This window comes from Erpetoichthys calabaricus, chromosome 2, assembly GCF_900747795.2.
Source record: "Erpetoichthys calabaricus chromosome 2, fErpCal1.3, whole genome shotgun sequence".
In the NCBI taxonomy this organism is placed as follows: domain Eukaryota; kingdom Metazoa; phylum Chordata; class Cladistia; order Polypteriformes; family Polypteridae; genus Erpetoichthys; species Erpetoichthys calabaricus.
Window position 1 is genome coordinate 110,018,123 of NC_041395.2, and position 144,179 is coordinate 110,162,301.

Below are 144,179 nucleotides of genomic sequence, written 5' to 3' on the forward strand. Positions count from 1 at the left end.
GAGTGAGGGTCGAATCATGGAGGAGCATAGATGGCAGAACCGAAGGGTAAAGGACTACTTTTAGCTTATTATTTATGAAAACTAAGTGATTCAAGCAAAACTGAATTTGCAGCAAAACTTACAACTTTTTAAACTTTCGCTTAACAAAAAAAATTCTAAATTATGTCATTTCATAACCATAACCTCAGAAAGAAAGTTGCTTAGTATAGTATATACAGTATAAAAAACATTTTTCCCCTCTATTTTCATGTCATCTGCAATGTTATGATAGTATCAATTCCTTTCAAGCAGCAGGAATATGCTGAGGCTGATGGGAGGCAACCTTTATCATTGCACACAATTAAGAAGCAAAAGCAGACTTTCAATAAAGAGCACAGTTACACTGTTTTCTTCTCTTGTGATTTTGATCACATCTTTTGTCTAGGAGTAAATCATTTTGTCTCATTGTGGGGTTGTTTAGCCTTGCTGAATTTCCAATAGACACTTCTCTTCCATTTATTTTCATTTGGATGCTTTTCTGAGAAACTTGCGCCTCCAATAGGGGTGTACAGTGTTGCCAGACCCTTAAGAAGTAGAATGTTACTTTCTTTCCACCCCTAAAAACACTTTACTAACTACAGACACTTCTTGCAGTTCTGAAAACACATGTGAAACAAATTTTAGTCCTGAAATTGTATGTGAAAGGTACCTCAACTGTTTTACTTATCACTACATATATGTTTTGTGATGTTATACTTTACATTACTTACATTGTGATATTCAGACTGCCTGACAAGGACAGTGAGAGTGTGGTGCGTACTGGACAAACGTGCAGATAGGAATTTCATATGATTGTGTACAAACGCGAATAACTCTGAAGGTAACTGATAGTACTGCATTTTTTATCAATGAAAAATACTTTTGTATTCACACACATCATTACTAAGCACAACCTAGATTAGCCACGATGAAACACATTTTTTAGTGCATGCTGTTGTTCAGAATATGGTAGAAAGAGACAGAGGACAGAGTTAAAATCTTTTATTGTTTCTTGACAAATATTTATTCAAGTCCATTTTGTGACGTGGCAGTTATTATTTTAGACTTTAATATATATGGTGTTGTGATTTGTAGCAATTTTAAATCTTTTTAAAATTTTAATTTTAAACTTTGACTCATCTTTATAATATTATCAAATAGCACTGGTGTCTAATAATACAGAGACCCCAGCTCTCCTCCCAACTCTTGAGCCTCTTACCTACTACCAGTGCATTCCATGGTCCATGTGGAGGAGTGAGGTTTAATCCAAAATTCAACATACACTAACTAAGAGTAATATCTTGCAATTGCCTCAATGAGAAGTGAGGTCTGGTGTGTCACGCTATGAGACAGATAAGTGACTCAAGGATAGTTTATACAAAAAGTATTCTATTAGTAGAATAATGATTAATGAATTCACAATCTAAAGAATGTCCTAAAATTGAAGTCATACTTTAGTGAATGTCATTATTGAAATAATAATAATCTTGACAAACATGCCTATAATATGTTATGAAACTGCAGAGGAAATCATTCTGAATATTTTATTATGGAAAAGGCAGGCAAAAGAAAGATTGGGAGCTGTTAATCAAAAAACATGTGCACACACAAATGAGCTTAAAAATATGACCAATCTGTATTAAAAATAATTCAATAATAGTAATATTTTAATTACAATTTCTTTGTTTCTGAGACAATTAACAGTGGTACAGCGATAGCAGACCAGTATTGTTATATAGTCAACCCTATTAGCACAGTTCATTAATAAAAAAATACCATTAAATTTTGATACATTTTATCCAAGAAAATTCAGTGCAGTAAAATATAAACATCAGCATATATTTTTAAAACAGTGACCTCTCTCTGTGCATGGATTGACTTTTGAAATTTGGAGTAATGAAGATTTACTTTTGAAACACTTAAGATGGGGTCCCAGCTCCTTTTCAGAGCTGAGTCTCCCTTTATAACTGAACTTCTACCCACTCACTGCTTGTTGTAGTTGCAGTTATTGATTCAGGACATTGCACTTTTCAGCCACTGGGCAGGGCTCAGCCATACCAAAGTGTTCAGGCAGCCCTTAAAAAACCAAGACTTTATAATAAGTTCATCCTTTTAGCAACAACCTTTGATAGTCTCACAGTGAACATGCCAGAGGTTAGCAGATAATCTCCACTATAATACCAATACCAAATTAAGCAGTACATATTCATTTTACTTTTAACAATATTGCAATTTTATTAATACATCATGTCCCTTTAATATTGCCTTTTCCTCTCTCTAACTGTTTTTGTCAACTTCCGTTGTATTTCCTTCAAGCTAGCAAAGTTGATTTAATTCAATGGGAGCTTCATAAATTGCAAGAAATCCATTTTAGGTAAGTAGTACATTTGCAGTGAGCATAAAATCTTACCATTTTGAGAACATACGTCTGTTATCGCTTTGTCTGAGCACTGCTGCTGCTTTTTCTGTTTGTTCCTTTAAAAGTTCAATCTACTTGATTTGAATAAAGTTATGTGATTGTGAATGCCCTTTAAAGTGTTATAACATGGGAACAAACTGATTGGCTAGTGAATTGTAACATGTAGAACCAGGAGAGAATTACATAGCTAAGGATTTATAGTTGCAACTTCTTTCCTCACTGCCATAAGCAGGTAGCAAGGCACTTATAATAGGTAAGCATAGCCTTGGCCATTTAAAACTTTATATATAAAAAAGGAGTTTGAAATTGGCTTTAAAAATAATGAAAGTCAGTAAAAAGAAAAATTCAAAAGAGAAATTATATGATTGTCTTTCCTAATGTTTGGAATGTTTCTTGTAGTAGCATTCTGAGTTAACTGAAAGCTAAAAAATGGAACAATATGATGAGCCCATGCTTAATGCATTGCAATAATCAAGTCTGTTATGCATGAATAACCAGTAGATAATGGAGATGGAGATGACCAAGATATCCCTCTGTTGTGCATGAGTTCTATAAAATAATTGTGTGATAGAAAAATAGTCTGCACTTGTGCCATAGTATGTTACTGAGTTTGAAGCAAACTGCAGTCTGAACTACTATGCATTTTTATTTTGCAGATGTTTGTTAAGCCGTTGTTTTTGGTTATAACACTAAAGATTGTTACTTTTGGAGAAATAGATTTAATTGTGTAGCATTCCTCAGGGCTATTCTATCTGTTAACTTTGATTAATGTTCACCTATTTGAGAGTTCCAGGTATGTGGCACCTCCCATGGTCTCTTGTATGGCTTTTCAGTGTTCGTGTAAGGCACTAGTTAGACAGGTAGGGAGGAGCTGCACCACAGTGCAGGCATTTTGTCAGGAGCAGACTTAGAATGCCTTAGTCTGTAAATTTTTTGAAAGAAAATTACTAGAAGAAAATATTTTTGAAGTGTTTGGTAGTATCAAAGTCAGAAACAGGAAGGAGTCAGGAATCAGTGAATGAAGTTTTAGTGGCAAGAGAGAATTACTGTTTATGGAGAAAACCAACAAACCAAGAAAAATCACAAATGGGTCACAGGCCCCTAAAATCCAAAAGCCAGACTTGATCCCACTACATGTCTGCGTCCTTCCCATCCTCATGTTTTTAATTTTGTCTCCTGTTTAATTTTTGTGTCAATTGCATATGTATGTTATCTACTTTTAAAATGGGTGTTCATTCATTTTGTTTACTTTCAGTTGCCACTATTTTAAAATGCAGAGGCTGTCCTGCATCGGTGATTGCAATGGAGTGCAGCTCTAAGAGTATTGTAAATTATGTTATCAGTGCAATGGTTAAAAAATCAGTGTAACAGATTGAGAAAAAAAACATTTGTCTATTGTCTTTCTTAAAAAAAACAATAATATAATTTTTTTGGTTATGTTTGGGGTTTATGGATTTTTCTAATGGTCTTCTGCTTATATTACTTGCTTGTTTTATGACTGCTCTCCTGGCCATCACTTTCATTGTGTTTGCATTTTGGTGTCATCCTTAATAGTCTACAGCCAAAGAACAAGCCTAGTCACCACAGGTAGCACAGACCCAAACTCAAAAAGCAGGCTTATGGCCTACACATACTTCACATGAAGCTAAGGCTTTTAAAGTTTAAAAAGTTTAAACATCAACTGTAGAGAATAAAAGGAAATACATTTTAAAAAATCTGTGGCTCAAATGAAAACAATACAAAGTTAATTTTATTGAAATAATGTTTAAGAAGAAGAATTCAAAAATATAGCAAAACCTTAAAGTAAACAAATCCAAATAAATCACAATCCAGAAAAAGCTACCTTCAAACACTATCAGGGAAAACAGCTAAAATATCCAAACATGAAAAATGAATTACAAAACCAAAAAACAGGAATAAAAAAAAGAACAATTCCAAAGCTACTGTGAGAATAGCAGTGTCTCTATTTATACTGTTGAGTATAAAGTAAAACAAAAGATATAAAGAAAAATGCTGCTAAATATCAGCACAAACAGTAAGAAAAGGATCTAATAATGGCAGTGAGATTATATTATGATCCTCATTTATTGACAATGCAAAAAAATAATAAAAAACAAAAAATGAGGTATGGCCAATGAACAATAAAGAAAAATAACAATATTCATCAATAATCATGTTTGCTAAAAGCAGAAAAAATAATATTTACAACACACTTGAGATCAGTACAAATCAGTAAAATGTCTGCTCTCTTAGAATGAGCCTCTTGTAAATGCCCCGTTAATAAGTACAAATGGTTTAAAGATGCTTGGTTTCCATTTGTTTATGTAAAAACTAGCAAAATACCCGCGCTTCGCAGCGGAGAAGTAGTGTGTTAAAGAGGTTATGTAAACATATATATACATAAACATACTGTATATACATAAATATATACATATACACATCCACATATATATACATATATCAACATATATATACACATACATATATATATATATATATATATATATATATATACACACACACATGCAGACACATATACATATATATACATATACATATTTGTATATCTACATATATATACACATATATACATATATATACATATTTGTATATCTACATATATATAAACATATATACATATATATACATATACATATTTGTATATCTACATACATACAGATATATCTATCTATCTATATATATATATATATATATATATATATATATATATATATATATATATATATATATATATATATATATACACACATATATATATACACATATATATATATATATATATATATATATATATATATATAGCTGATTACCCAGTGGATTCGCTCACTGAGTGCAAGAGAAAAAAATAAAATGTATGTATAAAAAAAGTTTAATTGCCAAATTTATGTTTCCACAAATAAAGAGCACTTACAATAACATAGAAATCAATATAAACAACATTAACATCATTATCATTTGAGAATATGAAGTAATATATAAGAAGCACATTGCATATAAATATAAATTATTAAACATTAAAATGTTCTTCTATAAAACACTACCGTGGCTATTCGTTTGTCTGTCCAGGATTTTAAATCAGCTGTAGCTCGCAAACCGTTTCACCTATTGACTTGAAATTTGGTACACAGATACTACGTCACGTCTACTATTCGCTTTCCCACACATATGAACACATATATATATATATATATATACACACATACATATACACACACATACACATATATACATATACATACATAGTGCGTTGCAACACGGGCTGTGATTGTTACATGGGAGGGAGACGACAAATCATGACCCGGCAGTTAAAAATTTATCGCTCCAGCAATTTTAACTCTGTTACAAAGTCATCTAATATGGTATTGCAAACGGCAGCGGGAGCGTTTCTATAAACTCAATTTAAACTTACTGTTTACACCGTGCTTTGAAGATGCATAGTATTCGACACGTGTTTCGCCGTAATTGTGGGCTCATCAGGAGTACACAGTCACTGCACTCCCTTACGGGAATCGATCCTCGGACGTAGAGGCGAAGCCCCTAACGTTGTGCCACGGCGTGAGGTTCGTTCATTTGACAGGTTGTAGATCGAGGTAATTACATTGCAGGCATTCGTGGTCTGATTCACAATCTGATTGTATGGGTGGTTACCTACCAGGTAACGCTTGTGGTTGGTGAGCAAGTCGGCTAACTTCTGCCACGGTGCCCTCTTTCAGTTGCGAGAAGCAGATCATACAATGGTTGAAATAGTTTAATATATATAGCAAAATCACCGCGCTTCGCAGGGGCGAATATGGTATTGCAAACGGCAGCGTTTGTATAAAGTTAAAGTTACGGTTTATACCGTGCCTTGTTTCATATTGTTTTCCTACCTTATCAATTGTGTAATGTGTTTTTTGAACAGGTTTGATTTATGGAAGTGATCACTCCTGCTGCGTTCAGTCACTTCACGTGAGCCACTCTCTTGTGTGATGTTGCGATGTCCACGGGTTTATTTAATGTTAGCTAAGACCCGGCAGTTAAAAGTTTCTCGCTACAGCAATTTTAACTCTGTTACAAAGTGATGCAAACTCTCGTTTATACCTCGTGTCTTCTCATTAAACTTGTATCTCGCGAATATGGCATTGCAAACGGCAGCGGGAGCGTTTCTATAAAGTTAAGGTTACGGTTTACACCGTGCTTTTTTATACCTCGTGTCTTCTCATTAAAGTTGTATCTCGCGAATATGGTATTGCAAACGGCAGCGGGAGCGTTTGTATAAAGTTAATTTAGACTTACGGTTTACACCGTGCTTTTTTATACCTCGTGTCTTATGAAGATGCTTGTATGCGTCACTCACTCGCTTCTTATTGTTTCGCTGCCTTGTCAATGGTGTAATGAATGTTTTCTTCTGCGCTCTTTGGGGCTCCTCCTTCTTTTCTACGTACTGAGTTCACAGTCAGTTCACGTGATTACGTGGGAGGCGTGATGACGCGACACGCAACTCAGTCTCCTACGGCCATCTTGCTGCCTACCATTACAGTATATGGACAAAAAAGAGGTTCCAGTTATGACCATTACGCGTATAATTTTGAAATGAAAACTGCCTAACTTTTGTAAGTAAGCTGTAAGGAATGAGCCTGCCAAATTTCAGCCTTCCACCTACACGGGAAGTTGGAGAATTAGTGATGAGTGAGTCAGTCAGTCAGTGAGTGAGTGAGTGAGTCAGTCAGTCAGTCAGTGAGGGCTTTGCCTTTTATTATTATAGATATATTTTTCCCATTCCAATATGTCCCCCACCCATCTTATAATAAGCACTCTTAATTTTAAATTGACTTTTTATGTCATTTTAGTTCATAGAATAATTCCTACAGCCATACCATACCTTTGAAGAGGTTACAGAATGTTTCCCTTGAACTAGGAGTTTACCGAACTGAACAAAAAATATCTATTGCACATTTATGAAAGGGACATAAAAAGGATATTAAAAGATTTTAAAAATGATACAATACACTGTCACATATAAATGCAGCAGCAATACAGAGGTGTATTTCTTTAAATATGAGTAGCTGATGAAGTGATTGATAGATTTATTGAAATCCATAACTTTTGTACGCTATTGCTAAGGTTAGTGACACACTACAGGACTTGTCATGACTTCTAGACAAATAGCATGTCAAACATAATGACTGGTGCCTCTGAAGGTGTCAAATTATATGACTTAAAATCCCAGCGGGGAGACTGGTTACACATTTCCCTCACAACCGTTCCAAATCTTGTATTGCACCATAAAAGTACTGTGAGATCTCCTCATTTTGGCAGCCAATTAACATGGTGTTTATTGGGATAAGAAGAGGAGCTCTGCATGAAAGTAAATAAACCACACAGAGAATAAACAGGCAGTCAGAACTGTTTAGTACACATGCCCATTTTTTAAATCATGATTTTAGATATGATTTGATTGTCTGGTATGTTTGTATTCATAATTATTATTTTCTCATTGCCATCTTGTTCCTTATGAGTGACAGCATTTTCTTATACTTTGCTATAATCATAGTTATACTGTTTATGGCAATGATGTCTGTTGTTGGTCACATGGGAGAGATGCTGTGATGCTATTTCAGCTTATGACATCACACCAATGTTGACCAATTAAGATTGGGCCAACATTGAGATGTATCCAAATCTTTAGAATAATTTGAAAAATCACAAATAACTTCATAGTTAGTAGTGGGAAGGATAACAGACTAGGCCTGGGACTTTGTTTTGTTAATTTCACTCAATTTTTTTGGCTTCTAGTTTTGAAGTTAGTGTTTTGATCTCCAACTTTAACTTTTTTGGCAAATTAATTTCTATCAATTTGTATATGGGTTATAAGGTTTTGTGATTCAAGGAATTTAAATCTGGGGTTTAGTTTTTGTCTAAACTTGTTTTGAGAACAATTCAATTCAATTCTTTATTGTCATGTGTACAAGTACAAGTACCATGTACAATGAAATGCTTGCTTGCATGTGCCCCCGCAGACAGTGAACATAGACAAAAACAAAAAAAACCCCACACACAATAGATAAATGAATATAAATAAGTAAATAAATAAAACCAGAATCCTAGGAATAAATAGAGACAGCGGCAGAAGCATATGTGCAGGTAGCAGTGGAGGTGACACAAGGTTACTGATTGTTCATGAGTCTGATTGCAGTTAGGTAGAAACTGTTCCTGAACCTGGAGGTGCGGGTCCAAATGGACTTTAGCTGCTTCCCAGATGGGAGGAGGGTGAAAAGTGACAGTGCAGGGTGGCTGGGGTCCCGCCTGATAGGGTTCACTTTCCTGAGATAGCGTATAGTGTGGATGTCATGGGTCGCAGGGAGCTGTGTGCCCGTGATCTGCTGTGCTGTGTTCACCACATGCTGCAGAGCTCTGCAGTCCTGAACTGAGCAGTTGCTGTACCAGGATGTGATGCATCCTGTCACGATGGATTCCACAGTACACCTGTAGAATCTGCACAGGGTTGTGGGGGACATCCGGACTTTGCTCAGTCTCCTGAGGAAGTAGAGGCATTGTTGGGCTTTCTTGACTACTGCTGCAGTGTGACTTGACCATTTAAGGTCATCAGTGAGGGTGACTCCGAGGAACCTAAAGCTGCTGACCTGCTCCAGAGCCTCACCTCCGATGTAGGTGGAGCTGTGCTCTGTCACCTGTTTGTGGAAATCCACAATCATCTCCTTAGTTTTGCTAACGTTGAGGGTGAGGTTGTTGTCCTGACACCATTCTGCCAGGAGTCTGACCTCCTCCCTGTAGGCCGTCTCATTGTCCTCGCTGATCGGGCCTATTACAAAAATAAATAAAAATAATAATAATAAATAATAAAAACTAGAAAGTGCATTACTTAATCCCATTTTGTCACAACACCATTTTGTTTCCTATTTATTTGCTGCTATGTTAGGTTTCTGTTTCTGCTGTCTCCATGGAGGTCTTTCCCAAAATTCACCAGGATGCAATAATTTGCAACCTGAATTTTGCAAAGATACAAAAGTCTCCCAGGTATTTCTAGGGTACCCAGGCTTGACAGATAATCCTTGTTTCCTTTGCATTAAAAGATCATTATTATTTACTCCATCTGGTTTTTCAAATTCCCACTAATGTTTTTGACTCAATTGCATTTTGGCTTTGGTGAAAGATCTCCTTGACTCCCAGTTTTGGCCTTTAGCACATTCTTTGACTTATGATTCTCCTGGTAATTTTCATTTTCTTTGTACTGTCTCTTGCAAGTCAGTATACTTAGATGCTTGCTACTCCAACTGATTTTCTGGTGTTAGATCTTTTGCGTGGTATGTAACTCTACTTATGTTTAAACATTTTGAAAGACCTTTATTTCATAATCAGTATAAAAACATCAGCTATTGCCAAATTCTACACCTGGTAGAGTAGATGCCTTTTTGTTACCTGTACTGTCCTTTGTGATATGTAAAACCAAGATGATGCACAATAAAAACCTTAGAGTCAACAACATTTGTTTGGTTATTGTTTGCCCCGTCCAAAACACTCTTTCCTTGCTAATGGCACAAGAAAAATCACAGCAGTTTGATACTGTCAATAGCACGTCATAGAAAGGTATAGAGGATTTTACAAGTCGCTATGGTCTCCCATGGTAACTGGAATATGTTGAGTCCGTCTACAACCTGCTGTGATTTTCATGAGATTATTTACTGTGGATTTAGAAAGTATTCAGGCCCCTTCACTTTCTGCACACTTTATTGTGTGGTAAATTTAATTTTAAACGGATAAATTTGACATTTTTGCCCATTATTCTAAACTCATTAACCCATAATGACGAAGTGAAAACAAGTTTTCAGAAAGGTTTGCAGATTCGTTTAAATCAAAAACTGAAATCTGTCACTTTTACAAATATTCAGACCCTATGCTGTGGCCCTCCAAATGGTCAGGTGCGTCAGCAAATCACAGCAGGTTGAAGACAGACGCAAGACACGCCAGCCTTTGTTTCTCCAAGGTCCTTCAGTTTACTAAGAAAATATATGTGCGATCCCCCTACACAGGCCTTCATATTTACCTTCTTGTACTTTTGCTGCAATCTTCACAAAGGTGCTTGTTTTCGAACTTCCATTTTTTAACAAAAGCACATTTGCTGCTAGTGCTATTACACTGCCTATAGTTTTACAGCATAGTAAAATAGTAGTTATTTTACTAGTGCCTGCATTTCTTAGTCATAATGTAAAATGAGTAAGAATTATTTGGGTTAAATAATAACTAGTATTTACCAAAATACAGAATTCGTCACTGTTGATATTTTTGACAACAAAAATGCTGTTCACTATTCGGTCATCTTAACTATTACAGTTTAAAGTAAGCATAAAATAATTTAGCATTTTTGAAAGGAAAAATGAAAAGTTTTAAAATGCAGAATTAGTTGTTGCAGATGTTTTTTCATAACTTAATTACAGAAACTACTTCATTATCCTCTGGATTCAGCACTGAAGTGCTTATATTAGAAACAGGAATCTTTAACAAGAGTGGAACATTCAACGATGAAGTCAGCAGAAAAGCAAAAAGCATCACATGGGCGATGTCAGCAGTCAAGTCAGCCGCAGAATTGTAGCTTGGCCTTACACCTGTGCAGTTTAAAAAGTGAGTGGAGAGGTGGCAGTGCTGTGTCTGAAGATGAGCTATCATTTCCTTTATGAGATTACTACATACAGTATTTGGCAACATGCTAAAGCATTAAATTATGGCACTGAGCAATGACCTTCTTATCACTTCTTCTTGTTGGGTGATTATGAGCAATCCTATTCTCACTCTAACTACAGATAAGTAATTGTGATGTGCTGTTCTCTGCAGGTAAGTGTGAACAACCACTAAACCTTGAATTGATTTTCACGTGTCATTCACGTCTCTATGATGCACACACTATAGATGTATTTTAATACAAGATGCACTGTAAATGTAATCCAGTAAACTATACAATACAAATGCAATGTATTGCATCTTTGAGAAAACTAACAGTCATTGCAAACTGTATGTAATATGTTTTCAATATTTATGAGCCACTTTAAAATGACACCAAGATTGATCTGGCCCACAGGTCTTAAGTTTGACTGCCCTGCTGTAACATGATTTTTAGTGATTTAAGTGTTTTCCTGCTATTTTATAATTATAATTAATAATATTATTTTCAGTCAACTTCTGGCTTCCCTGAAAGTTTACGGGAGCCCTAATGGGCCGCTTTCCCCTCGATCGAGCACCACTGAAATAAGGCTTTGAATGAATATTGTAGAAAACATTGTGTAATATTATGCTGGTTAAATTTACAAGAAACATTAGAGTCTTCATCTCCAAAACTCCAGATGAAGATAACAATGAAGTAACATGGAAGAATGAAAACCAAACATAACCGTTACACCATGGCCTTTACAGGTTAAGGCACTAAAGACTGATTGATTTTCACAGTGGCATAACAACACAGCAGGTAGCAGTTCATGCCTCTCAGCATTAAGGAGAAAAGTCTGATTCCCATCCGGGTTGTCATTCGCAAGACGTTTGCACAGCCTCTCTATGTCCACTTCAGCTTTCTCAGGGTACTTTAATTTCCAGCAACTCCTCAAACACACACATTTAGATTCAATCCACATTTTAAAGACATGCAATTTAGATTAATTGATTGATTGTGGATGTATGTGTTAATGTGCCTGGCAAAAGGACCAGAATTCTACACGGGTATGGATTGCTTTCATTTCCCCTGTTCAAGTCAAGGAAAAAGAGAATTAAGAAAATGAATAGACGTATGGATACAAACATTCTTTAATTTTGATAAACACTGAAATAACTTCCGTGGTGACCAATTTTCAATCTGTGCAAAGAAGTTATTTAAAGATGCGAACAAATTGATCTGTATGTATCTCCTCAGTTGGCTTCACAATCTGTGCTTTTAAAAGCTATGTAATCTATCCATGCACCTGACCTGACATTTTTACACTATATTGTTTATATGTCATATTATATATCAGGTTTAAAGAGTTATGAAGTCTTTCATGTTCTCATCCCTTTGAAATCCAAGCTAGCCAGCCATGTGATACTGTTAGTGTTACTTTGTAAACCAACAAGTTATAAACAGCACACATCAGCTCAAAGGGGGAAAGTTTCATGTCTGAAAAGAGCTTCTATAAATAAGACATTTGCAATGATAATTTTGTCTACTTTTGTAAAAGTGCTACTGAAAAGTTAAATTAACTGGATTTTATTGGTATTTTTAAATTCATGTGATGTATATTACTGTACATACAGTTTATTGTTTTTTCATAAAGAACTAGTGAAGTGGCAAATGGATGCTTGCAAACCCTTATTTCATGTAAATGTTCAGAAATCCAAAGAAGATGGTCTTGTAGTCACATCTCCATCTTGTGGGCATTATGATGTAATTATCTCATAGCAACACCTTATTTTTTGGAAATGCCAGCAGTACCTAAACGTTAATCTAATCTTTTTATATCAGAATCTTTTTTGCATGAAAAAGACCCCAGTGTTGAGTACTTTTATGCAACAAAATACTGGAGCAAATAAATTGAAAGTCTGATTGAAGTAGACTAGAGTGTGAGCAGAAAAATAATGAATCAGGGCCAAACACTTAATGAAAGGAGTACAAATAAGTTCTGAAGAGCTTTAAAAAGCAACTACTAAATAAACAGAGGAAAACATCTATACCATACAGGATACACAGTTTGGATTGAATCTGCTGTATATCTAAAGCTTTATTTTATTGCTCAGTATTATACACTCATCATCCTCTTTATTAGGTACACCTGTTCAACTGTTTGTTAACACAAATATCTAATCAGCCATTCAAATGGCAACAACTCAATGCATTTAGGCATGTAGACATTGTCAAGACGACCTGCTGAAGTTCAATACCAAGGATGAATGGGGAAGAAAGATGATTTAAGTGACTTTGAATGTGGAATGGGTTTTGGTGCCAGAGGGGCTGGTCTGAATACTGTATTTCAGAAACTGCTAATCTGTTGGGATTTTCATGCATAGCTATATCTAGGGTTTACAGAGAATGGTCTGAAAAATGGAAAATATCCAGTGAGCATCAGTTCTCTGGGTGAAAATGCCTTGTTGATGCCAGAGGTTAGAGGAGAATGGCCAGACTGGTTCGAGCTGATAAAAAGGCAACAGGAACTTAAATACCAATAAGCAAGTATGCAGAAGAGCATTTCTGAACACACAACATGTTAAATGTTAAACAGATGGGCTACAGCAGCAGGAGACCTCACTGGGTGCCACTCAACAGTCAAATGGAGCTACAATTCACACATGCTCACCAAAATTGGACAATAGAAGTTTGAAACAAACATTGCCTAGTCTGATGAGTCTTGATTTCTACTGCGACATTCGAATGGTAGAGTCAGAATTTGATGTCAACAACATGAAAGCATCGATTCATCCTGCCTTGTGTCAACGGTGGTGGGGGGTGTTTTCTTGGCACACTTTGGGTCCATTAGTACCAATTGATTATTGTTTAAATGCCACAGCCTACCTATTGTTGCTGACCCTGTCCATCCCTTTATCATTGAAGTATATATATTGCCACACACATGTGCATGGGAGGCAGTTTATGGGCTTAACTAAGGGTTGATGAAGTACACTAATGTCTCCTCTCCCTCCTCTACTGAACCACAGAAGAGAAGACTGACTACAGCCTAACCAATTTATACTTCCCTCTCCAGACCACTCCCTCCTGCTGACCTCACTTCCATCCATGCCCTGTTGGGCCCTTCTCTTCCTTTCCACCGCCTATAAAAGCAGTCATTTGCCATCCCAGTCAGTTCCATTCAGGACCCAATCTTTGGAGACAACTCTACAGAGCTCATAACTTATGACAATATACAAGGTAGGTCCCCAAACCTTTTTCTTGCTTCTCTGTTCACATTTACAATATATATATATATTGTGATGGATGGACTGCCAAATATTCCGGCCCACACCGCCAAGCCGCCAGATGGAGCCCTCCCAGCAGCATGGAGCTTCCCTGAATTCCAGCAGGGCCTTGGGGACCACCAAGAGCTGCTGTAGGGAGGCTTGGGGAGTGCTACATGCCTTATAACCTGGAAGTACGTCCTGGTCACATGAACAGTAGAAACGACGTGCTTCCGGGTTGAAGAAAAGGAGCTTTTATCCGACCCGGAAGTGTTCATGGTCACATGGACATAGAGAGAGAAACACTTCCGGGTCACGGACTATATAAAGGACTGAGAGAGACCAGAACACTGAGCTGAGCTGGGAGGAAGGGTGGCTAAGTGTCTGGGAGAGGAGGATTGGGAGTAAGAATTGTATTATTGTTGAGTACTGAGTATTGTATGAGTAGTGTGGAGTGGAGGGTGCTTGGTGCACAATATTATAATAAAAAGAACAAGTCTTGGACTTTTACCTGGTGTTTGGCGTGGTACCTGAGGGTTCAAGGGAGCAATAGCGCCCCCTACTGTTACAATATATATATATTGTGAGACTTGCCCGGACACCACCACGGAGACCACCTCTTCATAAAACTCACACATTTATTTAGCACCATAATTCACAAGTTTAAGTCCCAAAAACCACACAAAGCACTCAGCAATAATCCTCACAATGAACTTTTTTATCTCTCCGTCCTTAGCTGCCTCTACTCTCCTCCTGGGAGCTTTGTCCTACTCCCACTCCCGACTCTGGCTCACAGACTGTAGTAAGGCGGCACCTTTTATTCCTGTCCGGATGTGCTACAGGTGGCTGATGACATCCATCTGGCAGCACTTCTCGGTGTGGTGGAAGTGCTGCCCTTTGCACCGGAAGCACTCTGGGTGTCCCTGGCAGGTTCATCCGCCATCTTGCCTGGTGTAGCGGAAGTAACAGTTCTCCGTGTCCCATGAGGTTTGCGGCGCCCCCTGGTGGTGGCCACGGGTCCAAACAGGCCAGAACCCCTTTGTTCCTCTCCCATGGTCCCCTCCTAGTCCAGGCCAGTTGCCCCCTCGTGACCTGGACGCTATTCCTGTCCTTTTCCGGTCCCCCCAGGCATCCCGGCCAGGTAATAACCCCAGCAATCTGCCACAATATATATACTGTATATATATACTGTATATATATATATATATATATATATATATATATATATATATATATATATATATATATATATATATATTTTTTTTTTATATATAGCTTGTTGTAAGCAGCTCTAAAGTTTGATATATAATGATGCTTTTGATTTGTGGCAGTACTTCTCAAAGTGTGTGTTAGTCACCATTATTGACTTTGGGTTCATCAGAGGATGATTCTGTCTATATTTCATCTTATTTAATTTATTGGATTAAGCACATTCAGGAATCGATGGATGGATAATTTTATTGTGTTTCTCCTTTTAGTCTATTGCATAATAAATGCAAAAATATGTCACATGATGCCATATTTCTAGAAAGTACTCATAGTAGGCAAGTTAGAGTAGTGATCATAATGTTAGACTATACATCACAAGGTTGCTGGTTCAAACACTATTTCAGACTTACGGTGATATTCTGTTTACATCTGTTACATACTTGCATTGCAATTGTAAAGATTGGTGGACCGTTATGGTGTCTCCTTCACAACCAGAAATAAGGTCTGGGTAACCACTGTTATCTTCTTCACCACAATTTTTTATAAAATGTAACCACTCCCTCTCATATTTTAATTAAAATTGCTGTACTGGATTACCTCACATGTCAAAGTCACTGGTGTGGACAAAAATTTCCTGTGCCATATGGTTTTTGAGTTATGAGGGGATGAAAATTAGGCAAATTGTTATACACATGCATGATGTATCATAGAACGAGGAAATAAAAAACATAAAACATCACAGTCAATATAATCTTTTATTTTAGACACCTGTGAGAATACATAATACTGTACTTGAAGCACATTTTACAACAACAAAAAATATTAATTCAAATTGTTTTTGTTTACAGCTACCCTACATGATACTTTAATAACCTTTTTATTTTTATTTTAAAAATTTCTATCGAATGTCACTATATTATTAATATTTTTTTAAAATACCCTTCTCATACAGTAGACACATAAAAAATTTTAAACAGTGTGGACTAAATCTGCTTCTGGGGCCTATCTGGGATTAGGGGCCATGAAGTTTAAGCTTCAATAGTTTCATAGCATATCTTCCTCTGATTGTAAAGCATAATACGGTGCAATTCTTCAGTATTTGTAAAGACACTGAGATTCTGCACACTATAGGAAGCTACTATTAAAATAAAGGTTGTCTGTTCATGAACATTATATATTTATTAATAAATACCTAACATATTTGTGATGAGACGAGTCGGGGGTGTGAACTGGTGTTAATTGTTTTAATTGTTAATCCTTTTTAGTGGTGTCATATCCTGTTGTTTTAGCTTGTGTTGGTGTGGAGTGCAAATGTGCTGACATGTCCTGCTGTTAATTAAGAATTGCAGGCTATTAGCAGGATGGTAATCAGAAAGGACCAGCTGAAGATAATATTTAGAATAAAAGGGAGCAGGGTTAGTGCAATAGAGGGAGAAAACAGAAACAAGGAAAGGAAAGGAAAGGAAAGGAAAGGAAAGGAAAGGAAAGGAAAGGAAAGGAAAGGAAAGGAAAGGAAAGGACAGGACAGGACAGGACAGGACGAAACTGAGAGAAAAGTCAAAAAATAAGTGAAGGAAAGGTAAAAGGAGGTTGTCAAACTGGGCAGCATCTGTACAGGTGATAGGTTTACAGAGAACAGGATGAAGGGCTGGGTGAGCTCAGAAAATTTGATGTGCTCTTGACAAATGATGAGCTGGAATGTAGAACTGACATTAGAGGCTACGGGAGATGATATGGAAATAGGGACCCAATGTAGCAGGAGAGGGCAAGGCACCCTGAGAGTTGCAGTGATGGATGGAGGTGTTAGCTCTTTATCTGTGGTTACCAGATTAGGTGGCGGATCGATGAGAATATGGTGGCGTGAGTCCGTAGGATGCCTGTGACCCTGACAAGGATGGAGAAAGAGTATGATGGAAGAAACATTAGTGATTTTAACTTTCCATTTGGATGATTTTAACCTGTTTATTGGCTTGTGTATTTATTTGAACACCCTGGGAAAGCAACTTTGTTTTTATGGCACACCTTTAGGGATTATTTACTTATTGACTTATTACACTGTTTGCACTTGCCAAATGCACTTTATATTCATGTCTCTCTATTATAAAAAAAATCTTGCGATGAGATGTAGTCTTTAGAAGAGAGATCTTTTGAAGAGAGACAGAAAGACACTTTCATGTCCTGCGAAACGGACAAGTCATGTCATACTTACAACCTTTTGGAAGCAAGTCCCGTGATACACATGCAGAGCAGGTTAGAGATAATGGAAGTAGGAAAATTCGAAAGTCTCAAAAAAATTAGAGTAAAGATCACATTAGCGCAAACAAACGGAAAATATTACAGTACTCTGTGAAATAACGGAACAGCGAAAAGAGATCGCATAGTATTTGAGGATGTTGGGGACAAGAGAGACAAGGCAGTGAGACAAAAGGAGAGGTGCTATACAGGCTTTTAAACATTTGAAGCGCCGCATGAAATGCTGATCACGTGGCATGGCAGTAGCAGCAAGCCAGCAGCTGATTGAGCAAAGAGGAGGTTAAAAAAAATCTGTTTGTTTCTCATTGTATCACCATTTAAAAGGGGTTTTAGAGGAGCAGCTGCGTCTCCTTGGGGTGCGTTCAGACCCCCTCTTCATAATGGTGCGTAGCACTGGTGGGGGTTGGTGAGCAAAGCAAGCAGTGGGCAAAACCCCCTAGTATTCAATAAACTCAACTGTTATATAACTGTCTTTGCTAAGTAAGTCTCTTGCTTGTTTACCCCCTCACCCCAATCCATCCTCTGTGATGATTATTGATGCCCGGGTTAAATGAAGTGATGCCAGCTATGGGCAACCTGGGCATTATAAAAAGGAGGTGAGGGCCAAGGTGAGGCTACTTTCCATTATACCATGTGGTAGAGAGGCTACTCTGAAGGCTACCAAACAAGACTTGAGAGGAGCTAGAAACAGTTGTTAAATGTTTTCATTTTGTAGTCAAGAAAATATAATACAGACTTTTGTATTTTCAATGTCATGCTTACACTTTCAAGCAACCATATCCAGTTAGACTACAGTATATTTTAATTCATGCCAGTGGGCTGTGGTGTACAGTACCCTTTCATCCTAATTATATGCAAATATGAAGAAAGAAAAAAGTCAGCAGAAATTAATAACATAGAATTTACTGATGTCATCTAAAATGAATAAAATAATTCACCTTACTATACATTAAAGATTAGAGGTTGTGATTGTTTTGTTGAAACATATCTGAACCAGATGTATAAAAATCAGAGTTAATTCAAGCAACAGTCAAAATGACCTAAAAGAGCTAAGAAACTTTCTGTGTTGTAGACTACACAATTTTAGAATGCAATTGCAATACAACAGACATCCTATCACTATGATTTATTTTTTAGATTTTCTTATTTCAATGGAAACTTTTAATTATGGTGGCAAACACATTCTCCAACTCTTGATCACAATTCTACAACATCTCTTTAGAAATACACTGAAATGCCACAATACAGAAAAATCATTCAACACCTCAAGATGGAAGGTTGTCTGCCTATAACATTATCTCAGACTGTTAGTTGGGCATGCTAATTGTAAGTTTGACTTGTCATAAGAATAGACACGAGACATCAAAAAGTTTGGGGCAGCCACCTGTATATTACACCCTGGCTGCAAAATGGGTTTGCTTAGTTGAGTAGTGTTCAGGTTCAAGTCCAAAACAGAACTGATTTCAAATGTGTAAAGATGACTGCTTTAAAGGCCTGGACAGGAAAAGACATCATCGTGACCGGAAGAGACATCTTCATGGGCAGCGGGACCAGAAGTGACACCGTTTTGACCACTGTAAGTGTTGTCATTGTGCCCACCGGACGCAGAGGTGACATCATCGTGGGGCGCTGGAGCCCTGTGGGATTTCCCATGAATGGTCTGCAGAGGATCGAGAGAAAATGTCAGTCAACTCGCCACCCACTGGACTGGTGTGGAATTGTCGTTATTCAAGCCCTTTAGCTGCTTCCCATTCGCACATGTGTGACAGACTGAATAGATAATGATATCTAATTTGGCTAAATTTTATTGGGATTGCACCATAAATGATCTAAAGATTTTTTTGAAATAATTTGCAAAGGAACAATTGTCACAAAGATGGGGACACAGAAAATCAGTCTTAAATAAATTTTTGAAATATTTCCACTAAATAGCAAAATGTGAATGTCTTGCTGAGGGCACTGCCATCTTTTATAACTATAGTGTGATGGAGTTAGTTGTTATGCCATCTGTGTGTCACAGTGCATTGTTGATATAAATTACATGGTGGTACCAAAGAAAATCGGTCTATACAACTACACTGCCCTTGGAAAAACATCAAACAACATGGCAGCAAGGTAATATCTAAATACCATAAAAACAAATGGGGCGGCACGGTGGCACAGTGGGTAGCGCTGCTGCCTCGCAGTTGGGAGACCTGGAGACCTGGGTTCGCTTCCCAGGTACTCCCTGCGTGGAGTTTGCATGTTCTCCCCGTGTCTGCGTGGGTTTCCTCCGGGCGCTCCGGTTTCCTCCCACAGTCCAAAGACATGCAGGTTAGGTGGATTGGTGATTCTAAATTGGCCCTAGTGTGTGCTTGGTTTGTGTGTGTCCTGCGGTGTGTTGGCACCCTGCCCGGGATTGGTTCCTGCTTTGTGCCCTGTGTTGGCTGGGATTGGCTCCAGCAGACCCCCGTGACCCTGTGTTTGGATTCAGCGGGTTGGAAAATGGATGGATGGATAAAAACAAATTAAGTTTGATTCTATAGTAGATTAGAGATATTGTCATGTTTAAGCTGGAGCAGAGTCGGTTAATCCATTAGGTGATACAGGTGGCCGTCTAGAGTGTCATCATCTGAGGTGTGCCATTTAAGAAAGTTAGGGGCATATGCTCTGGACACCAATGGTTGTCGAACTCTGATGATACTGAGTGTACACTGTTATCTGTTGGGTGCCATTTACGAAACTGTATGCACGCTCTGTACACTGAGGGGGACAGCAGGCCAACAAAGCCTAATAAAACCCACTACCCACTATGGACAACAAGGGGCAACGTCCCTCCATCACACCTAGGGCTTCAAATGGCTTTTGACTTTTACTGAGTCGGAGTGCCCACCCTACCATCCATTTTAGCTTCTTTCTCTTAATGTTTCTTTAGTTTGTTAATAATTTCCCCTTTCCATTTTATTGTATTGAGATCAGTTGGGTGAAGACCTTTATTTGCAACAAGTACTTAGTAATACATTTGTGTTGTAGCTTTAACCTCTGTAATTTTTGTATTGTTATCTTACTCTTTTTAATAATTTTATTTTAATTCTGGTGATGCTTTTTTTTTTTTTTTTGAATGGTTGACTATTTTTGCATGTCCGTTCCTATGATTTTTATAATTGTTATGCTTCTTGCCAGATATGTGATGTAGAGATCACAAGATGTGCCATGTCATTTTGCTCCAACTATGTAAAATTTTTATAAGGATTTTTGTAGCATGAATTTTGACTATAATTTCTATGGTTATGTTCTGGTTTTTGACGCTTTAATTGGTAATTACTTGGTTTCAGACCTTGGATAGCTCTTTTCCCCTTACATTTTCCATCTTTAAACTGAATAATTAATATGAACACCACTGGCCTTTCATTTTTTGAAGTTATAAACTCCTTGCAATCCCCCCACCTCCCATTCCCTAGTCTACAAAATGCCTGCAACTACAGTCTGCCTCATCAATACACAGGTGCCCTTTCAGTTCAAACACAGACTGTCATGGTGGTACAGATCCCATTTTTTCCAGTACACTTCCTGGCATCCCATATATTACATCACAACTTTGCTAATTCATGTGTCACTGTTTTCTGGAAGCTGCGACTTCACAGGACATTAATGTGAAATGTCCCACTGAGAAACTCATATCTCCTGTCTGTTTCTAAGTAAGTGCACGCACCATCGTGTGGATGAGTTTGAAAATGGATGGACTGATTTCACTATTTAAGACTATTAAAAAGAAAAAATGTCCTCTTTGTCCATTTTCTATAATATCAGTGTCCGCTTCATAGCCACAAGATTTTTTTTGTTTTTTTCAGTGTAGTTTTTGCTCCTTTATATATGTGTGTCATGCTGTGTCTTCCTGCCACGGTCCTTGAGGCTAAGGATCTGTGCTGGTATCCAGAAGGTTGCCGGTTCGAATCCCCATCACTGCCAAAAGAGATCCTACTCTGCTGGGCCCTTGAGCAAGACCCTTAACCTGTAATTGCTCCAGGGGCACTGTACAATGGCTGTCCCTGCACTCTGACCCCAAGGGGTATGCGAAAACTAACAAATTCCTAATACAAGAAATTATATAGGGCGAAATAAACAACAAAAAAAAAAGAGGGGGGGATTTGACTCCACTAACTAGTCTCATTATTTAAGCATTCTATGTAGAAACAGAAACACTTTCAAATACGTTACTTAATACACAGGCAACAGTTAATTAGCTATATGAGAGTATTTGTCCATCATCGAATTCAATATGAAGTAATATAACTAAAGGAGATAAGAACAAGTGACAGCCGGAGTCCAAAATATACCCCATTCATTTTTTGTTTGACTCCAGCAAAATATGGGAAGAGACGCATGACATTTGAGCTCACCCATTGGATCACTTGCAACATCCACCATGATCCAAAAACTCAGTGCGTCTCCTCTCCATACGCTGCAGTGAGGACAGTCTCTGGCAGCCACACATGTAAAGAGTCTTGCACAACACAAACGCATCAACTCTGGGATGAATTGTCTGTTGTGAGGCGTTGGTACCTACTTCTCAGGTTCATGCAGGTTTTCTGTGGGAGCTCTGGTTTCCAGTCATTGTTCCAAGGCATACTTTCAGGTTAATAAAAACCTCCTCCACATCAATGCCCTGCACTGCTCTGGTGTTCCTATCCACAAATGGAGCCAGCATTGCACCTACTGTTATCCACATAATATAAGCCTATGGCTTTTTGGGTCCCTTCACTGGGAAAGCACATTAACAAATTAGAGAGATAACTTTTCATGGTACATCTGACAGAAATGCACAAGGACTTTAAAGCAAAACATTTTTTAAAAGCTTCTTTAAATTTAAAAAAACGTAACATAAAGCAATAAATGTGGCACTATGAAAGGAGTACCAGCTTCAAGGATACACAAATGGCTGGAAACAGGATATTCGTCTAATCAACAACTTTCCCACTGCAAAAAAAAAATAGGGATGTACTAAAAAGTTTCACTGACAACTGAGTTCTAAGTTCATCATGAGATGAAACAATGATTTTCAGATACCTGCATAAGAAGTCAGCCAAGTGGCAGAAAAGCTTGTCAAGTCTCCATTTCTGGTCCCCTCCCTATGCAATATTAATAATGTATGGCTTTAGCTTTCTTTTCTCTAAATGAAAATACAAGATGCTCGGCGCTGTTGCTTAGAGGATTTCCTGGAAACCCTTTCAGTTACAGTCACGTAAAAATAATTGAATAACTCTGTCCAAACTAATCATGACTCAGTACATCTTTTAATAAGAATTCTCAAAGCTCTGCTTACACTTAATAAGTGATCCAATACGTTTAATCCTCCTTTCCAATGGCATTGGTTACATAACGGAAAGAAAAGTAATGGTAATGTAGCATTTTCAGATAAAAAGAAACATTTTTAAAGAATGTGAGTTTGTAAAAATCGTGATTAAGAAATTATAACTTTAATAGGCAAAATTATTTGAACATATTTTACAGTACAGTTTTAGAACAGTGTTTTTTTCAGTTATCTGTCAACATTCTAATATTTTAAATACGGCAAAAATGCGCGTCTCTAAACGTTAATGCATGCCAGTACATTCTACTGCAGCCTGCCATGTCATTATACATTTTCGTCACTAGATGGCAGTATGCACACAAGAGAATAAACGAGCAGACTGCTATTCTAAATACGTACTTTTCAGCTGTAATTAAAGCCAAGTCAAGAAGATTTATTAAGTTGTCTTTTGTGCTTTAAAGTAATTTTTGCAAACTCCACAATTCTTTTCAGAAGTGTATTTAAAAAAAACGGAGTATCCACGCTGTGCAACACAAAGCTAAGAAAAAGACAATAACTGACTGTTAACAGTATTCATTGTTTTTTTGTGCTCTTAGCATATTTTAGGATTTTGACTGCACCATGTTCCTGTTTTAATCAGGAGAGAGAAAGTACTATTGGTTTTCTGATAGTGTTTAATTAGTAAAGTGTTATGATTAGGGATTTACTGTAATTTTTTACAGAACTTTAGAGAATTCATTTCTGATAGTAGTTTTTTTCATAGAAAACAGCTGGGAAAAATATTTTAAAAATTTATTTCATAAAGCCATTTTGTATTTATTTTGGACACCATCATGTTCTATTCTTACCATTATGGTTTCAATGGCACTCTTTCACAGAAAGTACCAGGACTGTGCCATGTATGATATGACCGTAGCAAACATATAAAAGTCAGTGAAGACCTCCCTTCTTTCATCTGAGCTTAGGATAAAAACAGTGCTAGTGTTTGATTCTACTGCTTGCAAAATTTTTCTGATAAAAACCGACTTGCTTTTGATTCTTATACATTTGATTTTTGACTAGTGTTTTGTACTTTAAGATAGATTGGTTAAATATTTTGTTATGACCTTGTCTCAAATTCTTGACTGTTCCTTATCTCCTTGTCCCTTTTATTAGAGAGATGTCACTGTCTCATTTTTGTATTGATATGTACTGTATAATGACCACTAGATTTCAGTAATGGAGGAATGTTTACAACAGTTGTAAATGTTAGCCGTAAGGCAGTTCTGGGGGCAGACTAGGGCAACCATATTGAAGTAGGATAAGGAATTGATTGTTAGCATCAGCAAAATGTTCTTTTCTTTATTTTAAAGAAGTGAACAAAATATAGTGTCAGAAGTGAAAGCTACTGCATTTGAAAATTTATATATATATATATATATATATATATATATATATATATATATATATATATATATATATATATATATATATATATATATATATGAAACAGGATGGAAAGTGGAGCTGATGGGAAACGTGGATAGTAACTGGCATGTTTTCAAGTAGCAACTCCTGCTATACATTGCCATGCAAACGAGTTGATGCACCAACATGCGAAAACGTTTAGTGAAATAGCAATGAATGTTGCTATTGATGGTGAATTTACTAAAGTTGCTGTGGTGTCTTTGAAAGGAAAAAGACAGGCACCATCTTTGATGAAGCAATCAGATGAAGTGTTCAAATGCAAGCAATGTGGATTACAGTATGAGCCAAAACAATGCCCAGTGCTGATAGGGCAGTGGCAAAGGCCACTTTAACCAAGCAGTGTTTTTAAAAGTTAAAAGAAAGAAAGAAGAAACAATCTATTAAAGAGATAGAAGCCATTGATTTAAGGATTCATTTTTTGTTGGCTTGATAACCTGTGAAAATGCACCCAAGATTAAAAGCAAAAATGGTGTACAACAATCTACTGTTAATAATATGTGCAATCAAATTAATGTTGTTAATGAAGACAAATGGAGAACACAGCTTCAAGTGAATGGAACTGTTGTCTCATTTAAAATAGATTATGATGCAAAAGCAAACTTGATTGGTATGTCTGATATCAAAGTAGTGAAAGAAAAAGCTAAAATACAGTACATACATCATCATTACTGCTGAAAGATTAGAATTGGACAGAAGTTTGATTGTTTAGGCACATGCAGACTGAAAGTAGCAGTAAAAGATAAATCATATGACCTGTTCTTCTCTGTTGCACCTAAAGGTCTTGATTCACTGTTCGGTGATAAAGACTGTGAAGATCTGAATCTTGTAAAAAGAATTTACTGTATTAACAATGACAGTTTATTAAAAGATGGAAGCAGTGAATGTATACACTCCATAGCAGAAAAATTTAAAGATATTTTAAAGGCTTTGGTACACTAACATTCATATACAAAATACAATTTAAAGAAAATGCACATCCAAAAGTCTATGCTGCACAACAGATTCCTGTACCATTAAAAGACTGTCTAAAGAAAGAACTAGAAAGAATGACTACTCTAGGGGTGATGAAGAAAGTGGAAGAACCCTCAGATTGGGTCATCTCCACTGTGTGTGCTAAGAAAAAGAATGGTGATTTAAAAATATGCATGGAGCCTAAAGATTTAAATGAAAACATAAAACGTGTACACAATCAAATCCCTAAACGTGAAGAAATCATTAGTGAAATGGCAAGAGCCAAGTATTTTACAAAGCTTGATGTTTCACAAGGTTTCCATCAAACAAAACTAGATGACATTTAATCCACCGTTTGACAGGTACTGTTTTCTAAGATTGCCATATGGAATTGTATCAGCATCAGAAATATTCCACAGAGCAATAGAACAGATCCTTGAAGGGCTTGAAGAAATGTGAGTGTGCATAGATGATATAATCATTTTGGGTTTCTCACTCCAGGAACATAATGAGAGGCTGAATAAAGTGCTACAGAGCAATAAACAAAATGGAGTTAACGTTAATGAGAGTAAATGCTATTTTGGTATTCAGGAAATCAAGGCATCCAACCAGATCAAAAAAAAATCTAGCCCATTCTGAATATTGGAAAACCAACAGATAAAAGAGGAGTTCTGCACATTATTGGGATAATCAACTTTATAGGAAAATGTATTCCCTACCTGTCAGCAAAAACATCACACCTGCATGAGCCAACCAAACATAAGCAAGAGTGACAAAACCTCAAAACAGCACTGACCACTATACCTGAGTTTACATTTTTTGATCCAAACAAGAGGATCTACTGATGCATCTAAGGATGGTATCCATCAAGGTCCATGACGGAAAGTGAATGTCGATATGCTCAAATAGAAAAAGAATGCCTAGGGTTACCGTATGGTTTCAAGAAGTTCCATGGCTATATTTTTGGTCTCCCTACTTTTCTTGCAGAAACAGATCATCGTCCGCTTATTGTAAACATCAAAAAGAAAGAAAAATAAATGTCACCAAGACTTCAACGTCAGATGATGAAGCTGATGAGTTGTGATTTCAATCTAATCTACACTGCAGGGAAATGCCTTGTGATAGCAGATGCTCTCTCATGAGCACCCACTGCAAGTAATGTCAGCTCAACTGAACAGGATGTTGAAGTTCCCATTGATATGATTTCTAGTACACTTCCTGTGTCAGATAGCAAACTAAATCTAAGAGCAGAAGAAATTGCTAAGGACAAACAGCTACAAGCTGTTGGTGAAAACATTCACAATAGATGGCCTACAAATTCTTGTCCACTTTACAATCATGTCAGAGATGATTTAATTGTTGCAAATGGGCTGTTATTAAAACAAAGCAGAACTGTGGTACCACGCAGTCTGAGACAAGATATGCTTCAAAGAATTCCTGAAGATGTTCGTTTTAGAGAAAAATGTAAAAGAAGAGCAAGAGACACTGTCTTTTGGCCTTGTGATAAATCAGGACATTGAAAGGATGGTAAGCAAATGTGAAAAATGTCAAAAATACAGAAATAGGCACAACAAAGAAACCTTTTTGCTGTCAGATTCACCTATTGAACTTTGGCAAAAGGTAGTAGTAGATCTTTTTCATTTTAAAGGCAAAGACTGATTAGTAGTAATTGACAATTACTCAGACTTTCCTGAGATGGCAAACTATCAAGTACATCAGGAAGCTGAACTACTCATGTAAAATCAATTTTTGTAAGGTATGGTACTGTTGTGAGGGACACTGATCCATGTTTTAACTGTAAAGAATGGCAAGAGTTTTCAATACACTAGGACTTCCAACATCTCACATATTGTCCTATGTAATCTCAATCTAATGGAAAGACAGAAAAAGGAGTCCACATTCACAAGCAACTCCTAAAAAGGCTGTTGGTAGTAATTCCGATCTCTATCTTGCTATAGAACCTCACCTCTAGAAAGTGGCCTATCACCTGCTGAACTGTTGAATGAGCGGAAAACTTCCTATTACACTGTCTTTCTGTTTGCAACAAAAGCAGTGCACTAAGTCAAAGCAAAAACTTAAATAGCTTAAAGTGAAGCAGAAATCATTTTATGATAGATCAGCAAAATGTCTCCAACCGCTATCAAGGAATGATGTGGTTAGAACTGAAGGTCATTGTTCTTTAAGAAGTAGCTCCAAGGTCTTACACAGTGATTACTAAAGAAGGATAAGTCCTTAAGCAAAACCGCCTCAATCTTCTGAAAACAAATTAAACTGTCCCAGGGATCAGGGCAGACACTTTTGAATCCGAATCTGCATCTGATTCTAACTGTAAGACACAAACAAGCATACCAAACTCACCCATGTTAAGAAGATCCACAAGAGTTATAAGAAACCCTGATAGACTAAGTTTGTGAAATAATGACTTTGTTTTAGTTTATAAAAAAAAGTTTCAAGCTGATTGTTAATTTTTTTAAGTAAATTCATATCACATATTCTGGTAATCGTTACACTATTTTTAAGGTTATTACTGATATTCTGTGTCATTTATACATAAACGAAAGAGGATGTATTGATAATTAGTGTGTAATGACTACTAGATGTCAGTAACGGAGGTATGTTTATGACAGTTATAAATGTTAGCCGTAAGTTAGCTCTGGGAAGACTAGGCCAACCATATTGAAGTAGAATAAAGATTTGTATGTTAGCATCAGTAAAATGTTCTTTTCTTTATTAGAGCAAAAGAAATAAACAAAACAGTTTTGAGCCATTACATCAAGTAGAGACCTACATACCAGTTCTCGTGTGTCTGCTGTATGGCATATTCATTCACTGGGACCCTGAACTGCTGCATTTTTTAGGATGACAAATGAGGACAGATGGGAAGGGAAAGGTTCTTTATTTACAAAATATTTAGAAATATCACCAGCAGCAAGGTTTGACATGTGAAATTTTCAAGAGTTCAATGAAATGAAGACAAAATACAACATTGTGACAGAAACACAAAACATAAAAGTAAAACACTAACAAATATCTATGTTCCTAAGAAACATAGATTGTCAAAAACATAGACCAGTTAACCGTAAGAGATGTCAAGGTTCTTACAAACAAACTGAAAATAACAATGTGTTATCTTATATATGTTCACTGAAATTTGCTACTAGAAAATGTTTGACTTGAGGGGAAAAGGATAATGTGTTCCTATCCCCTAGCTACAACTTTTCATTCTCTATTGGAGAGGGGGCTACAGGTTTACCATGCCTATAGTGCTACTTACATAGATGACATGCTAGTCTATTCTTGCACCTGGGAGGAACATCTATGCCACCTACTGGCCATATTCAAAAACAGAAGTCTTCATTTTAATCCCAATTAATGTTCTTTGCTCTAAAATTAAATACCTAGGCCACATACTGGAACAAAGCAGGTTTAAGCCAAGTAACATCCATACAAAATTGGTCCCAGGCAAAGTATAAAAGGCAAAAGCAGGCTTTCCTGGGTTTGGTGGGGTACTACAGCTGATTTGTACCTTTATTTCTGAGGAGCCTATGCCTTTAAAGGACCCAAAAAGAACAACGGCCTCAAATACAGTTTCATTGATCTCAACTACAGAATGTGCATTTTGTGATCTGAACAAAGCTGTAATGTCTGTTCCTAAGCCGATTACTCCTAACATTTTGCAGCCTTTACTATTCAACACTGATATTTCTGAGACACGCTTCAGTCCTGTGTCAGGTCAACTCATGCTGAACACTCCAACTTATACTTCAGCTAGAAACTATTGCATCAGGAAAGAAAGTGTGCATTAGCAGAGATGGAAACACTCACTATCAAGAGGGTAGTAGTGTTCCTATTACTCATAGGGATAGAGAAATATTAATGCAATTTATTATTTTGGGGACCCACCGTAATGTTAGTAGATGGAATTTGTCAGTTAGTTGAAGAACACAGTGGATCAGGAGACAAAGAGCTTATTTAAAAAACAAAACAAATAAAACATAGGACATTACCACAAGACCAAACTAAGCTTTATTAATACCAAACAGTCAGGTCAGGTTTTATTTATGTTATTTATCGATTGATTGATTGGCTTTTATTATTTGTTCTGTGAGTCTGTATCCTTGTTTTTTATGTTTCTGCTGTGGTATGCATCTGAATTTCCCCAATGGTTTAATAAAGTTTATCTAAACTAAGCTAATCTAAATCAATAAATTACCATATAGTTCTTGAACCTGCCAATTTACAAGTTCAAGATCATCCATCAGAAAGGGACTCTGCAGTCACTTCTGATGTGCTTTCACCCATCCACAATCTAATGGGTAAAGGCTCACACTCTTCATAGAACCAAGTTGATGTGGACCATATGATACACACAGTCGGTAGCCTTCTAAACATTTCTTATGTCATACTGGCATCATTATGAAGCAAAAATTTCAAATGTATATTCTTTGCTCCATAAGACCTTCTGCTACTGGCTATCATTCCATGTTTTGGGGTCTTTCACATGCTGAAATCTCTTGTTTGTTGCCTTTCTGCAATAATGATTGCTTAGGTGCAAAACACTGTTTGAGACATATAATTTGTTTCCAGATGACTCTGTCAGATGCTGATCAAGCTCTTCACTGTATCTCCTTCTTTCTTTTAAAGATATAACCTTTAAGTCTTGCTCAGCAGATAAAGGATATCTATTAGGGTCTTCCACTGTGTTTTCTATCTTGAATTTCACATTTCTTTATTACAGCTTGAACACCATATCTTGAAAATTACTATTTGTGTGTTGTTGCTTGCTCTCATGAAGAGGTTTGGAAACCCAACCTATGTTTTCAAATATGTATCACAAAAACAGATTTTCTTGACTGGCATAGTGCTACGTGAGCATAAACCTCAGCTTCTAATGAAATGATTGCTTTGTCCATAGGGTTAGAGGTAAGGTTACAGCTGACAATCATTAACGCTGACCCTTTTACCGCTGCCAAGCCTTTAGTCTGTATATTTTGTTTCAAATATGCTTCTCCATCTGCAATTTTCTCAGGCAGTGCTCCCTTCATAGTCAATCCCCACTGCTTTCTTAGAACGCAAATTAAGGTCTACAACCCTTAGAAATCAGTGTTAATGCTTATAAAAATGTACATGGCATGTGGTTAGGCACTTTAAAATTATTCTCAACCATTTCCCTTTGTGCTAGTCTATTTTCACCTGAAAGAGCTCAAAACATTCCATTCTACAAATGAAAAATGTAGGTTGGAGGAGGTGTATGTGAGAGAGCGATAAATCTGCCATTTCAGCAGCAACAGTTCTGCTGAGCCACTTACGGCATTTTGAATTGGAGTACTGATGCTCAAGAATTGCTTTGTAGCCTCATAAAAGTCACACAACAAATACGTGGTTGGGGCCTGGATGATACAATTTCTCATCAAGGTCTTTTATTGACAGGTGTGAAATTGGATGACAAGATCTTAAAACATTGGGGGCGGATTAAAGGTACGTTAAGATATTCAATTTCAAATAAGTAATCTACTAGTATAATGAGTTGGCAGGATTCATTATGCTAAAGTAAACAAATTAACAAGCTCTTTAGGAGCTTGTACCTCTTTAGAAAACTGTCAAACCGAGTTCTTTAATATATGTGAAATTCACCCACTTGGTAGTCTGTAGCAATGAGACTGCTGTGTTATACACTGTATTGCTTACTGTGAACTGTGGTTTCATCTAAATCCCGCCAGCTAATAAAATTCTTAATGTTACAAAAACGCAAATTGGTTATAGTGGTGGTGATAGATCAGAAGAATACATACTGTATCTGTATTCACCTTCATTCTCTGTAAGGCTAAGTTGGGCGTAGGAGGTTTTTTGTTCAGGTGACAGTTTAGGTTGTCCATAATTAGAGAAGGAAAGATAGTCCTTGGTGCTACCTTTAGTTTAGCTAAATTGTTACCACTTCATAAGATCATCTACTGGGTTTCTTGGGCGGTCTATATTGCAACGCATGATGATTTGTCAAGTTTTGTATCTTGGCTAATCTTTCTGTAAAATAAAAGAAGAAGAAGAACAGTGTCAGAAACCAAGAAAAGAGAGGTATGAAGTTTATGCACTTGACAGCTTGATTGGCCTTTAGGAAAAGTTCACTCCCAACACCTTGGGTATTTCAGATCAATTTAGAATTGAGAACAGAGTTGAATTCAGAGCATTGGGTTGCAGCTCTGGATCTACTGTATCCATATCAATTGCAGCAAGGTCTTGCCTTTACTGTCTTCTGTACATAAAAATACTGCCAGTGATTTAAGCTATCACTGAAGGTTTGATATCTGGCTGATCTAGATCCATAATCACACAGTATCAAGGCAAAGTGATGCATTCAGGAGCAAGAGGTTTCTTTTGCCAGGCACTCTAAACTTTCATGAGGTCTTCTGACAGCATAGAATCATACTGTTCTCAGAGCTCATTTTATAGCCTCTACACCAATACTGTACTTGCATTTGCCTAGAAAAAGGAAGGACAAATCATTGATTCCACCAACTTGCAAAAACTCTGAAGATTTTACTCATGATTGTAGTTTCAGGCACAATTTAAAAGTGTTTATAGCCCAAGGTGTCTACAGTACTGTCCCACTGAAGTTCTATGATTGATTCTTCAGTTAAACTGCATTAACATTCCTCTTCTGACTTGTATGCAATCATATCTATATGTTTCTGATCCACTGATGAATCTGAGGGAGTTCTATGACCTGATCAATTATCTACCTGACCTCCATGTACAGTATATACAGTGGTAGATTTGGCAAAGATCAAGGTAACACCAGACAAAGAGGAGTAAGAGTTTATCTTCTGGAAGTAAGCAGCCTTTTGAATCTTATTGTTTTGAACACCCAAGCAGGCTGCACGCATCATTTTGTGTGAATATTTTCCTTTTATATTAGTTGTTTAATTTTATCATTATCAAAATCTAAATTACTTGATAACCAAAGGATAAAGAGCATAATTAGACCAACAGTTAAAATTAGATCATCCACTAGGGATACCTATATTAGTAATTTAATTCTGATTAAAACGATAAATATAACACCAGTATAGAAACATCCTTGCAGGTTAAAATGCTGCTTACTAAATATTCCCTGTGTTGGACATAAACTGTTTTGGTAAATGATATTATATTAAGTATAAAATCAGTAGCATGTTTTCTCACTGAAATCTGGTTTAGTAAATGTGACACTGTTCCCTTAGCCAAGGCATCACCAAAAGGTAATACATTCCTTCATAAATCAACATATACTGGTTGAGGAAGTGGCCCTGGGATATTTCTATGTGACTGTAGTATAGTGGGATTAGGAGTAACAGAAGCAGGAGTGACCTAATGCTCCAGACGTTGCTCAGCTGGAGGTCAAAACATGATGTTAGGAAATGAGAGCAGGGCTGTGAGGTTCCCCCAAAGGAAGACAGCAAGGGACATGAGTCAGGCTTAGGTCACCCCAGTAATGACTAGCTGAGGTGGTTGGGGTGCAAGCCCATGTGATGTTTGACTACGCTCGTCAGCAGGCATCTCTGCCGGCTGAGAAGACCTGTTCAAGTGAGCTACAGAGATGCAGATTTTTGAGAGATGCACCAAGGCTTGTAGTGTTTAATGGAAGGAATCTGCCCATGATCTTGACTTAATTTTTATGTATACATTTATAGTTTATTTATTTGAACATTTTAACTTCCACCCTATTACCAGTTTTTAATCATGGATTATTTAAATATGACAAAAATTTGCACTACACTATTTGCACTCTGGGATTTTCAACCCATGACTGTTGTTATTTGAAAATCAAGCACCTCAAGCACTTTTCACCACCTCTTGGATGTGATTTTCCTCATTTGCCTGGCTCATCCTCAGTTATGTTATTGATGGTTCTAAGTTCAACCTGTCAAATGACATGGAGCCAACATGGACCACCATAGTTATGAACTGCAAACTGCCTCTAAAAAGTTGGGCAAACTGACATCATTTGAGGCACTCATATTAAATATTAAAACAGATTCCAATACAATTGTAGTACCAGTGTATAGACCACCAGGGCCATATTCAATATTCATGGCTGACTTTGGACGCCTTTTATCCGATTTAGCTATAAATTATGATCATATATGGTTGATGGGGGATTTTAATATACACACTGAGGTGGAAATTGACACTTTCAGCAAATGTTTTACTTATTTGTTAAATTCAGTAGGGTTTTTCCAGATTGTCAATGGCCTGACTCATACCATACATTAGATCTAATTATTGCTTAAGGAGTTGAGACTCAGAATTTAAATGAAATTATTTCTGATCACTACTTAATAACAATCTACTTAGTTCTGCCCTTACCAGTATACTCACAGATTAGAACAAGAAAAGTGTGAGATTTAGATTATATCTCGGCATCAAAATTTGGAGATATTTTGAGAGAGTTAAGCATACGTAATGAAAACAATTTGGATCAACTAATAACAAATTAGAATGAGTCTATGAAAGAGGCTTTGGATGTAGTAGCTCCCTTCAAAACAAAAGTGATTAAAGCAAACAGAAACTCACCCTGGTTTAATGAGAGTACTCAAGGTCTTAAATTAGAATGTCAAAAACTGGAGCATAAATAATGCTGCAGATCTTCTGAACCGCATGGACAGAAAGTCTTAAAAAGTACAATAAAGCTCTCTTTATAGCCTGCTCGGACTACTATTTCAGTAGTATTACTATTTCAGAAAACATAACACTAATTTTCACTCATATGCAGAAGACAGCCAGTTATATCTTTCTTTTAGAATAAAGGTAACATTTTTCTGATGCTGTCCTTAATTAATTGTGTCAGTGAGTTAAAGAAGGGAATATATAGGAATTTCAAAATACAGAAAAAAACTAAAATTTTAGTTACAACATTCTGTCGCTCTTCCACAGTTGGAATTACCATTAGTTTTACTGAATCAGCATGTAATTTAGGTGTTATTTTTGACACTAGCATGCCATTTAAAACACACAAAATTATCCAAAACATGCTTCCTTCCATCCTAAAAATGTTGGAAAATTAAAAAGTTGTCTAAATATATAAAATACCAAGAAATTAATTCAGAAATTAATGCATTTATTTCTAGAAGGTTTCCTTACTGCAATATATTTTTACTGGCTGTTCAAACGTGTCTTTATGCAGCTTTCAGTTAATTCAAAATGCAGCTGTAAGAATTATTACACAAACCAGAAAATAGGAACACGTAACTCCAGTCCTCAAGTCGATACACTGGCTCACTTCTTTTAGTTTATAAAGCTTTAAAAGGCCAAGACCCTGCTTACTTATCTGAACTTATTGTTATTTAGAAACCATAGAGCACATTTAGATCTCAAGATGCCTACTTAAGGTACCAAAGATAATAAAATAACAGTAGGAGGTCAAGCTTTTAGTTACAGGGCCCAAAACTGTAGAATGATTTGCCTGATTTAGGAAATGCCCCTTCAATCTCAGGATTTAAATCCTGGCTGAAGGCTCTCTACTTTAGTTTAGGATACCCTGACTAAAGCTGGTGATTAGCTGTGAACACTGTATCTCTGTTTGTTAATCATTTGTACAGAAATGTAAATAATACAATTTTTCTAACCCTCCTCTTTTCTGTTTCTCTTCTTGGTATCTGGATGTGGCACTTACTGTATTGTCACTGCGCTGCTGTCAGTCTCCTTTCCTGCATATGCAAAAGTCATATAGAATAAAGAAGTGTTGGAATCATTGGATGGAAAGATTCTTTCATCAGATTGGATGGCCAGCACAGACTCCATTATAGAAAACCCAGAAGGGGGTAGACGGCAAGTTGGCTGAGGCCTCTAGGACTGTGACTTTGTTTTTGACTTTCTCTTTTATAATTTTAATCTCCTTTATTGTTATATAGTTCATTAATAAAAAAATGGGAAGACACTGTATTGTTGGTTCCCATTTATATTTAATCACTTTCTACCTTGTTCTTTCTGTGTTTAACAATTCTCCATTTATATTTGCACTATCCGCACTTGTATTTTATCTGAGAATTGTTCACAGTGCTCTGCACCTGCACTTAGTGAAGAGCACTATACCAAATATCATTGCCCCACCATTTTGTTAATGTTTCCCTGCCATTTGTACTGCCATTTCACTATGTTATCTTATGCTATGGCCATATTATTGAGTTAGGGCTGTTGCTACGATGTGACAGAAAGAAGTTACTTCTGCTTTTAATTTATTTTGCTTAGAGGTTTTTTGAACAGTTTGGCTTTTGTCTTTTGCACAGAATTTTGACCTACAATTTTGTTTTGGCCTCTTGTTAATTTGCTAAAAAAAAATCTGTATCTTTGGATGTCTGTTTCAATTTCTTTAGAATGTAGAGAAAAGCCAAGCAAAATGACACCTTTTATTGGCTAACTAGAAAGATTACAATATGCAAGCTTTCGAGGCAACTCAGGCCCCTTCTTCAGGCAAGATGTAATACAGAAACTGAAGTTTCCTATGTTTATATACACACTCTAGGACAAGAAACAACATTGGTAAATCTTTAAATGAGAGATTTTGTATGTAAAAAATTAATAGATTCATTCAGGCTAGGGTTAATTTAGCAAGAGAGAAAAGAACAATGTATTGTCAAGATCTCTGGATAAGATAACTGTCCAACAAAGTCTTTTGAAGTTTGTAATGAGTTTTTCAAAACAATGTGGGTCTGTAGACAGGTTGTCTGTCATTCTGAGAGATGTAAACAATCCTCATATCTGGCCATAAAACTCTTGTCTTTATTCAATCCATGTTGTAAAGTATTAAATTTTAGCATGAGTTTAACTTCCCATTCTTTTCTCTCTTGCTGTGTTTTGAAGTTGCCCATAAGCACTGTGACCTTAAAGTCCTTCTCACAGTGTCCATGGCTGTTGAAGTGGGCCGCCACAGGAACATCTGTGTTGCCATGTTTAATGTGGAACCTGTGTAAGTTCATTCTCTGGCGGAGTGTTTGTCCAGTTTCTCCCACATAGAGTGCAGTGTCAGGACATTTCATGCAGAAAATTAGGTAGACTACATTAGATGATCTGCAGGAAAATGATCCCTTGATGTGATGTTCGAGTCGGCAGTGTGGTATAACTATACGGTCTGTATCATAGATGTGGGCACATGTTTTGCATCTTTTCTGTAGGCATGGAGATGTGCCATTTTCTGTTGGTTCACTTAGGGAAGAAAATCTATTCACATTCTCTTTTTCATTCCTTGATCTGCCTTTTCAAAAAGCAACCTTCACTTCAAGTTGCATGCCAATCTGAACATAACATATATTCTTCCATTATGCTGGATAATATAATGTAATATAAAAAAGGTTACTGTACTTAAATTAGTTTGTATGGTGTTTTTTTTAACTCAGTAGACAGCAGATCGAAACATCCTCATTTCCTCTTTGTAAGCAGCTTCCTGTGAAGAATTTTGAAAATGCACCTCTGTTCTTTTCAGGTTAGGCGCACAAACAGCTGCAGGAGCTTGTGGGTGAAGCACATTTACATTTTATGAGGAGTGGGTTTGAATATTTGTTTTCTCAGTACACAATTACTTTGATTGTTTTACCCCAAACCTATTTCAAGGATTCTTGATCTTATCTGGAGTATACTGCAATCCATATCGTCTTACAGAACATGATATCTGCCTGTCAAGCCTCTCAGAAGTCTTTAATAGCTCAGCTATACTGTAGGTGAGTAGACTGAAACATGGAGCCGCCAATGTGGTGATTGCTGCTCCTGAAAAATCTTAAAGGAATTCAATATAGTCTCTTTCTATGAGCTGTAGGACCCCTGTAATTTCAAGTTGCACTGGTTCAATAAAAGTGAATGAGTGAGGAAGGTCTGCCCCAATAAGCAGAAGTGAACTGGAAAGAGACTTGAGACCTCACACACTGCCTGCAATGGCTGTTATCTTTAAGAAACTGGCTTACCTAATCATTACTAACTGTAGAAAGGAAAGACACTCACTTATGCAATGCTCTGTTTTATCACAACAGGGACAGAAAACCTTATTCTTCTCTTTTGTCTTTCCCAATTGAAACTGTTGCCCTGTTGGTTGGTATCAAGAAGGGTGGTAGATGCTCTGTATCTGGTTGTTAGGTTACTGTGCACATCAAGCCTCCAGGCGCACAGATCTTTCTCTTGTCTATGCTACCTTTATTGCAATAACCAACATTTATTTATTTACTTATATTGCAAATGGGGCGGCACAGTGGCGCAGTGGGTAGCGTTGCTGCCTCGCAGTTAGGAGACCCGGATTTTCCCAGAACCTCCCTGCATGGAGTTTGCATATTCTCCCCGTGTCTGCATGGGTTTCCTCCAGGTACTCCAGTTTCCTCCCACAGTCTAAAGACATGCAGGTTAGGTGCATTGGTGATTCTAAATTGTCCCTAATGTGTGCTTGATGTATGGGTGTGTGTGTGTGTATGCGCGCCCTGCGGTGGGCTGGTGCCCTGCCTGGGGTTTGTTTCCTGCCTTGCACCCTGTGTTGGCTGGGATTGGCTCCAGCAGACCCCCGTGACACTGTAGTTAAGATATAGCCGGTTGGATGATGGATGGACGGATATTGCAAATTTTGATACAAGATTATCATCTCAAAATGTGTTCCAAATGGTAACAGAAAAACTACAATTACATATACAAATAAAAGTTACAAAACTAAATAAAAATGTAGAAATAGAAAAATCCTGAATGTAGGTGAATGTAAATTAAATTATAACTGAATTAAAATACTTTGTAAGCCTCTTATGATTATAATGGCAAAAGTTATTGCCTGATTTGAAAAATATGTTATGGTCAGATGCTCAAGGAGAGAGAAAAACAAATCTCTACCGACATGCAAGTAATAGTGCTGCTGTCTCGCTGTAAGGAGATCAGGAGTTCACATCCCGGGTCCCCCCAGCATGGAGAGAGCTTTAAGTAGTGATGTATAAATGTAAAGAATTATTGTTATTATTATTATTATTATTATGGAAAAAATAAACCTCAATTAGGTCCAAAGGCTAAAAGACTACCCAGCCTCCCACAGAAATTCTTCAATACTTAAATATGATACAGCAATTCAGCATTATGAACATAGTGAAAAGTCCTAGAAGATTTCATGTTGAAGACATCATCATAGTGGTGGCACCATTAACCCATTCCAACATCAGATGCAACTCTAGAGTATTTTGGTCAGGTGGCAATGACTCAGAGCATAGAATACTGGAAAAAGAATACAAAGACAAAAGAAATTATTTATAATGAGAGAAATTATATGTGAATAACTAGGACTGTCTGCTTGACACCATGACTCAAACTTTACACATCAGTCTAAATCTAGTAGGATGAGAAAGGTATCTGTATCTTGGATCATTTGTCTTCGAAAGGATGACTGTGTCATTAGTGGCATTTTGTTGACTAGTCTAGTCTAGTCACATATGACTCAAATTAAAGTTCAGTAACTCCATCCATCCATTCACTCTTCAACCCACTGAAACTGAACACAGGGTCACGGGGGTCTGCTGGAGTCAATCCCAGCCAACACAGGGCACAAGGCAGAAACCAATCCCGGGCAGGGTGCCAACCCACCGCAGGACACACACAAACACACCCACACACCAAGCACACACTAGGGCCAATTTAGAATCGCCAATCCACCTAACCTGCACTCGATTTAAGGTATGCAAGAGGCCAACGAGAGACTGGAAACTTGGTGGGTGAAGCATGTCTCAAAGCCAGGTGGATCCATCACTGCTGCAATGCTGTTTAAAGAATATGTTTGGTATTTTTCAAGTTGAAACTGTTTTTTCACAATCTTCACATACATTAATTTGATATTGAAAACTGTGTTCAAAAGTGATGCATTTCTTATTAATTACACAAAAACATTGCCCCTGTTCTCGCAGTTGAAAACGGGGCATTCAGGGAATTGTTGAAGGGTAAAAAAGCCTTAAACAATACCAGATACATCTATGTTAAATCCAAGAATATTCTCAAGTATTGATTCATGTCTTGGGATTGCATGGCAATTGTAAAACTGTGTATCAATCTTGTTTTCAGAAACAAATAAATAAAATTATATCATAAATATATATCCCTTTTGGCAATTGCTCACCAAAGGGGGTGTGGGGTTCATTTCCTCAGTGACGCAATTGCTTGTGCCTATTCAGACATATATACCCCACAACGCAATTTTTTATGCATGTACAGTATATGTTTTTAATACATGTGATTATATAATAATCATTCATATGACAAAAATGAACTGCATAAGAAATGCTGTTTAGCATCAATGGACTATGATTTTGATCGAGACTGCAGAACAGATTCATCATGTCTGACTCCTCAATTATATCTATATATACCTATATATATACTGTATATATATATATATATATATATATATATATATATATATATATATATATATATAAATTGCTCAAAAAAATAAAAGGAAGGCTTTGGAAACTCATTAGATCTCAATGGGAAAAAAAAATAATACTGGATATCTATACTGATATGGACTGGGTAATGTGTTAGGAATGAAAGGATGTCACATCGCTTGATGGAAATGAAAATGATCAATCTACAGAGGGCTGAATTCAACGACACCCCGAAAATCAAAGTGAAAAAATGATGCGGCAGGCTAGTCCATTTTGCCGGAATTTCACTGCAGCAACTCAAAATCGTACTCAGTAGTTTGTATGGCCCCCACGTGCCTTTATGCATGCCTTACAACATCTGGGCATGCTTCTAATTAGACGATGGATGGTGTCCTGGGGGATCTCCTCCCAGATCTGGACCAGGGCATCACTGAGCTCCTGGACAGTTTGAGGTGCAACCTGGTGGCATCAGATGGACTGAAACATAATGTCCCAGAGGTGTTCTATTGGATTTAGGTCAGGTCAGCGTGGGGGCCAGTCAATGGTCAATGGTATCTATTCCTTCATCTTCCAGCAACTGCATCCATACTTTCACCATATGAGGTCGGGCATTGTCGTGCACCAGGAAGAACCCTGGACCCACTGCACAAACATAGGGTCTGACAATGGGTTCAAGGATTTCATCCCGATACATAAAGGCAGTCAAGGTGCGGTTGTCTAGCCTGTAGAGGTCTGTGCATCCCTCCATGGATATGCCTCATCAGACCATCACTGACCCACCACCAAACCGGTCATGCTGAACGATGTTGCAGGCAGCATAACATTCTCCACAGCTTCTCCAGACCCTTTCACATCTGTCAGATGTGCTCAGAGTGAACCTGCTCTCATCTGTGAAAAGCACAGGGCACCAGTGGTGGACTTGCCAATTCTTGTATTCTATGGCAAATGCCAATCAAGCTCCATGGTGCCGGGCAGTGAGCAGAAGGCCCACTACAGGATGTCAGGCCCTCAGGCCACCCTCATGAAGTCTGTTTCTGATTGTTTGGTCAGAGACATTCACACCATTGGCCTGCTGGAGGTCATTTTGTAGTGCTCTGGCAGTGCTCATCTGGTTCCCCCTTGCCCAAAGCAGCAGAAACCAGTCCTGCTGGTGTGTTAAGTACCTTCTACGGCCCTGTCCAGCTCTCCCAGAGTAACTGCTTGTCTCCTGGAATCTCCTCCATGCCCTTGAGACTGTGCTAGGAGATGCAGCAAACCTTCTGGCAATGGCATGTATTAATGTGCCATCCTGGAGAAGCTGGACTGCCTGTGCAACCTCTGTAGGGTCCAGGTATCGCCTCATACTACCAGTAGTGACGCTGACCATAGCCAAATGCAAAACTAGTGAAAAATCAGTCAGAAAAGATAAGAAGGGAAAAATGTCAGTGGCCTCCACCTGTTAAACCATTCCTGTTTTGGGGGACATCTCATTGTTGCCCCTCTAGTGCACCTGTTGTTAATTTATTAACACTAAAGCAGCCTAAACTGATTAACAACCCCCTCTGCCACTTAACTGACCAGATCAATATCCCTGAGTTTTCACTGAGCTGATGCTATAGTTTGATTAAAAAGTGTTCCTCTAATTTTTTTCATCAGTATACAGTATACAGTACTGTGCAAATGTTTTAGGCAGGTGTGAAAAAATGCTGTAAACAAAGAATGCTTTCAGAAATATAAATAATGATTGTTTATTGTTATCAATTTACAAAATGCAAAGTGAGCGAACAAAAGAAAAATCTAAATAAAAACAATATTTGGTGTTACTAACTTTTGCCTTCAAACCAGCATCAATTCTTATAGGTACACTTGCACAAAGTCAGGGATTTTGTAGGATTATAGTCAGGTGTATGATCAACCAATTATACTAAACAGGTGCTAATGATCATCAATGTCACATGTAGGTTGAAACACAGTCATTCACTGAAACAGAAACAGCTGCGTAGGAGGCTTAAAACTGGGTGAGGAACAGCCAAACTCTGCTACCACGGTGAGGTTGTGGAAGACAGTTTCATGTTATGGCAAGATTGAGCACAGCAACAAGACACAAGGTAGTTATACTGCATCAGCAAGGTCTATCCCAGACAAAGATTTCAAGCAGACTGGGGTTTCAAGATGTGCTGTTCAAGCTCTTTTGAAGAAGCACAAAGAAACGGGCAACATTGAGTATCGTAGACGCAATGGTCGGCCAAGGAAACTTAGTGCAGCAGATGAAAGACATCAAGCTTATTACCCTTCCAAAGCGGAAGATGTCCAGCAGTGCCATCAACTCAGAACTGGCAGAAACCAGTGAGACCCAGGTACACCCATCTACTTGGACTCGGTTGTGTGCACATCAGTGCTGTATTCATTTAAAAAAATGACTTTTGCAGCCAGGAAACTAATTACATGGTTAGCTGCCCCAAACCTATCTATGACTCTGTGTCGAGTTTGTGACAATATATATATATATATATATATATATATATATATATATATATATATATATATATACACCTGGGGAAGAAATACTCTGTAATAATCTGCAAATGTCAGAGCTGTGGTAGAACCATTAACTGTAAACCTGAGAGACAGATGGAAACTAGTGAAACTGGCACCAACACAATTGTTGATATATCTTTTGTACATTTCTGATACAAATCCTAATTAGGAATAAAACAAACACTCTTCTTACACAGCTGATGATGATATTGGCAAAACTATGTCCCATTCTATTGCCCATTGCAATGCTACTGACCTGGTGAAAAAACATATCAAAAAAGACAGCACTGAGGGTAAGAAGCAGTTCTGCCAGTGTGATGAGAGTATTCATAAGAGGATGCTGGACTGGATATCTGTTGAATGGCTGTCTGTATTAGTTCTTATGATTTAGTGTTTATTAATAATAATAATAATAATACATTTTATTTAATAGCCACCTTTCTTAACACTCAAGGTGACATTACAGTGAAATTAAACAACATTAATAAAATATAAAAACAAAGAGGACGATAAATAACAATAAGGTACAGAGATAGTAACAAAAATACAAAGAAAACAGGCAGTAACAGTGTTAAATTCAGAATTGGTATGCCAGTTTGAAAAGATAAGTTTTGGGGGCAGTTTTAAAATGTGTTATTGAGTCTTGTTGACAGATATGAAAGGGAGGAGAATTCCAGAGTTGAGGAGCGCTATGAGAGAATGCTCGAGCTCCCATAGAAGAGTTTGATGTGTGGTACAAAAAGTAAAGCTGCAGATGAGGAGCTGAGTAAGTCTGTAGGAGATCAGTGAAGTAGGGAGGGGCAAGGTTGTGGAGAGCTTTAAATGTTAAGAGCAGTATTTTTTATTGTATTTGCTAGTAAACAGGGAGCCAGTGAGGTTGACAGAGAATATGTGTAATATGTTCAGTGGATTTGGAACAGGTTATTATCCTAGCAGCAGAATTTTGAATAAGTTGTAAGCATTGGATAAGTTTTTGTGGGAGTGGAGGTCAAGGATTGATAAAAGTCCCATGTCAGCTGCCAGGATAAAATCATTTGTGATTTTGACCAGGACAGTTTCTGTGTTGTGTTTAGGACGAAACCCAGTTTGAAACTGTTCAAAAAGGTTATTTTTTGAAAGAAGGGACTGAAGTTGGGAGGCATCTATCTTTTTGAGAACTTTAGATATGAATTTGAAATAGGCCGATAATTGTAAAGATTTTAGGGTTTAAACCAGGTTTTTTCAGAATTGGAGTAATTGAGGCCATTTTTAGTGAGAGGGGGACCGTGCCTGTAGTAAGGGAAGAGTTAACTATAATAGTTATCATGGGGGAAATATGTGACAGACAGGACTTAACAAAGCTTGTAGGTATTGGACCTAATTGCCACATGGAAGAATTAGATTTTGTTATAAGCTCCGGGATATCATTTTCAGTTGGTAAACTGAAATCTGAGAATAAGGTGGTTGGTAAAGGAATATGGGCATTAGTGGAAAGTATGTCAATTTTTGGTGGATTTTTTTCAATTTTTGAGTTGAAGAAATCCAAAAAAGTACAGCAGTATTTAACAGAGAGGTTATGGTGAGAGACATTTTCTGGTGGTGTAATTAGCCTATTCATTGTAGAAATAAGAGCTCTAGTATTTTTCCCTCCTGTATTGATTATGTTAGAATAGTATACAGTTTTGGCAGCAGAGACAGCATGTTTGTATTTTAACATATGATCTTAATAAATTTCCTTATGTACAACAAGACCCATCTTTTCAGTTAGACGCTTCAACTGTTGGCCCATGGCTTTGAGCTGACGGAGTTTAGGTGTAAACCAGGGAGCAGTGTGAATAAAGGCAAAAGACAGAGCAGCATTGTAATAGTTTACTAATTCTGATGGTGTGGTAGCAGAAGGAGAAACACGCTGTAATTGCAATAAATTTATAAGACTCACTGGGTTAACATGCTTGGCATTACGAAATTAAATTACACGCTGAACCTTTATTTTACTGAGAGGTAAGCTAACATCAAATGTAATCATTTTGTAATCCGAGATGGGTAATTCAGCAGGAATAAGGTATGATACCAGAGCAGCAAACTAAGTCTAAAATATGACCCTTGTTATGAATTGAAAAGTTGAATATTGAATTTAATTAAAACAGTCAAAGATCATTTTATGTGTGAAAGTGTATGTTAAAATCACCCATAAGAATAACATTAGGAGACATTGCACACAATGTTGTTAAAAAAGTTAAAAGTTCTGCAATAAAAACACTTGATTGTTTAGGAGGTCTATATAAAACAGCAATTATAGTAGGTGAAGGTCCACAGAGTTTGCCAGCTAACAGTTCAAAGGATGGATATGCTGGAAGAGGTATTGGTGTTAATTTTAGGTGTTTGCAGTGAATTTTTGCGGGACCGCTTCCCCTCCCCAAAGAACGGGATTTAGAGATGCAGACAAACCTTGAAGGGAGTGCTTGATTTAGATGAAAATAATCAACCGGTTTTACCCATGCATCAGTCATTGCACAATTTTACTGAATCTACAGTGAAGTGCTTTGCTAACTATATACTGTATTAAGCCAACTGTACATCTATAAGGTTATTTTAGTAGCTATATGCAGTACCTAATGTGTAAGCTAAAGTATTGAAGATTCATTCTTGAATTTGTATGATTACGTTTATTTTACATTTTATTATTTATTATTTTATGATTTTCCATTGAGTGATAGAGTTTTTGTATGTGGGGATTAGGGTGACACCCCACAAGAACAATAACAAAACACAACATTTAGACTTAGGATACTAGATCTGTGAAGCATCAGTAAATTACATTTTCCTTGCTAATACTATTTGGCTCTGTTTTTCAACACACTAAACAGCATCAGACATGTGTGACCATTCATGCTATTTCACTTCCTTATTTACATCAATCTACAATAACAGCACTGAACAGAACACTGAAGATGAATGTGTCCTAAACATAGGGAAAATAGTTCCAAGAATTAGTAATAAAGCCTGCCCAAGCTGTTTTTCTAAAAAAGCACAAGGTATGTTTTCTGAAATTAAAAACTTTACTGCTTCAAAGTGGACATACTCAGTACATTTTAAGACATTTTCCATGTTTGCAACCGGGCCCCATAGTCTCTGTTGAAAAAATTCAACAACAGGCACTGTACTTAAGATTAAAAAATACTTCACATAAGACCACAATTTCTGTAACAAATTAATGAATAGCATGATTGTGGAAAGAAATCCTAAAACTTCTAAGGAAACAGTACTGTGGTGTTTGTGTACAAGGATCCATCATGAAATATGTATAAGGATTGTTAGTTTAATTCAGGTTGATTATATCCATTTTTTTTTTATTTATTTAATTTTTTTGAAGTGATTATTTTTTTCTGTGTTCTTTACTGGGTGAATGTCTAGTTTCTGTCTCATTTTTGTAAAACAATATTATTTTATGTTCTTCCACAATGCCATTTTGCATTGTTGTTGTTAATATGTGATGACGCATCGCTAGTAAAGTGGTTACCAGAGCTCACTCCCGTCAATGCTGTCATAGTATTTATGCTGCCATTAAACTGACAGCAATTACCGAGTTTTCTGAATACTAAAACAATATGTTTCAAGGTAATGTTGTGGCTTTGTTGTTCTATAGGTTTTTGAATTTAGGTAAGGCATTTTTGACTTAGATTTTTCAAAAACATTTTGGGCAACCTGGTTTCTTACCTTCCTGGTTTTGACTTGTGCCTGGCATTTAGGTTTGCTAACAAGTTCAGAAATAACTGAAAGCAATCAGCAATTGCAATTTTTTTAGCAAAAGGCAACTCAAACACGCTGGAGAACACTCTAAGCACGTCAGTGTTTCTTCAGCTTGGGTCAAAAAGATGCCCTTCTCTGACGTTGCCACCTCTTATATAGAGCTCTTCCAGAAGGGGAAAGGTCTTGCGAGATGGATAAAGACTTAACTATGCATCTTCCTGGTCTGGCTGCTCAGTGCTGCAGAGGAAACTAGTTGGTTGTTAGCAACAGTGCCTCATTTTGCCCTAGGTTGGAAATACTTACATCTACAGCCTTAAGAGCAACCCCTATGCATGGGTGTATGACACTGTCTCCTGGTCCTTCTCTTTTATCTTCTCTCAGACAGTACAGAATCAAGTAATTTACAAATATGTGTCTTCTGAATTCAAATAATACAACACTTGTTAGAGAAGTCTCATTTGTGAACATATATAATCTTTCAAAGAAAAGTGACTTAATAAATGATCTTTGTGCTGTTCTTCTGCAATTCTATACATTTTATCAAGAGAAGCATGTAGTTTTCGTAGGAAAAACATCAATTTATAAAGATGATGTAATTCCTGTCTCTAAACCACTCAAGTCCCTAAGGTTGCCTATGACAAAATGACACTCTAAAAATTTCATATTTTATTAATATTCACATCTCTCTGGTGAATATTTGTTAGACGCACCATTGGCAGATACTATAGGCATGCACTGTTTCAAGGAAGTTTTTATAAACTTTGCATGGTCATCTTTGTCAAATAATTCATTGACCATTTATTGGTAATGAACTCAAATTTCTAAATCCTTGAATATATTCTTATTTGGATTCAGACTAGGATTTGATTGAAATATATATAAAAAAAACATTTATTTAGTATTCTGTTTCTAAGCCACATTAGTGAGGTGCTGACCATATATAAAGTATGTAATCATGTATAAAGTGCTGTGTATTTTTAAGTTAAATGCAAGTAAATGCAAAGTGCATTTGATTAGGTATGACTGGTCATATGTTTCAGTTAGATGAGGTGTGTTTGCTTCATAAGTATAAACTTTAAATTGGCTTTATCTTTTGTAGAGCTAGGATTTCACACAAAATGTTTGTGTGCAAGGTTTGTGACTTATGACAAATATACAGTATTAGTCTCAGCAAATGTGTACAAGTCTATCTTTTAAAGCACAACGATTAAATGTCAACGTCAACAAACATTCTGTTCTGTGCTTGCCATCACACATGTTATTGAAAATGTAGAACTAACAAAGCAGTTCTTCAAAATATATCAATGATTTTCTTGAACCATATCAAAATTATTGAAGCCACAGAGACTCACATATGGCAAGCCATTTTAACATTTAATGCCTAATGCCAATTTATATTTTATTTGCTATAATTTCTCTTTTAGATTTGTGCAATATTCTAGTCAGAGTGCTTTTTTTGGTCTAGACCCTAATCTATTTGACCATAAAGGATAATTGCTGTGAAAGTTACTTTGTAATCGAGGTGCTGACAAGAGAACTATAGTTGGGTCCACCTTGAAACAGTGGTCTGAAATATGGTTCATGTCAATTCTAGTACAGTATTCTGGGAAAGCAAGCAGTCTTATTTGTAAAAGTGAATTCCACTAGGAAAACGTGGGTCCATTTTGCTAGGCTATTAATGGCACACATGGCCAGTTATGACAGCAGATTTAACCAGGATGTAGAAATTCAGCTACACCCCACCACCTGCATTTCTGAGTGAATATTAAGGTGAATAGCTGAAGCATGTAGTTCAACATCCATCCATCCATTTTCCAACCCGCTGAATCCGAACACAGGGTCACGGGGGTCTGCTGGAGCCAATCCCAGCCAACACAGGGCACAAGGCAGGAAACAATCCTGGGCAGGGTGCCAACCCACCGCAGGACACACACAAACACACCCACACACCAAGCACACACTAGGGCCAATTTTAGAATCGCCAATCCACCTAACCTGCATGTCTTTGGACTGTGGGAGGAAACCGGAGCACCCGGAGGAAACCCACGCAGACACGGGGAGAACATGCAAACTCCACGCAGGGTGGACCCGGGAAGCGAACCCAGGTCCCCAGATCTCCCAACTGCGAGGCAGCAGCGCTACCCACTGCGCCACCGTGCCGCCCTGTAGTTCAACATTTTGGTCAAATTAGAACTGAGCTGACACTTTTGCAGAGACTCCTTCAGACAAAAATATGCCCAAATGGACATTCATTTTAAGCTTATAAGTGCAAACAATACTCGAACTAGACGTTATGGACAAAATAGGGAACTAATAAGTAGGGACTGGATCTGTAACTGGAAGTGACCATGATCAATTAACCAGAGGTTTCATCTTGCTTCGAAACTATCTGCATTCATCTCTGCTGTCTCTTTGTAGGGGGCTGAAAGCTGATGATCCATTCTCTTAGGGGTTAGCAGTCACCCACCATCTGCGGAACATAAAACTCACAAACTTTCTTTGGCCTGGAAGCAACTCTCCTTTCAGCTGGACACCATGAAACCAGCTGTAAAATCCATTCTGCCAGTCCAAGCTCTGTGTCAGTGACTAATCCCTGTCTGAGAAGACTAAAAAGTAGCATTACTTCAAGAAGGGAACTTCGGTGTCTACACTTGTGCCAGAAAGAGTAACACTTTTCCCTATAAAGCTGCATTGGACACAGCAGTGAGCCTAACAGCAAGCTGAGTAAGGTAGCATCACACAACACCATGGACAAAATACCATGTAGCAAACACCAACAGTATACTACAATGCAAAAAGAGTCCTCTATTTGAACCTGAAGCAATGACATGCAATATTACACTACATCATAAATCATCCTTAAAACCTAGGCATTATAAAATGGTTTATCTGTGCCAAGAGAAACGAGGGCAAACAGTAGCCAGTAAACTGCCAGCCTCTAGTGTGTTATATGTTTGTCTGTCTTGTGTCCTGTGTTTTATGAAGATATACATTATATACAATTATCATTATCCTATAATCCTTGTGATTATCAAATTGTATTATTCCTTTATTTTAAACTAGTGTGCTTAAGTTATCTTGATACAAATCTAATGGCCAGAAACCCATCCCACAGAAAAAGGTATGGGAAATAAAGTTGGAGGCTTACCAAATTAATTACTGGCATTGCCAAAGGTAAAACTGATCAGTAATTTACTGATTGATTAATATCAATCAATCAAATCAAATTAAATCAAATCTTTATCTCACATCATACACAAATTCCTACACATCTATTAATCATTAGTTACTTTGGTTGACTTTGATGTTACTTGCATATATTTTGGTAGACAATAACCACTTCAAAAGTTCAAAGCAGCACATGCATGTCGTATTAGTGCCTGTCTCTTCAAAACCTTCTTGTACAAGCTGCTTTTAGCCTCTCCCTCCGGTGAATATATATATATATATATATATATATATATATATATATATATATATAATATATATATATATATATTATATATATATATGGCCGATAGGTCATTTGCTATGCAGTGTACACTCTGACAATTGGTAGTGGCGCCAATAAACAAAATATTACTTTAAAAGCACAGTGAAAAAATTATTCTCTGTGTTTCACCAAGATATTTGACTGCTGGCTAAGCAGACAAGATAAAAATTAGAGCACATTCTCTTCTAAACCTTGTCGCCTGGTGATAGAAGTGAGTGGCTTCACAGAAAATTGATGAGTAAAATACAACACAAAAGTGCATGCATTTGGATCAACAGCACATGGTATCAAGTCATGGTGGGAATGGGAAAGTGAAACTGGCATGGGTACTACAGCAAATGAAACAAGTGCAAAAGTGCCCTTAGAAGGATGTGTAAAGATATTTTGGTTAGTGAGATTTTCCCAGGGAATTTGACCAGTCAGGTTCTCATTATGACTGGTCAAAAAAAGGCATTAAATATTAAAAAATTTTGGCATATAAGGGTTTCTCTTAGGCTTGAACAGATGTCAGAAATAGTTAAGACAAAAACGTCTACAGAAGAAAACGCAGTTTGGGATCACAGCTTACAAGTAAATTCGTAGAAACTAACAGATAGCTTATGCGATCACAGTTTAATTGAATCAATGAAATTAATTACAATTTAAAAACCAAGATCAATGTGACTATAAGTCTTGAACAACAACGCAAATAAAAACACAATTGAATATCCCTCAGGTGAGTGTTGCTTAACTTTTCTTTGCCATGTTAAGGCTTGAAGATTACAGTGTCACTATATCTAGGTGCCTAGATAACATTAAGGCATCCATACAAAGGCAAAAGTTAAGGGTTTACAAATGACCATACAGTCACAACAAGGGACTCGGAAGAAGAATATTTAGACCTATATTGTTAGATTAAAACTGAGACAGCTGCATCAGCATACTACAAGCCTCATCCTCTATTTTTGTGTGTTTTGCTCCCATACAACTTTCTTTCATGCATTTGTCCTGTGCATCTGTTTTGCCAACTATCAAATCCAATCTACTCACTAAGCAGAATTCCACAAAGGGTCTATACTAATAATAGCATCTGGGTTTTCACAGAACATTCATTGAATGTCATTACAATAAAAAAGTATTTAAACCCATTGGACTATTTACCAAAATTACTAGTCCTACATGAAAATCTTGTTTCTACAGGCTGGTTAGCTACAATCAATTGTATAAATGATCTGTGTTTACATACACTTTAATTTTGCCAAAGGGATTAGCACCCAAATACAAAATGACTGAATTTAACTTCCAGATTGTACGTTGCTGAGAAAAGAAGAATATTTGCCTTTGAATCTAGGCTGGAACAGCTAAAGCCCTGTAGCAGCAGACACTGCTTATATTACCTGGTCATCTACATTGTTCAGCTATAGCTCAAGTGCAGCAGAAGTAGTGTAGGATTAATAGTAAGCATTGGAGTGGAAAAATATTTCATATTTAAAGGAACAAACACTAAATTGTACTCAGTCTTATACACTCATCTTGAGAGGTCTGGCTGGAGGCAATATGCAACGAAGTTAGCAATAGCAGACCAGTCATTCTGACATGCTATTGACAGAGAATAGTTGAGAAGGTGATGTATGAATTTCAGTCATTGTGTGCTGCTTAAGATTAAGTGTGCACCTAAACTTATTTTACTCGCTATCTGTAGCAACACACAGATGAAAACTTAAATAAGTCCATATACTCATCATTCAGATGGCATGACAAAGTGACCAATTATCAAAACAACTACTACTAACATTTCTTTTCCTGTTCTTGAAGTCTTATTGAAAAGCATTTAGTGTTAGAGAATGGTAATGTCCATTTAAATCTATATGAAACTATTTTGAGACATTTTTTCTGTCCTCAAAATTCCTCTTTCCATCTGTCCCTCTACTACTAGAAAATAATCAGAGTAATTGTTTTCGTTTTGGTGTAACTGGACTCTGGTGCACTTAGCAAATGGCTGACAGATGAAAACCAAAAAATGTACTTTATAACTCTTATTAAAGATTAGTGACCCACATAACATATAGCTCTTAAATGTACAGGACCCAAAAGCTTGTCAGATGTGTTTGATAATATCAACACGACATATAATGAAAAGAGAAATGTTTATTTGTTTATCCAATGTTTTGATCAGACGTAATATAAAAATCATCAAGAGTTGAATACAAAGGTAACAGAACAGGAAATACACTAGACAATGGGTCCTTTATATTTTGCTGACAGGATCAGTAGCTAATTAATAAGAAATTAAAATACACAGTCAATAACAGGATATAGGCAATGAAAAAAACACTACAGCCAGCACAGGTGGGGTAAGGATGATTGGATTCAGTCCTGTTTTTCACTCCTTTCTTAAAAAAGCAAAGATTTGATATTATGTTGCATCCCTTAGACAGTTATCTATCAATAAATATTTTTTTGATTTTGATTTAACATCTTAAACTTTCCCAGCCACGGTCTTTATGAGACGTATTTGTTGGTTATCCTTATTTCAGGGTGTGCATTTCTATGGATACTCAGTCCCGTGCATTCCAAAGACATGAAGCAATTGAATTGTCCAAGTATGTGCGAGAGAATACCATGTGATTCATTACTGGCTGTTTGCGTGCTAGGACAAACTATGACTCCCAACAATCATGAAATTGAACAAGCAAGGTAAAGAAATGGAGGGATGGATGGATGAAGTTTCATGCCAAAACTACAGTACATACATGTGTGGATAAAAAGCTGAAAAGCTTTACAAAAACATAGATAGATAGATAGATAGATAGATAGATAGATAGATAGATAGATAGATAGATAGATAGATAGATAGATAGATAGATAGATACTTTATTAATCCCAAGGGGAAATTCACAAACATACAGTACATCTCTATATAAGACAATTTCTGTCCATCTAGCATTTATAAAATAAGTTTGCTTCCAGGTGATAGCAGTTTTGCTACTATTAAATGAAACTCAGTTTACCTCTTTGCACATTGATTTCAATGGTAAGCCAATAGCCTACAATTCATCTTCGACCAGCCAAGTTGTATACAGTAGCTTTAAGGGTAAGATTGGTATTTTTCAAGTTGAAGTTATTTCTTAACAAACACAGTACATTGGCATTTGCCATGTGAAATCATGTTCCAAAGTCCAGCGTTTTCTATAAATTTAAAAAAATATATCATGCTCACATTGGCACTTTACATTGTTATTAAATGGGCCCAAAGCACCACCGGAAAACAAATGCCCTAAAACTTACCAAATGTATCCATTTATGAAGCCCAAGGCAGTTAAGTATTGATCTGCATGTTGTGATTACACACACATTGTAAAATAGCTTATATAAGTAATTTTTAAACAAACAAAAAACCCCCAATAATAATAGATTCTGACATTTTAACAAAAAACTAGCTATGTGCAATGCTTCAGCACTTGTGGTCTTCCCCAATAACCTTTCACCCCCACCCTCTTGAACTACAAAATCACAATAAAGTGTTCATGCCAGGTGGTTGATTTTTTTCTTGTTGGATTTGTATTTCTTCATTTATGTCAGAACTCATACAAGCAAACAGAAAAAGTATTCTTATCTTAAGAAAAATAGTACCAGGAATACACGCTAAAATGATTATTTCCAAATGCCTTTTGTTGTCACAAACATGCATCTGAAACACAAAAGGCAAGTTTTCCTTTATCAAAACTCAAACAGAATGTATTCAGTAAGTTGTAGACTTATTTTCCAGGGGGTTTTGTCCAATAGCCTCCATTGTAAAGCACCAGTTCAAGCAAGATATATATATTTTTTTTATTTTAAAAAAATTCTGGACTTTGGAACACAATGCATATATACCATGTTTCAGAAGAAATAACTTTGACTTGAAAAATGCTGAACTTAAACCCTTTAAGTTCAGATTCCACCTGTTCTAAGTCATTCGAATTCTGAAATGGATCATTCAACAGGCAAACGATAACAGTTCTACAAAGAACTAAATTGTAACATGTGACCTGTGAAATTTTACATTTTTGTAAAAGAAAACTCAGTTAAACATCCTTCGGCTATCAATCTATGATAAGCAATTTTCCTTCTTTTATCACAGCTACAAGAGCTTTTTAAAACATGTAGATATAATATGTAACTAATAAATTAAATACCATAAATAATTGTTAGCTGCTAAAAAATAAATATGCACACATGAAAACTAGTCAAACTAATCATACTTTCCTAAGTGTGCAAAAATGCTCATCTATCTTCAAACCTCCCTGATCTAGTTATTGGATTCTTGAAAGATTGCAGGAAGCTGGAACCCATCACGGCAGCATCAGACACAAGGCATGAACCAGACCATGACAGGCTACTCACTCACAATTAAATACAAATTAGATTCTCCAAGAAATTTATTGCAGATCTCTTTAGGGTGAAAAACGTAACGACTCTGAAAGAAATTGATGAAGGACACTGGGAGAAGATGCAAACAAAACAAAATCAAAGTCCCAGCCAAGATTTAAACCTGGTCTATTGGAGGTATAAGACATATAGGCTAGACACTGCGCCACCTTTCCAATCTATTAATTATGAGAAGAGGTATAATAAGCAGGTGTTGTAATGACGTTATTATTTAATCTGTATCATATCTCGACATTCTTATTCACCATCTTCAAGGACTGCGCCAGTTGTTAAAATGTGCGCTGAACACAATAAAACTATTAGAAAGATGTGACTTTCGCCGACTAATCGCCACTCTTTGGTAGGTCCCTTCTCTTAAGGCCGGATGTATTATTCTTTCTTTGTTTCCTTGCACCCTCCTAGAGGGCGTCATCTTTTCTACTATTAGTTTTCTCCTTTCCCTACAAGCTATAGGAGGACGGTTCTTTGCTAGGAAAGGAAATATATGTTAATGGTCGTTTTATTTTTAAGGGAAGCGGTGTACACCAGTGAAAGATAGTCGCGTTATAAATTAGGATTTCAAGGGAGAACACCGTGATCGCCTATGACCCACTAGCAGAGAAAAGAAAGGTAAGGAAGCGAATGCGATCGGGAAAATGGCAAACAGCACACTTTACAGAAGGCAACTCTCCATATCTGGCTGAACAGGAAACAAAAGAGGTATCGCGAAGCAGCATTGCTGTGGGTGAGAGAAGGCGGCTTGTCGCAATAAATCTGTTAAGCTTTTGTTGGTGAATAAACTATGTTTTTGCAATTAAATAATGCCATGTGACCTGAAGCGAATCGAGCTTTGAATGCCGATTGCAGCCTGTCTCCGGGAAAAAAAGCATTGCATTATTAGCAAGCGGGAATTTAACAAGGTGTTTATTTTTTAGTTGCAACCAGCATAACTTTTTAAACCGGGTATATACCTTTATCTCGTGGAGGCTGTCCGATTGTGAAATATGCATTTGTTAGCTTTAAAACAGATTCTTGTAAAGATAACATTTCGAGCAAATCTCCAGGGTGGCATGCTGTAGTAATTGAACAGTTCATGCAGTTACGAGTTAAGTGCATCATTTTTCTAAATTAGAAAAAAATCGGGGAAACAACAGAGATTCGTTTGTTCGACTGGCAGTATATCATCTTTTTATCCTAATAATGCAGAAATAAATTTCACGACGTGGGCCACTCATGAAACATTTAAGGCCTGCGAAAAAATCCCGAGGGTCCATTGGTGTATGTATGTATGTATGCTATGTATGTGTGTGTGTGTGTGCGCGCGCGCGCGCTTAACGTTTATCGTTTCTTTGTTTCAAGCAATTTTACTACGGTGTGTTTTGAGCATAACTAAGGGGTATTAGTGTGTGTTTTAATTACCCCCCCCCCCCCCCCCTTTTTCGGAACTGGGAACTTCCTGTAATTTAATTTATAAGAAAAACCACTAACCGAAAAAATACCGTGCATTTTCACATGAACTACCTTCGGTATCAGCCCCTCCCCCAGTTCACCAATCCCCATGATTTTATTGTTCTAAAGCGGCGATAGTTACCTTAAAAAATAAATATTGACGCCGCAATAAAAAGCATGCATGCTAAAATCGATTGTTTTAAATTCAGTGAGTGCTGACAGTCTTCATTTCTAGTAGGCCCGATTTAAAGCGACAGGCGCCTTTTGTGCTACGGGTAAGAACAGCAGGAAGCATGGTATAGACCAAAAAAAAATGTTTTTGTTAACGACCTTTTATTCAAAAGTACACCTCAAAATAAGGTGTTTGCATAATTTTGTATGCTGTTTGGGTAAATTGTATTTTTTGTTAAAACTCCAAACTCAGATTTGCATTTCTTGTGGCAGTTACAGGACTTTGGTGGCTTACAGATTATTGCAGTGTATCAAATGCAAAATCAAAACGCTGGTAACCAAAAATTTAGGGCGATTTTTGACTCCCCAAGTACTTGCCCATTTATGGAGGTCTCGTATTTAATGTTTATATTTGGAAGGCCCATTCTGTTCCACATAAAAAAAAATCACTCCACATGCTTATCTCTGACAAATTTAGCCGTGGCACGTTTTCGCTCAGCATGCACATCAAGTTCTCTGATTTTATTTGCTTTAATCTCTTGATGATTTTGCTGTATTTCCAGTATTTGCCCCCAAATAAATTCTTTATTGCATGGTTAATTGCTTTTTATATTGTCCTTTTGAATACCTTTAGCAATGGTACTCATTGTGAATGCATAATGTTATACAAATATTTTTGTTCTAAAACATCAAACAACTGTTGAAAGTTTACTTTTAAATGGCAAAAAACCTGTAACAAAATGAATCTGCAATATTATGTTTGTCTGGCTGCAAAAAATACCTTTGGAATCATTCATCCTGTTTCAATGGATAAAAAAAAAATCAAAATTAGCATTAATTGCCATAATTGTGTTCATATGAAATGTAATGATTTACTTCATGAGGTAGAGGTATGCAACAAACAAGAATAATTGTGTCAAATATTTGAAATATTAAAATGTGTTCCTCAATTTAAAAGTCTAAATAGATAGATGGATGCTTTATTAATCCCAAGGGTAAATTCAATAAAAAATAATAAATATTCTCGTTTGTAAAATACATTTGTCATTTTTCACCATCTGATGGAGACCCATAGATGGCTAAATCCTTAGTAAAGGATTAAAGATAATGTCTTATTTGTAATCACTGACTTTGAAATGGTCAAAAAATGATATCCCACGTGCTTTTGTTTGATAATTGTGATTTCTTTTATGCCTCTGGGAGTGGCTGTTAGAGCACCAGGACTGCTGGTTAAGAACCAAATATTAAAACTAGTATCATAATCAGCAGCCTCAAAAAACATTAAGTGATACTTCACATGCCTTATTACCGATTTCCCTTTTTTTGAAGGTTTACAGTATGTCTGTAGTAGTAGGATGTTGTACTATGTTAGCCATAATGGATGCAATAAGAAGTAAAGCAAATTTACACTTTGCCTGAAGAAGGGGTTTAAGCTGCCTCGAAAGCTTGCATATTGTAATCTGTTTACTTAGTCAATAAAAGGTGTCATTTTGCTTGACTTATGTTTGGAGTTTTATGAAAATTAGCAACTTTTGACTCCTCATGACCCATTAAAGGGAATGAACGCCTGGGGCTGGTTGATGTGGCATGCACAACTTAAAGTCCTCCTGATCATTCTTGCTGATGACACCTATTGGTTTTCTCCATGTCATATGGATGGAATTTCCAAAACAAAATAAAAATGAAGGTTTTTATGTTCTAGATAGCCAAAAAATTGAATGGAAACCTCCAAAAGCTCAACATTTTACATAACTAGATAGCGAAACGAGTTGAACTGCATACCATATGTGGGAGTTTTCTCATACCAGTGAGAACAAAAATAACTGAAGTAATTTTGAAAGTGTTGTAAACACATACTGCAGTTATTGGATGATTATTTTTAATTGGGGAGGGAGGGTGGAGTGGGGGCGGGCAAATGAGTATTCTAACTTATAACTAGGTATATCCGTATAGCAGAGTTTTTGTAGTCAATAACAACAGCAGTGAAAATTCATGATATTTGATACCACAACAAAAGAACAATCCTTTTCACTGGCTTTTTAGTTTTAGTAACTCCATTATTCAAGTGGACAATATTGTGACATTTTGTGTAACAGAATATGCAGTATATAAATCCTAAAAGTAACAGCAGCATTAAAATTGTAGAATGTCAGTCAAGTAGGTGCCCTACTATCTTTTAAGTAAATTAGTTTTGGCATTCATAAATGTCAAATTACAGTGGAAGACTTAAATTTAATGTGTGCCAAGCATGGGAATTCTCTGAATGTTACAATATGGGGGTTACAATCTTGGGAGAATTTCAGCAGAATTTATAAAAAAAAAAAAAAATCTCCTGATGGGCTACTTTTTCCTACCATGTGTACATTTCTAATTTTATTCTCTGACATTTCCCCAACTGTAACTGAAAAGCACTGCTTTAAAACAATACTCAAAAATGCAGAAACTGTTATGTCTGTACTGTTGAATTTGTGAATTCCAAAATAATTCAGGATAATTCCATTTAAGCAAACTCTGTAAAAGCATACTGTTATGAAAACAGCTTTAAAGTCTGGTTTGTCAGAATTCCTCTGTTAGGTTTCCAACATTTTTTTACTGTAAAATTTATATTTGCATCATTAGCTGTTAAAAACTTATCTAAAGAGTAATATTTAACTGATAAGTCAAATTGATTCAGATTGCAAATGTCATAAACTCCTGTGTTTTGAACTGTACCTTTTTTACCCTTGTCCCAACTTCAAGGCTTCCTGTGTGAAAGCAGACTTGTCAACTTAACATCCACTATTTAAGAAATTTTTTTTTTTTTTTTTTTTTTTTTAAAAGAGGTCTGTCTTCTGCTTTCAGAACATCTTATATGAGTGAGCAGACTTTGTTATTGCTTAGCCTGCATGTAAATCCAGAATTAGACAATTTACTGAGCTAGCAATACATGTATTTAGCAGTCCGTTCTGAGAGTCTTTATCACAGTCGCCTTTCACATATTTGATTCTTGAGATGTACGTTTGTCACGTTAGGAGTTATATTAATGAACATCAGTTTGCCTTCAAAAACCAAACAACTGATACAAGTTTAGAGTGTGTAGATTTGTGTTAAGTATCCTGTTTTACCCCTATTGCTATAACTGTGCATCTCTATTGTGTTTCTGTTAACATAGTAAATACCATATTACCAGAGAGACGAGCTTTGAAGCATTGAAATATTAAATACATTTTATTTTGGTATTAACCAATGATGACATTCATTTCATTGCTGTTAGAGATAAGCCAAATAGCTGCTTAGTTTGAGACTTGCCTCAATTTTTACTTTCTACAGCAGTTGTTAGCACTGCTAATCCTCCTACAGTCCTGTATTCATGACCCTGACGCCACATAGGAAATGGATGAATGCAGAGATGAACAATCAGAGAAGGAATGAGAAACCTCAGTTCATTTATTCGGACATCTTCAAGTTAAACCATTATCACTCACATACAGTCATATGAAAAAAGTTTGGGAACCCCTCTCAGCCTGCATAATAATTTACTCTACTTTCAACAAAAAAGATAACAGTGGTATGTCTTTCATCTCCTAGGAACATCTGAGTACTGGGGTGTTTTCCGAACAAAGATTTTTAGTGAAGCAGTATTTAGTTGTATGAAATAAAATCAAATGTGAAAAACTGGCTGTGCAAAAATTTGGGTCCCCTTGTAAGTTTGCTGATTTGAATGCATGTAACTGCTCAATACTCATTACTTGCAACACCAAATTGGTTGGATTAGCTCGTTAAGCCTTAAACCTCATAGACAGGAGTGTCCAATCATGAGAAAAGGTATTTAAGGTGGTCAGTTGCAAGTTGTGCTTCCCTTTGACTCTCCTCTGAAGAGTGACAGCATGGGATCCTCAAAGCAACTCACAAAAGATCTGAAAACAAAGATTGTTCAGTATCATGGTTTAGGGGAAGGCTACAAAAAGCTATCCTCAGAGGTTTAAACTGTCAGGTTCAAATGTAAGGAATTAAATTGGAAGGCCACAGGCACAATTACTGCTAAACCCTGGTCTGGCAGGCCAAGAAAAATACAGGAGAGGCATATGCACAGGATTGTGAGAATGGTTACAGACAACCCACAGATCACCTCCAAAGACCGCAAGAACATCTTGCTGCAGATGGGTGTATCTGTACATCGTTCTACAATTCAGCGCAATTTGCAAAAAGAACATCTGTATGGCAGGGTGATCAGAAAGAAGCCCTTTCTGCACTCATGCCACAAACAGAGTTGCTTGTTGTATGCAAATGCTCATTTAGACAAGCCAGATTCATTCTGGAACAAAGTGCTTTGGACTGATGAGACAAAAATGTAGTTATTTGGTCATAACAAAAAAGCGCCTTGCATGGCAGAAGAAGAACACTGCATTCCAAGAATAACGCCTACTACCTACTGTCAGATTTGGTGGAGGTTCCATCATGCTGTGTGGCTAGTTCAAGGACTGGGGCCCTTGTTAAAAGTCGAGGGTCAGATGAATTCAACCAATATCAACTAATTCTTCAGGATAATGTTCAAGCATCAGTCACAAAGTTGAAGCTACTCTTGGGTTGGATATTCCAACAAGACAACTGACCCAAAACACAGTTCAAAATCTACAAAGGCATTCATGCAGAGGGAGAAGTACAATGTTCTGGAATGGCTGTCACAGTCCACCGACTTGAATATCATCGAAAATCTATGGGATGATTTGAAGCAGGCTGTCCATGCTCGGCAGCCATCAATTTAACTGAACTGGAGAGATTTTGTATGGAAAAATAGTCAAAAATACCTCCATCCAGAATGCAGACACTAATCAAAGGCTATAGGAGGCAGCTAGAGGCTGTTATATTTGCGAAAGGAGGCTCAACTAAGTATTGATGTAATATCTTTGTTGGGGTGCCCAAATTTATGCACCTGTCTAATTTTATTATGATGCATATTGCATATTTTCTGTTAATCCAATAAATTTAGTGTCAGGTGCCGAAATACTGTTTCCATAAGGCATGTCGTATATTAAAAGGAAGTTGCTACTTTGAGAGCTCAGCCAATGATAAACAAAAATCCAAAGAATTAAGAGGGGTTTCCCAAACATTTTCATATGACTGTATAATCGTGTGCTTTCAAAGCACATACAGTACAAGTCTGTTTCTGAGTGAACTTCATAATGGGTGTTTTTGCCCCAACATATTTTTTTTTTTTTTTTTTTTTTTATTTAATAATGAGAAGCATGATTCTAGCAGTCATGCACTGAAATTTTAATTTCCGGTCATTTGCCATTTTCTTCTTGAGATGTGTTACTTGCAGTCACTCATCAGTGTGGTGGTTCAGTTTTTGTATTGATACTATACAAAAACCTAGTACCATTGTGGAATGTTAGTATTGACTTGGTACCGAAAAACCTGTTCTTGTGACATCCCTACTTGTAACAAAAAATGGTCATGTTACCCTAGTATTTGACTATGCACCGAGTTTCTATAAAATGTATTCATCCAATTTCAATGAATAAAACATTGTAGCTTGGTGCATTTCAATACAAAAGTCAGTAAATGTTTTTTTTGTTTTTCTTTCTTACAGAAGTGAAGAAACTTCTGTAAACATAACTAATACCACCATGCACTGATTCAGCCATTGCCATGTCCCTTGACAAGCACAGCCACAACCATGGTGGTTGGGTTCTATTGCAGTAGGGGCAGGATGTGCTTCCTTGACAGCTATTATGAGTCCATTTCAGATTTCACTGGGCTCTACAGATAGCAGATCGTTTCTAAGTAGTACATGTCACAATTAATTATGAAACTCCTCACAATTTAGTAATTATTACACAATACAGATTAATGCTTTGGCGACTCCCTTGCATTCCCAGTATGCCTCAAAAGTGCTCTTCCACCTTTTGTGGCTTTTTTTAAATTTTATTTTATTAAAATAGTTTATAAAAAAAAAAAAAAGGCAGTTGTGCCAGTTGAAAAACCACAATTCGCTTGCATTTGTGAGATATCTATACTCAAGGGGAATTTCCCACAAATGCACCCTCCAGCTAGAAATGTGAGTGCTCACAGTATTGAATTAAATAAAAAGGTACTCCCTAGAAAAGAGTAAAAATGTTTTGGTGTGGGGTAACTTGTACACAATTATGGAGGTTTAATGGGTGAATGGTTCTGTATTTTTTTTTCTTTTGTTCCTTACATTGTCATGAGAGGGAAACATTAGAAGTTTCACTAACTTCATTATGCAAGTTATTGATTAATTCATGGGTTTTCAAGTTCAGTCCTAGGGTCTCCCTTTCTCTTTGGGTTTTGTCCAAACAACTTCTTCTAATTATTTTTTTTTTTTTATTTTGTCAACCCAAAGATGTCAGACTAGTTATGCTAAATTAGTAGATGAAGCATGCCTTTATTTATGTTACATTAGGATAAATTATTCTATCTTTCCATTCTATAGTGTTTTTTTGTTTTTTTTTTTTTTAAGTAAAAATTATTTACACTAGTCTTACCTAACACAGGCAACGCAACTGAATGGAGTTTGCATGTTCTTCCTGTGTCTGATGAGTTTCCTTCCACAATCCAAAGACATGTAGGATTGGTGAATTGGTGTAATTCAATTGACCCTAGTGTATGTGGGTTGGGTGTTCAACATGTAATGGGTAAAGTCCTGTCTAGGGGCTTTTTTACTGCTTTGTGTCCTATGCTTGCTGGGAAAGGCTTCAGCTTCCCCGTAACCCTTTCCTAGATAAGAAAGTTAGGAAAATGAATGGATGGAACTTGTTAATGCATACACAAGTGGGTAGCATTGAAGTAGTTGCTTCCCTGTAGCATTCAGTGTGATTTGCTCTTGTGTCTTAAAATAAATTAACAATAAATTGATTATACTGAAACAATAAATAGTAAGGAAATTAGACCTATACCTAATGTGGTTATGATCATGTTTTATTTGTACATCAGAGCCTACAGTTGGGTATTCCTAAACTGTTTGGAGCACTAGAACAAAAATGAGCCTACGCATAGAACATTTTGTACAGGTCATAACGTTTTTAGACTTGCCTTTTGAGGATTTGCATTCAATTTATTTGTAAACCATTCACTGTAGAGGTATTGCTTCATCTCTGGCATTATCTGAATACTCATTTAGGCATTATTCATCTGACAGAGACCCTCTACACAACTAACCACACCATGCACAGTTTATGGGTATAGCAAGGAGGTTTCCTTTATTGCTGCATGAATTGCCAGTGAAATGGAACTGAGTAAGTCTTATTTTTTCCACCAATTTGATAAATTAAAAAAGTATTAAAGCATCAGGCCTGGTTGATTTTCTTCTGTTCGATGTCCACTAAAGGATTTTATACATTGGCCATTAGTAGTGTCCATGAACAATTCAAGAAATACCCTTACATTCTTGTTTTATGTACCCTTTTAAATATTTTACAGATATGTTCTGTAGGTGCACCAGACACAGCTTTGCCTCCCTTTACTTGAACTATTTGTGTCCCATGTGATCATGCAACTAATGTAAGTCAGTAAAGCTGTGCTGGAGACTGACTGCTGTACTTCTTGACACTCAAATATTGGCCTAACACCCCAGTGCTAACTTAATCCATATTAATTGGAGCATTGTTAGAACTTGGTGAAATCAAGCTCTTTTTTTGTCAGTAGTGTATGCCATTTTTTTTAACTTGATTTCTAGCTTTCTGTTTTTGTGTTGATCTAATTGCATGCTGCTTTTGGAAGGTCGTTTTGATGATGTGAAAAGCAGTTTACAAACCAGCAGCAGAAACATTGATTAAATTGCACAAAAATAAATAACATACTGAAAGTTCTTACAAAAACACACATTTTAAATTTATTGCAAAACTAAATTACGCAGTGCATTGTCTGTTTGTTCAAACAAAATTAGAATAGAAAAAGTCAATACAACCCTATGTGTACTGTATGCTTCACTGCAGCTTTTCCACTAGCTATGTGCTGCTGTATATAGGCATGGGCTTACAAAGCTTTCAAGTATATTTTCATGGTTGCACATATTGTAATGCAACTCTGTATCAAAGTAAATATGTTTTTAGGAAAATAAATTCTTATACTAATTTTATCAGCTGAAAAGCTACATCAAATGAAAGTTCACTGTCAGTTTGATACACTATCATTTGAGATGATTTCATAGTAGAGGATATCTCAGTGTTTGTTATATATATATATAATATATAATCTTGCTTGCTCTGTACCAGAACGCTGCAGCACATCAAACACAAAGTAAGTGTTTTGTGACCACTTTTCAGAATTTGCAAAATTATTTGCAGAGCCTCTGTACCTTGATATCAGTGCAGTTTTACCATTTGACATCAGTACAGTTTTAGGGCAGAAATGTTTATACGCTGGAAGGAACTTCCATACATGGGGATAGAAATGCAAACATTCAGTGATGATTGATCAGAGTTATTTATGCTATTTAAACAATAAATAGAATAGTTAAACTGTTACCAGGGTACATATTTAACCAAAGTGTCTTGTGTTAGGTGTAAAGTCTATGCCATGAAGAATGTGGATACTGTTTACATTAAACCCTAACCTTAGTGTCCATCCTCTCACTACCTTCCTAAAACTGTATCGATTTTGTGTTCTGAAACATCATTGATCTCATGGCTCCAGTTCACAAGAAACCCTAACCATACCAACCCCCTAACCTTATCTTTCTTTTAAAACTATTCTGACTTTATGTTCTAAAACTGCACTGGCATTGTGTGGCTTCTTAAGTGTGATACTAGAGTCTGTTGGTTTTGTAAAAGCACTTTTATCCTCATGTTAAAAAGGAGTAAAGTAAAAAGGAGTTTTAACAGTGGTTTTGGGTATACTTTATTAAACTAGACCCATTTATGCATCATAGAGCACACCAATGCACACATGGTGCTCATCTGTCATTACAGAAAATGCTCCGTAGCAAGTTACCTGTGTAAGTGAGGACTACACTTACAAATATTTATACCACTCCAAGGGCAATTCACATGGAGAAATAATACATAGTCCCCAAATACGAGATTTTTTTTAATACTGAAATGAAAATGCACTATAATATAAAAGGTAAATACACAAGTAGCTGGACCATTTGCCAAAACTTGAGACACTAAATCGAACTTTTTTTTTTTTATTGCTAAGCAAAATGCAACACCAGTGCCTTTTTATTAAGTATCAGTAATGCAGAGATTTTGAATTCGGCCACATTAACTAGATTCATAGTACTTCCAAATTCATAGTACTGTATTACTGTAACGCCTACTTACGAGAGCTCAGAATTGCTTTTTAATTTCTCTTTAAGATATAGGCAATTCACCAAGAATAAAGTAAAAATAATAATTTAGAGTGTTTTCTTACACGCTATAAGATTGAGTTTCATCTCATAGTGTTTTTTTTTTGGTTTTTTTTTTGCTACTGAAAAAACATGAACTGCTAGGTATAACAAGTGAATTTGCTTGTACGTTATAAAAAAAATTGATCTGTTATTTGATCCTTTTTATATGATAACCACCACAAAAGTATTTTCTTTTTAAACACTGCAATTTTCAAGCCTTGAAAAGGGCAGAGAGAGGAGAATAAGTTGTTCACTTAATTGAGCAGACAGTACTTTTTACTTGCTTTCAAACAAAAAGTGTCATTATTCAAAGGCGTTTAGGACCAACATATGAAAAAATACTAATTTTCTGAGCATCTTGAGTACTACTAAAATCAAATGGACAGATGTAGTCCATTTGTTACACATGCAACAACTGTCAGTTGTTATGTAAAAGAGACTCATGGTGGCATTATGTGTTATAACTAGTGCTTGTCACTATCAGTTATATTGGTGGTCAGTTAATCAACCAGTTTACTTTTTGTTTAGCGTTATCAGTTTAACTGGAAACATTGAGTGACATTTCACCTTCCCAGTTCAATGGGTTCACATGATTTTCCACTTGAATTGTTTGTAACAAATACAAGGATGCTGTTGATGTTACTTGGTCTGCAAAAATATGAATTTAAGAGAAGCCACTTTTTTTTTTTGTGAAAATAGAGCCAATACTAAATGTTTAAACTGCATTTTGCCATTCCAAATGTAATTCGGCCACAAAAATGCCATTTCTTGATGACCAGGTTATATTTTGTATTTTTTTTTAATTAATTAAAATTTAAAATTAATTTTATTTTTATCATTCCATACAAATAGATCAGTTTTTACAAAAAATAGGATTGAAAACCGATTGACCTCCACCCTTGAGAAAGAGAGCATGGCCAATGGGGTGAAACTTAAAGCTTGTAAACGTACCTAGATTGATTAGTTTAATAGGGCAATGGAGATGAATGAAGAAGAGGGAAAACAATGTGGAGAGAATTGCTTCCTCTGTGCTTTTAAGAGCTTATTCTAAAATATTATTGATCCTGCCAGGTTTTGAAAAAGTTCTGTACAGATTCTCTAACTGAGAATTTGATTTTTTTCCAATTTCAAATAGTATAAAACATCATTGGTTTCCCACTAACTTAAAAGAGGAGAATTAGGATTCTTCCAGTTTAGCAAAATAAGTCTGCGTGCCAAACGTGTAGTGAATGCAATCACAGTTTGTTTGTCCTTCTCCACTTTAAACCCATCTGGAAGAACACCAAACAGCTGTTAATGGGTTAGGAGGGATTGTGACACGAAGGCTGTCTGAGAAGCACTTAAAAATTTTGGTCCAAAATGATGTTAATTTGGTGCAGGCCCAAAACATGTGACCCAGTGAGACTGGGACTTGGTTGCAGCATTCGCAGGTTGGATCTTGCCCTGGAAACATTTTGGACAGTTTTAAGTGAGACAGATGTGCTCAATATATAATTGTGAATTGAATAATTGTATGCTTTGCGCATATGGAGGTTGAGTAAATTCTCTGTATTGCTACTTTCCACTCCTTTTCTGATATATTAAGAGATCTTTTTCCCATTGTCCTCTTGGATCTTTGAAAGGGAGAGACTGTAAAATAATTTTATATGTTGCAGAGATGGTGTTAGCAGTGGTGACAAGGGGCATCCTTGTCTGGTACCTCGTTCTAGTTTAAAGTAGTCTGAAAAAATGTTGTTAATACAAACCGAAGCTTCTGGATTGGTATACAGTAGTTTTATCCATGCACAAATGTTCAGGCCAAACCCAAGTTTCTCTAATGTAGTGAAAAGTTATTTCCATTCAATCATGTCAAATCCTTTTTCTGCATCCAATTTTGTATTCTTGACTGAATTGAAGGTCAACTTGGAGAATTCAGGCAGCATTGTTTTCCAGGAATTGTCCAACTCAAAGGTCGAACTTCATATGGCATTCCCGTGAAATTTTTATCTAGAGAACCTGTATTTCCCGTCAGACCCATAACACATGAGTGCATTAATGATAATTCAATAGTAAATTAATATCAGAAATAATTAGAATATGTTGAATATTTGCACCTCTAGTTTTAACTTCTGAAAACATCCTAAGTAACACATCTGATTCTTTGTAAGGGGTATTGCTATTGTTTCTTTTGTGCAAAAGTTCCAGAAGTTCTACTTTACGTACAACCAGTAAAATGAAAAAAAGTGGGCCTAAATTGTATTAGGACAGTGCTCCACTACTTACATCTGAACAGGTGGGAATCTGTTTTATGAAGACAACAGTAGGCATCAAACCACAAAGATGAATAGACTGTTCCTGGAAGTGACTAATGAAATGACAGTCTCAAAAATTATGACATGTTACGTATAACATGCACATTAATGTAATGATACATGGAAATATTCAAAACTTTCAATTCACTTTGTAATATTCAAACTGCAATGCATACTGTATTTGACTATAGTGTATTCAAATTTTGGATATGGATATGACAGCCATGTCATGGATAAATATCCAAGTACTAATGTAGTATATGAAATCCAAGTTTCACTATGTAATCTGTTCGATTGAAATACATTTGTTTTTTTGGTATGATCAAGCAGAGAGAGGTTTCCATTATTATTGCAAAATAAGCAGATGCCTTTGAAAATGCAAAATGATTGTTTTCTTTGCTTGTTATATTAGTAGAATATTATTATGCTCTTCATTGTGCTAATGTACTTTGAGTAATTTTATTTGTCAATGCAGATTTCCAGTGTATTGTAATGTTTGACTATCAGGTTATACTCAAAATGATTGATGCTACATTCTTTCTAACAAAACCTTTTTTTGTTTTACGGGAAAACATCCTTCGCTTTTGATTCACCAGAAGTGCTTTGGCAGTTAACACAACTAGCATAAAAAACTCGGACATTTCTAGTAAGAGCCTTTGCGCTTAGGAAGCTTTTTGACATTTTCAGAAGTACTCAGTTTTACAGTTAATTAATGTTTATGCAGCTTAACATCGTTTATCTTTGTTGCACAAATGAATAGCATTCACCTTGCAATATTTGGCAGTAATTATTAATTTTTGAAAATTTTAAATATAACCCATCAGTGCATGCTCTCAACCGCACTCAAACAAATGTGGATCTCATACTCGGGAGGGGCAATGAATGTGTGTTGGGGGAGTAGTTTAAAAAGCCCTTTGATTTCAATATTTTAGGCATTTTTTTAATGTCAGGTTTACTTTTTTGTGATGTTTATAGTACTGTAGTTTACTGTATTAACTATACTCAAATTTATCTGATATTTATCAGTCATTCAAATAATTTTTGGAAAATATTGCTTCAGTGGAGTAGTTAAAAAATCAAAAGAATATAGAATTGCACAAAATAAGTATATTTTTAATCCATTTCCTTCAGTTTTTCATCTTTGTACTATATATAATTTTCTGCATTTTTAACTCGGTTGAGCAGTCAGCATCATAACCTGACATTATTTTAGAAGAATTAAGTGGATAGGACTGGAGGGCTTTGTTGGGCTTAATGGCCTGTATCGTCTAGATTGTTCTAATTGCTATAATAAAGAGGTTGTAAGTGTGAATTATGTTATTTACAAAATGTGAGATATTAAAATATAATTAACACATTCTTAGCTTAGGTGGCACAGTAGTGCAGAGTGATTAGCACAGACAGTTACAGATCCAGCATACTGCATTTGGTTTAGATCCAGTACTTAATTATCTGTGGGAAGTTTCCATGTTCTCCATGTGTCTGTTTTCTCCTGTGAATTTAATGGTACTCTAACTGGGTTCTTTTCCTGCACTGTGCCAAGTACTACCAGGATAGACTCTTGCTTCTCTGAATTGGAGTAGGTTAGAGAATAATTATGAATATTATTAGCTTGCCATTGAACATATTTGCTTTTCTAAATGTACATTTCCAAAAGACCATAAGAAAATGTAAAAGTAAAATGCAGTATCCTAGAAAAAGTCCTAATTTTTCTGCTTAAATGTACTTCTTTTCTGAGTTAAGGTGGTGGTAGCCTTCAACAGCTGATTTTCATAACGCTCAAGGATAAAGCATTGTTTGTAATCGCTTTGTGTATGTCACTGACTTTTAGATTCAGGGTTAAAGCAGTTAGCCCTCTATAAACACTTTTAAGGAACTGATGATTGTGTATGTCTTTAAATTTTTCAACACCTCCATGAATTGATAGCTGTTGGTTCATCAAATTAAAAAGTATGAACCTGAATACAGATTCACTACATGATCCAGCTCGGTTTCCTATCTGTATTACTAGTTCATAAAAATATACTTCAGCCTGTTTTTAGTCTTTAATTTATCACAATTTTTAGTTGAATTTCTTATAAAGCACAGTTTTAACAAATGGCACCGCAAGCCCCATGTCCTCGACTCATGCTGCATACTTTCACAACTCTGCTGAACGGCCAATTGCCATGTTCCACAGCTGCACATTCCAGTCAAGAGCAGTGACAATAGGAAGGTGACATGCTGTGCTTCAACCTTAACAAAAACAATGAAGAAAATAAATTTCAAACTAACAATTTGTTATTATTATAAAATAGTGATTTAAAAATGATGTTGATTATTTTAGCAACAAGTAAGAGAGTGCTTAACAAATAAATACATGCGGGACATTAATGCATTAACATTTACACTAATTACTAGGCAGACAGTGTGGTGTAGTGCTTAAGGCGTTGAAATTCAAAGCCTGAGGTTGTGCGTTCAAATAATGCTACTGACACTGTGTGACCATGAGCAAGATACTTGACCTGCGTGTGCTCCAATTGGAAAACCAAAAGAAATGTAACCAACTGTATCATGAATGTTGTAAGTCAAATTGGATAAAGGCATCAGTCAAGTAAGTAAATGTAATGTAACTTTGTGCAGAATACACAGAATCATGTTCCAAATTTCAAGCCCTGTTTGTAGGGAATTGAGAATAATAATCTACCTGTCTGCTGTTGATTATTTCCCCTATTTACATTGTATACATTTGGGTGAGTGCACAAATGTAATACTTAGTTACCTGTTATTTTATGATGGGTAGTTTTGTTTATGGACAGTCTTGTCCCTGTTTTAACTTTCCAAGTCAAAGGCTAGAAACCAAAATGCTTCCTCATATAACTTATGAGAATGTTATTTATTCATTGTCCTTCAGAATGTCATATTTTGGACTACTCATCTATGCTTAAATTACCTTGCTATTCTCTGTTAGTTACCATTATTATTTGTAAAACTGCATTTGGTCTTAAATATGCTCATGATAGCTTGAAACGTGCATCTTGCTTTGTTTTAAATATTCAAAGTCTAATAAACATTTGAATACTTTTCACAATCTGATAATGTGTTTTCATATTGGAAATGTTAAGTTATAAAATTAAAAGCTTTAAAATTTTTCAGTGTTCTGCTTACAATAAAGGGTGTAGGTTATGTCAGGATTAGCATTCCAAGTGCTGTTTATGCATTTACCCATCTATCATTCTCGTGGTAAGTGAAATTCTGAATTTTTGGTGACCTGTGTCTTTAAAAAATAACTGTGTTTGTTTGTGTGTGTGTTTTTTAATTTTCTTCTTTAGTCTTCCTGTACCTTGATAATGTAATTTCAGACCCCAACTCTTTAGTCCAAAAATTTGGTAGTAAATGCAAATGACTATTATCTGTGAATAATCAAGAAAAAGTATTTTTAACCTTGAATAAGTGGTTTTAATTCTCATTATGGTGTACCCTAAGAATTTTGCATCCTCATTGTGTGATGTTAGATTGTTAGGTGGTGCTGTATAAACCCATATACTGCCAAGTTTATATCCAGCCTAGACCAGAGAAGATAGTTGGTAACCAGTAAACTCAGTATGGGGGGAGGGATTTAAAACTTGATTGTATTCTTGAGACATTCAGTATAATGTGTGGCTTTCTGCTTTTTTAATTTTGCTGTATGGGCAAACTGATTTCCAAAGTTAAACAGATGCATGCTCCAATGAGATTTGGATTACAATTATCAAGTGGGGGTCCTAGATCCATGACTTACGAAGTGCGCAAGCTTCAATCTTATTTATGAATGTCTTCAGTTTCATATGGAAAGGTAGCCCTCCAGATAATACAAGATAAAGTACATTTGTAATGAGCATGCATTGTTAGAAGTTGGCTTGGTGACGTAGTGGTAGCGGTGCTGTATAACATTAAGGAAACCACAGTTAACGTACCAGGTCCTCACAATTTCTTCCCACAGTCCAATGACATGCAGGTCAGGTGGACTGGAGACGCTAAGTTGGTCTTTGTATGGGACTACCCTGTGATGGACCAGCTCCCTGTCCAGGGTTTGTTCTGGCCTTGCACCCTAGGCTGGCTGGGATAGGTTCCAGCATTCTCCGTGATCCTATCCAGGACTTAGCAGGTTGGAAAACGCATAAATGGAATGCATTATTTTATTTATTTTTTTTAAACAGAATGCCTGTCTTTATACTGTTGTGTTTGTAAGACCAAATACAGTATTATTTATGAGCTCTCACTACATTAGTTGCATTTTACTTGTTACACTAATTAACATTAGTTGTGTTTTTGAAGAAACACAAATTTACTATTTGCTTGTTTTTTAGCAATGAAGTGCAATTTCTTAGCAGACCCCCTAACTGCGTGTCTCTGCAAATCTCTCCTTCCATTAACAAATTATATTTTGTACCGTTAGGTTTGTCTCGTATTTCAAATATGACCTAAACCACTCGTATATCTGTCCAGTACAGAGATTTTGAAACACTAGCTGAATTTTTGATTTGGAATTAATTTGTGGACTGGCTGCATGTACTGCGCTATATATGTGTACCTGTTGCAATGCGCACACTTCTCTCTATGCTGTGGTTCCTATTACATTGAAAGGGCACCTGACACAGACTTCGTTTACTTTCCTGGGGAAAGCGGCTGTCTTGGAACAGAAGCTTGTCGATTAAAACATGTGTACCTGTTGCAAATGTAGGAGGGACGGTTGTTGCTTGTGTGTGAACTGTTAACATTTGAATTTGATGATTGCATATAGCTCTGAACTTGCCTCTCTGTACTATTCTTTCCTCTGTATTTCCTGAAGTACAAAAGAAACAGCACTGTGCACCCAAAAGTGGACACTGGCAAGATCGGGGGAAAAAAAACACGCGGTCGGTGATTACAAGCGCAATTCTGTTTTAGCAGAAGAAAGTATTGCATGATAATCAGTGATCCAGTGTATATTATGAAAGACCAGATAACCAACATGTTTTGATGTATCGCTCTGTGCAAAGGCATATACTAAGTTGATCTCACAGAATCATGTGCATGCACTCAGTTATCGAAACCAACATTATAGTCACAAAGTTTTACTTGGCTTCCTGGAAACTATACACTCTTGCACAAACATTATGCACCTTATGTGGTTTGAGAATCAAAATTACATACACCAATTTTGTACACCATGAGCAATAGTTGCATTAGCTCACGCTGTAAAGGAGCTGATTCTGAGGGCCTTTGTAATTCAGAAGTTGTGGGTTCACAGCTGGTCACTAGCGGTTCACAGTGTAAATATCCAAACTGGAATGGATCATGGAGTGGTTCCATGAAAAAAACATGTTTAATTTTGTAATATTGGGAACAAAGTACTGTCGTATTAATTTATTCCACTCGGAAAACCTGACGTAGCTGGCAGGATTTACGCTGTAGTCCGGTAAAGTGTAGTAACAGTGCTGGACAAAAGGTGTGGGTTTTGAGTGAGAGAGAGCTTAGCTGATATTACTAGGAAGCACTCCACTTGCAATGCTTAAAGGCAGCCCCTGAATGCACAAGCGTGGGAGAGCTCCTATTGCTAATGGAGTAGAAAAAGGAGTTGCTTATAAAGGACTCTGTAAGCTGACATGTACTCATTTCTGGCCATTAGTAGTTACCATAGTGTAAATCCAAACTGGGACAGATTGTGTTGTGATTCAAAGTAACATCTGAAAATGTGCAATATATTGTCAAGCTTGGGTCGTAGAGTTGCACAGGAGACAGGGTTTTCAAGGAATATCAACTTTATTTAACAGGCAGAAATAGGCATTAAAATTATTTCAACAGGAGTTTATCTTCGATGTACGAGCACACAGGTTGCAACTGGTAAAAGTCTTTCTCTGGCTCCACCCTTCAGCTTAAAAGAAACCGTGATCCTCGTCGAGCAGGTTAACTGTTTCTCAAGCACCGGCTGGGGTAGACGCAGTCTGGGAAGAGAAGACAGAAGTGAGCAATTGGCTGGCCGTGGCTTGGTCTTTTAAATGTTCTAACCATCGTATGAGAAACATGTTGCACAGTAAAAGGGCAAAACCACAGCTGAACCTGCAAAAGACCAGTTAAGAGTGTTACCCCCCACCCCCCCATTGAAGTACTGTTTAGGCAGGGCTTTTCAAAGGGCAGGTGAATTTCTTTGCCATTGGTTAAATGTTTAACAGAGAGCTGACTTGCAGCAAAGAGAGCATCAGCATGCATTAGATAGTGTTACGTGGTAACAGGCACAGCAACCGTTGTAGGCGGCGAATCAGCCGGAACACCGGTCTCCATCTATCTGTCTATACATGATAAAACTAAACAAATATATATATATGCTGAAAAAAATTAAAGAACACTTTGAAAACATATCAGATCTCAATGGGGAAAATAATAATGCTGGATATCTATACTTATATGGACTGGGTATTGTGTTAGGAATGAAAGGATGCCACTTCGTTTGATGGAAATGAAAATTATCAACCTACAGAAGGCTAAATTCAAAGACACCCCGAAAATCAAAGTGAAAAATTGACGTGGTGGGCTAATCCATTTTGCCCAAATTTCATTTCAGCAACTCAAAATATGAGACAATGGATGGTGTCATGGGGGAAACTCCTCTCAGATCTGGACCAGGGCATCACTGAGCTCCTGTACAATCTGAGGTGCAACCTGGTGCCGTCGTAATGGACCGAAACATAATGTCCCAGAGGTGTTCTATTGTATTTAGCTCAGGCGAGAGTGGGGGCCAGTCAGTGGTATCCATTCCTTCATCCTCAAGGAACTGCCTGCATACTCTCGCCACATGAGGCTGGTGGTATTGTGCACCAGGAGGAACCCAGGACCCACTGCACCAGCATGGGTCCAAGGATTTCATCCTGATACCTAATGGCAATGTGCCATTGTCTAGCCTATAGAGGTCTGTGTGTCCATCCGTGGGTATGCCTCTCCAGACCATCACTGACCCACCACCAAACCGGTCGCGCTGAACGGTGTTACAGGCAGCATAATGTTCTCCACGGCTTCTCCAGCCCCTTTCACGTCTGTCACATGTGCTCTGGGTGAACCTGCTCTCATCTGTGAAAAGGACAGGGCGCCAGTAGTGGACATGCCAATTCTGGTATTATGTGGCAAATGCCAATCAAGCTCCACGGTGCCAGGCAGTGAGCACAGGCCCACTAGAGGATGTTGGTCCCTTAGGCCACCCTTATAAAATGGCCTGCTGGAGGTCATTTTGTAGGGCTCTGGCAGTGCTCATCCTCTTCCTCCTTGCCCAAAGGAGCAGATACCGATCCTGCTGATGGATTAAGGATCTTCTGTGGTCCTGTCCACCTCTCCTAGAGTAACTGCCTGTCTCCTGGAATCTTCTCCATGCCCTTGAGACTGTGCTGGGAGACACAACAAACCTTCTGGCAATGGCACCATGTGCCATCCTGGAGAAGTTGGACTACCTGTGCAACCTCTGTAGGGTCCATGTATTGATTAATGCTACCAGTATTGACACTGACAGTAGCCAAATGCAAAACTAGTGAAAAAACCGCCAGAAAAAATGAGGAAAGAAAAATGTCAGTGGCCTCCACCTGTTAAACCATTCCTGTTTTGGGGGTCATCTCATTGTTGCCCCCCTAGTGCATTTGTTGTTAATCACTTTTAGCTAATTTGGTGTTAATGAAATATATAGTGAACCCTCGTTTATCACGGTTAATCCGTTCCAGACTCCACCGCGATAAATGAATTTTTGCGAAGTAGGATTCTTTATTTATAAATTGAATATTTTCGCAGTTAGAGTATAGAAAACCTGCTTACGACCTTCTAAATATGTTTTTTTAACATTATTAGAGCCCTCTAGACATGAAATAAAACCCTTTAGTCACCATTACACTCGTATTACCCAATATATTAGACAAAATAAGAGAAAATAAGACCTATTAGACGTTACAAATACCATATATTTATTATTGTACTGTACATTTAATTACACACACACACAGTTCTTACACACAACCACTAACCTATGAAGGCACGAGCTCAGTAGGAGAGTCTTCAGGTTGTAACATGGAGCGCTGATCGCACCCTCAGAGGACACAGACGCCCCTGGGAAAACCCCTGAAACAGCTGACAGTCTACCTTCACATTGCTCCTTACCCTTCTTACTTGCCTATAACGCGCGATAAACCTCTCACGCGGTTATCCGCTTACTTAAAAGTATTGTGCAGCGCCTCTCAGCTTTGGAATTGGTTGTTTTGTTTCTCTCTCTCTCAGACATTCTCTGCTCCTGGCGGAACTGTCATCTCTGACTTGTCATGGAGCACGTTTAAACTTTTGAAAAGAGACAAATGTTTGTTTGCAGTGCTTTAAATAAAGTTCTTTTTTTTTTTTCTACAACCTCCTGTGTCTCTGTGCAAATCTGTGACCCAAGCGTGACAAGGTGGTGCAGTATCTTCAGCAGGCGCGTCGTTGTCTTCTTCCACTGAAGGAGTACTAGGAGTAGGCAGTGGTTGTCTGGGTGCGCGGCTGAAGAACATCTTGATAGGCAGTTGCTGGCGCTGTCTTTTCATATGCGTGAGGAGGCTTTTGTAGGGTATTGCCATCTTTGATCATATCCAAGAGTTTCACCTTCTCCTGGATGGTAAGCATCTTCCTCTGGCGCTTAGTTTCATTGTCAGAAGTCTTAGAAAAAGCAGCATGTTTAGGAGCCATCGTGGGGCTTAGATAAAAGTTCTCAGAAGGCGCATGCGTAGTGACATAAGCGTGTATGAGAAAAAATCGCGATAGACTGGTAACGCTTGTGGTTGGCCAGCAAGTCTGCTAACATCCGCCAAGGTGCCCTCAGTTGCGAGAAGCAGATCATAGAATGGTTGAAATAGTATAATATATATAGCAAAATCCCCGCGCTTTGCAGGGGCGAATTGGTATTGCAAACGGCAGCGGGAGCATTTCTATAAACTTACCCTAGGTTCTTGTCTATAAGCCGGGGACCAAAAATCATACGAATTTTTAAAATAAAATCTTATCATAGATAAGCCGGACTCATGGATAAGCCGAACGTACTATAACCTATAACTAATAGAAGGGAGGGAGGTCAGTGGTCTCACTCGCACCCATTTAATTTCTTTAAGGGGGGAGAGAGTGTGAGATATTGGCGTCTCTCTCACTCCCCGCATGGCGCGGTTGGAGCGGCCAGAGCGCGTTCTTTCTGCTCTGGGCGTCGCCGAGTCAACACGCGCGCGTAGCGGTCATTTAAATTGTGATTTTATATGTAAGCATATTTAAATATATATCGCGGATTTTTTGCTGGTTCGCGGATTTCTGCGGACAATGGGTCTTTTAATTTCTGGTACATGCTTCCTCAGTTGGTTTGCCCAGTTGATTTCATACAAGGGACGCTATTGGCAGATGGCTGAGAAGCTAGATTGCTTACTTTTCTCTCACTCTTGCGCTGACTATCTGTGATCCTGACGTATGGGGATTGAGCAGGGTGGCTGTTCGCACACCTAGACGATACGGATGCTCATCTAAAAATGCTGAAAGATTATCTTCACGTTGCTATCTTTTGTAAAGCTGATTCCTGAAACGACATTCTGCACAGTGCTTTGCATACTTAAAAGCTCGAAGGGCACGTATTGATTTTTGACTGAAAAACAAACTCTCTCTCTCTCTCTCTCTCTCCCTGCTCCTGACGGAGGGGGTGTGAGCTGCCGCCTTCAACAGCTTTGTGCCGCGGTGCTTCGCATACCTAAAAGCCAAACAGCACCATTGATTTGTTTGCTAGAGATTGTTTTCTCTATCTATGTGACATTCTGTGCTCCTGACACACACTCCTTTGAAGAGGAAGATATGTTTGCATTCTTTTAATTGTGAGACAGAACTGTCATCTCTGTCTTGTCATGGAGCACAGTTTAAACTTTTGAAAAAGAGACAAATGTTTGTTTGCAGTGTTTGAATAACGTTCCTGTCTCTCTACAACCTCCTGTGTTTCTGCGCAAATCTGTGACCCAAGCATGACAATATAAAAATAACCATATAAACATATGGTTTCTACTTCGCGGATTTTCTTATTTCGCGGGTGGCTCTGGAACGCAACCCCCGCGATGGAGGAGGGATTACTGTATAAGCCGGACTTATGTATAAGCCGATATTCTATTTTTTCATTTTCACAACTTTTTTCCTTAGATAAGCCGCGGCTTATAGACAAGAACTTAGGGTAATTTAAACTTACGGTTTACACTGTGCTTTTTTATACCTCGTGTCTTATGAAGATGCTTGTATGTGTCACTCACTTGCTTCTTATTGTTTCACTGCCTTGTCAATTGTGTAATGAATGTTTGTTTTCTTCAGCGCACTTTGGGGCTCCTCCTTCTTTTCTACGTACTGAGTTCACAGTCAGATCACGTGATTACGTGGGAGGCGTGATGACGCGACACGCAACTCCGTCTCCTACGGCCATCTTGCTGCCTTCCATTACTGTATATGGATAAAAAAGATGTTCCAGTTATGACCATTACGCATAGAATTTCGAAATGAAACTTGCCTAACTTTTGTAAGTAAGCTGTAAGGAATGAGCCTGCCAAATTTCAGCCTTCTACCTACACGGGAAGTTGGAGAATTAGTGATGAGTGAGTGAGTCAGTCAGTCAGTGAGGGCTTTGCCTTTTATTAGTATAGACTAGCAAAATACCCGCGCTTCGCAGCGGAGAAGTAGTGTGTTAAAGAGGTTATGAAAAAAAAAGGAAAAATTTTAAAAATAAGGTAACATGATTGTCAATGTAATTGTGTTGTCATTGTTATGAGTGTTGCTGTGTTTTATATATATAAAATACACACACACACATATAAACATATATATATATATATATACATATACACATATATATACATATATATATATATATATATATATATACATATACACATCCACATATCAACATATATATATACACATATATACACACACACACGCTTTATGGGTGATGATTGTTTTACTCTTTTTATCTTTATTTTATTTTATTGTAGAATCAACTCCTATCTGCGCAGAGCAGGGCAGCCGTGGGCGGATGCGTATGGTGTATTCACTCCATGTTATCGTGCATTGCGCTGTCAGTGGTATTTTGATAAAAGAATTTGAACAATATATAAGAAGCGTATAAATTATTAAACAGTAAAACATTAACATTTAAGAAGTAAAGTTACATTAAGTACTACTGCTGTGCCTTCGGGTATACCTCATTTTTTGTTTGCCCATTACATGCTTAAATGTATAAATTTTTTGGTGCACCTACCCGAGAACACGCGACATATAACCGAGCGTGGGAGAAGCATGGATTTTAAACACGCGTTGAGTTCATCTGCTGGTCTCCCTCGTGAAATAACTGGTAATGTTTGAGTAAAATGTACAGCGAGTAAAACGACATTACCTCCTATTTTTTTTTTTTACGATCTCTGAGATCTTGCTTTTTTCGGTTCAAGGCTTCATAAGCTCTTTTATGTTGTATGGTGTACTTATCCCAAACCATCATCTTTGAATGTTGCAAGACTTTCGCCTTGTATGTAGATCGGGGTAATTACATTCATTGCATTCCTAGTCTGAATCACAATGTGATTGTATGGGTGGTTACCTGGCACTGTAGGGTTGCCACCCGTCCTTTAAAATACGGAATCGTGCCGCGTTTGAGAATGAAATTGCGCGTCCCGTTTTGAATCAATACTGGACGGGATTTATCCCGTATTTTTTTTTATCATTTTTTTTTTAAAGCAGCGTCTCATGCAAATCATCCCACACGCATTTTATGAGGATGCCTCCTTTCCTACTTTTGATTGGGTAATACTTGATGTCATCGTTAGTTTGATTGGTGTTTTTAACTGTCCACTGAGAAGGGCGTGTCTTTTAAGTACAGTCTGCAAAGTGTTGGCACTGAGATGTGGCGTCAGCGCCATAGTTGAAGCCCCTAACGTTGCGGTCAGCAAGTCGGCTAACATCCGCCATGTGCCGTCTTTCAGTTGCGAGAAGCAGATAATAGAATGGTTGAAACTGTTGCCCCTAACGTTGCGCCACGGCGTGTGGTTCGTTTATACCTCGTGTCTTCTCATTAAACTTTTATCTCGCGAATATGTTATTGCAATCCGCAGCGGGAGCGTTTCTATAAACTTAATTTAAACTTACGTTTACACCGTGCTTTGTTTCCCTTATGAACATGCTTGTATGCTTAACTCGCTCCGTTCTCAATTGTTTAATTAATTTTTTGCTCTTCGCTGTTTGCGGCTGTTCCTCCATTTCCCCCTACTTCGTTCTTTTATCTTGCGAATATGTTATTGCAATCCTTAACGGGAGCGTTTCAATAAACTGATTGAAAATAGTTTTGCATTTACCTTTTTAGTAAAAGGCGAGCTTTTAAGCCTGAGAAATCACCCCGTAAATGCACACGTTTAATTGCACATGTGTTAATATGTATGCTTACACAGTATTAAGACAGTCAAAAATTAACGTCATTTACCTTCGTTCCCGCGTGTGACTCGTGCTGTAAATGTCTTCCTTGTTTTTAGTTCACGTGATTACGTAGGAGGCGTGATGACGCGATACGTGACCCCGCCTCCTCCATTACAGTGTATGGACAAAAAATATGTTCCAGTTATGACCATTACGCTTTGAATTTCGAAATGAAACCTGCCTAACTTTTGTAAGTAAGCTGTAAGGAATGAGCCTGCCACATTTCAGCCTTCCACCTACATGGGAAGTTGGAGAATTAGTGATGAGTGAGTCAGTCAGTCAGTGAGGGCTTTGCCTTTTATTATCTATATATATAAAAATGGAATGGGTGGGTCGTCGGGTGGGCCTTTTTTTCATTCCGTCGTTTTTTCGACGTTTTGAAAATGTAGAATGATTATTTGATTTTTTTGTTTTTATTTGATCGTGTCTATGTAGCCGCCGTCGTAATAAAGTATCGCTAAAATCGTCATTTATCGTAATTTATTTTTGACGTATAACGTCGCCGTCGTCGAGGTCAGTGATACCAGTGCAAAAAATCTGCTTACGGTTGAAAGACACGCCCTACTCACTGGACAGTTAAAAACACCAATCAAACTAACGATGACATCAAGTATTACCCAATCAAAAGTAGGAAAGGAGGCATCTTCATAAAATGCGTGTGGGATGATTTGCATTAGACGCTGCTTTAAAAAAAAAATGATAAAAAAAATACGGGATAAATCCCGTCCAGTATTGATTCAAAACGGGACGCGCAATTTCATTCTCAAACGCGGCACGATTCCGTATTTTAAAGGACGGGTGGCAACCCTACAGTGCCAGGTAACCACCCATACAATCACATTGTGATTCAGACTAGGAATGCAATGAATGTAATTACCCCGATCTACATACAAGGCGAAAGTCTTGCAACATTCAAAGATGATGGTTTGGGATAAGTACACCATACAACATAAAAGAGCTTATGAAGCCTTGAACCGAAAAAAGCAACATCTCAGAGATCGTAAAAAAAAAAAATAGGAGCTAATGTCGTTTTACTCGCTGTAGATTTTAGTCAAACATTACCAGTTATTTCACGAGGGAGACCAGCACATCAACTCAACGCGTGTTTAAAAATCCATGCTTCTCCCACGCTCGGTTATATGTCGCGTGTTCTCGGGTAGGTGCACCAAAAAAATGTATACATTTAAGCATGTAATGGGCAAACAAAAAATGAGGTATACCCGAAGGCACAGCAGTAGTACTTAATGTACTTTACTTCTTAAATGTTAATGTTTTTACTGTTTAATAATTTATACGCTTCTTATATGTTGTTCAAATTCTTTTATCAAAATACCACTGACAGCGCAATGCACGATAACATCGAGTGAATACACCATACGCATCCGCCCACGGCTGCCCTGCTGTGCGCAGATAGGACTTGATTGTACAATAAAATAAAATAAAGATAAAAAGACTAAAACAATCATCACCCATAAAGCGGATAGTAGACGTGACGTACTATATGTGTACCACATTTCAAGTGTATAGGTGCAACGGTTTGCGAGCTACAGGTCATTTAAAATCCTGGACAGACACACAAATTGCCACGGTAGCAAATTACAGAAGAAGATTTTACTGTTTAATAATTTATATTTATATGAAATGTGCTTCTTATATATTACTTCATATTCTCATATGATAATGATGTTAATGTTTATATTGATTTCTGTGTTATTAAAACTGCATGTATGTGTGTATATGTGTGTGTGTGTATATATATATATATATATATATATATATATATACTAGCAAAATACCCGCGCTTCGCAGCGGAGAAGTAGTGTGTTAAAGAGGTTATGAAAAAAAAAAGGAAACATTTTAAAAATAACGTAACATGATTGTCAATGAAAGCCCGTTTCACTCAGTAAGTCTTATGTGTGTGTTTATGTATGTGTGTGTATATATATGTACATGTGTATATGTAGATATGTATATATATGTATATGTATATAAATGTTTGTGTGTGTGTATATTATATAAATAAATAAATAAATTTATATATATATATATATATATAAAGACAGCAACAGTTATAACAATGACAACACAATTACATTGACAATCATGTTACGTTATTTTTAAAATGTTTCCTTTTTTTTTCATAACCTCTTTAACACACTACTTCTCCGCTGCGAAGCGCGGGTATTTTGCTATATATATATATATATATATATATACGAGCTGTATATACCCAGCGTTGCCCGGGGCAGAAGTAACCTAATCGGTCAAACACTTACATATATACCAAAGTAAACCTAATCGGTCAAACAGTTACATATATAAAAAAAGCGAACCTAATCGGATAAACAGCTTCATATATACAGAAGCGAACCTAATCGGACAAACAGCTAATCTATATACATAAGCAAACCTAATTGGTCAAACAGTTACATAAATACAAAAGCAAACCTAATCGATGAAACAGCTTCATATATACAGAAGCGAACCTAATTGGTCAAACAGTTATGCATGTGCAGAATAATTTTACAAAGATTATGCGTGTTAACAATCATTAAAAAGAAAAGATTGAGGAACTCTTCTTCTATATGTGATGAAGCTGGATGAAGCTGACTTGACGAAGACGTAGGTGGCATAGATTGGTTTTTCTAAAACAAAAGAAAAAAATGAGTATCTATTATTATTTTAAATTAGAATGAAAATGAGAACCTTGATTAGAGAGAGATTATCCGTATTAAAATATGTGCATGAATAAACTTTTGCTAACTCTCTAGCAAAAGTTCATTCATACAAATTGGCATGGGATGGCTTTGTGAAAAAGTAAAAATTAGATAAAAATAAATTGAGAATGCGTACTTCGATTTGACTGAGATTATCTGTAATGATGACAAAAAAGTTTAGTATGTTTTTTTTTTCCATACGGGAAGGATGTAAAACCTTACATAGGCACCCTTCAGCCCGTACTGAAGGGTACTGTCAGATTCTTACTGACTAAAAAACACCCTTTTTATTCCACACCTACCCCAAAAACCACTATTAGGCATTACTTTGGGGTGGCAGTAGTTTAGTTATGAAACAGCTGGGTCCTGAAAAAAATCTGTCTTATTAGTGGCTTCATCACATATAGAAGAACAGTTCCTCAATCTTTTCTTTTTAATGATTGTTAACACGCATAATGTTTGTAAAATCATTCTGCACATGCATAACTGTTTGACCAATTAGGTTCGCTTCTGTATATATGAAGCTGTTTGACCGATTAGGTTTACTTTGGTATATATGTAAGTGTTTGACCGATTAGGTTACTTCTGTCCCGGGCAACGCCGGGTATATACAGCTCGTTATAGATATATATATATATATATATATATATACGTACACACACATATATGTGTGTGTGTGTGTGTGTGTGTGTGTGTGTATATATATATATATATATATATATATATATATATGTGTAATGGAGTTTTCTAATGACTGCCAAGGGTGGGGAGGAGATAAGAGTTTTTGTCATTTTTACAGTTATTGTAACATGTTGATCCTTTGAATATCTGGGATATTAACCAAATCGACATTTCCGATTTTTAAATACACAAGTTTACTCTTTCGTTTAACTGAAACAGGTAAAGCAAATTGCTCTCTCTTGATGCTTCAATCAGGTTTTTAAGGCAGATACCAATCACCAATTTCCTGTTACTAGATTTGCTGATTTTTAAATTTTTTTCCTCTTCACTTTTCCAGCTAGACATTCATAATTAATAAGGGTGTTATTATACATTTAATAATGCGGTACAGGTACTCCTCACTTTACGACCTGTTTGCTTAACGACCACTCGCACTTACAACCAATCGAGTTTCGACCTGCAGTTCGGGGAATCCCCTTTCTCAGCTTGAGTGTTGGTCAGTGGCGAATGGTGACATGCGCACTGAGCGTACTATAGGCTTGCTATGCGCTTTTCCAGTCAGTTTCATTCCTACAAGCAGTCACTGTGTAACCTCGTTTTTTTTACATGTTTGTAACCCCAAAATAGTACAGATGTCGACAAAAAGAAAAAGTATGGCATCATCTGGAGAAATTGTTAAGAAACGAAGGAAAGTTATCGACCTTGAAATGAAAATAAAAATCATCCAAGACTACGAAGCTGGTAAAACGGGATCCTGCCCCAAGTGGAGGAGTTCAAGTATCTCGGGATCTTGTTCAGGAGTGAGGGAAGAATAGAGCGGGAGCTCGACAGGCGGATCAGTGCAGCATCTGCAGTGATGCGGGCTCTACATCGGTCTGTCGTGGTGAAAAAGGAGCTGAGCCACAAGGCAAAGCTCTCAATTTACCAGTCGATCTACATTCCTACCCTCACCTATGGTCATGAGCTATGGGTAGTGACCGAAAGAACGAGATCGCAAATACAAGCGGCTGAAATGAGTTTCCTCCATATGGTGTCTGGGCTTTCCTTTAAAGATAGGGTGAGAAGCTCAGTCATCCGGGAGGGGCTCAGAGTAGAGCCGCTGCTCCTCCGCATCGAGAGGAGTCAGATGAGGTGGCTCAGGCATCTGATCAGGATGCCTCCAGGACGCCTCCCTGGTGAGGTGTTCCGGGCACGTCTAACCGGGAGGAGGCCCCAGGGAAGACCCAGGACACGCTAGAGGGACTATGTCTCTCGGCTGGCCTGGGAATGCCTTGGGATTCTCCCGGAAGAGCTAGAAGAAGTGGCCGGGGAGAGGGAAGTCTGGGCATCTCTGCTCAAGCTGCTGCCCCCGCGACCCGATCTCGGATAAGCAGAAGAGGATGGATGGATGGATGGATGGATGAAATAGCATGTGACTGTAAATTGGCATATTCGACAATTTCAACGATTTTAAAGGATAAAGTTAGAGTGAAAGAGGCGGTGAAATCATCGACAGGATTTAAAGCCATAATAACTAGGCAGCGAAAAGGTCTTATTAATGAGATGGAGAAATTATTGGCGATCTGGTTTGACAACCAGATGCAAAATAATATGCCGATAAGCCTTTTAATAATTCAAGCTATGGCACGCAGTATCTTTGAGACTATGAAGGCGAAAAATCGACAGAATAATTTGCAAATGATAATATGTACATATGGGCGGCACGGTGGCGCAGTGGTAGCGCTGCTGCCTCGCAGTTAGGAGACCCGGGTTTGCTTCCCGGGTCCTCCCTGCGTGGAGTTTGACTGTTCTCCCTGTGTCTGCGTGGGTTTCCTCCGGGTGCTCTGGTTTCCTCCCACAGTCCAAAGACATGCAGGTTAGGTGGATTGGTGATTCTAAATTGGCCCTAGTGTGTACTTGGTTTGTGGGTGTGTTTGTGTGTGTCAATCAATTACATCTTTTTTTTTTTTTTTTTTTTTTTTTTAACAATTAAAAATGTAAACTGCTTTACTTAACACAAGCTCGTGGTGCAAAGTAAGGCAAGCTGTGTCCTTTTTTTAATTAAAGGACATAATAAAAAGGTCTGAATTCATTAAAATTAGCTTTTCTCATCACTTATCTAATTGCGCAGGTGGACATCTCAGATTCCATTTTCTCAGTTTATTATTCAACTTTCTTAAACACAAAAGCTAATATTTCAATCATCTATCTCTCTGCTAAAATGAGTCTTGGCTTGCTGCTCTTTGTTTACAGTACAGGAAGCTCACTGCAAAAAAAAAAAAAAAAAGACCAGCACTGGCTCATTCACCGTAATACCTCGCGTATGGGGTACAGCAACTAATTTATCATAAATCTTTGAAAAGCAGTGGCTGAAGCGATATTTTTTTTGTAATCAGCCAATTCACCAGTCAAGTCTTTTTATAGTGTAAATCTGCCAAATCAGCAGCCATAGAATGAATGTATGCACAAAACCTATAATGTTGTAACACAGTATAAAAACATCGGTTGCATTTTTTTTTTTATAGAAGCAATTTCTGATGAAAATGTTTTAATTAAGTTTTCTAATACTTGTTCCAAAAACTGCTAATTAGGGCTGTCACGATTTTAAATTGTTAATTGCGATTATTTGTATGACATTTTTTTTCTATTTTTTACCACTTATAGAGTAAGCCTAATAATCTAGTCACTAGGAAAAGCAGAAGTTGATATAATGCAGTTATTTTTACTCATGTGCAATTGTACATACTGTAGCATGTTCAAGAGTAAGCAGCTCTAGTGACCTAATAATATTACTATTACAGATGGACCTCGTAACTGTGGGTTCAACAGATGGAAAATATTCGGGAAGGGATTCACAAAGTTCCTAAAAGCAAAACTTGAATATGTGCACACTGAGCACTTGAGTATTGTTGGCTAAATATTAAAAATTTCAACAGTTTTTCATTTTAATAAATGCTATTAAAACAATACATTTTTTCTTAATAATGAGTTTTATTTATTTTTTTTTTTACTTTGACTTAATAAATACAATTGTGTACAATTTGTATATTTTGTTGAAAACAGCATTTTCTTTGTTTTTTTAGTAAATGTGCTTGATATTAGCCTACAGTGTAAAGTAAATACTATTGGTACATTTCCACCCACAGCTATCTATATGTCAAACCAACTGCACAAATGAGAGAAGTTGAAAATGCTTATATATACATATACATACAGTGGAACCTCGTTCCGGAAACATGCTCGCAGTCCAAAGCACTCGTATATCAAAGTGAATTTCCCCATAAGAAATAATGGAAACTCAGATGATTCATTCCACAGCCCAAAACTATTCATATAAAAATGATTAATACAAAATGTAAAGTAAAAATACATAAAACAAATTAACCTGCACTTTACCTTTGAAAAGAGTCATAGCTGGTGTGAGTGAGTTTCTAAACTCTTGTGGGATTCCACCCAACAGGACGACATGTGGAAGAGCGTCCCAAAGCAATCGCAGTCTCCCAGCGCTGTAGCAGTTCACTGTAAAAGCGAATCCGAAAAGATTGCGGACATGCTATAAGCACCTGCCATCAATGGGTGATACAAGGAACATTATAAATGTGCTGGGCACAGTAGTACTTGGCCACGACCCTGCCTGACCGCTGTGTCTGTGTATAGGGGAGTGGCAGATCCTGCTACAATAAATAACCGAACTGTTGTTGTTTCAAGCTGAATAAAGCTGGTGTTGCTAAAGTACTGAGACTCAGCTTCGTGTTTTGGGGTGCAAGATGGGGACTCGCACGTCACAGCACACACACACACACACACACACCGTCACAATGCTGTAGTAAACAGTATACGCTCATATGGATGTTGACTATATGATTGAGGCAAGCCTACTCAGATGGAGAATAGGAGACGATTGTCCACAATCCCGCAGCGAGAGAGAGAAGAATCATCAGCTCAGTTGTGATCACATGACGCTCAGCAGACAAAACGTATACATACTACTCGTATTGCAAGACCTCGCTCGTTTATCAAGTCAAAATTTATTAATTTTAGCTCATCTTGCAAAACACTCATAAGCCAAGTTACTCGCAAACCGAGGTTCCACTGTATGTATGTGTGTGTGTATATACTGTATGTATGTATGTATGTATGTATGTGTGTGTGTGTATATATATATATATATATATATATATATATATATATATATATATATATACACACACACACATATTGGGCAGTTTCAGCAGATTTTGAATGGATATTTGCAATGATATGTTAACTACGTATTGTGATTTAGGGTTTTAGTCTTGTTACTTTTTATTTACAGATTTGTTTTGTTAACTACAAGAGCAGCATATATCTGTAAATTTATATTGTCTTTAACCTCACACAAGACAGGAGCCAGGTCTTTATGAAATGCCAGTCCATTGCATTTTGTTGTTGCAGATGATCTGCTACATAGTGTGGTAGGTAATATTTATTGGCTGTGGTAGAGCAAAGAAGTGATGGAATTAAAATGTTTCCTGTTCAAGTACGTTTTGGCACTTATAGGGGTTTATATGTCTGTGTGTTGAGTTGAAAGCAGCCAACATTAACTTGATTATAAGTAGCACAAAGGAGTTGCAGACTTTCAGAATACATAAGTAGTTTTAATTAATTGAAATATAGAATGAAATTATCGCTATTTTTATTACCTCCTCCATCAGTGGGTGTACAGCATTTGTTTTTTAAAATGAAGTGGATGGTTCTTTATACATATAGAATGTTCCTAATTGTATACTCCAAAATCAAGTGGAAAGAACTACCAGTTAATCAGGTGTGGTGCACATTAATCCTCATAGCCAAATGACCATTTAGCTAATTAAATTGATCTTTTTCTTCAACGTAATGCATGGGTTACTATTTTCATAAACTTTAAATTACTTAAAGAATGTTCTGATTTCAGTTGCTGCTGTTGAACAGCCTTTCACAAACAGTATTTTGGCCATATTAACATTTTTGATATACACACTGTGACTATAGTATAGAAATAATCCCAGATTTTATGAAACCATCTTCTCTTGTAAAATTTTAATTGTACTGATTTCAGTATATCTTTTTATGCTGTTGTTTTCATGTACATTTTACATATTTTATCCTTGCATTTCCTTTAAACAACTGGTGTCATCTCTGACAACAAACCTGGCAGCATGTAATGAAAGGCATGTATCAAACCTGGACAGAGACACCCATCTTTTAATAATAGCTATTATTTAAAAGATGTCCTGGCTATAGTGATTAGAGTGTCTTTTGTTACATCTAGTTAAACAGAAAAGTGGCTAAAGTGATATTTCAAAATTTAATAGGGGAGGGATTGGTAAGTTTAGTGCAAAAGATTGCAAATGTTGGTTGTTTTTATATTAAATAATTTGAAAGTTTGATTAGAGGTATATATCCAATCAAAATATATGAAAGCTGAGGAAGATTGGTTACGTCTCCAAATTACTGATTTATTTATATACCTGTATTTATATAAAGTTATTGATTAGTTTCACCTTTTGTAAAAACTTTATATTCTGCATAATCATTTTATTAATTTCTAATTTCTTCCATTAGTGAGCGTCTGTTTTTGTTTGTTTTTTTTTTCTCTCTTCATCTAGCTATTTTTGGCCTGTGACAGAAAAAAAAACTTCATTCTTTGGAAAAGAAGACTGAAAGTAAAAAAGAATGTCGGCAAGAGGGGGAAAGAAGAAAAGCACCAAACAGTCCCGATCTGCCAGGGCAGGGGTGATCTTTCCTGTAGGAAGAATGCTTAGGTACCTACGTCGGGACACACACAAATACCGCATTGGCACAGGAGCACCTGTCTACCTTGCTGCCGTCATAGAATATTTAGCAGGTAATGTTGTTTGGATTCTTTTAATCCTTTGTTGATTTCTGTCTAAAAAGGGATAATTAATAACTCTCTAAAAAGGACAAATGAAACATTGATTTAGCACAGTGATTATGGGAAATAACAGTATAAAAAAGCATTCCTATTTCAGACATTTTTACAAAAAATGCTAATAAAATATGCTTACACTCTTTATTGTAGTTTATATAGAAATGTTTGTTTTTTTCCTGCATAAAAAATATAAAACTGGATCTTGTACAGTTATAGTGGGTGTACCCCGTATTGCACAGGGTGGAATAAAGTACAGGTGCAATCCCTAAATATATTCCCATGGGGAGTATATTTTTGCCTCAAAATATATATATATTTTTTTTCTTCTGATTTAACCCACTACCTATGCCAAGTCCTAAAAATAAATGTATGGGGAACATCGCTAATAAAGCACAGGGGAGAATTTTTTTAATAAAGCGCAGCATATGGTCTTTCTCTATTCATATGGGTAATCTGTGCAAATTTGACTGAGAGAGGTTCAACAGAATGGATTTACATACTGGACAAAAACATTTTCAACTGTTCATATTACATAAATTACAAGTACAGATTTTTAAAACCAGTACCTAATTTTTATATTGACAGGACCATTAATTGAATCACTCCACCTATTCTAAGTGTTGCTTCAATAAGAGCTTCTTAGGGCAGCACTGGGCACATGTCAGTACCTAATCTTGGTTTGCAGTAGAGCAACAGTGGATCTTGGAACATATTTGTGCGAATTCAACGTCACTTGTTGTGTCGTTTTAAAGATGCTAATCTGCATAATTTTGTAATGTAGAATGAAATGCAAGTACTCTGGAGGGAAGTTCCATTAACAAGGAGAGCATGTCCAAACTGAAACCCGATTATGCCAAGAACACTATTTGAATTCTGGATACAGGAGTTGAGATTACTTTACATTGCCTAAAAGAAAGTCCTTGAAGAAAATACTTTTAGCTTTATTTTGAAAATAAGACAAATTAATTCCTTAAAATATTGACAAAACTGAAAGGCGTGAGGAACACATCCTAAACTTGAAATGACAAAATTCTTGATTACACATTTTACAGAAAAGAGCGAAAGTGCTGCTCTAAAAGATTTATTACTGATGTACCTTGAATGACAAGTTCCTTTGAGTAATGCAGATATCTTAGACTATATATATATTTATACAAGTAAATCAATGTTTTCATGGTAATACAAGTTCTACAGTAAGAGTAAATACCACTTAAGGGACATAAGACGTTAGGGCTATAGTGTAAAGTGCCAAAAGGCTACACTGAAGGTATCAGATGAAGTGCAGATCAATAACCGTTTTCCATGTCTCTTTCTGCAGTCCTTTCATAACATTTTTGTTCATCTGGTTTCAGATGTGGCTAAGATCAATGTATGGTTTAATAAAGTAAGCAAAAATGCCAGAATATGGCAAAATGTGGAAAAAATATATGTATTGTGGACGAACAGCCCGACTACAGACAGACACAGGACACCCAATGTCCAAAAGCACACACATTTATTTTTTACAGTCCTCCTCACGACACACAGTGGCCAAACCAGCAACAATATTGCTCACAGTACTCTCTTTCACTACTTCTTCCCTCTTTGCTGCCTCCACTCCTCTTTCGCAAGCTCTGTCCTCTGACTCCGGTTCACCGAATGGAGTGAGGTGGCCCCTTTTATAATGCACCCGGATGTGCTCCAGGTGCTCCATGATGACCTTCCTCCAGCACTTCCAGGTGTGGAGGAAGTGCTGCATGGGCACCCATAAGCACTCCGGGTGTACCTGGTTTCTGTTCTGGCAGCAACTTCCAGGTGTGGTGGAAGTGCTGCAATCCATGGCTCCATAACCATCCGGGCACCCCCTTGGCAGTGGCCATGGGCACCATAGGGTTGAGCTTCTAAGCTCTGATCCTGTGGCCCTAATGCAAACCAGGGCGGCTGCCCTCTTGTGTCCCTGATGGGGGGTGGGGGTGGTATTGTCCCTTTCCCGGTCTTTCCATTCTCCATGCATTCCAGTTGGGCATTAGCCCCAGCCGTCTGCGTCAGTATGTATTTTAAGAAGTTTGTATATACAAAAACACAAGGTTGGACTCAGATGGCAGAAAAGTGTTGTGAATATAACTGAAGTCAAAGGAAATAATTCTGTTGCCACTAAAGTGACCCATTCTTGTCTGAATACACTGCTATTCCCAACAATATATTAGAAAACATCTTTGTGTATTTTTTCTTTGCCAAAAATACTTTATTTGAAGGCGCAGTTTCAGGTACATTTTTATCATGGAATGCCCCGATTCTACGTAGCAGCGACTAGTGGTTTAAATAAAGGCTGTTTTGTTTTTCTATTGAGCCACATATTGAAATCTTGTAATTTGCAACACTTTATGTTTAAAGTTTATATATTTATATCGCATTATTGATGCTTCATGTTTTTGTGTTCTGTAGAAATTTAATTTAGTATAAGTTAGGAATTGAACTATTTTGTATAACATTTATTTAAAATATATAACACATTTTCATGTAAAATGTGTAGCTTAAGAACTTTACAAGAAGTTAAATATATACATAAATAAAGAAAAAAATTCAAACTTAGAATGATGAACAAATAGAAATGGAAGAATCCTTAGGAATAGTTTGTGTTTTTATTAACTAAACTCATTAGTTTAAATGTGTAATGGTTGTAACAATTAGCAATATTACACGCAGTTGCAGAGTACTTTGATCAAATTATGGTGGTACAAAATGCCACTGTAGAAACTCATGAAAGAAAACCAAATAGAAGAGGTCAATAACAGTTGCAAATTTTTAAAGTATATGATATTGTAATACTTATTATAATGTGTTTATAACTGGCACAAAAAAGGAATCATGAAAAAGCCAAACTAAAAGGTGAATTTTTAGGTGTTTGGATTTTTTTTTTTGTTTTGTTTTTTTTTTTTTTTTTTTTTTTTAATTATTCCATGGTATTAGTGTGACATGTATCTACCAGTAAAATATTACAGATTTTTGTTGCAAAAGGCTCCTTCACCACTCCTTTTATGCCTAATAAGCAAGCTAGTTTTTGAGGATCTAAGATTATGACTAGGAATGTAAGGGAATAAGCACTGCAAAATATAAGAAGGAGCAAGATTGTTCAAAACTTTATAGACCAATTAGGAGTGCATTACAGTAATTTTAGACAACTTCAATCCAAAACGTGAATTAATTTTTCACCATCTTGGGATGTTTTAAGAGGTCTAGCTCTTGCAGTGTCCATCCATCCATTCATTTTCAAACCCGCTGAATCCGAACACAGGGTCACGGGGGTCTGCTTGAGCCAATCCCAGCCAACACAGGGCACAAGGCAGGAAACAATCCCGGGCAGGACAGACACAAACACACCAAGCACACACTAGGGCCAATTTAGAATTGCCAATCCACCTAACCTGCATGTCTTTGGACTGTGGGAGGAAACCGGAGTGCCCGGAGGAAACCCATGCAGACACGGGGAGAACATGCAAACTCCACGCAGGGAGGACCCAGGAAGCGAATCTGGGTCTCCTAACTGCGAGGCAGCAGCGCTACCACTGCACTACCGTGCCGCCCTCTCTTGCAGTGTCTCTGAAATAAAAACGCTTGGTTTTAATAACATGGTTAATATGCAGTCTAAAGTTTAGTTTTGAGACCCAATGTATAGTGCATAGATGGTGAATCTATATATATAAAAATGGAATGGGTGGGTCGTCGGGTGGGCCTTTTTTTCATTCCGTCGTTTTTTCGACGTTTTGAAAATGTAGAATGATTATTTGATTTTTTTGTTTTTATTTGATCGTGTCTATGTAGCCGCCGTCGTAATAAAGTATCGCTAAAATCGTCATTTATCGTAATTTATTTTTGACGTATAACGTCGCCGTCGTCGAGGTCAGTGATACCAGTGCAAAAAATCTGCTTACGGTTGAAAGACACGCCCTACTCACTGGACAGTTAAAAACACCAATCAAACTAACGATGACATCAAGTATTACCCAATCAAAAGTAGGAAAGGAGGCATCTTCATAAAATGCGTGTGGGATGATTTGCATGAGACGCTGCTTTAAAAAAAAAATGATAAAAAAAATACGGGATAAATCCCGTCCAGTATTGATTCAAAACGGGACGCGCAATTTCATTCTCAAACGCGGCACGATTCCGTATTTTAAAGGACGGGTGGCAACCCTACAGTGCCAGGTAACCACCCATACAATCACATTGTGATTCAGACTAGGAATGCAATGAATGTAATTACCCCGATCTACATACAAGGCGAAAGTCTTGCAACATTCAAAGATGATGGTTTGGGATAAGTACACCATACAACATAAAAGAGCTTATGAAGCCTTGAACCGAAAAAAGCAACATCTCAGAGATCGTAAAAAAAAAAAATAGGAGCTAATGTCGTTTTACTCGCTGTAGATTTTAGTCAAACATTACCAGTTATTTCACGAGGGAGACCAGCACATCAACTCAACGCGTGTTTAAAATCCATGCTTCTCCCACGCTCGGTTATATGTCGCGTGTTCTCGGGTAGGTGCACCAAAAAATGTATACATTTAAGCATGTAATGGGCAAACAAAAAATGAGGTATACCCGAAGGCACAGCAGTAGTACTTAATGTAACTTCTTAAATGTTAATGTTTTACTGTTTAATAATTTATACGCTTCTTATATGTTGTTCAAATTCTTTTATCAAAATACCACTGACAGCGCAATGCACGATAACATCGAGTGAATACACCATACGCATCCGCCCACGGCTGCCCTGCTGTGCGCAGATAGGACTTGATTGTACAATAAAATAAAATAAAGATAAAAAGACTAAAACAATCATCACCCATAAAGCGGATAGTAGACGTGACGTACTATATGTGTACCACATTTCAAGTGTATAGGTGCAACGGTTTGCGAGCTACAGGTCATTTAAAATCCTGGACAGACACACAAATTGCCACGGTAGCAAATTACAGAAGAAGATTTTACTGTTTAATAATTTATATTTATATGAAATGTGCTTCTTATATATTCATATTCTCATATGATAATGATGTTAATGTTTATATTGATTTCTGTGTTATTAAAACTGCATGTATGTGTGTATATGTGTGTGTGTATATATATATATATATATATATATATATATATATACTAGCAAAATACCCGCGCTTCGCAGCGGAGAAGTAGTGTGTTAAAGAGGTTATGAAAAAAAAAGGAAACATTTTAAAAATAACGTAACATGATTGTCAATGAAAGCCCGTTTCACTCAGTAAGTCTTATGTGTGTGTTTATGTATGTGTGTGTATATATATATGTACATGTGTATATGTAGATATGTATATATATATGTATATGTATATAAATGTTTGTGTGTGTGTATATTATATATATAATTTATTTATATATATATATATATATATATAAGACAGCAACAGTTATAACAATGACAACACAATTACATTGACAATCGTGTTACGTTATTTTTAAAATGTTTCCTTTTTTTTTCATAACCTCTTTAACACACTACTTCTCCGCTGCGAAGCGCGGGTATTTTGCTATATATATATATATATATATATATATATATATATATATATATATATATACGAGCTGTATATACCCGGCGTTGCCCGGGGCAGAAGTAACCTAATCGGTCAAACACTTACATATATACCAAAGTAAACCTAATTGGTCAAACAGTTACATATATAAAAAAAGCGAACCTAATCGGATAAACAGCTTCATATATACAGAAGCGAACCTAATCGGACAAACAGCTAATCTATATACATAAGCAAACCTAATTGGTCAAACAGTTACATAAATACAAAAGCAAACCTAATCGATGAAACAGCTTCATATATACAGAAGCGAACCTAATTGGTCAAACAGTTATGCATGTGCAGAATAATTTTACAAAGATTATGCGTGTTAACAATCATTAAAAAGAAAAGATTGAGGAACTCTTGTTCTATATGTGATGAAGCTGGATGAAGCTGACTTGACGAAGACGTAGGTGGCATAGATTGGTTTTTCTAAAACAGAAGAAAAAAATGAGTATCTATTATTATTTTAAATTAGAATGAAAATGAGAACCTTGATTAGAGAGAGATTATCCGTATTAAAATATGTGCATGAATAAACTTTTGCTAACTCTCTAGCAAAAGGTTATTCATACAAATTGGCATGGGATGGCTTTGTGAAAAAGTAAAAATTAGATAAAAATAAATTGAGAATGCGTACTTCGATTTGACTGAGATTATCTGTAATGATGACAAAAAAGTTTAGTATGTTTTTTTTTTCCATACGGGAAGGATGTAAAACCTTACATAGGCACCCTTCAGCCCGTACTGAAGGGTACTGTCAGATTCTTACTGACTAAAAAACACCCTTTTTATTCCACACCTACCCCAAAAACCACTATTAGGCATTACTTTGGGGTGGCAGTAGTTTAGTTATGAAACAGCTGGGTCCTGAAAAAAATCTGTCTTATTAGTGGCTTCATCACATATAGAAGAACAGTTCCTCAATCTTTTCTTTTTAATGATTGTTAACACGCATAATGTTTGTAAAATCATTCTGCACATGCATAACTGTTTGACCAATTAGGTTCGCTTCTGTATATATGAAGCTGTTTGACCGATTAGGTTTACTTTGGTATATATGTAAGTGTTTGACCGATTAGGTTACTTCTGCCCCGGGCAACGCCGGGTATATACAGCTCGTTAAATATATTTGTATATTTTTCGTTCATACAGTGACTTGGTTGAAGCAGTATTAATTAACATTGTTGTTTTACTTGCAGAGTTACTATGTGGGTGCATTTTTACATACTTAGTAGGAAGTACTGCTTATCTTAACTTTAATCCTATTTAATTTATATCAAATGTTGATGGCCTTTATATTCCATGTTCCACTTACATATCCATGTGATTAGGTTATTCATATACTGTCTTGGTTATTGTTACAGCTGAAATACTGGAGTTGGCAGGTAATGCAGCAAGAGATAATAAAAAAGGCAGAATCACACCACGCCATATCCTGCTTGCTGTTGCCAATGATGAGGAACTAAACCAGGTGAGAAAGCAATTTGTGAGACTTAAAACAGGACTTGCTTAGAGCTCAAATTCAGTAGCAGTTTTGGAAAAATAATCAAATATAATGTAGTGAAAAATTTTCAGGTATTAAGCAATGAAGGTCAAGGTAAAAATTAAATAAAAATAAAAGCAGTTTCCTTTTTTTGCTTGCACATCCAAATCTTAATCATCTGTAGTCAAACTTCATGCAGTGAATCAACAGTCTGATTCTGATTAAGAGAACATGTTCGAAGTTCGTAACTTTTAAATCCTGATTAAAGTGTTAGTAATGCAAAGACTTTCTGTTGTATATTTTATTTCTGCTTTGTTTTTCAACCATTTCCTCAATACAGTACAAACAGCTGAAAATTCTATGATGTAACAAGGAGTGGCATGCCTTTACAATTGCAAATTAAGTTTTCAAAATAATCTAAATACAAATGACGGTGGTGAAGGAAGCCGAAAATTAAATATTATGAAGCTTAGGTCAGCCACTATGACTTTTCTTCTCAGTGTTGAACCTTCATTCTGTGTTGCCTCTTAATTAGATTAGATAAACTTTATTAATCCCAAGGGGAAATGAAGCAGTAAAAGAAAAAATCTGTAGATAATGATTTTATATTTGATTGTAACATCTTCAGAAAGAAAAGACACTCTGGATTACTTTGAAAACAAAGACATCAAGACCAACATTTTTGGTTTACAGTAATCCCTGGCTATATCGTGCTTCGACTTTCGCGGCTTCACTCTATCGCGGATTTTATATGTAAGCATATTTAAATATATATCGCGGATTTTTTGCTGGTTCGCGGATTTCTGCAGACAATGGGTCTTTTAATTTCTGGTACACGCTTCCTCAGTTGGTTTGTCCAGTTGATTTTATACAAGGGACGCTATTGGCAGATGGCTGAGAAGCTACCCAACCACAGGGCGTATTATGTATTAAATAAAACTCCTCAAATATGTTGTGAGCACGGGGGCTGTTTGCACCCCTAGAGGACACGGCCGCTCCTCAAAAAACGCTGAAAGATTACCTTCACAGTGCTCCCTTCTTTGCTGGGCTTTCATGTGGCTGCTTTGCAAGCGATATGCTTCCCGCATGGTGCTTCGCATACTTAAAAGATCAAACAGCACGTATAGATTTTTGATTGTTTGTTTGCTTTCCTCTCTCTCTCTCTCTCTCTCTCTCTGACGGAGGGGGTGTGAGCAGAGGGGCTGTTCGCATACTGGCCTAGAGGATACGGACGCTCCTCTAAAAAAATGCTTGCTCCCTTCCTCACAGCTACGGCGGTGCTTTGCATACTTAAAAGCCAAACAGCCCTATTGATTTTTGACTGTTTGCTTTTCTCTTTCTCTCTCTCTCTCTCTCTGACGTGCACTCCTTTGAAGAGGAAGATATGTTTGCATTCTTTTAATTGTGAGACAAAACTGTCATCTGTCTTGTCATGGAGCACAGTTTAAACTTTTGAAAAAGAGACAAATGTTTGTTTGCAGTGTTTGAGTAACGTTCCTGTCTCTCTACAATCTCCTGTGTTTCTGTGCAAATCTGTGACCCAAGCATGACAATATAAAAATAACCATATAAACATATGGTTTCTACTTCGCGGATTTTCACCTTTCGCGGTGGGGTCTGGAACGCAACCCCCGCGATGGAGGAGGGATTACTGTAGTACTTAAGTTCTTAAAATTGGTAAATCTTGCTATGATTTTGCTTTGTTAAATAATAAGTAGGGAAATTAGGTAAGGTAATCTTTCTTACACCTTGTCCAATGGTAAACTTATTTATGAGTATTTTTCAAGTCTAAGTTAATTCTTCACAAACATGGTTTACAGTATATGCATTTGCTGTGTAAAATTGTGTTCTAAAGTTAAGCATTTTCTGTAAATTTTTAAAAAAAAAAATGCCTTGCCTGTCCTGGTGTTTTATAATGAAAGCTATTGGGCATGGAGCACCATCCGAAAATAAAAGCCTAAAAACTGGCCAAATATGTCTTCTTTCAAAAGTTTCAATATAAGAAAACATTCCTTCCATGTTTCCAACGCATGTTTATGATAACAAAAGGGATCTGGAAATTGTAATTTTATCACATACTCCTGGTGCTGTTTTTCCTGATGTAATGAAACATTTTCTGTTTGCTTTTGTAATACAGAAGGAAATCAACATAATATGAAGCATGTGGCAAGAACAGTTTGCTGTGATTTTTGTCTTTCGAGAGGCAACCATGCACCCGGGAGGCAGGGGCAAGGTTGTTGTAAAGGTTAGATGAGCACTGACGTAGTGCACATAGCTGGTCTTGTTTCAAAATAGCTGATTCTGTTTGTGTGGGGTTTTGTGTATGTGTGCACGAAAATGACTTGTATACTGTATGTTATTTTACAATGTGTGTGTAATGTCAAGGTGTGGATCAGTGCTCTGTAATTTTCTGGCTTGAAAAATAGATCTATTCAGCAAGTTTTAAGCTTTTGTTTTCGGGTGGTGCTCTGTGCCCTATGATTTCCATCATAAAGACGGCACAGCGTTTTTAAAAACCTATAGAAAGCACTTAACTTTAGAACACAATTTTGTGTGGCATATACATATAACATGTTTGTGAATAAATACATTTGACTTGAAAAATAAAGATCTTACATGTTCAGCACTCTTTCTTGGTAGTATGAGAAATAGTATGAAAACGGGAGTAGCCAGAGAAAAATGATCAGACATGGGCAGAAGGTATAGCCTTCACACAAATGGCAAACAGACCTTTGAATACATCAATAAAATGTCATTATACATGCAATTAAGAATTTACCACATTTAAAACTGTGTGTAAATAATGGTAAATAAAACATACAACACTAGGAAGATATGAGCAAACGTGACTGGAGGCTGCTCACTTTGAGAGAAGTTTTAATGGTAAATAAATATAAGATGAAAGAGGAAATAAAAATAATTACAAGAAGCAGAATCTGAATCCGCTACTTTTATAGCTTTAACTTATATCCTGCATGTAGTACTTAGCACAATCATGTCTGCTTAATTTGTTTACAGTTGAGTTTTTAAAAATTGTGATGTTTCTATTAACTGCACCTTTACAACAAATACATTTCTACAATCACTGGCAGATGTTGTATTAACACATATTCACAAATTTCTTCTTACAGTAGAAAGTTTTAAAAAAGCATTTTACTGATATGCTAAAAAGTACAGGAAAACTGCAAACACATTTAAACATAAAACAGGTTCTATCACAAAATATGCAAATTTGTGCATGCAAAAGAAGATGGGGAATATGATTTTATGTTGCTGCATTAGTGACTTATATGCAAACTTTGTAATAAGGAAGACTTCTCCTTTAGAAATATTGTCAAAAGTGATGTACAGCTCAACCTGCATGAGATGATACTGGCTTTGACTTCACAGGACTCTGTATTGGCTTAAGTGGGTATCTGTGTTTAAAACAAGAATTTTGGAACAAAGAGGGAAGACAGGAAAAGACAGCGTGCTGCCTTATGTTTGCTTGGTGGTAATATGACTGAATGATGATGAAGATGCGCTTTTATCAGTTATACCAGCCATGCCACTCGCTCCTAGTAAAAATTGTATATCTGAAAAATACACAATATCTGATCATTCCTTTTATCCATGCTTGAATTACATTAATTCTACTTTTATCCCATTGTGGAGGTAGTTTACAAAATAAAAATAAATGATTTGCTCATGCTTTAAGAGTGTGATGATGTGACCAGTCAGCAGTGAAATGAGTAACTGAGCTTAAACAGGTGAGATTAAGCACTTTTAAATGTAGCAGCATAAATAGCCCTTATAAAGGAAAGGATGTTTCATATTCATCCTATGAGAGTAATGAGTATGACTACAGTTATTTCTCCAATCATCTATTTTCTAAATCAGTTACACTGTTCAGAGTCGCTGGGAGCAAGGCAAGATTCAACTTCAGATGGTACACCATATTCACACACATCCACACTTACTCAGATTCTTCAGATAACCAAACCATTTCTTAAGGTTTGTGGGAAAAAATCTGTAGAATCTGGTGAAAACTTCCAGCCAGGTAGGACCAACTATAATTGGAAAAAATTAAAGCACGTTTTAAACAAAATGATTGAGTACTTCTGTACTTGAAGGCTAGTCTGGAAAGTGATAAAACGAGTTCTCTGTATATTCATTACAAAGTGAAATTCATTTAGTTGTTTAAAAATTTTTATCCAGATGTTTGTGGATCTCCTCTCATAGTGCTTTGAAGCACAAGGCAATGATCTCTAGTGATACAATAGATAATGCTTCAGTAGAAGAACATAGCTGCCGAAATGCACTGTTAGCAGGACTGCTGATAACAGTTTATTTAATTGCTACAGTAATGTTCATTAGTATAACTGTTAAAATGTGACAGAGTGAAAGCAATAAGACATATTTCAGTGATACAGGAGCAAACTGGATGCAGTCCTCTGTTATGAGCAAGTCCTGCAATTATTGTGAGTCCATTTTAATGGATAATTCTGGGTTCATGCACATGCATAAGCAACAACAAAGTCTCTGATCTTTTATGTGAGGCACTTTGATAAGAACAGGTCAAAGGTTGTTTTATAGAAATTTGGAAATAAGTATAATTGACATGTTTGATTTCAAATCATCTTACGCAAATTAAATTTGTGTAAACTGCCATCAAAGCATTAAAAATTAGAGAAATATAAAACTGAAGATTCGTACAAAAATTTTTGGTACATTGGCCTGCCGTATTCTACTTAACTCTCTAAGCGCCTTGTAGGGATATCTGATCTCATTGCTATAAGATCTACTACTTTCTAACTTATTGATTTGCAGTTTATTCAACTGAATGAAATCCATAAAATAATGAGCCCTTATTCTTTCCTCTGTCTCATCCAAAGCAGCGTATGAAGTGAGACACTTCCCTCACATACCCTCAGTATGTTTTACATATGGTGATGTGAGAAGGAGCAAGACAAAGTTCTCTTGTACTTCACCTTGTTGTGCATTTTGTCATATACAGTCATACACTGATTTATGGCAGCTATTTGACTTTTGTTTATCAGTAGTGAGAGAAGCAGTGGTGGAGCAGGTAATAGTTAGCGGCTGTCCAGTTTCCTGTACTGATGCTCCAACCAACAAATGTTTACAAGCTGTCATGAAGTAAAACGAAACAAAAATATTATGCTCACAGTTATAGTCATCAGGGTGCTGTTTGGCCTGGATTTTTCTTTTTTTTTTTTTTTTTTTTTTTGTTTGAAGATGCACTTCATGCAGCTGGTACATCTTTTGGTTATTGGTTTTTCTTTCATCAAGAAAATAGGAAAGCCTTGTAAATAGTAGCAGATTTGTCATTATCATTTCCCAGGTTCTCGTATGGTTTCTAACTTTTTGTAGGGCCTTTTAAGGTTTGTTTTGATCAATGCTGTGACCAATTACGGCCATATGGATCTGTAAGTCAATGCATGACTGTATTTATATACTAGCAGCAGTAGTAATTTTAAGCTCTGGTCCTTTTGTCTGCTTGTCTAGCTTCAGTCTGTTCTGGGGTTTCACTTGCTCTGGAACTCCGTGACACAGGTAAGCCACCAGGTGGCACTTTCCTTAACTCCCTGTAGGCAAAAAAGTCTAAAAGATGTCTTCAGGGTCAATATTTAGTGTTTCTTCCGAAGTATTATATGTGTGCAAAATCTTAGACCAAGGTTGTAGAATTGCACAAAGAGAAAACACATACACACGCGTTGAGCTTTATATGTAGGATTGGTTTTGAATAACACCCTTCCCCATAACCACTTTTTTGTGCCTTGGGTTCTGTACCATTCTGCATAGAGCATAAGTCACTCCCAAAGTAAACATTAATGTATATCTATATAGTTTATTTACATTTGTTTTTCTTCATTTGTACCTGAAACTATTAATATTTTTTTTTATATATAAAATGTATATAGTGATGAGTTTAAATGTAGTAGTAAGAAATGTAACTACACATGATTGTCCATTATACACTATGACTTGAAACACATCAGTCACTTGAAATGATCTGCTCTATGATTAATATAACACATTTGATTTAATAACCTGTTAAAGTTGTAGCCCTATCACCAGTGTATTAACACTACCAGCTTCTTGTTTAAGGTGTGTGAGAAAAAATTAGGATAAAGCTGACAAGCTTTTCAATGTTGGGAGGAAGGGAGTTGTGACACACAAGCATAATGATATTAAAGCTGCCTTTATGCTGACATGATATTTCCCTTCATAGATTCAACAAGAATCCTGGCACACTTCAGTTAAGTTCATGTGAGGAATGGTCTTCAGACATGTACAAGGCACTTTAAAAACAGTCTTTCTTCATCCTTAGAGTGTAGACATTCTTAAAATCCTTTACACATTTTAGTGTTTCCTGGCAGCATTGCTTTTCACCCTTCTGTCATTTCCAGTCATTTATTGCCTGGTAAAAGAAATGTGACACTCTACTTTATTTACTGCTAAGCTACATAATGTTTTCAGATAGTGAATGTTGCGTGAAAAAGTAATTTCTGCCAGTAAATAGTGTTTTGTTTTTGTTTGTGCAAATTTTATTGCACATCATCACAGCTGTTGAAAGGTGTCACCATTGCAAGTGGAGGTGTGCTTCCAAGAATTCACCCGGAGTTACTGGCTAAGAAGCGTGGAGCCCGAGGCAAGGCGGATGCCCAATCTCCACCAGAGAAAAAAGCAAAGAAAACAGCTTCAGCCAATAAATCTACAAAGAAACCTTCAGCCAAAAAGATGGGAAAGGGCAAAGTCCTAAGAAAAGTAAGGGTGAGTAACAGTATCTGCTTTTCTGATACCTTTTGTTTAGTGATACTTGTGATGTTGCTTTTCTTTGTTGTTTTGATACTTTTTTTTGAGTGAGTGCTTTAACATAGTGGTGAATAACTTACATGAAAATAATTTGTTTGCACTTTTAAAGTTTTAAAAGTATTCGTGCAAAGTTACCAGTTGCTTTAAACAGATATGCTGATATGACATTGAATATTTTGATATAGAAACATCAACCTTTCTAATGATTTGGATATCCAAGTTTAATGAGTTAAATAGAATATATGACCTCTTATGAGAAATCGGCAAAAGTGCTTAAGCATATTAAAAGATGCTCTCGATATATCTACACATTGAGCAGGATAACCATTAGTCTTTGGAAAGACAAATATGGATGTCTTGAAAGGAAGCCATGTTCCAAACACTATACGTGACAGGTTTTAAAGATTCTAATGGAAATATTTTAAATCTGATTTTTAGTCGTTTTTGAACCAAGTTATTAAATTGTCATTATCCAGACAATTGGTCCATAACACCCTTTCTTACTTTTTATTTAAAAAAAAAAAATTATTCCAAATGTGTCATGAATGACAGTGTGCAGTTTTCTTTTTAAGAGAAAATAGTTAAAATAGTGTGTGACCTTGGAGACATTTGAATTTTTACATATTTAATCCGGGAGTATGCAAAGCAAAAAATTATTTTTTATTGCTTGTGACGAGATTTGTCTCCATCACATATTTAATGGCCCAAGAGTTTTTCCATGGATCACTGTCAAGAACTTTTTTTTTTTTTTTTTTTTTTGGTCTCCTGCTTTATTTTTTTATGCGGACTGTTTCTATTACTGCTCCTTCCCTGGTGTCATGCCTTAATAATGAGATTTATTTATAACTATGAAGCGCACAGACCTTCACTCCAGTGCCACTTTATATCACTGTATTGAGCACTTTCCTATTACAGATGTTCGTCACTACTGTTCATTCTGCCCTGGCACTCTTAGTCACTGCACGTTTCTATTTAGAGTTGTTCATCACCATTGTTCTTTCATTTTGATCTGTATCAAAACTGACGATTAGCACAGCCTGTGCAATGTGGTTCATGAACTTGTTCATGGTCGTGCCGCAATGCTTTTCCTGTCCGCCATGATGCACATCCATGGTACTGCACATCGCATCACTGCCTGGTGTGAGGAGGCACCAGGGCCAAATTCCATGGTTGTGATGGCATGCCAGTCCAGTTGATACTTGTATACTTTATATACAGAGAGAGAGAAGTAGATGCAAACTCAACTAAGTAGGCACATTACGTTTTCAGTGATCATTCAGTTTTGCTAGGCGTTATGACCTGTCCCAAGCCTTAAACAAAGCAAATTAAAATAATTCTAATTAAATCTAATTACAAAATAACAGTGAAATTTTTAAAAATGTTACAATTCTTAATGGACTCATGACTACCTTTTTAGATGGTAGACCACAAACCGTTGTGAAGGCTAACAAGAAGTTGGGTTACTTTAGGATACAGCATGCTTTCATTGCTTGTATTACTGAGACTTACCTGAACAAGTTGGCCCAAAAAAGGTTTCTGTCATAGTTTTTAATAAGTGGAATGCTATTATCGTACACAACTTAGTCAATTTTAAGACATTAACCATGTATTAACTTATTTATTCAACAGTGATTACCCAAGCAAATTAGAAAAAAATAAATAAAATCTTAGCTATGCATTAGCTATTAAGTATTTTCTAGCTTTTTGAGGGGAGTCCTGTTACATTTTTAAGATGAAAATGTAAACCTTTGTAAAAGTTAATGGAAACTTTCCTGATTGATTTTCTTTACCTCTCTTACTGGTAGTTCATCTTGAGGTAAGGAATACATGAAAATATTTTCTCCTGTTAAGGCTAGACTTAACAGTCGTACAAAAAATATTTGCAAATGTTGAAACTTGGCTGCCTTGAAATGATAATACCATAATCACTAAGTTGACTTCTCCAAATTGTATGTCATTTTCACAAATCAACAAGTAAGAATCTCTGCAGAGGTGGGTCTTCTAGACTATTTTTATGTCCTGTGATTTTGGTCTCTTAAATATTGTAGCACTTCTTCTTTCAATTTTAGTTGTGCTTGATTCTTCATGTATTACCTACTTGGTTTGCAGTGGCAACACATAATTTGGACTGACTAGAAAACCTTGTCCCTGTCAAAAGTATGCACGTATTTCAGTAGGAGTTTCCTGTAACCTTTGGGCCAGTTAAGGTATATATTCTGTATAGCTTGTTCCAGTTCTGCCCGAGTCTGGGGGCATGCTGGCATAATGCTTAAACTACCTCACCTGGCTTCTCTCACCCTGGTGAAGCAACTGTTCCTCACAATGTAAAGGAATGGCTCTACCATGGAGAGTGAAGCCAGCAATGTTTGTAGATATTTCAGGAAGTTGTATTCAAGATTTCATTTATTTATCACTTCTCAAAGTTCAAAGATCAAACGTGAGGATAGGATTTTAAACTGACCAGTAAATATGACTTTCTTATTTTTAGTTACCTTGTGCTTCTCCACTTCACACGCAGTTTTTAAAACTGCTGCCACAGTCTTTAAGTGGGTTCAGAAAGTTAAATGATTGGTTTGAGGAGTCAGTTGGGTTGTTAAGGGTTTTGTGTTTCCATATGACAAGAGGCAGAACACCACCATTAAAATAATAATTATGTGACTTCGAAAAAACAGTATATTGCAAGAGTGAACACTTTAGGAGGTGTCATAGCAGTAGCCATGAAAGCTGAAGTTCTGTAACTTTATGCTAATTGATTTCTGTACAGGACAAGCATGCAGAAAACAGCAAAGATGGTGCATCCAGTTCCAACTTGGAGGATGGTCCTGGAGATGGTTTCACTATTCTTTCTTCAAAGAGTCTTTTCCTTGGACAAAAGGTGAAATGCATATTCTTTTTAACTTCTTATAGAAAGAATAAGATGCTTTTGATCCAGAAATTATTTTAGTTCAGTATTATGTCAGTTCTGAATCTTCCTCTGTTCTTTACTCAGAAGAGATAATTAGAGTTGCATGGTTAACGATGAAGTAAATTACAATGAAGTATATCTTTCAAATAAAAAAAAAAAAAAAAAAAAAAAAAGGTCAATTTTAACTTTAATGCACTGTCTTCTACCACAAAGATAGAAATTGTATTATTTTGAATTGTGCATTAGTAATTGACAATCAATTTGTGGTACCCATGTACTGCATCAGACTCTGTATAAATCTTATTGCTCTTTTCTATTTTCTGTTATTGAGTCACTAAAAGTGCTAATATCTGTTTTACTGTACAAAGAAATGTAACATGATTTACATTAAAGCAGTTTAATAAAAAATCAATAAGAATTGCATACACTAGTTTAACACTAATTATGCTTTTCAAACTTATCTAAAATGTTGCATATTAAAATATCTTTAACTTTGTTTCTGTATGGCGCGGAGTGTTTTGTGTCATCTCTCCTGAGACACAAAAAGAAAAGTTTGAGAAGCTGCTGGTTTCAGCTTATTTCATTCAAAGAGGTCTCCTTGAAGATTCTGAGTCTTAACTATAATAATGATTTTAAATTCTTAAAATCCTTGCAGCAGTAATAGGAATCTTATACCTAGTGTAACAACCAGGGGGAGCCACTGAGCCCCAAACCTCAGACACAGTAATGCTCAATACGCTTTTGGGTTTAAAAGATTTTTTTTGTTAAACGTAAAGCAGTGGGCCCCCCTTTTGGGCTGGACTGAGGAATGCTTCTTGTCCCACAGCATGTCTCTCAGAAACACTTCCAGGTCATATGGAAAACAGGGACCATCCTCCCCCTAACAGTGCCCTCTATTGACATCTAGGGACCCTGACAGGGTAGCATTTCCAGACTCCAGCATCCAAGCAGCCCTTGCGGTTGCCCCAACTGGGATACCGCAAAAGGACCACTGCCACCTGTTGTCTGGGGATGGAATTGCTTCCAGCTTTTGCTGTTCTAACAATTATTCCAGCTGGTTATGAAGTCATTTCCTCATTCAGCTGGCCAGTTTGTCTGTCCTTCCATCCTGGCCTTCTGTCTGGATGTCTGTCCGTCCTCTTGGGCACTTAGATTAATTCAACTTGTTTTTTTGGCTGTACATACTGTAAATGGTTTAATTCTTTTGAAATTCAATTTATTTGTCAAGACCTTCCTGAGGCCTTCCACTGTGAAAATGTTTTGTATTATACTGTGCTAATAATCAATTAAGCATCTTGTCTTTTATTTCAACAGCTGTCTCTGACACAGAGTGAAATTAGCAATATAGGTTCCATTAAAGTAGAAGGAATCATTAACCCAACAAATGCAGATATTGATCTCAAAGAGGATGTCGGTATGTATGACCTTTGAGTGCTTCACAGGTCACTAATTTTTCTGAATTGTGTCTAAATCTGAATATATATGTGTCTTTTAGGAAATGCACTGGAGAAAGCTGGTGGCAAAGAATTTCTAGAAGCAATCAGAGACTTGCGCAAGTCTCATGGACCTCTGGAGGTTGCAGGGGGTAATAATTTTGGCATTAGTAACATAATTCAAGCTTATACAGTTCATTATTTATTGGAAAGAATTTTTTGATTGGATATACGTAAAGTATTAACTGTGCTAAATTAGAAAATCTGGTGTTTAAACGGCTTTTATCACAGTAGCAGAATCTTGTGCTCTTTTTAGGTTTCTCTATAAAACTGCTTATTTACACAAGCAAGGATTATATAGTAGGTGCTCTACATTGTGACCACTAGTGTGCGCCAAAAGCCCCAAACCCAAGATACAGCTCCACAGACACTGTACCAAGTTAAAAAAAAAGTATGTTTATTAAACAAAGTACCTTTAACAAGCTTCTCTTCCACAAACTCAAAACATCAATGCAATTCTTTCTTTTCTTTTCTTTTTCTCATCCACTTCTCCACACCAAGTGTTGTCCAGCTCCTCTCCTTAATCGGACTCCTCTGGGTGGGGTAAAATGGCACCTTTAATGTGTGACCAGGAGTACTGCTGGGTCTGGCTCAAGCTTCTTAATTGTGCGACTTATTTCTTAGCATCTTAGCACCCAAGTACCCCAGCAGTGCTGTGCATCAGGAGTACAGCTTTCATGTTGCCCTACAGGTGTACAACCGCGAGCTCCACCACAGGAGTACCCAAAGTACTGGGGAAATGTATAGCCCCATGAGGCAGTCATCCTCTGTCCATCCAGTCTCATGGCCTCCAGGCTAAGAAAGAGGCCAGCAATCAAACTGGTTGAGATGTCTAACCCTTCGTGCCTTTCCATTATAAAAGCATCCTGATCATGTAAGGAATCATTGATCCCATCTGGGTTGCCAGCCAACCCACAGTGTCTGGGACAACATATATAAAGTATATTAGAGAACAAAAGACCATAAAGGATTAATCTCTTTGCTTTCTCTGTTGGAGTGTACAAATGCATTATAGCATGCCCTTGTTTCTTCTCTGATTTATTATGAGAAACAACATATTAGTCACAACCTTGTCATCTTATCAATGTTTTATGGTCTCATTTGCTGACATATACATCTAGAATTAACTTTCTTAGGAATGTGTGGATCAACTTTCCCTATGCAGTATATACTTCCATGTGACATCCGAGCCTGTGGCTATGGCTGTATCATGGTTTTCCTTTATTTAAATTTGTCTGGCATAAGGTAATTTTTGCATATGTCTTGTGAGACTTAACATGATTGTTAAATGAGAACGCACAATCTTGGGACAACTTGCTAAAAGTTTTTTGTGAGTAGCGGTGAAATCCATAGCTGAAAAGGCTGTCATCGGGGGTTTTTTTTTTTTTTTTTTTTTTTGTAAAAACCTGCCCCAATTTTTTCTAGTCTGTGCCTTCCTAACATTTGGAGTTGCAGTGTCTCATTTCTCCTCATGTATTAGGCAGATAAAATAAATGGAAAGACAGGGAGAAGGAAAAAGATTTTGATCAAAAATCTTGACACTGAGTGAAAAAAACAAAGGTAAAATTGCTATTATGAATTCTAGAGTTCAATACCTGAAGTTTACTGAATAATTTATATATCTACCTATCATTTATACAGTATATATTTATTTGAAGGCAGAAGTGGACATTAATTTGAAAAAAACACTCTTGCTTCACCCACCCTAATTTTGGCATTGTTATTCCAATTACGCTATGCAATGCTGCATTATTTTACTGATCTGTTTTTGCACCTCACTTCAACAGTCAGACATTTCATAAATTTGGATTGTTAAACTTATCTTCATTTGTAAAATGTACAGCCAGACCCCCTCACAATTCAGTGTTTTTTTTCCTGTCCTACTTCTCCACACTTTGATCTACAAGTGTGCTCTGAGCTGTTTTTCATTCCCCTTGTGCTCCGAAAGTATCATTTTGCATCTGATTCTATCCCATTCACTCATAAACCTGAGATCCCTGACTGCAGTTTAAGGCTAAGACCTTCTCTTTAAAGCAAATGGAAAATAAGTGGCATAATTCAAGTTTTGTTTCCTTTTATTACAACACTTTAAAACTCCAACTTGAAAGATGCTTGTCGCTCAACGTACATAGTAGTCCCACAATTGTTCTCCATCTTGCATGGCTGCTGGATTGACACATAATGTTTAAAGCAGTGAGGTATAATTTAAAATATTCAGGCCTTCTTTATTAAAATGTTTTTGCATCTGTAAAGAAGAAAGAAGTAGACAAATTGTGCGGACACTGACTTGATACTGTAATGATAGTTTTTCTGGTTAAGTCCGCAAGTGCTTTTTTTTTTTTTTTTTTTTATTCTGAATGTTGTGATGTTAACTGTACTGTGCTGCTGCTTGTTGGACGCTGCCTGCCTCTGCCTTGTTTTTTTATTAAACTTTGCTAGCTGTCATCACCCCGTCACTATCTTACTCAAACCCAGGGGGGTCTCCAACATGTCGCTTGTGAGCTACCGGTAGCTCGCAACCCCTTTCCAAGTAGCTCACCAAAGGGTTAATGATTCCTACATAAATTTGAAAACTTGATTAGTCAAATTAGGGGTGGACGATCTTTCCAAAAAATCATCATGATCCTTTTAACACAAAATCACGATCCACAATCTGAATTGCAATATATCTTTTCAATGTGGCATACACTTAAGAGAATATCTGGACTCAAACTCATCAAGACCTAAGTAACACTTTATTTTAAATATCAAACAAAGTTGAATTCAATTGTTCTCTTGTTCACTAGCTAAACGGAGTTAAGGAACACACCCTGAAGCTGGTGAGTGAGGAAGGCCCCTCCCCCCGACCCGTTGCGTTTTTCTCGGATTCGAGGAAATAAATCCGTACTGCAAGTGAACTATGATACATAGCGAAATGAGAGAAGTCACAAAATCAACCGGAATGTCCAAGCAAATTATAGAAAAAAAAAAACCAGATCTAAATCCGTTAAGTAGTTCTCTCGTGAAAAGCGCACAGACAGACATTGGATTTTATATGTGTTATATTAGTAAACCTTCAAAATAATGTACAGTTAAAGTCTCAACAGCATTTCTGGAGCTTAGTAGAGCCAGATAACTAAGAATCTTCACCAAGCAGCTCTGAAAATGTCTGCTTTGCTTGGGTCTCCATACCTCTGTGAGTCTGACATGAATGTTATGAAATCAAAGTTCAGAATGAAACTGACAGACGAAAATTTAAATGACTCGAGAAGAGTGAACCTAAGTGGCTCTACTCCACCACACACCTGCCTCTATTGTTGACTCCATGCAGTGCCAGTCATCTGACTAACAAAAAATACATCACACATGCAACTGGACCTGTGAATAAAGTGAAACAGTGACATGGAACAAAATGACTAATGAATAAGTCATATCTGTGTATTTGGAATTACATTGTTTTGTTTTGACAGCGTGGCCATTTTAATTTTGTAAAAGTAGCTCTCAGGGGAAAGAAGGTTGGAGATCCCTGCTCTAACCAATATTCCTCCTAAAACTGCTCTGCCTATCCCTGTTTGGCAGCAAGACATGTCACAATATGTTTTGCACTACAAGACTCCAGCAGACTGTTCCAGGCAGGCCCAACACAACAGTTTCATAAGTGCTTCATGATTTGCAGATGCATGAATTAATAAAAATAAATCAATAAATAAAATGTAGCGAAGAGCGGTGCCAGTACTGGTAGCTGGTATGGATTTCTGCTTCCTTTTATGGCTCCCTTTTTTTGCTGTTTGTTTGTTCTTGCTTTGGCTGTTGCCATAATAATAAAGTATAAAAAAACACTTTGGATATTTCCTTATTTTTAATTTGACTATTCTAAGTTTGTTTTTTTGGCAAATTTCTCAGTCCTTATATATATGCGCACACGCACACAGTATATGTTAGAACACTGCAACTATATTTGGGTTTGGCGTGTTTGCCAGCACCAATTAGACAGCACAGCTGTTACTAAGACAGGTTGAAATCTAAGTAATCAACGTAGACCTCAGTATTAACGTTTGCAGTGCACCAAGCAATGCACATCTTTCTGTTATATACCATTTGGTGTGAGATTTGTAAAAGCAGTGTTAATGATTGTGAAGTGCTATCTATTGTAATGACAGAGACATAGTAACTGGATACCACATACAGTACAGCCAGTGGCGGTGCATCATTCAACTTTACGACTAGCCCAGTGATGATGTTGAATTCTAAAGTATAATCGGGTTTTACAGAAAGTCTCCCCCCCCCCCCCTTTTCCTTTATTATTAACACAAGTAAAATACTTTCTGTAAGCAAAACATATTTAAATGTTTAACAGAGGTCTTTTTTAGATTTGTCTTTTTAAGATTTTTCAGCCATAGAAGGTTTATCCATTGTGACCATTTGTTGTCTTTCAGACCAGTTTAACAAGCTCACTCTTACTACTTTCTGTGAGTTCTGCCTTCATGAGGCATTGTATTGGTTTTGAAATTTCCATCTGAGTGAACCGTCTAATTGTTCTCACTCAATTTTAAGCCAAATTCTTTAATGGTTTTCTGAAGATGTATGTTTATAGGTGTTTTCTTTTCAGAGAAATAGTGAAAAATGTCATCTTATCTTGAATAATAAAATTTGGAGAAAGATGCACACAGGTAGAATACATCCTATGCAGAAGAGTTGATCTGAAGGAGATTGAAGACTGCAAAGTGGTGGCAGGGGAAAGTGTAGTTAAGCAACATAGGATGGTGGTCTGTAGGATAACGAGGAAGAGAGTGAGGGCAGAGCCAAGGATCAAATGGTGGAAGTTGAAAAAGGAAGACTGCAAGGTTGAGTTTAGGGAGTAGGTGAGACAGGCACTGGGTGGCAGTGAAGAGTTACCAGACAGCTGGGAAACTACAGCAGATGTAGTAAGGGTGACATCTGGAAAGAGGAAGGAGGAAAAGCAAACCTGGTGGTAGTATGAGGAAATACAGGAGAGTATACAGAGGAAGAGGATGGCAAAAAAAGAAGTGGGATAGTTGGACAGATGCAGAAAGTAGACAAGAGTACAAGGAGATAAGGCGCATGGTGAAGAGAGGTGGCGAAGGCTAAAGGAAAGGCGTATGATGAGTTATATGAGAGGTTGGACACTGAAGAGGGAGAAAAGGACCTGTACCGATTGGCTAGACAGATAGACCGAGCTGGGAAAGATGTGCAGCAGGTTAGGGTGATAAAGGATAAAGATACTCACAAGCGAAGAGAGTGTGTTGAGAAGATGAAAAGAGTACTTTGAGAGGCCGATGAATGAAGAGAACGAGAGAGAGAAGAGGTTGGATGATGTGGAGATAGTGAATCAGTGCAATGGATTAGCAAGGAGGAAGTAAGGAAGACTATGAAGAGGATGAAAAAATGAAAAGGCCGTTGGTCCAGATGACATGCCTATGGAAGCATGGAGGTATTTAGGAGAGATGGCAGTGGAGTTTTTAACCAGATTGTTTAATGGAATCTTGGAAAGTGAGAGGATGCCCGAGGAGTGGAGAAGGTGGTACTGGTGCCGTTATTTAAGAATAAGGGGGATGTACAGGACTGCAGTAACTACAGGGGAATAAAATTGATGAGCCACAGCATGAAGTTATAGGAAAGAGTAGTGGAAGCTAGGTTAAGAAGTGAGGTGATGATTAGTGAGCAGCAGTATGGCTTCATGCCAAAGAAGAGCACCACAGATGCAATGTTTGCTCTGTGGATGTTGATGGAGAAGTTTAGAGAAGGCCAGAAGGAGTTGCATTGCGTCTTTGTGGACCTGGAGAAAGCATATGACAGGGTGCCGAGAGAGGAGCTGTGGTATTGTATGAAGAAGTCAGGAGTGGCAGAGAAGTACGTAAGAGTTGTCCAGGATATATACGAGGGAAGTGCGATAGTGGTGAGGTCTGCGGTAGGAGTGATGGATGCATTCAAATTGGAGGTGGGATTACATCAGGGATCGGCTCTGAGGCCTTTCTTATTTGCAATGGTGATGGACAGGTTGACAGACGAGATTAGACAGGAGTCCCCGTGGACTGTGATGTTTGCTGATGACATTTTGATGATAGTAGGGAGCAGGTTGAGGAGACCCTGGAGAGGTGGAGATATGCTCTAGAGAGGAATGACGGTCAGTAGGAACAAGACAGAATACATGTGTGTAAGTGAGAGGGAGGTCCGTGGAATGGTGAGGATGCAGGGAGTAGATTTGGCGAAGGTGGGTGAGTTTAAATACTTGGGATCAACAGTACAGGGTAATGGGGATTGTGGAAGAGAGGTGAAAAACAGTGCAGGTAGGGTGGAATGGGTGGAGAAGAATGTCAGGAGTAATTTGTGACAAACGGGTATCAGCAAGAGTGAAAGGGAAGGTCTACATGACGGTAGTGAGACCAGCTATGTTATATGGGTTGGAGATGGTGGTACTGACCAGAAAGCAGGAGACAGAGCTGGAGGTAGCAGAGTTAAAGATAAGATTTGCATTGTGTGTGACGAGGATGGATAGGATTAGAAATGAGTACATTAGAGGGTCAGCTCAAGTTGGATGGTTGGGAGACAAAAGTCAGAGGCGAGATTGCGTTGATTTGGACATGTGCAGAGGAGAGATTATGGGTATACTGGGAGAAGGATGCTAAGCATAGAGCTGCCAGGGAAGAGGAAAAGAGGAAGGCCTAAGCAAAGGTTTATGGATGTGGTGAGAGAGGACATGCAAGTGATGGGTGTAACAGAACAAGATGCAGAGGACAGAAAGATATGGAAGATGATGATCCACTGTGGCAACCCCTAACAGGAGCAGCCGAAAGAAGAAGATAAGGTCCACGCATAAAGAGTTGAAGCTGTGCCGAAAGTTGGATGGTGTATTCATTTTACAAACAAAATTCAGAGTCTGTTCCATACTGTAAAGTCGGCTTAGGTGCAGGATTGTATTCTTGTCAAAATGGATAGTTTTGTTCTCTTGACATGTTACTGACTGAGATATTGTATTCTAATCTTAAATATTGGCTGAAAGTCGTAGTTTTGTTTCTGTCAAATATTTTGTATCATATGATTGCTGCTGCAAATCTTTGCAGTTTCTTTTAAGATAAATAATAATTTTAACTGTCCATCTATCTTAGCACTTTTAATACATCACATTCTTCATGTCCTATAAATCCAGTTATAGGACAACTTTTCTTTTGCAGTTTACTTTAGAGAGAGCCTATAGCAAATACAGATATGTAATCTGTTTTGTGCATGGCCAGCTCATCCCCTAACCACTGTGTTGATTCTTTGGGTTTGAGTTCTTCACCAGCTCAATACTAGAGACCAGTGACCTCATAAGAGAAGAGTGGAACATCAAACTTTGTCCTGTGTGTCCACCAACCTTGCTGCTTCCACATGAAAGTGTACTTTTTGCTAATGAAAGATAGAAAACATGACTGTCCCCCTTAACTTGTTGGTTCAAAATAGCATTGCTGTGAAGAAGGCATTTAGCTCTTCCAAAATCTTAGCACAAGCTGATAAAAGCAACCTGCTATTTAACTTGACACACTCGCACACATTTGAGCAAAGCAGATATTTTAATATTGACCAATTAAAGCAGATGGTTGTCCAGTCTTACTGAGCAGTTATGCATTTCTAATATTCCATAATAATGTCATTTTGTGTCATTTCCAGCACATACGTGTTTAGCATGTAATAAAAGGCAGGTTCACAGACAATACTAAAAAAAATGCAGTTGATCGCATTGACTGCATTTAGTCCGCTCACATGAAGATGAATTTATGTATGCAGAAGTTCTGAACTGATCATCATGCCAGCAGCTGAGAAAAGCCATTTTTGATAGCTCAGATGCACTACCTCATTTCTTACTGTATTCAACTTTAAAAGCAAACATTCATTTGGGTAAATTATGGGCCTCAATGTTTTTATGCATTACCATGAAATTTAAATTCAGGTTAATTGTATTCTTGATAAATCTCTCTGCTCATATTTTATTAGGGTTATATCTGTAGTCAAGTGTTATTTATTACATTTGTTTTTGGTAAATTTGAGAATGGGTTTAAGTAAGTCTTAAATGTAAATGAAGACCTTTTGTGTTGGTTGTTACATGTTTCCAGCTGTTAGAGAATCAACTTTTAGTTTGACCACATAAAATGTAATTAGTTTTATCTTTTTATTTTGCATACCATTCTTTGTTCTTCAGTGTAGTTAAAAACAAACTTGTAAGATCTGTGTATGTATGCCATTTGTCTGATTGCAGGTTAAAGTAATGTGAAATTTATATTTAAATACATTAACACATGCATTTATATTTTTTTGTTAAAGCTGCTTTAAGTCAGGCAAATGGACTGGCTGCAAAATTTGTGATTCACTGCAATATTCCTCAGTGGGGTTCAGACAGGTGTGAAGAACAACTGGAAAAAACGGTCAAAAACTGTCTGTCAGCTGCTGAGGAGAAGAAACTCAAATCCATTGCTTTTCCCTCATTCCCTAGTGGCAGGTATGTATATACAGTAACTATGCCATAACATTACAAAAAAATAGCAAAATATAATTTTTCTAACTCTATTTCTAATCTGATGGTATAGATGTACTGTTCGTGTAGTATCTCATTGTTGTCTTGTAAAGCAGTGAATTGTTTCCAAAGCATTTTAGGCTTCTTGTTTTGAGGATATAATTTGCAAATAAAAAAACATGTTTACTACTTTTTGCAGTGTGACAAAAATTTTGCTTTTTTAAAGGACAGAATTCCAAATACATTTCTCTGGAAATAAAAAAAAAAAAAAGTAATTTTACTCACTTTATTTTAGTTTGAACTTTATACCTAATAAAACTTACCAATGTTTTACTGTTTTTGTTAGATGTAGGTTTCCTATTAGAAGTGTTCTATTTTATGTACTGATCAATTATTAACACAAGTAAAGATCATTTGTATTTATTGTATAAGATGACACAAGACTGCAGAATAATGTGCCTCCGATAAGGATTAAGGTCTTCTTGATGGATTAAGATTGGCTATAACAGTCATGAAATGTAAAATATACGCTACCATTATTGAAAGTGTTTTTCCCAAAATGTTAACATGTTATGTATTTTAGTTCAATTAGATAGGCAGCTTTAGAACTCCAGCCTGTGATGAAATGTTAATTTATTTTTATGACCAGTTTTATTTTAGTGTCTGATATTTTTGGGTAGGTCACCATTGATGATGATTTAGAAATCCTTCCTGTAAATGTCTGTGGACATCCAAATGATCTGTGAGACCTACTGAACTATGAATATGTGAAACCTGGTGAATAGACAGTTGCATTTATTTAAATTCAACATGTAGAAGCCTTACTTTCTGAGTCTCAAATCTAAAAAAAAAAAAAATTCAATTAGCATTTAGATTATACTTACCTGTCCAGTTAACGAAACCATTTTTGATAGTAAATTGAATATGGTATTGCCATATATGCTTGCAGGTAAGAGAGCCATGTTTATTTATTTTTAACATTATTCACTTTGAGTGTATAAAAAGGCCCTAAAACTCCTATACGGAAAGTAAAGACGAAGAGAGGTACTGCACATGTTATAGAGTAATATCTGAAGCATAAGTCTCTTGCTGTAACTTATTCCCAAATCACATAGATAACCGAAGTTGTCGTTTCTTATGCTCCCAGCTTCTCCTAATAACCAAATTAATCCAACAGCCAGCAAACTGTATTAAATAAATACTCCATTTGTTGTTGCGCTATGGGGATCCCCATCTGCCACACATTAAAATTCAAGCCTTGCATTGCATTTTGATATTTATGAATGCCAGTGCCAGTTTACTTAAGCGATAGTTGGGTAACTATTTAATAGATATGTAAGTATTTTAAAAGTGTTTTTACTGTTAGTATTTATATATATTTCATACTGTAAAAGGCACTTCAGTAAATGAGAGTACTTAAAAGTCATTGAATGAGATTTCTTTTTTGCTGTAGTATTGAAAGGTAGAGCATGTAAAATTCCACTAGTATTGGAATGCAAAAATTCTGATGCCATCACATCCCTAATTGGTACTGAAATTTTGACTGTGGTATTGATAACAGCTTTCACAACTCAGTAGCAGTACCAAAATGGTTCCCATACAAATAATATGCACTGCTTACTCCTTGATAGCGTAAAGTGTGCGTCCAAGCAGTCTCAATTGTGTCAAAGCAATTGCATTCCTCTTGAAGTCTCAATTGCATCGAAGCAGCAAAAGGGTGTTTTTTTGAAGTCTTAAGTCAAAACAATTTGTCCCCTCTGAGGTCTTTATCACATCAAAGCAATAAGGTGCGCCTGGGGGTTGTCCAGGATTTCATCATGAGGTCTTGATAAAGCCTGTGGTTTCTTATAAGTCTCCAGCACGTCTAAGCATGTTTTTGCCCAGGTGTAAGTGGAAAGCTGACATTTACTTCCGGCACCGAACACTCAAAAATGCTGGTACTGTACTACTTTAAATGTTTTTTTTGATACCTTTCTAGTATTGGTATACTATTCAACCCTACTGTACAATGAAATTCCTACTCTCCAGGCAACATGCAGTACAATGCCACACTCCAGAGCCATGATAAACACTAGTCCTGGAGCTATGGAGAGTGGTGTTATTCGGAATTTGCATGTTTAAATTATTTTTTTTTTGTTCTGCTGGTAGATTGAGTGTGTTTGCTCCCAAGCTTTGGAATGCAGTTCCCAGAACACTGATGATGAAGCACTTCTTGAATGAATACCATTTTACAAATCATGCATTAATTGCTTAAGTGCTTTGCCCATCTACTCTTCTCCTGGATGTATGTAATGGTACTGCCCCATCAACTGTTAGGAAAACAACATTCTGATCCTTCACATTACCGTGTAAAGAACGGCAGAATTTGTACAGTCAAGTAGTATTTCATGTTGTAATTTGTACAACAGTATTGTTTTAGTGTTCTGATAAAATATTGGGTCAGCGTTTCAGTTTAAGAGGTAACTATTGGGCCATTTTGTGGCAATTTCTTTTATAATCAAGTTCATAATGTTAGTATTGTTCACCTGCCAATGATATACAAAAGTAATGGTACTTTGTCTTACTCTGCAGACACGCTGTGATCCATGGCAGAAATAACTGTGTAGTAAACTTCATCCTGTTTGACTTCTAGTAATTTCTTTTTAGTTCAGTATGGATTTTACAAAATTCTCATTATCTTTTAGAATAGTTTTTTAATGATATTAACTGAACTTGAATGTAAGATTTATCAGCTATCCAATGAACATGTGTCCTCTTGAGTGTGAGATCCAGTCTCACAAGATTTGCTGCCTCCACATTGTCTCGGCTCAAATCTGAGCTGTGTGTAACGTGAGATTGAAAACTGATGGAAGGTTCCCTTTCTTTATGTCTCAATCCCTCTGCTATTGTTCTAGAATCAAAAAATATTTTTAAAATTCAGAGTCATTTACAAGGCTGTTTGAGGATCACAAGATTTATTTAATAAAATGCTAAAATATTTTAATATTCTTTTACATTGCAACCAGCTTATCTCTTCCTCTTCTAAAAACACACTACATTTCATCTAAAACTTCATCAGTGTTTATATTTAATGAGGAAAACGGAAACTGTGAACTAATTCTGATGTGAATTTGCCGCTTTAGAAAGATATAAGGAAAAAGACATTGTCATGAGACAATATGTGATACATTACCATAACACGCAGAAATATGTGTGTGTACATATAACTTCATGAAAAGTATTCAAATGGTGAATTTTGATACAAGTAGACAAGAAACTTGTAATGTTTATCTCCTATCAAGAGCCAGAGTGCTTATATATTTTATATAATGCTTTTTTCTGTGTTAAACATTTTTTGATTGGTGATACATTAAGTCATAGCCTGTGCTCATTGCTTTGAGCCAAACAATGAAAAGTTTTTAACCTTTTTTCCCCTCACTCTTTCTTTCTCCAGAAATGGTTTCCCTAAGCAGACAGCAGCACAGCTGATCTTAAAAGCAATCTCTAGTCACTTTGTGTCCTCGACATCTTCCTCCCTGAAGAACATCTACTTTGTTTTGTTTGACAGCGAGAGTATTGGAATCTATGTACAGGAAATGGCAAAGCTAGACACCAAGTGAAGCAGTTCAGTATGAATTTGTGTGTTTTTGTTTTTAAAGTAAAATCATCAAGATTTAACTGAATGATCACAATTGAAGAGGATTGATTTGTGTAGAAGATTCACCATAATGTGTGGCTTTTTTTAAAAGTTGGTAGCTTTTGTCAGGAAAGGTATGTTTGATGTGTGAATGTACTTGTATGCCTTTTGATTACTATGAACTGTTTTATAGTCTCTGAGAAAAGAGAGTCAAAGTTCATTTGGATTTTAAATTCAACATTGTATTTTTTTCCTTCAGCAAGAATTTTAGCAAAGGAAGCGTATGTTACCTAATACAAGAAAACCCTGGAAATTTTTATTTTGTTTATTTTGGTTTTACAATTTATTACATTCCATGTACAAAGAAAAAGTCTAAAAGAAGTCTGTTTTATCTGTTTTATCCCCAAAAATATTCTTAGTAGTTTCTGATACCATTAGTTTACTAAAAAAAAGTGTGTCTTACATTCTGCTCTGAAATAAAAACAGATGTTTGGCACTCCAGTTTGTTTTGTGTTTTGTTTAAAGATTAATTGTGAGACCAATGAAATTGTGTGTGACTGTATTTGTTTGAATGTCGGAGGAAAACCTGAATACTCCCAATACCCACTGTGCCACCCTTCCACCTGATTATTATCACAATGATATAAAACTTAGTGTGAATCAGTATTTTTATGCATGTCTATGGTATTTCAATTAAATTTTAAGAAAAATGGGGGCAGGAAGAAGGCAGTCAGCTGGACCTGACCATCACACTGTATTTTGCTAATTTGAGAGATGCAATACTGCGACCCCTCCAAGTCTCTTTCCTTTTTCTCTTAACAGTCAGGCTTCCCTATAGTTCATATCTAAAATGTACTTTGAATTATAAAAAGCTCCATCTTGGTGAGCCAATCCATTTTTTCTTTTAAGATCGAAATAAAATGTCTGCCATCACAGAGGCTCACAGTATTCGTTTCTCATACATATATTTTCTTTCTCTCTTTGTAAGCTTATTGTAACATGAGAGAGTAGTTGTGCTGGCATACAAATTTATTTTAAGTTCTCAGATCCTGAAATGAATGAAACTGTATGTTTGGCTGATTATTTTCAGAAGTTCAGATAATCAAGATGCATATAGAGATTGCTTATTGCAAGATTTGAAAAATGTTAGAAATAATCGAATTGTGTGATGCTCAAAGTGTGTCAGAGTAAGAAATAGAAGGCTCACCAACTATGGAAAAACCTAGTATGTTGCACCTTTCAAGTTTTCGGCAAATTGAGAAAATAATGTCAACCCCATTAATAAACAATCTTTTTCCTGAGCTTCACGCACACAATATTGTTTTTTTCATGAATCAACAACACCTGCTATTTAAATCACATAGTCACAGCATTTAAATCACATGATCATAATCTGATGTTTTCATTGGTACTGTGTACATACTAGCTTCTTCCATCGTGTATGACTGGAATTAAGACATTTTTGGCCATCACCACTACCTTATAACATCAGGAAAGGCCTAGTAACTCCAAAAAGTTTTTTTATTTTTATTTATTTATTTTGTAACTCAATTTTGAAAAAAAAAAAAAATGGCACCAGGATTTTCCTTTGCACATGAGGTTGACACAACAGCAGAGCATTTTCAGTATTTCAGGGGATGGCAAAATATAAATTGACAATTATTATTTCAAGACGATCTCTAAACTATGTGTAAAGTGGGTCACGTGTCAGGGTTACTGCGTTTAAACGTGCCAAAGGACATCATGTACAGGAAGTTGCTGACTCTGCAGATGCGTCAAAGCATCCCATGATGTTAGTGGTGTGCATCACAGTCAACCACTAATTGTCACCAGACCTGAGGTCAGAAGATATGGTGCTCACAGATAGGGATAGCAAACAACTTTGAGCTGCTGCAGTCAGTCAGTGCAGGCCCACAACAAGCCATTTCCAAACACTCTCTGAAGGGAACTGCATGCCATTCACAAAGCTGCATGGTTAGAGTGGGCGCGGAGCCACAAATACTGGACTGGAGATGTTTTCAGGTCTGATGAGTCGCATTTCTGCTTGTACTCGGAATGATTCTTTTTGATCACCATGTGCCTTTTATCAATGTGTAAAGAGCACTGAGAAGGGAGAGACACAGAGACATGGGTGTGTTTTTTTTTTTTTTTATTGTTTTTACAAAATACAGAACAATAAATACTGCAGGTTGCTAGCTCAACTTGGTCGATACAGTATGTGCTCTTGTCTTCTGGCCACTGGACTTGCAGTGATTTTACTGTTTACTGCTTCCATGTTTTCAAGTGTCTGAGTGGTTAAAGCAGATTTATTGTTAGTTATGAAGATTTCTTTTTTTGTTAAGAACTCTTGCCAGCTAAAGGCCTCAACTTGCTGAATCGTGTATTTAAAAGGCACAGTGTTAACGCACATCAGATAGTTTACTTGACTGCTGAGCTCCCAGTGTTATTAGGTACAGTATGTCTTTCTTATTGAAATTTTGAAAGGATAGGATTGGTTATCATTTGTACTTTCCAAATGGCATCACTGTAAAAATCACCAGCAATTTACAGGAATCAACTGGGTTTTTTTTTTCCCCCCACAATAAAATACTGCATTGAAAAATGTTTTGTGCAATCGCAGCAGGGTAAGCCATCATCTGTCATAAGACAGCAAATTACTATAAAATATGTGGACTGGCCTGGGTTGCATTGTGGAACATTTTCTGTTTGTGCATGGTAAGATGTCAGTTGAAAGTGGCTACAAGGAAATCAATGGAGACTTGTTTGATATCCTACAAACACTAGACTGTTTCATTCACACTGACAACCACAGCCACAAGGAGTAAGTGACCAAGTAGTGAGGTGGACAGCAGAAGAGGAATTTAGGCACATACAAAACTCAACCTGATGTAAGTTTTGGGGAAAATAGGCAAACACATTTTGTAACAGATGGTACACATTGGCTGGCCCCGGACAGGTAAGAACAGGGACCCTTACTCAGTTTGGTGGTCTGTGCAAGAGAAGACTCGGGGTAGATGACAACTTCAGGGTAATTCTCTCCTGGTAACATCTATGGGCTTGGATACCCAGCCAGATACCTACAGGGCATGCTGGAAATTGGAGTCCCTATTGGATTCCGTGGGAGAAGCCAGGGGATGCTGTAGGGATTTAGAATCTCTATTTTTGAAGACAGCTGCCTGACCTGGAAGTGCACCCACCGGGCCGTGTCCTAGCACTGTAAGTATTCCTGGGTTGAAGATAAAAGGAGCCACTCTCTTAACCCTGGCGAGTTGGAATCAATAGTGGAAGATGGACAGAGCACACCTGGGAGAAGTGAAGAAGAAAAGAGAGATGGAAGAAGAGTTGTTGGTGTCGTCTTATAACAACTACTAAAGAAGCCTTGCCTGTAGTTGTGTCTGGGGTTTTGTGGTGCTGCTACACCCCCTACAGGTCACAACTGTAAAAAAGAAAAAAAAAATCCTGTAAAAATACATTAACTGTATTTTCACAGTCAAAAAACTGTAATACAATAAATGGTTAAAACAATGATTTTTTTTAAATAGATAAATGTACATAAACTTATATTTAAGCAGTCCATATCGGTTGTTTCAATGACCAATGATTGTAGTATTGCTGTAAAGTCACACTGGCACAGAAAACTATATTTGCATAAGGGCCGCCTCCAATGTAGCCTCATTATAAACTGTTCCTGATGACCTCCACACCTTTGCACCACGGGAAACCAAAACGTAAAATATGGCTAGCAAACTGATCGTCTGTGTGTGATGAACCTGCAGCATACCCAGCAACACAAAGCAACCTTTCCTTTTTTTCTCCAGCTAACTTACTACTAGACATTGAAATTTTATCAATGGATTAAAATGGTCTGTATTTCTGTCGGATGGTAAATTAATGTGGTGAATTGCTAGTCATTTTCTGTTTTTTTTTTTTTTTTTTATAAACGTTTTTTTACTAACATTTTACACTAAATTACTGGCTACAGAATTACAGTACTATTACAGTTAACGTAAAAAATTTGGGAAATTCTTGTAATTCAACGGCAGTGTACGCCCCTTAATTTTGTGGCTCACTTTACTGCGAAGTTCCTGTATAGTATTGTAGTTTTATTGTAATACACAGTAACACAATACAGTAAAATACTGTAAAAGCAATGCAGTAATTTCCTGTAATTTTATTTATTTATTTTTTTACAGTGTACTGTACTTTCATGGCTTTAGAGAGTAATATGAAAGTGACGTGATTAGTAATGTGATTACCTTTCCCAGGAAGTACGAGGGCTGATTGAAAAGTAACAAGACTGTCCTGGTTCCTCTTTAAGGGAGGACAGACATGGAAATGCTCTGTAGGTGTTGGCGAACCTGTAGTCGGACTGCTGTATTCTTCAGTGTTCTGTCACAGCGAGTGCAAGCACCTCGTATGTGTCATCATGGCGGATGAGGAAGACATTCCTGTGAGAATACAGCAGAGGTTTGTGATTGAATGCTGCATTAAACTTGGGAAGAGTTGTAATAAATATCTTGATATTTTACAGCAAGCATACAGTGATAAAAACCATTAGCCATGCTGCTGTTTTTCAGTGATGGAAACAGTTTAAGGTCGGAAACACACGAGTGAATGATGAAGTGCATTTCAGGAGGCCATCCTCTATGGGTATGGATGTCAACATTGCCAGGGTTAACAAACTGTTTCAAGAACTCAGACATCACAATCGAGGTTAAGTAATCAGGAATCCCCCTCCGACATTTGAACAGTGTTCTTGCAACAGTTCATTAGCCTTTCTTTAAACTGCTTCCATCACCAAAATACAGCACCATAGCCAATCATTTCATCGCCATATGTTTGCCATAACATTTCAGGAGTTTAATTTCCATTCTTCCCAAGCTTAATGAGAAATTCAATCACACACTTCTGCTGTACTCTCACAGGAATGTCTTCTTCATCTGCCACATCTAAGGTGTTTCACTTCACTGTGACAGAACGCAGAAGAATATGGCGTTCCAACTGCAAGTTCACACACATCGATGTATGGGGTTCACAAACACCTGCACAGCATTTCCATGTCTGCCTCCCTGGAAGAGAAGCAGGGACAGTCTCATTATTTTTAATCGACCCTCGTAATTAGTCATTTGTAAAGGATTACATTCTTTGAGCAGCTACCCTAAGACTGTATATGGCAGAGTTACAGCTTTGTGGATCACTACAACTTCAAGGCAAACTTTAAGGCAAAGAAGGAAAATAAATAATTGTTGCTTATGGAAAGACGCTTCCAAACAAATAGATGTCTGTCACAGCTTTCTTACACTGGTCTTGTTAATCTGATTTTTAACAGTATGAATTTAAAAGTAACCTAGTCAATGTCCTGCCATTGAACATTTGTATGCACATTTGCCTTTGGTCTATAATGTGTTTAATTCTGGCCTGTCAAACCCGTTTATTTAAGTTTTACACTGAAGAATCAATGTTTGCCCAAACCACTTTACTATTACAATACTGCCATATCTTGCTTTTCACAAATTCATACCAACAATGCTTTCTCAGTTACCACAATTAATGCTATAAAATTACAAGTCATCTTTTAGTTAATGGCTGATTGATGTCTGAGGAACAAAGACATGAAACGCTCAGCATATCTCCTTTCTTTTGCTGTGATAAAAAGTGCCTCATGGGTGCAATCTTAGCAGCTGATCCCTATATCAGTTTATTGAAGAATGAGGCTTTTTATCAGTTTTGATTGGCTCAGCAAAAATATTTGGTTTCTTAACAGCTTGTTACAAAATACACAAATATTAAATTAAAGCCTTCCAGATATGCAAGTCTGCTACTAGAAAGCAAGATGCTTGGTTAATTGATGTATTTAACAGTCATTGTATACTTGAGTTATTTTTTTGTGACTTACTCTTTAATAGCAAAGGCAGGGGTGTTTTCAACGACATATCGCGCAGCTATTCATTTACAGCACATTCAAAGATGGCAATCTCTTCTTCAACTACTTCTGTTCTCAAGAAGCAGCTTATCATGTGCATCCTGCATGAAAGCTTAGATTTTATTTCTTCATTTATTTACACTAGCTGCTTGTTTTGTCATCTGTAATGCAGCTGTTTTCAACACAATATTGCATAAGTTAGTCAAAATTGAATTCAAAAGATTAGCATTTTTACCTGTTAGGTCCTGGGCAGGAATTAAATCAGGAATGGGTTCCAGTCCATCGCATGGTACACTCTTGTACACCCCCATACACATTCAATTTAGGGTTGCCAATCTTTGGAAGGTGACAGGAACACCTATGCAGACATAGGTACATATACAATTACCAGGCCGAAATTCAATCTCAGTGATGTGGAACTGGTAAGCAGGATCACTAAACAGATCTGAACATGTCGAAGTCAAAAAAAATAGCAAAAGTATTACAGGGGATGAATAAAATAACAGCAACAATACAGTTTTTTTATATCAAGGACCTAATCAGGAACAGAACGACTCTTTGCCTTCAGGACAGCTTCTTGAAATGTTGTCATTCAAGTTCTGAACTGTGTAGTAGTGGAATACTGTTCAGGAAGAAAGGCCTCCAGTTCTTTGACAGATGAAGGGATTGGAAATCTATGCCACGATCTGCATTTTATATCTTCCCAAAAAGGTTCATTGATGTTTAGATCTCGTGATTAGGGAACCCATGGAAGGCATTTCAATTAATCCAGATGTTCACGAAACCACTCTTGCATCAGTCAAGCATTGTGTTCATACCGTTACAGATCCCTCACCAAGTTTGACATTTCTCAAGAGACATTGTGGATTGAGGAAATCCTACGGCTTTCTCCAAAAGGGGTGCAAGATGACTCCACAAACTGTATTACCTTGTTTTTGTGTTGCTCAGGAGGTCTGTGCTCCTTACACTACGTAGATCGAGTATCCTTGTGCATTAAACTTAGATCCAAGAATTTTCTGAACCTTAGCATATATTCCAATTTTGTGAAGCTCATGATGTATAGGTTTTGTTGAGACTTCCTCAGAGAAGTTCTGATTCAATCCTGTGGAAATCTTTGATGATATACTTTTGTGGCATTTAGCGACTCTCCCATGAAGTGTCCCTCTATCCCTGTCTCAGTGAGCTTCAACTTACAATCACAGTTTCTCTTCGCTGATACAGTTTGTCCATGTTTTGGCATATTTTGTCATTATTATTTTGAGACTGTTGTCCATGATATAAATTTGCAAGTGTTCTATGACTAATGGACCTGGAGTTTGACCACCAATTTTGCAGTTGTAATTGTGTGCCTTGCAGTTTCTTTTATTTTACAGGTAATGTCTTTGTTTTATTATCAAGGGGATTAAGAAGGGGGGATTCATGAAAGAATGGGATTATTAACAGGCGTCATAGCTACTAACTACCATCATAATGTGTTGTGAAAATGTTCCTATCCAGAGATAAGTATATTGCCATTATTTGTGCTTGAGATGACTACTATTTATTTTTTTATGTGTAACTGCATTTGACAATAATGAGCCTATACACCTTTGCTGCATGCATATAATATGGCTAAATGCTAAATTACAAATCTCACTTACGTTGTTGAAGCCCCTTTACTGTTTAGTTGAGTTACAACACACAGGTGGTGCAGTGGGTTTGCTTCCCAGGTCCTCTCTGCATGCACAATGCATTGAGTAGTGAGAAAAGCGCTATATAAATGTAAAGAATTATTATTAACACAATATAATAATAGTTTGTCCCCATGTCAGTAAATTCTGACTTCTGTCTGCACTCTCAGTTTATGTAAGGTATAGCATGGTCACCTGTGCAAAGCCTCAACTTGGTGAAAATTTCATTTTTTTATCTCCTTTTTTAGCCTTCCTAGCAGTGTTCTTCACATCTCTATATATATAAAATTCAACGTCTGTCCGTCCGCTTTTCACGAGAGAACTACTTAACGGATTTAGATCAGGGTTTTTTCTATAATTTGCTTGAACATTCCGGTTGATTTTGCAACTTCTCTCATTGCGCTAAGAATCATAGTTCGTTTGCAGGAGCGATGTATTTGTGCTAATCCGAGACAGAGGCTGTGGGCTGAGGGGAAGGGGAAGCGTGACATCAGGAGTGGGGAGCCGGGCAGGACCCTCCTCCCTGTCCTATTTCACTACGACGTGGGTGGAGCCGCAGGGCACGGCTATTTTTTAATATATACTACTCAGAACCCAAGTTATCTCATTCTAAAATCTGCATTATCCCAAAAATGAGAAAATCAAGTTTAAAGATTCCGATGTGTTCCATTCTTACACATTTCTAAACAAGCACTGCGAGCACACAACATGGTGGCTGCTGTGACAGTTAATGACATAATCAGTTGGTCGGTGTTCTTATTTTAATCCATAATGTGTTTCATTTTTTATGCAACTTGTAAATTTCTGCATGCAAAGCTGTGCAATAAAAGGATCATTGTAGTTCCATTATTTATGAATGTCAGTACCAGTTTACTTCAATAATACTACTTAAAGGCTATTGGACTATTTTAAACCTTTTGTTACTACAGTATTAGTATTTATGTTTTATAGCGTGTTCCAGAATAAAATCACAATATTTTTCACTTGAATAATGGAGTTACATAAATAAAAATCAACCATTGAACCATTGTTTGAATTTTTATTTGTTCATATACTGTAAAGCTTTTTTTCAATGATTGAGAGTATGTTGAAATGGATTCCCGTTATTGCCATAGAAGTGAATGGCTATTGAGTTTTATTAAATGTTATTCGTATTGGTATTGATTGCAAAAATTCTGGAATTATGACATCCCTACATTGGAGGATCGCTTAATGACATCAGAAAAGCTAAATACTGAATGCATTTGATTTGTACAGGCCTTTGATTCAGCCTCCATCTTTATATTCTCCAATGTATTCAGTAAGAGCTCAAAATCTAAAGCATCATTTTCGCCTCACAGTTAGAACCAGAATCTTAAAAGTTACAAATGTGATTGTTAGTACTCACGTTACCAATTCAGACATTTCAGAACAGATGTTGTTGATGATCTCCTGAGTGCTGAGTTCAAATAAAATGTCTCCCTGGAGTCACGGTATCCAAAGTTGAAGCTAATGTTGTAATGTTGGTCTGTTCCAAAATCATCCCATGAAAAAATATTTGCATACTTTAGAGATTTAGGTGTGCTGCGCCCATTGCCATGAGATATCACATTCAGTGAAAATGCTATTTTGAAAAAAAAAAAAGTATTTTCTACAAATAACTTATGTTTGTTTTATGGCTTAAATATTTCTCATGTTCAGAATATTATAATATAGTACACATTCTTAACATTAGTTGAGGTAGAACTAGCCCAAAATCAAATATTTACTACACATTTTTTGCTCTTGATCAGTATTTTTACTTCCTTGTATACGAAGTATAGGGAAAGTATTGTAACTGTCGAAAAATTTGATGTTGAGATTTTGATGAATCTCAATGTTTTAGACCTCCCTGACTTTCTCGTATACAAAGTACAGGAAAAGTATTAGAATCCTACAAAAATTCTATTTCGAGATTTTGATGAATCTTGATGTTTTAGACCTCCCTGACTCCGAAAATTAAATTTTTGGAATTATGTCTGTGAGTCTGTCCGTGTATCTATCTGTGTGTGTGTGTGTGTATGTGTGTGTGTATGTGCATGTAAACACAATAACTTGAGTATGCTTTCACTTAGGTCAACCAAATTTTGCATACAAGTATTATTTACAAAACATAGAGTTCTATCAGCTTTTGGGCTATTTCTGCTAACCGGAAGTGGAACTTTACCTTTTATTTTTTTTCTGTCTTCTTATTCCTTTAAAATATCCAGGAATGTATATTTAGTACGTGTACCCTACCGGGGCACTTGTTCCCTGGGATTGTGTTCTTTATTGATGCAAAATAGACGGGCCATACATATCACTTTAGTGACCATGACAAAAATAATCAGATAACAGCAATATGGTACAGAAAGAGATATATGTATTTAACTTGCTTTAAAAGATAACTTCCATTACCAAAACTTCAATGCATAAATATTTATACATGCATATCCAGGGTGGAGAGAAGCCAACAGAACAGTACAGTCATCACAGCCAGTTCTTTAGTGAGGAATGCAGACAACTATACGCCCAGATCTGGCAGAATGTTCGGCAGCATAGAGATTTCTCAATGGTTTCCTCCCAGCACAAATACTCTCATGTTTTGTATAATTAGTGAAACTTTATATAAACCTTGCCAAGTATGGGTGACTGCCACCTGAGCTGTGCTATTTCCGACTAACATAGCACAGCTGGCACCTGTTCTTGATCATTTGCGTCTTCTACAGACCACGGCCCTGACCAATTATTGATCAGCAGACATCAGTAGTTTTAAAAGAGCCTTTCTGTGTACCCTTCACATATTTCTGTCCATCTTCCTGGCCATTTCACCCTGTCAGCTGGAGTGTGTGGCTTCAAATTTGGAATAAACTTCACAGATTACAGTTGTACACTTCAAACCCATTACTACAATAGGTTAGAAAGATGTCTTTTTATTGTCCAAAAGAGGGAAAGTTGTTGTTTAATTGTGTTTTTACAGAAATAAACAAGGTCTGGTTGATCCATTCATTGTCTTGCTCATGTAACAGGTCAGCAATTAACAAAAGTTTACACACTGAAATAAAACAAGCATGTGCCACAATTTTCTTGGGAGTACAAAGGCATAAAACTACAAGGAACTAGTTAAGGAGCCTCTTCTCCTCCTTCTCAGCACGTGGGTGTGTCATCTTCAAAAGTCAATTTTCCATACTCTCTTTTGGATTTTTTTTTTCCTGGAGAACACAGGAGCTTTCTCTGATGAACATGGGGAGAGGTTCCACCAGAACAAATGGAGAGACATTATGGATAGACAGTGAACTGAGTCTACGTTAGTAGACATCTGCTGGACCTTCCACTGTGAAATTTAGAGGACTGTAAAATGGAAAAAACTACCTAATTTTAAACACCCCTGGGGCACACGGCTGGACTATTGCACATGTACCCACACCCACATCTACACCCACCGGGCCTGAGCACATGGTTTTACTTTTTAAAGTGTATACCGCCATCGACCCTTAAATGCGCTCTACCACAAGTGTGCACAAAGCTCTTTGTTTTTATCCTTTAACACAGGTGATAAACTTCCCATCACTCAGGTATGCCAAACCAGCCACCAGGAGCAGCATACTGGCAATGAATCTCACAATGTGGTGGTGCCCATAAACAAAACAAAGTGGTGTCATGGTGGTGCAAAAAAAAAAATAACAAAATAAAATATGCTTGTTTCCAGAAGCTGTCAATAACAACATTATTTCAAACTACTTCCAACTAGAACATGGTATTCAACAAAGATGCCACGTATCACCATTGTTCTTTGCGATCACCATTGAGCCAGGATTATTCCTTGATATCAAAAACAAATAAATACATGTAAAACATTTTGAAAATTTTTTTTTACACTTTTAATACTTTTTTAAAATGTAATACTCATAACACATCTAAGCCTTGTTATCTATTTATCCATTAATCCATTTTCTAACTCAGTTATCCTGTTCTAGACTGTGGAAAGCTGGTTTCTGCCCCTGTCACAGCAAATATGAGGTGATAATCAATTCTGGACAGGCCACCAGTTTATCACAGAGCACACAACCACTCATTTATATTGAACAGATTTAAATAACTCTAAATATGTCTTTGGTGTGTGGGCAAAAAAACAAATGCATGCATCCCACTGCACACAGGCTGCATCCAGGCTGGCAATTGGATTCAGGGGCTGTAGGCAGCAATGCTAACCACTGCTTCAATGTGTTGCCCTAGCATTAATACTGTCACAAATAGGAGGGTATACAAGACGCACCTTGGCAGAGTATTATACACAATTACAGTTTGCTCTTCTTCAAACCAAATATCTGAAAAACGTCACATGACTTGCGAGGTTGACTCAAGAACCAGCTAGCTTTGTTGCATTTCCAAAAGAATATCATCATGGAGTAAACATACAGTATAAATTTACAAAACGCAAATAGACATTTTTGGCAAACTCTCAAATATCCATGCAAGGGCAAACAGTTGTTCTTACTGGATCTTGGACTGAATCATTAGATGGTAGGCTGAGGAGCATGTTCCCACAATAATTGGATTACACCTTCACATCTGCCTTTTTTTACTTAAATTCACTTTTTCAAATTTTCACACAACATTGAAAAGGATATTATCCAAAACGAGAAAAGCTTTATTAAACTGCAGTGTCCACAGAAATGGAGCCAGTCCCAATTAATGCTGGAAGCATTGTCTCTACTGAAGTGGTCAAGAAGTGGGCAATCTCAGGAGATTCTTAAATGTGCTTCTTTCACTTCTTGATAAATCTTCATTTTTTGGCCAAAGTTACCTCCTTTGCTGAAAACAGTCTGGGAAATGTCCCTTCATCCCTTCTTGACTTGTTAAAATGATTTACTTGAACTTCTTTGAGGGATCCCAAAGTCATTCTCCATAGTCTTGCCAAACTCTGGCTGCACAGGGGCTTTTGCTTTGGCTGCTGTTGTCCACCCCAGACAGCAAAATAATGTAGTGTGGGATATGTGATCACTCAGGCAATTAATTATTATTACAATGCTGGTAATTAATTGAAACAATCAACAAGACTCCCCTCCAAGGGATATCAGTTCACATTGAGTGAGGAATCTCTGTTTCACTTTTAGGCCAGGAAGCAGGAAATGTGAAAAGACTGGTACAATTTATAAACAAAGTTCATAAATCAGAGAAAGAGTACATTTTTCATTGTTATTGATTTTATTTGAAGAAAATAACATTCCATACAGCCAAGTCTAACTAATATAAAGAAAATAACATTATATATAATCAAGTCAGACAACAAACCAAAATTCAGCCCTCACCCAAGAGAAAAACAGGAGCAACAGAAAATCTTTAAAAACCAACAAAGAAAGGAGAATGTCCATTTCCCCAATGTCAATGCTTATTCTATTTTTTTAAATTAGATCTTGCCATATCTTTAAAAAGTGTAGAACAGATCTTGTAAGTGAGAATTTGATTTTTTCCAGTTTCAAACAGTATAAAACATCAGATACATACTGACTTATAACAGGTGGGCTGGGATTCTTCCAATTGAGGAAGATAAGTCTACTTGCTTGTATTATGATATAAGCAATCACAGTTTGTTTGTCCTTCTCCTCTTTAAGCCCATCTGGAAGTACACCAAACACAGCTGTTAGTGGATTAGGAGGGATTGTGACACCAAGTCTGTCTGATAGCCACTCATAGATTTTTGTCCAGAATGATGTTAATTTGGTGCAGGCCCAAAACATGTTTCCCAATGAGACTGGAGCTCGATTGCAACGTTTACATGTTGAATCTTGGCCTGGATACATTTTGGACAATTTTAAATGAGATAAATGTGATTGATAAAATATTTTAAGTTGAATAATTGAATGCTTTGTGTATATAGAGCTAGGGTGTATTCTATGCATGGTTTCCTTCCACTTCTTTTCAGAGATGTTAAGTGAAAGACCCTTTTCCCCACTGTACACTTTAAAATATTTTTATATATTATTGAGATGCTATCTAAGTCAAGACTGATCAGTATTTCTTCTAGAACAGAAATGGGTGGGAGGTGAGGACATTTGGGCAGGATTCTTTTAGCAAAGTTTCTGTCTTGAAAGTAGTGGAAAAATTGTGTTGATGGGAAGTTAAATTTGAAGCATAAGCGGTAGGAAAAGGTGATTATCTTGTAGAGGCGCAACAGATAAAAGCTTCTCTGTTTTAAAGTGCTTCTGGCATTGGTCCAATATTCTGAGTGATTAATTTACATTTGGATTAACATTATATTGACAATAATTTGTATTTACTGTGGCAAAAAGCAGGGCATTATAAAGAAGTACAGACCAGGCTTGAGTATTGTGGCATTATTGTGGGGCACTATAACAGCACTAACCCGACACAAACAGACGCTAAGGACACAAGTATCCAAAAGCACATGTTGGTTTATTCTTTCCTCTCTTTTGCACACTAAAAGGCACACACAATGCCCTGTTTTTACTCTTCCTCTCTCTCTCTTTATTTATTTTCTCCTCCACTTCTCCTCCTCTTCCTCCTGACTTTGGCTCTTTGAATACTGCTTGCTGGCCCCTTATATAGGTCACCCAGAAGTGCTCCAGGTGCTCGTTGACCTACTTCCAGGTGTGGTGGAAGAGCTGCTCTCCAGGATTCAGCATCGCCAATCTCAGCTGCAGCACTCCTTGGCGGTGCCCACAGATTCCAAAAGGGCAGCTCCAAACTCCCATTCCCATGAAGCCCTGCGCTAGTCTGAGGCACTACTGCAACCCGTTGGGGGCTGCCATCTAACATTCCGGATGATGTCACAATTTGGCCACGCTTGCTTCCCTGGTCCTTCCTGCATCGAGGCATTCCGGACGGGGCAAGGGCCCAGGCCATCTTCCACAGTATATTCATCAATTTGTGTCAATTTCCAGGTCTTCATAGCTTGTATATTTGCTGCCCAGCAATAAAATTGAAAGATACTTAGTGCCATGCCCCCTTCTTCTTTAGGTCATTTTAGAGTCTCCTTTTAGATATGTGGATGTTTCAAATTCTAAATTAATGAGGTTAAAATTGAGTCTAATTTCTTAAACAATGATTTGTTAATGTATATGGGGATGCTCTGAAATAGACAAAGGAGCTTGGGAAGGATATTCATCTTGACAGTATTGATTCTCCTTGCTAATGTGAGATGGAGGGTAGACCATATATTCACATTTCAATTAATGTTTTCCATGCTGATAGCAAAATTTTGTTGAAAAACATCTTTATATTTACTTGTGATATTTACCCCTAGGGATTTAAATTGATCTGGTAAAATAAATGGGTAAATGTTCAGTCTAATATATTGTGCTGGGAAGTTCACTGGAAAAAGTATACTTTTATTCAAATTAATTTTGAGTCCAGATATCTTTTGAAAACATTTATACAATACCATATCATCCACATAAAGTGATATTTTCTGTTGAAGTCCTTCTCTGGTAATCCCTTTTATCTCCAATGCATTTTGAAAGTGAATGGCCAATGGTTCAATGGCAATCACAAAGAGCAATGGTGATAGGGGGCATCTTTGTCGAATACCACGTTCTAGTTGGAAGTAGTTTGAAATGATGTTGTTAATACAAACACAGGCTTCTGGACTGGTATAAAGTAATTTTATCCATGCACAAATGTTTGGGCCAACCCAAATTTGTGCAATGTGGTGAATAGGTAGTCCCATTCAACCATATCAAATGCTTTTCCTGCATCTAAGATAATAAGATCTGTGTTGTGTTAGATTTTATGGGAGAATATATTACATTAAAGAAACGTCAAAGATTAGAACAGCGGTTCTCAATCTGTGGGGCAGAAGTAACAAAAAAGGGGGTGCGAATGTTGCCATATGTGGCGTAATTTCGCTATTTGTAGGGAAATTTTAAACTTGTAGCGGTGTATCAGCAGCAAAAAAATAGGAATAAATTTTATTAGGGTTTCAAAAAAACGTTAGGGGACACAATTAAAACTGTTATGAAAACTCGGGTCGCAAATATTTAAAGGTTGAGAAACGCTGGATTATAAGCTAAGTGTTTGCCATTTAATAAATCTGGTTTGGTCCTGTGATATTACAGTACAGAAGGAAGCACTTTCTCAGTTCTTCTAGATAACACTTTGGAGAGTATGTTAACATTATTATTCAGAAGTGAAATAGGTCTGTATCATGCAGATTGTAATAATTCCTTACTTTTCTTTGGAAAGACAGAAATTAATGCTTGGAGAAACATTTCTAGCTTCTATAAACGTTGCTAATAATAATGACGCTAACTTATTTGAAAGGTTTGTATAAAATTCAACTGGGTAGCCATCAGGGCCTACTGCTTTCCTACTTTGGAGTTAGTTTATAGCATCAAGTAATTCTCAACATGTTACAGGTTTGTTCAGTTCCTCTAAACTGAGAGTATCTATCTAAATGTAGTATTTGTAATGTATCAAAAAACTCATTAGATTGTGTCTTATCTTGTTTAAACTGAGTAGAATATAAGGACTTATAGCACTCTCTACTGTAATTGCAAAACTTGCCTTTCCCTGTAAAGTGCCTCATATGGAGACCTGGTGTATTCTTGATATACTGTATTCTGGTTATTTTGCTGACTATCTCTGACACCTTTTTGGTTTCCAATTTATTTTTGTGGAAAAGATATAAAATAATCTGTCCTCTTAAAAAAGCCGTCAGAGTTTCTTATAGTACTCTTGAAGATACCTCTGAGGATGTATTTGTCTCAAAAAAATAATTTGCTTAGAGATGAATTCTGTGCAGTTCTCATCAGCTAATGACATGGGGTTAAGACACCAAATATGAAATGAGTTTGTAGGACATAGTGATTTAAGCTCCATGATCAGAGGAGAGTGATAGGATATAACAATAGCAATGTACTTGCAAGATTTGATGGCGGGCAATAAATTATATTATCTATAAAAAAATAATAATTTATTGAGTAGCTATGATGTACTGTTGAGAAGAAGGAATATGCTCTTGAGTTTGGATTTAAAAATCTCCATGGGTCAGATAACTTATGTTCTCTTGCAAAATATGTGATTATTTTTGCAGTATTAGATGTTATTGCCACTGTAGTTGAAGGCCTATTCAGGTCTGGATTTAAATCAAAATTAAAGTCTCCAACCATTATAATTTCATGAGTGGACATATTAGGAATAGGTGCAAATACATTCTGGGTGAAATTTCTATCATCTGCATTAGGTGTGTAGATATTTATCAAAATTACTTTACATTTAAATAAATTACCTATCACCATGACATATTGCCCTTCAGGAACAGATATTACATCTGATACTACAAATGAGATTGTTTTTTCTATTAAGATTCACACACCTCTAGTTTTCTTTGTATAGCTGGAGTGAAAGATTTGACCAATCCAATCTCTTTGCAACTGAAACTGATCCTTACTTATTAAGTGAGACTTAAAAACTATCTTGGCATTTAGGCCTGTTAGGTAAGAAAATATTTTTTTCTCTTTAGAGCATGACTGAGAACTTTAATGTTTCAGCTCATAAAGTTCACTGTTTGGTCAGAAAGACACTGCTTCTGAAGCTTTGAGGACATTTTGTACTCTTAAGTAAACTTAGTACATTGTTTCATACAATAGCTTAAACCTTTCTATTATATTATTTCCAGGTATAATGGCTAAGGAGCCTATTATTATGTTGATGCTTACAGTAACTTGAGAACTTACAGTAACTTGCTCTTTTTCTCTCCCTTTTGTCCTATCTATTAAATTTAAATTATGAATTCTTTTTTATTTAGATTTTATTGAGTTTATTAAAAGCATGTAATGTTCCATACAATCAAGTCAAACTTAACAAAACTAGATTCAATTCGACACCCACCCATGAGAAACAGAGGAAGGCCAACAGCCAGAGTAAAATGAATTAATAGTAAATAAATGAATAGTTCTAAGAATCAAAGTAATACTTATGGTTGAGGTGAGCGATGATGTGGTCGTCTTTCTCCAGACATGTGTACGAGAGTTCAGTGCACTTTCTTTCGTTGTATAGGAGCTCATCTCCTTCTTTGTCTTTGGTTGCACCTTCTGGTTGTGGGCAGTACTACAGTTTCTCTTTAAGGGTTTTGAGGACATAGTGTCCTCTGTAGCTAGCAAAATTATGCCTGCTGGATCAGTTGGTGATCAGTCATCCCCTATCGTTAGCAAGGTGAATGCATGGTTTACATATGGACTCTCTCTCTTGCTCATGCACTTGCTGTACCTCAGCAATGCTGAACTAATGCCAACCTTGTCCAAACTCAGACAAGAATTTCACCCTTCCACCTTTCACCCTTCCTTCAACCTCTGTTGTGGCCACACCCTATGGGTTCTGGCTATGGGCACCCAAACCTATGGGTCCTGGCTATACGCAGCCAAATTGGCCAGGTTGAGCTTGGTAAGAAAATCAGTTTGTCTTGCTATTTACTTTTGTTCAGAGCTTGGGCACCTAGCTCATACTTCCAGGAGACATCCCCAGGAGACATCCCTGTTGATGTTACAAAGTCTGGCATCAATCAGATAATGCATAAAGCTGCATTCCAACAAGGGGCCCCACCATGGAGACTGAGATGTTGTAACTATAAGACAGTCTGGCACTGGCTTTTATGTCAGGATCTGTATTCTAGCCATAGCAACAGAATGGATAAAATCAGCCTGTCCTACACTGATCTGCTAAAATTATCTTGTTAACATAACACGGGAGTTTTCTATTTGTAACTTGACAGCATTTCTTCCCACTGGTATTTGTGAAATGTCATAGGGCTGATTGCATGACAAGCAGCACTCAATTACAGTATTTTACATGGCGCTTGGATTTCACGGAACTGCTGAGGTCTTGCAGTAGGTACATTTAGGCTGTATGACCATAATCTTCCCCCAAATACATGAAAATATCTTTAGAGGTAAGCCTTTGTGCTGCTTGAAATTATATTTACTGAAATGTGCGAATAGTTTATCTGGTTCATGCAGAGAAGGTGAGCAGAGCAACATAGCTCCTCACCAGCTAGCCAAATGCTTCTGATAAATTTGTTTGGGAACTTACATAACAGCTTTGAAGTTTGGGGTATTTTTAATTTGTGTGTTTAATATCACATTTTTGCTTAATAAATATATTCCAAAATAACCACTTCAACCAGCATCAATGTGTAACACCCACCTGGATGATATATCTTTAGACATATTTGTGCCATCACAAATTATCTGTTAGGTGGTGAAGTGGTGAGAGAGATAGCCAATTAGAGACAGGGGATGATTAGGGGGTCAGAAAGACTAGGACATGGAAGGCAATTTAGATTGAGATCCACACACAGACCACAGGATAAGTGCACCCTGCAGGCCTCCGCAACAGCTGTTTTTGAGAATTCACCAATCCTTTTAAAATAGGTGTTTTTCAAATGTAAAAATGTGAACAGCACACTTCATTTGAGATATCTCTACAAAAAGTTTCCAAAACCCTTCTTTGAAAAATAAGTGTTTCAAAGCTCAACAAAATCAGTCCAATGGAAGTTGAGCTGTTTTATGCTGACAGACAGGTGGATAGAGAGACAGACATACAAGTTAAACCACAACAGTGGGTATTTGAGCATTTAATACAAACATACCCAAAAAAGGACCCAGTCTGAAATCTTTTAAACAATACAAAAGTCAGTGCAGCTACCATACCTCTACAATCGCTGGGTCCATCTTCTGTGGAGAAAATCCAGGGAAGAACATTAACCGCCCTAATCAAGAAAAAGGGTTTTAGAGTCAGTGCTGTTTAAAGAGGTAATTTTAAATGCAACTGAAAAGCGCTTTTCAAACACCTTCACGAGCTATGGCTCCTTCTCCGACAGAGACATTAATTTTCACTTCCAATGAGCTCATTTCTATTCTCACAGTCTGTAACGTTTGACAAATTTGCCACCACACTAGTATCCTACCCAAATCACACATCTTTCCTTGTCAGATAGATAGATAGATAGCCATAGGTAACTGTTCCAAAAAGAAATGTCTCAAAATATGTACAACTTTTCCAACACATTAATATCGCAATTGTAGAAGGTGCAAAGTACGACAGCATCTTTTCTTGTTAAGTGCACTTCAGAGAACAGGAGCAGCAGTTTATAGGCATAATCACTGACTGTTTTTTAACACAATATACTAAAATACCAAAAAGAGGGGAAGACTGCATTTATGGAGCAGTGAAGCAGGTTTATAAATGTTTTACATATAAAGAAGGACAAATATATTCCCAAATCTGGAAGCAGTAAGAAATTAAAGAAAACTTTGCAGTTGATAAATAAAGAGATAAAAAAAAAAAATCTGTGTAAGGCATACAAGACTAGAAAATCTGCTGGTAACCATAGGGTGCATGAGAGCATGAGAGTAATGGTTAAAAAGAATATTAGAGAACCTAAAGGGCAGTTATAGAGAAATACAGCAGAAAAGATTAAATACTTTCAGTATTTTAGTAGTAAGAGAACAGTCAAGAAAGAGGTGAAGAGTATCAAGAATAGTAAAGGGGATTTAAAATGCACAAATAGTGAAACAGAAGATGCTCTAAACTTCAATTTTTACATGTGGAGAAGTGGATAACCTCCCAGCAGTAACAGGGACTACTAAGGAGGAACTGGGTGATTTGGGAATTATAGAGGGAGAAGTACTGCTGAGATTACATAGGATGAAATCAAATCACCAGGACCAGATAATATTTATCCTCGAGTGTTTAAGGAGGTTATGGAGTGCAAATATAAATCATTGATGCATATTTTTTGGAAGTCACTGCACACTGGGGGAATTTCTAAGGACTGGAAAATAGCAAATATTATCTTGTTATATAAAAAGGGTAACCTGGCAGATACAAGTAACTATAGGCCAGTAAAGCTAATGTGCATCACAGGTAAATTAATAGAAGCGATTGTTAAGGAAAAGATTGAGCAGCACATGGCAAGAAGAGGAGCTTTACAGAACAGTCAGCATGCGTTCAGACAATATGATATTATTTATTTTGACTCACAGAAGGAATTTGACTAGGTACCACATGAAAGGTTGGGCATGAAAATAAAAGAAGTAGAAGTTCAGGGTGTGTATATAGCTGCAAAATTGGCCAAAATACAGGAAGTAAAAGGTTATGGTGAGAGGATCCTTATCAAAATTAGGTAATGATTAAATTGGGGTCTCTCTCTGGTCAGTGCTTTTTACTTTATACACATGTTTTAATTACAAGTGATCTGGTTAAGATTATAAAAAAAGGTGGAAAAGTTTACAGATAATCTAAATTCAGTTTTAATTTAGTCAGGGACCTGGATAGCATAAGGCTTGGGCAGATTTGTTGCAGATGAAATATAATGTAAATAAATGTAGAAATGTTAGATTGGAAAACACAAACAGAGGTCTGAAATTTGAAAGTACCCATAATAAAAAGGAGTTGAGTCATAGTGGACTTGTCACTGTCGACATTTTGAAGGCTAACAGAAGGTTAGATTATACAGAACAATGTATAGAGTACAAGTTAACTGACTGTTAACACTGATTCTATCACCTCTTCATTGGACCTAGGGTCACCTTAAATTGCTGAACAATTCAGCTACCAGACAATGCAGCCCTCATTTGTAATATTCATTATTCATCATTTATACAGGCAATATTCCTCATACCATAAAAGTGGCCACTGTCAGATGTTTGTCGTAGAAATCAGGTTTACACTCAGTATTGTCTTGATTCACTTACTGTTATATTCAGGCATGTTATTATCATTTATTTTTACTGTTATTTAATATTAAATTCTTCAATTTCGTTGTTCCTTTGTAAAAGTGACAATGACAATAAAGATCTATCTATCTATTAATTTTGTTAACTGGTGTCACCATTTTCTGTATTACTAGTGGAAGACTCAAATACAAGGGACTTGAAAGGGATGAAGTCCAATATAATGGTCAACTAGATTATAAATTAAGAACACGTAGGCACCCTGTACCATGACATATGTTAGGTTTAAAAGTATCTTAATTACTATCCTTATTTCTTACAAAAAAGTAACTAAACATGTTATATTAAAATGCAATTATAAAATGTAAGGTGATACAAACAGTGTGTTGGTTTTTCTTCATTTGTATGAAAAACTGCACATTTCACTGGAATGCATTTGTTTTTAAATCCTAAACTCATATATGAACCTTCATGATACTGATCAGAAACACTGCCAATGGTGATAGTTTTCTTACGTTTATAAATACATTTAGTCCTTCTAGGGCTGTGAAGTAGATGACATCTAAATCATTTTTATATCTCCGACTTGAGTCCCTGAAAAAGCACAGATGAGCACTACCTGTAGCATCACTGGATCACATGTATTTCAACATATTTATAGCAAATCGCTGGATTAAAAGTAAACTGACACTTTATTATTAGGTTTCTTTTACCTGATTGTGTGCAGCACACACTTTTGTGCTTCGCTATATGATTGAAGCTTGCAAAGGAGCAAAGCACTAGTATATTTGCTTCTTGCTTTAGACTTAGTACTTTTGGGATAATAATAACGCAGGTATTTTTACTTCAATAAAATAAGTATTGCGTTAGTTTACCCACAACTTTAAAAGGTAATTGGATATGTAACACTTGTTACTTTTAATATATTACTCACAACAAGAGTGTGCAAGCAAGTGAAAGAGAGAGGAGAGGAGGCAGGCAGCTGTGAGACCCAAGCAAGGTGAGCCATGGAAACGTCCATTTCTAAAGGAAACTCCAGGAATTGATTTTAAACAAAAGTTTCTTGCCTTAGGATTTTAACCTTGTTTTTATGAACTATTTATTTTACTGGTTTTAACCCTCACAATCACAATTTTATTGGATTATTAATTTATTGAACTTGTAACACTGCATTTTAATTTGGACACTGTTTATTTTGATTGTAATAAAAGCGCTATTTACTTTTACTCCTACCCCTTGCAATGTTTGTGTCCTCATTTGCCCAGCCGTCCATTGGTTACATTAAAGGCAGTGCGGATTCAAGATGCTCCCAGAAAGGAACCAGTAGCATCGAGCCAACCCACATCATCACAAGGGGATCCTGAGGTAAAGTTATGAAAAATTAACTTACTTTAGTAACTCTGGAGAAGACATCGGCTTGTCCAGTAGGGGCACATCAAGGGTGCACTTGTATTTGCAACTGTGCACGTGAGGCCACTGAGTTATTTATTATGGGCCTCAAAGGAGCTGAGCATAGCACGTACATATAATGCCCCTGCATCAGCCACTATAAGAGGAAGACAGACGTGACACACAATTCATTCCTGATATAAAATGCACTTCCTGCATCCAAGGGTCAACTTTTATGACTCAGTTGTAGGATGAGTGCGTTTGGTGTAGCTGATTCTTCAAGTATACCAAGCAGAGTAGCTTGTGCCTTATTTGTATATATGTTTTCTTTATGTATATAAATAGATATATCCTAGTTATACTTTATTTTTGATGGAGGTATTTATATAGTCTGGGTTTGTGGTGCACTTTTTGTCTTTATTTTTCTATATACACTTTTTTTTCTCTTTGTAAATTATTTTGAGATTCATTGGAATTTGTTTTGTATAGTTCTTTCCTGATCATATTTTTCTTTATTTCGAAAGTCTACAGTTTTGTGTACTGTATATGCATTTTTGTCTTTGATTATTTTTATTTTGATACTGGCAAAAACCACTGTAAATAGCATTCAGTATTTTTGATTAGGTAATTCCTTTCTGTGTTTTTGTGCTGTAAAAAATCTACTATTGTTTTTGGTAATGCCATTATTGTGTCTATGTCTCCATTTTTGACATCTCTCAAGTCTGATCCCGGTCTTTCCCAAACTACAATACACCCAGAGTGTAGTCAAGTACCAAACTTGTCACTACACAGGGTGTCACAGACATCAGCTAATCAACATGGCATGACTAAATATTCATAAAGGATGCTTTCCATGCATCACCTCCTTGAAGCAGATGAGATTATATGCTCTATGAAGATCAAGTTAAAATGGTCAACCAGGTGATTTGATCAAGGAGAGGTGATACCAAAGGCAGGGAGTAATTATGTCTACTCCCATAGGACTAGAAAATGGAAAAATAAAAAAATTACTAAGATTGTCTCATTGCCTTAGTTTCAGTTCAAGATAAAGGATACATTTGACCACTAGATAAAGGTACGCCAGATAAAGGAGAGTAATACAAAAATGAAACTTCTTTCCAGATGCAGACTACTAACTGCTAACTTGTAATGTGACAATTTTTTACTAGTCCTCATCCAGTTAGACCGCGATCATTAAGATATATAAAAACTGAACAAAGACAAGCAGAATGGTGATCAAAATGCTGGCAGGGTCCAGGAGCATCATATATAATGTTTTGCATAAAATTCACACTAAAACATGGTATACTGACAAAAATAAAAGGGTACTGTATGTACAGACAAAAAAAATCAGATGCATAAAACTGTGCATAAATAAAGTTCTATGCACTCTCCCTTTATAAATCCCAATCAAAGTGTATTTGAATGCACATGCACAACCCTACAGCCCCAATCCAACTCCTCCCAGAATTTTGCCTATTTGAATATGCAAATCAATATAAATAGCCCCTTTCATTCAGTATTTTGTTAAAAGACAATTGTAAAAGCACATGGAAAAAAGAAGAACTTCAGTGAATGTGAACTGGAGGTCCTCCTCAGTGAAGTGGAGGCAAAGAAAGAACATACTATTTGGTGGCTTAAGCAGTGGTATAAACAACAAAAGGAAATTGATGGAGTGGTACAGCATGGCGGAGGCACTCAAAAGTTAAAGTTCAGAAAGTCATTTAGTGCCTGATATAAAAAAAGTGGTCAGATATCAAAGTCAACATGAAAAGGCGAGTCACACCTCACTGTCTGAGTGTCATACGGAAGTGTATTAGGGTCACAAAGAAGACAAAAAAAAATTGGGACACAGTGTAGGAAAAAGGTCATAATGTCAACTTTAATCTTGAAATGTCAACATCAATCTTGAAATTTTGACTTTAATCTTGTCATTTATTACGTCATTAAATTAGGACATCGTAAACTCCATCTTAAAATCGATGTTGAATTTCTTAGGGTTTCTGGAGCCCCATCGTAACTAAAGTACCACGTTAAATATTTTGTATTCTATGTGTTCCCCGACCCAGTAGTTAATCGGTATG

At 36.8% G+C, this 144,179-nt stretch overlaps 1 protein-coding gene across 2 annotated transcripts; it reads left to right on the plus strand.

Moving 5' to 3' along the window:
- Window positions 1-54,436: 54,436 nt before the first annotated feature.
- LOC114646247 (core histone macro-H2A.2) lies at window positions 54,437-119,918 on the plus strand. 2 transcript variants are annotated; one of them, XM_051922342.1, is made up of 9 exons: window positions 54,437-54,653; window positions 88,744-88,982; window positions 95,986-96,092; window positions 102,672-102,872; window positions 105,685-105,795; window positions 107,140-107,239; window positions 107,321-107,410; window positions 115,617-115,791; window positions 119,240-119,918. In XM_051922342.1, exons 2-9 carry the CDS (start codon window positions 88,811-88,813, stop codon window positions 119,403-119,405), a joined length of 1,122 nt encoding a protein of 373 aa, XP_051778302.1. In that variant the 5' UTR covers window positions 54,437-54,653; window positions 88,744-88,810; the 3' UTR covers window positions 119,406-119,918. The 2 variants fall into 2 exon arrangements, with proteins under 2 accessions (XP_051778302.1, XP_028650182.1); XM_028794349.2 differs by having other exon boundaries at window positions 54,438-54,653; window positions 102,672-102,878.
- The last annotated feature ends 24,261 nt before the right edge of the window (window positions 119,919-144,179 follow it).

Coding starts and splice junctions, on each gene's coding strand:
- LOC114646247 (XM_028794349.2), top strand. CDS start 88,811: ATGTCGGCAAGAGGGGGAAAGAAGAAAAGCACCAAACAGTCCCGATCT. Junction 107,411..115,616: donor ACCTCTGGAGGTTGCAGGGG/GTAATAATTTTG, acceptor TTTTTGTTAAAG/CTGCTTTAAGTCAGGCAAAT. Junction 115,792..119,239: donor CCCTCATTCCCTAGTGGCAG/GTATGTATATAC, acceptor TTCTTTCTCCAG/AAATGGTTTCCCTAAGCAGA.